The sequence below is a fragment of the Oncorhynchus gorbuscha genome, linkage group LG03, assembly GCF_021184085.1.
Source record: "Oncorhynchus gorbuscha isolate QuinsamMale2020 ecotype Even-year linkage group LG03, OgorEven_v1.0, whole genome shotgun sequence".
NCBI classification, from domain to species: Eukaryota; Metazoa; Chordata; class Actinopteri; order Salmoniformes; family Salmonidae; genus Oncorhynchus; species Oncorhynchus gorbuscha.
Genome location: NC_060175.1, coordinates 23,938,870 through 24,060,765, shown reverse-complemented (window position 1 = coordinate 24,060,765; position 121,896 = coordinate 23,938,870). Strand labels below are relative to the sequence as shown.

The 121,896-nt window shown below is 42.2% G+C and overlaps 2 protein-coding genes across 4 annotated transcripts; one reads left to right on the top strand and one right to left on the bottom strand.

The window, feature by feature from the left end:
* Positions 1-1,699: 1,699 nt before the first annotated feature.
* kiss1 (KiSS-1 metastasis suppressor) lies at positions 1,700-19,347 on the top strand. Of its 3 annotated transcripts, none has more exons than XM_046340887.1 (3): positions 1,700-1,836; positions 18,353-18,487; positions 18,757-19,347. In XM_046340887.1, the coding sequence occupies exons 2-3, from the start codon at positions 18,397-18,399 to the stop codon at positions 19,011-19,013; spliced, it is 348 nt and encodes a 115-aa protein (XP_046196843.1). In that variant the 5' UTR covers positions 1,700-1,836; positions 18,353-18,396; the 3' UTR covers positions 19,014-19,347. The 3 variants fall into 3 exon arrangements, with proteins under 3 accessions (XP_046196843.1, XP_046196845.1, XP_046196837.1); XM_046340889.1 differs by lacking the exon at positions 1,700-1,836 and adding an exon at positions 17,355-17,414; XM_046340881.1 differs by lacking the exon at positions 1,700-1,836 and having other exon boundaries at positions 17,489-18,487.
* A 12,917-nt stretch (positions 19,348-32,264) lies between these two features.
* Positions 32,265-70,402, bottom strand: LOC124019062. Its single transcript, XM_046334420.1, has 10 exons — positions 70,150-70,402; positions 53,379-53,492; positions 53,041-53,103; positions 52,018-52,188; positions 50,532-50,721; positions 37,106-38,017; positions 36,623-36,813; positions 36,415-36,461; positions 34,800-34,862; positions 32,265-34,159 (listed from the first exon to the last, which is right to left on the bottom strand). Exons 1-9 carry the CDS (start codon positions 70,180-70,182, stop codon positions 34,808-34,810), a joined length of 1,776 nt encoding a protein of 591 aa, XP_046190376.1. The 5' UTR covers positions 70,183-70,402; the 3' UTR covers positions 32,265-34,159; positions 34,800-34,807.
* Between the last annotated feature and the right edge of the window lie 51,494 nt (positions 70,403-121,896).

The following is a 121,896-nucleotide window of genomic DNA, read 5'->3' as shown; positions in this document are numbered from 1 at the left end:
GGGTCTAAATACAACTGAATTACCCTGCATTAAGTGCTGGACGGGTCTAAATACAACTTAATTACCCTGCATTATGTGCTGGAGGGGTCTAAATACAGCTTAGTTACCCTGCGTTATGTGCTGGACGGACGGGTCTACATACAACTTAATTACCCTGCATTATGTGCTGGACGGGTCTAAATACAACTTAATTACCCTGCATTATGTGCTGGACGGGTCTAAATACAACTTAATTACCCTGCATTATGTGCTGGACGGGTCTAAATACAACTTAATTACCCTGCATTATGTGCTGGACGGGTCTAAATACAACTTAATTACCCTGCATTATGTGCTGAACGGGTCTAAATACAACTTAATTACCATGCATTATGTGCTGGACAGGTCTACATAAAACTTAATTACCCTGCATTATGTGCTGGACGGGTCTAAATACAACCTAATTACCCTGCGTTATGTGCTGGACGGACGGGTCTACATACAACTTAATTACCCTGCATTATGTGCTGGACGGGTCTAAATACAACTTAATTACCCTGCATTATGTGCTGGACGGGTCTAAATACAACTTAATTACCCTGCATTATGTGCTGGACGGGTCTAAATACAACTGAATTACCCTGCATTAAGTGCTGGACGGGTCTAAATACAACTTAATTACCCTGCATTATGTGCTGGAGGGGTCTAAATACAGCTTAGTTACCCTGCGTTATGTGCTGGACAGACGGGTCTACATACAACTTAATTACCCTGCATTATGTGCTGGACGGGTCTAAATACAACTTAATTACCCTGCATTATGTGCTGGACGGGTCTAAATACAACTTAATTACCCTGCATTATGTGCTGGACGGGTCTAAATACAACTTAATTACCCTGCATTATGTGCTGGACGGGTCTAAATACAACTGAATTACCCTGCATTATGTGCTGGACGGGTCTAAATACAACTTAATTACCCTGCATTATGTGCTGGACGGGTCTAAATACAACTTAATTACCCTGCATTATGTGCTGGATGGGTCTAAATACAACTTAATTACCCTGCATTATGTGCTGGACGGGTCTAAATACAACTTAATTACCCTGCATTATGTGCTAGACGGTTCTAAATACAACTTAATTACCCTGCATTATGTGCTGGACGGGTCTAAATACAACTTAATTACCCTGCATTATGTGCTGGACGGGTCTAAATACAACTTAATTACCCTGCATTATGTGCTGGACGGACGGATCTAAATACAACTTAATTACCCTGCATTATGTGCTGGACGGGTCTAAATACAACTTAATTACCCTGCATTATGTGCTGGACGGGTCTAAATACAACTTAATTACCTTGCATTGTGTGCTGGACGGATTGGTCTAAATACAACTTAATTACCCTGCATTATGTGCTGGATGGGTCTAAATACAACTTAATTACCCTGCATTATGTGCTGGACGGGTCTAAATACAACTTAATTACCCTGCATTATGTGCTGTATGGGTCTAAATATAACTTAATTACCTTGCATTATGTGCTGGACGGACGGGTCTAAATACAACTTAATTACCCTGCATTATGTGCTGGACAGGTCTAAATACAACTTAATTTTGTCCAATTCAGGGGATTCAATTCTGGGAAATTCTGGCAATCACCAAACAGAAGAGAGAACAGGAGGATGAAAGGAGAGATAGAAAGAAGGGAGGAGGTCCAAGCACACCAGGTTACAACGCAGGGATGATGACGCAAGTGGTCACCCTACAAAAGCCCCTTTGGGGTGGGTAGTGGGGACACAGTCGGAGTGGTCTACATATCTGTCCTCTTCAGGCAGCTCCACAGGGAAACAGGTAAGCCAATGTTGTTCCTCCCATGGTAGATTTTGTTATGGTGAACCGAATATGTATGCCATTGCCTTGAAACTGAGTGGTTTGTCAACTTGGTGTTGAAATCAACCACATTGATTGCTCCTGGTTCTACACAAACAAGATATTTGGCCTAAATTTCAGCAAGTAGAATTCAAGAAAGAAACTGGGTTTCCAGGAAGTTCAAGATGTCAAGAATCACCTATTTTTGTCAGTCTATCTTTCTCTTTATTACATTCAATGTACTATACATATGCCTTGTCAAGGTTTTCAGGAACATAGTAAAGGTTGTGGTTAGTGTGGTGTACTGTAATGCACCGGAGGAGTGCCAGGTTAACCAGATCCACAGCTGAGGCAGGCAGTGATCAGTATCCCTTTGTTACCTGAGATCTGCACTGCAGGATCAGTGTCTTTGACTTTAGCGGAGTATGGAAAGCAGATAAACTACTAGGTTACAGGCCTCTTTAGTGTTTAACGAGCCAGAAGAGTCAAGGCTTGAGTCAAGGTTCCCCTCCATCAAAACCACAATCTGGAGGTTTCTGAAGATTATATTTTTTTAATGCATTTTAACAGACACTTTTATCCAAAGTGACTTACAGTCAAGCGTGCATACTTTTTAAATTGTAAAAAAAAAAAAATTAAACATATATATGTGTTCCCAGGAATCAAACCCACTATCCTGGCATTGCAAGCATCATACTCTACCAATTGAGCTACATAGGACCATGTCTAATTTGAATTTATGAGTACTGTGCGGAATAGATACATTCAACTGGTTACTGAATATATTCTGTTGGTCCAAAGTGGATTTGTTTTAGATCATTAATATGATTCAGGATTTATTGGTATATGAAAACATTTAAAAACATTTTTTTTTTACCTTTATTTAACTAGGCAAGATCAGTTAAGAACAAATTATTATTTTCAATGACGGCCTAGGAACAGTGGGTTAAATGCCTGTTCAGGGGCAGAATGACAGAATGACAGATTTGTACCTTGTCAGCTCAGGGGTTTGAACTTGTGGTTGTTAGTCCAACACTCTAAACACTAGGATACCCTGCCGTAGCTAATGTTTCCCTTCCGCTTAACTGTCCAAAGTAAGCAAGTCAGGAAAAATAATTAGCCAATAAAAAGTGATTCAGGGCTCCCTGGAAAGCTCCTTGAATATGAAAGATTTGGAAATGTTTACTTCTCATCATTACAATGTGGTGTTTGGGAAGAAATGGGACTCTAGCAGTGAGTAAACAGGATACTTGAATATCAAGCGCATCCCGTCAGCCAGAGATAACTGAGGAAGTAGTGGTTGGTAATGATGTCACAGACCTTTGATGCTCCTGTTTGAAGTCAACTGTTGAGTTTTTGAGAGAGTGTGTGTGTGTGTGTGTGTGGGGGGGGATAGGAGTAGGAGGAGATTCTGTTTTATGTGTGTGTGTGGGGGGATAGGAGTAGGAGGAGATTCTGTTTTATGTGTGTGTGTGGGGGGGATAGGAGGAGGAGATTCTGTTTTTGTGTGTGTGTGTGTGGGGGGATAGGAGTAGGAGGAGATTCTGTTTTATGTGTGTGTGTGTGTGGGGGGGGGATAGGAGTAGGAGGAGATTCTGTTTTGTGTGTGTGTGCGCGTCCGTGCGTGCATGCACAATAATCTATGTGTGTGTCTGAAAGAGTGAGTTTCTGTCTTCGTTGAGAAGAGTATGAGCAGCTCTGGGAGTATTCAGTCAGCTGTGGGAGGTCAATACCCCAACCTTTCCCCTGTGTTCCTCCTGTGTGCTCTGCAGGGTGAGTTGCTTTCATCTCCACAGAGCAGGTGTCATGAGTAAACACTGAGGTCACATTGGCAAGTTGCCCAGCAACCACACACATCCCTGACACATCAAACTGCCTTTTAAATACATCCCCAATACATCAAACTGTCTTTTACACATAACCACAATACATGAAACTGCCTTTTACACATCTCCCCAATACATCAACTGCCTTTTACACACATCCCCAATACATCAAACTGTCTTTTCCACACATCCACAATACATCAACTGCCTTTTACACACATCCACAATACTTCAAAATCCCAGGGCAGCAGCATAGCCTAGTGGTTAGAGCATTGGACTAGTAACCGCAAGGTTGTACTGTATGTTCAAATCCCCTAGCTGGCAAGATGCAAATCTGTCGTTCTACCCCTGAACAAGGCACCCACTGTTCCTAGGCCGTCATTGAACATAAGAATTTGTTCTTAACTGACTTGCCTCGTTAAATAAACATCAACTGACTTTTACACACATCCCCAATACATCAAACTGCCTTTTACACACCTCCCCAATACATCAAACGGCCTTTTACACACCTCCCCAATACGTCAAACTGCCTTTTACACACATCCCCAATACGTCAAACTGCCTTTTACACACCTCCCCAATACGTCAAACTGTCTTTTACACACATCCACAATACGTCAAACTGCCTTTTACACACATCCCCAATACATCAAACGGCCTTTTACACACCTCCCCGATACTTCAAACTGCCTTTTACACACCTCCCCAATACTTCAAACTGCCCTTTACACACCTCCCCAATACATCAAACTGCCTTTTACACACCTCCCCAGTACCTCAAACTGCCTTTATCACACATCCCCAATACTTCAAAATGCCTTTTACACACATCCACAATACCTCAAACAGCTTTTTACACACCTCCCCAATACTTCAAACTGCCCTTTACACACCTCCCCAATACATCAAACTGCCTTTTACACACCTCCCCAGTAACTCAAACTGCCTTTATCACACATCCTCAATACTTCAAAATGCCTTTTACACACATCCACAATACCTCAAACAGCTTTTTACACACATCCCCAATACATTAAACTGCCTTTTACACACCTCCCCAATACTTCAAACTGCCTTTTACACACCTCCCCAATACATCAAACTGCTTTTTACACACATCCCCAATACTTCAAACTGCCTTTTACACACCTCCCCAATACTTCAAACTGCCTTTTACACACCTCCCCAATACTTCAAACTGCCTTTTACACACCTCCCCGATACTTCAAACTGCCTTTTACACACCTCCCCAATACTTCAAACTGCCTTTTACACACCTCCCCAATACCTCAAACTGCCTTTATCACACATCCCCAATACTTCAAAATGCCTTTTACACACATCCACAATACCTCAAACAGCTTTTTACACACATCCCCAATACATTACTGCCTTTTACACACCTCCCCAATACTTCAAACTGCCTTTTACACACCTCCCCAATACATCGAACTGCTTTTTACACACATGCCCAATACTTCAAACTGCCTTTTACACACCTCCCCCAATACTTCAAACTGCCTTTTACACACATCCACAATACATCAAACTGCCTTTTACACACCTCCACAATACCTCAAACAGCTTTTTACACACATCCCCAATACATCAACTGCCTTTTACACACATCCCCAATACATCAAACGGCCTTTTACACACCTCCCCGATACTTCAAACTGCCTTTTACACACCTCCCCAATACTTCAAACTGCCTTTTACACACCTCCCCAATACATCAAACTGCCTTTTACACACCTCCCCAGTACCTCAAACTGCCTTTATCACACATCCCCAATACTTCAAACTGCCTTTTACACACCTCCCCAATACATCAAACTGCCTTTTACACACCTCCCGAATACCTCAAACTGCCTTTATCACACATCCCCAATACTTCAAAATGCCTTTTACACACATCCACAATACCTCAAACAGCTTTTTACACACATCCCCAATACATTAAACTGCCTTTTAAACATCTCCCCAATACTTCAAACTGCCTTTTACACACCTCCCCAATATATCAAACTGCTTTTTACACACATCCCCAATACTTCAAACTGCCTTTTACACACCTCCCCAATACTTCAAACTGCCTTTTACACACCTCCCCAATACTTCAAACTGCCTTTTACACACCTCCCCGATACTTCAAACTGCCTTTTACACACCTCCCCGATACTTCAAACTGCCTTTTACACACCTCCCCAATACTTCAAACTGCCTTTTACACACCTCCCCAATACATCGAACTGCTTTTTACACACATGCCCAATACTTCAAACTGCCTTTTACACACCTCCCCAATACTTCAAACTGCCTTTTACACACATCCACAATACATCAAACTGCCTTTTACACACCTCCACAATACCTCAAACAGCTTTTTACACACATCCCCAATACATTACTGCCTTTTACACACCTCCCCAATACTTCAAACTGCCTTTTACACACCTCCCCAATACATCAAACTGCCTTTTACACACCTCCCCAGTACCTCAAACTGCCTTTATCACACATCCCCAATACTTCAAAATGCCTTTTACACACATCCACAATACCTCAAACAGCTTTTTACACACCTCCCCGATACTTCAAACTGCCTTTTACACACCTCCCCAATACTTCAAACTGCCTTTTACACACCTCCCCAATACATCAAACTGCCTTTTACACACCTCCCGAATACCTCAAACTGCCTTTATCACACATCCCCAATACTTCAAAATGCCTTTTACACACATCCACAATACCTCAAACAGCTTTTTACACACATCCCCAATACATTAAACTGCCTTTTACACACCTCCCCAATACTTCAAACTGCCTTTTACACACCTCCCCAATACTTCAAACTGCCTTTTACACACCTCCCCGATACTTCAAACTGCCTTTTACACACCTCCCCAATACTTCAAACTGCCTTTTACACACCTCCCCAATACCTCAAACTGCCTTTATCACACATCCCCAATACTTCAAAATGCCTTTTACACACATCCACAATACCTCAAACAGCTTTTTACACACATCCCCAATACATTACTGCCTTTTACACACCTCCCCAATACTTCAAACTGCCTTTTACACACCTCCCCCAATACTTCAAACTGCCTTTTACACACATCCACAATACATCAAACTGCCTTTTACACACCTCCACAATACCTCAAACAGCTTTTTACACACATCCCCAATACATCAACTGCCTTTTACACACATCCCCAATACATCAAACGGCCTTTTACACACCTCCCCGATACTTCAAACTGCCTTTTACACACCTCCCCAATACTTCAAACTGCCTTTTACACACCTCCCCAATACATCAAACTGCCTTTTACACACCTCCCGAATACCTCAAACTGCCTTTATCACACATCCCCAATACTTCAAAATGCCTTTTACACACATCCACAATACCTCAAACAGCTTTTTACACACATCCCCAATACATTAAACTGCCTTTTACACATCTCCCCAATACTTCAAACTGCCTTTTACACACCTCCCCAATACATCAAACTGCTTTTTACACACATCCCCAATACTTCAAACTGCCTTTTACACACCTCCCCAATACTTCAAACTGCCTTTTACACACCTCCCCAATACTTCAAACTGCCTTTTACACACCTCCCCGATACTTCAAACTGCCTTTTACACACCTCCCCGATACTTCAAACTGCCTTTTACACACCTCCCCAATACTTCAAACTGCCTTTTACACACCTCCCCAATAACTCAAACTGCCTTTATCACACATCCCCAATACTTCAAAATGCCTTTTACACACATCCACAATACCTCAAACAGCTTTTTACACACATCCCCAATACATTACTGCCTTTTACACACATCCCCAATACATTACTGCCTTTTACACACCTCCCCAATACTTCAAACTGCCTTTTACACACCTCCCCAATACATCGAACTGCTTTTTACACACATGCCCAATACTTCAAACTGCCTTTTACACACCTCCCCAATACTTCAAACTGCCTTTTACACACCTCCCCAGTACCTCAAACTGCCTTTATCACACATCCCCAATACTTCAAAATGCCTTTTACACACATCCACAATACCTCAAACAGCTTTTTACACACATCCCCAATACATCAAACGGCCTTTTACACACCTCCCCGATACTTCAAACTGCCTTTTACACACCTCCCCAATACTTCAAACTGCCTTTTACACACCTCCCCAATACATCAAACTGCCTTTTACACACCTCCCGAATACCTCAAACTGCCTTTATCACACATCCCCAATACTTCAAAATGCCTTTTACACACATCCACAATACCTCAAACAGCTTTTTACACACATCCCCAATACATTACTGCCTTTTACACACCTCCCCAATACTTCAAACTGCCTTTTACACACCTCCCCAATACATCGAACTGCTTTTTACACACATGCCCAATACTTCAAACTGCCTTTTACACACCTCCCCAATACTTCAAACTGCCTTTTACACACATCCACAATACATCAAACTGCCTTTTACACACCTCCACAATACCTCAAACAGCTTTTTACACACATCCCCAATACATCAACTGCCTTTTACACACATCGACAATACCTCAAACAGCTTTTTAGACACATCCCCAATACATCAACTGCCTTTTACACACATCCACAATACTTCAAAATGCCTTTTACACACCTCCACAATACCTCAAACAGCCTTTTACACACATCCCCAATACATCAACTGCCTTTTACACACATCCACAATACCTCAAACAGCTTTTTACACACATCCCCAATACATCAACTGCCTTTTACACACATCCACAATACCTCAAACAGATTTTTACATACATCAACTGCCTTTTAAACACATCCCCAATACACCAACTGTCTTTTACACATCTCCCCAATACATCAACTGTCTTTTACACATCTCCCCAATACATTCAACTGTCTTTTACACATCTCCCCAATACATCAACTGTCTTTTACACATCTCCCCAATACATCAACTGTCTTTTACACATCTCCCCAATACATCAACTGTCTTTTACACATCTCCCCAATACATCAACTGTCTTTTACACATCTCCACAATACATCAACTGCCTTTTACACATCTCCCCAATATATCAACTGGCTTTTACACACAATCCCCAATCTCCCCAATACATCAACTGGCTTTTACACATCTCCCCAATATATCAACTGGCTTTTACACATCTCCCCAATACATCAACTGGCTTTTACACATCTCCCCAATATATCAACTGCCTTTTACACATCTCCCCAATACATCAACTGCCTTTTACACACATCCACAATACTTCAAAATGCCTTTTACACACATCCACAATACCTCAAACAGCTTTTTACACACATCCCCAATACATCAAACTGCCTTTTACATACATCCCCAATATATTAAACTGCCTTTTACACACCTCCCCAATATGTCAACTGGCTTTTACACATCTCCCGCAATACGTCAAACTGCCTTTTTACACACCTCCCCAATAAGTCAAACTGCCTTTTACACACATCCCCAATAAGTCAAACTGCCTTTTACACACCTCTCCAATACGTCAAACTGCCTTTTACACACATCCCCAATACATCAAACTGCCTTTTACACACATCCACAATACGTCAAACTGCCTTTTACACACATCCCCAATACATCAAACGGCCTTTTACACACCTCCCCGATACTTCAAACTGCCTTTTACACACATCCCCAATACTTCAAACTGCCTTTTACACACCTCCCCAATACATCAAACTGCCTTTTACACACATCCCCAATACATCAAACTGCTGTTTACATACATCCCCAATGCCTCAAACTGCTTTTTACACACCTCCACAATACCTCAAACTGCCTTTATCACACATCCCCAATACTTCAAAATGCCTTTTACACACATCCACAATACCTCAAACAGCTTTTTACACACATCCCCAATACATTAAACTGCCTTTTACACACCTCCCCAATACTTCAAACTGCCTTTTACACACCTCCCCAATACTTCAAACTGCCTGTTACACACATCCCCAATACATCAAACTGCCTTTTACATACATCCCCAATGCATCAAACTGCTTTTTACACACCTCCACACTACCTCAAACAGCTTTTTACACACATCCCCAATACATCAACTGCCTTTTACACACATCCACAATACCTCAAACAGCTTTTTAGACACATCCCCAATACATCAACTGCCTTTTACACACATCCACAATACCTCAAACAGATTTTTACATACATCAACTGCCTTTTAAACACATCCCCAATACACCAACTGTCTTTTACACATCTCCCCAATACATCAACTGTCTTTTACACATCTCCCCAATACATTCAACTGTCTTTTACACATCTCCCCAATACATCAACTGTCTTTTACACATCTCCCCAATACATCAACTGTCTTTTACACACATCCCCAATAGATCAACTGCCTTTTACACACATCCACAATACATCAACTGCCTTTTACACATCTCCCCAATATATCAACTGGCTTTTACACACATCCCCAATATATCAACTGGCTTTTACACATCTCCCCAATATATCAACTGCCTTTTACACATCTCCCCAATACATCAACTGGCTTTTACACATCTCCCCAATATATCAACTGGCTTTTACACATCTCCCCAATACATCAACTGGCTTTTACACATCTCCCCAATATATCAACTGCCTTTTACACATCTCCCCAATACATCAACTGCCTTTTACACATCTCCCCAATATATCAACTGGCTTTTACACACATCCCCAATACATCAACTGGCTTTTACACATCTCCCCAATAAATCTGTTATGCAGGTGAATGAGGACCCAAAAGCGACTTGGCGAAAACAGAGTCTTTAATCCAGTTAAAGGAAATAGCAATACTCCTAGACAAATCGGAGCGGTAAATAAAGCATAAAAAACAATTCCACTCGTAATCACGAGAACTGACTGGAGACTCAATAATAAACTGCAGGTTGCCTCGGGAAGGCACTTGACCATAGCAGACTCAGACACCTGCTCACCACGCAGCATCTGAGGGAAACACGACACGACAGGGCGATACAAAGACACAGCACGGTGAACAATATACAAGGATCCGACAGGGCAGAAACGGAAAACAAGGGGAGAAATAGGGACTCTAATCAGGGGAAAAGATAGGGAACAGGTGTGGGAAGACTAAATTAGGGGAATAGGAACAGCTGGGAGCAGGAACGGAACGATAGAGAGAAGAGAGAGAGGGAGGGAGAGAGAAAAAGGGGAACGAACCTAAAAAGACCAGCAGGGGGAAAACGAACAGAAGGAAAAGCAAAATGACAAGACAATATAAGACAAAACATGACAGTACCCCCCCACTCACCGAGCGCCTCCTGGCGCACTCGAGGAGGAATCCTGGCGGCAACGGAGGAAATCATCAATCAGTGAACGATCCAGCACGTCCCGAGACGGAACCCAACTCCTCTCCTCAGGACCGTAACCCTCCCAATCCACTAAGTATTGGTGACCCCGTCCCCGAGAACGCATGTCCATGATCCTACATACCTTGTAAATAGGTGCGCTCTCGACAAGGACGGGAGGGGGGGAGGGAAGACGAACGGGGGTGCGAAGAAAGGGCTTGACACAGGAGACATGGAAGACAGGATGGACGCGACGAAGATGTCGCGGAAGAAGCAGTCGCACAGCGACAGGATTGACGACCTGGGAGACACGGAACGGACCAATGAACCGCGGAGTCAACTTACGAGAAGCTGTCGTAAGAGGAAGGTTGCGAGTGGAAATCCACACTCTCTGGCCGCAACAATACCTTGGACTCTTAATCCTACGTTTATTGGCGGCTCTCACAGTCTGTGCCCTGTAACGGCAAAGTGCAGACCTCACCCTCCTCCAGGTGCGCTCACAACGTTGGACAAACGCTTGAGCGGAGGGAATGCTGGACTCGGCAAGCTGGGATGAGAACAGATGAGGCTGGTAACCCAGACTACTCTGAAACGGAGATAACCCGGTAGCAGACGAAGGAAGCGAGTTGTGAGTGTATTCTGCCCAGGGGAGCTGTTCTGCCCAAGACGCAGGGTTTCTGAAAGAAAGGCTGCGTAGTATGCGACCAATCGTCTGATTGGCCCTCTCTGCTTGACCGTTAGACTGGGGATGAAACCCGGAAGAGAGACTGACGGACGCACCAATCAAACGACAGAACTCCCTCCAAAACTGTGACGTGAATTGCGGACCTCTGTCTGAAACGGCGTCTAACGGGAGGCCATGAATTCTGAACACATTCTCGATGATGATTTGTGCCGTCTCCTTAGCGGAAGGAAGTTTAGCGAGAGGAATGAAATGTGTCGCCTTAGAGAACCTATCGACAACCGTAAGAATCACAGTCTTCCCCGCAGACAAAGGCAGACCGGTAATGAAGTCTAGGGCGATGTGAGACCATGGTCGAGAAGGAATGGGGAGCGGTCTGAGACGACCGGCAGGAGGAGAGTTACCTGACTTAGTCTGCGCGCAGTCCGAACAAGCAGCCACGAAACGGCGCGTGTCACGCTCCTGAGTCGGCCACCAAAAGCGCTGGCGAATAGAAGCAAGAGTGCCTCGAACACCGGGATGACCAGCTAACTTGGCAGAGTGAGCCCACTGAAGAACAGCCAGACGAGTGGAAACAGGAACGAAAAGAAGGTTACTAGGACAAGCGCGCGGCGACGCAGTGTGCGTGAGTGCTTGCTTAACCTGTCTTTCAATTCCCCAGACTGTCAACCCGACAACACGCCCATAAGGAAGAATCCCCTCGGGATCAGTAGAAGCCACAGAAGAACTAAAAAGACGGGATAAGGCATCAGGCTTGGTGTTCTTGCTACCCGGATGGTAAGAAATCACAAACTCGAAACGAGCGAAAAATAACGCCCAATGAGCTTGACGAGCATTGAGTCGTTTGGCAGAACGGATGTACTCAAGGTTCTTATGGTCTGTCCAAACGACAAAAGGAACGGTCGTCCCCTCCAACCACTGTCGCCATTCGCCTAGGGCTAAGCGGATGGCGAGCAGTTCGCGGTTACCCACATCATAGTTGCGTTCAGATGGCGACAGGCGATGAGAAAAATAAGCGCAAGGATGAACCTTATCGTCAGACTGGAAGCGCTGGGATAGAATGGCTCCCACGCCTACCTCTGAAGCGTCAACCTCGACAATGAATTGTCTAGTGACGTCAGGAGTAACGAGGATAGGAGAGGACGTAAAACGTTCTTTTAGAAGATCAAAAGCTCCCTGGGCGGAACCGGACCACTTAAAACACGTCTTGACAGAAGTAAGAGCTGTGAGAGGGGCAGCAACTTGACCGAAATTACGAATGAAACGCCGATAGAAATTAGCGAAACCTAGAAAGCGCTGCAACTCGACACGTGACCTTGGAACGGGCCACTCACTGACAGCTTGGACCTTAGCGGAATCCATCTGAATGCCTTCAGCGGAAATAACGGAACCGAGAAAAGTAACGGAGGAGACATGAAAAGAGCACTTCTCAGCCTTCACGTAGAGACAATTCTCTAAAAGGCGCTGGAGAACACGTCGAACGTGCTGAACATGAATCTCGAGTGACGGTGAAAAAATCAGGATATCGTCAAGGTAGACAAAAACAAAGATGTTCAGCATGTCTCTCAGAACATCATTAACTAATGCCTGAAAAACAGCTGGCGCATTGGCGAGACCAAACGGCAGAACCCGGTACTCAAAATGCCCTAACGGAGTCTTAAACGCCGTTTTCCACTCGTCCCCCTCTCTGATGCGCACGAGATGGTAAGCGTTACGAAGGTCCAACTTAGTAAAGCACCTGGCTCCCTGCAGAATCTCGAAGGCTGATGACATAAGGGGAAGCGGATAACGATTCTTAACCGTTATGTCATTCAGCCTCGATAATCCACGCAGGGGCGCAGAGTACCGTCCTTTTTCTTAACAAAAAAACCCCCGCCCCGGCCGGAGAGGAAGAAGGCACTATGGTACCGGCGTCAAGAGACACAGACAAATAATCCTCGAGAGCCTTACGTTCGGGAGCCGACAGAGAGTATAGTCTACCCCGAGGAGGAGTGGTCCCCGGAAGGAGATCAATACTACAATCATACGACCGGTGAGGAGGAAGGGAGTTGGCTCGGGACCGACTGAAGACCGTGCGCAGATCATGATATTCCTCCGGCACTCCTGTCAAATCGCCAGGTTCCTCCTGAGAAGTGGGGACAGAAGAAATGGGAGGGATGGCAGACATTAAACACTTCACATGACAAGAAACGTTCCAGGATAGGATAGAATTACTAGACCAATTAATAGAAGGATTATGACATACTAGCCAGGGATGACCCAAAACAACAGGTGTAAAAGGTGAACGAAAAATCAAAAAAGAAATAGTCTCACTGTGGTTACCAGATACTGTGAGGGTTAAAGGTAGTGTCTCAAATCTGATACAGGGAAGATGACTACCATCTAAGGCGAACATGGGCGTAGGCTTGTCTAACTGTCTGAAAGGAATGTCATGTTTCCGAGCCCATGCTTCGTCCATGAAACAACCCTCAGCCCCAGAGTCTATCAAGGCACTGCATGTAGCACCCGAACCGGTCCAGCGTAGATGGACCGACATAGTAGTACAGGATCTAGATGGAGAGACCTGAGTAGTAGCGCTCACCAGTAGCCCTCCGCTTACTGATGAGCTCTGGCTTTTACTGGACATGAATTGACAAAATGTCCATCAAATCCGCAATAGAGGCACAGGCGGTTGGTGATCCTCCGTTCCCTCTCCTTAGTCGAGATGCGAATACCTCCCAGCTGCATGGGCTCAGTCTCTGAGCCAGAGGAGGGAGATGGTTGCGATGCGGAGCAGGGAAACACACCGTTGACGCGAGCTCTCTTCCACGAGCTTGGTGACGAAGATCTACCCGTCGTTCTATGCGGATGGCGAGAGCAATCAAAGAGTCCACACTGGAAGGAACCTCCCGGGAGAGAATCTCATCTTTAACCACTGTGTGGAGTCCCTCCAGAAAACGAGCGAGCAGCGCCGGCTCGTTCCAGTCACTAGAGGCAGCAAGAGTGTGAAACTCTATAGAGTAATCCGTTATGGATCGATCACCTTGGCATAGGGAAGCCAGGGCCCTAGAAGCCTCCCTACCAAAAACTGAACGGTCAAAAACCCGAATCATCTCCTCTTTAAAGTTCTGGTAATTGTTTGAACAATCAGCCCTTGCCTCCCAGATAGCTGTGCCCCACTCTCGAGCCCGGCCAGTAAGGAGTGAAATGACGTAAGCAACCCGAGCTCTCTCTCTAGAGTATGTGTTGGGTTGGAGAGAGAACACAATATCACACTGGGTGAGAAAGGAGCGGCACTCCTTGGGCTGCCCGGAGTAGCAAGGTGGGTTATTAACCCTAGGTTCCGGAGGCTCGGCAGACCAGGAAGTAACAGGTGGCACGAGACGAAGACTCTGGAACTGTCCAGAGAGGTCGGAAACCTGAGCGGCCAGGTTCTCCATGGCATGACGAGCAGCAGACAATTCCTGCTCGTGTCTGCCGAGCATGGCTCCTTGGATCTCGACGGCAGTGTTACGAGCGTCTGTAGTCGCTGGGTCCATTCTTTGGTCGGATCCTTCTGTTATGCAGGTGAATGAGGACCCAAAAGCGACTTGGCGAAAACAGAGTCTTTAATCCAGTTAAAGGAAATAGCAATACTCCTAGACAAATCGGAGCGGTAAATAAAGCATAAAAAACAATTCCACTCGTAATCACGAGAACTGACTGGAGACTCGATAATAAACTGCAGGTTGCCTCGGGAAGGCACTTGACCGTAGCAGACTCAGACACCTGCTCACCACGCAGCATCTGAGGGAAACACGACACGACAGGGCGATACAAAGACACAGCACGGTGAACAATATACAAGGATCCGACAGGGCAGAAACGGAAAACAAGGGGAGAAATAGGGACTCTAATCAGGGGAAAAGATAGGGAACAGGTGTGGGAAGACTAAATGATTGATTAGGGGAATAGGAACAGCTGGGAGCAGGAACGGAACGATAGAGAGAAGAGAGAGAGGGAGGGAGAGAGAAAAAGGGGAACGAACCTAAAAAGACCAGCAGGGGGAAAACGAACAGAAGGAAAAGCAAAATGACAAGACAATATAAGACAAAACATGACAAAATCAACTGCCTTTTACACATCTCCCGCAATACGTCAAACTGCCTTTTACACATCTCCCCAATATATCAACTGGCTTTTACACATCTCCCGCAATACGTCAAACTGCCTTTTACACACATCTCCCCAATACATCAACTGCCTTTTACACATCTCCCCAATACATCAACTGCCATTTCAGTTCAGTTCAGTGTGTCAAATCGGAGGGCATGTGTGTCAAATCGGGGGGCATGTTGTCCGGTCCTCTGGCAGTCTCTATGGGGGTGCCACAGGGTTCAATTCTCGGGCCGACTCTTTTCTCTGTATATATCAATGATGTTGCTCTTGCTGCGGGCGATTCCCTGATCCACGTCTACGTAGACTACACCATTCTGTATACTTCTGGCCCTTCCTTGGACACTGTGCTATCTAACCTCCAAACGAGCATCAATGCCATACAACACTCCTTCCGTGGCCTCCAACTGCTCTTAAATGCTAGTAAAACCAAATGCTTGCTTTTCAACCGTTCGCTGCCTGCACCCGCACGCCCAACTAGCATCACCACCCTGGATGGTTCCGACCTAGAATATGTGGTCATCTATAAGTACCTAGGTGTCTGGCTAGACTGTAAACTCTCCTTCCAGACTCATATCAAACATCTCCAATCTAAAATAAAATCTAGAGTCGGCTTTCTATTCCGCAACAAAGCCTCCTTCACTCACGCCGCCAAACTTACCCTAGTAAAACTGACTGTTCTACCGATCCTCGACTTCGGCGATGTCATCTACAAAATAGCTTCCAATACTCTACTCAGCAAACTGGATGCAGTTTATCACAGTGCCATCCGTTTTGTTACTAAAGCACCTTATACAACCCACCACTGCGACCTGTGTGCTCTAGTCAGCTGGCCCTCGCTACATATTCATCACCAGACCCACAGGTCATCTACAAGTCCGTGCTAGGTAAAGCTCCGCCTTATTTCAGTTCACTGGTCACGATGGCAACACCCACCCGTAGCACGCGCTCCAGCAGGTTTATCTCACTGATCATCCCTAAAGCCAACACCTCATTTGGCCACCTTTCCTTCCAGGTCTCTGCTGCCTGTGACTGGAATTAATTGCAAAAATCGCTGAAGTTGGAGAATTTTATCTCCCTCACCAACTTTAAACATCTGCTATCTGAGCAGCTAACCGATCGCTGCAGCTGTACATAGTCCATCGGTAAATAGCTCAACCAATTTACCTACCTCATCCCCATACTGTTTTTATTTATTTACTTTTCTGCTCTTTTGCCCACCAGTATCTCTACCTGCACATGACCATCTGATCATTTATCACTCCAGTGTTAATCTGCTAAATTGTAATTATTCGCCTACCTCCTCATGCCTTTTGCACACAATGTATATAGACTCTTTTTTCCTTTTTTTCTACTGTGTTATTGACTTGTTTAATGTTTACTCCATGTGTAACTCCGTGTTGTTGTCTGTTCACACTGCTATGCTTTATCTTGGCCAGGTCGTAGTTGTAAATGAGGACTTGTTCTCGACTACCCTACCTGGTTAAATAAAGGTGAAATAAAAAAAATACAAATAAATGTACACATCTCCCCAATAGATAATATAATAATAATAATATATCAACTGCCTTTTACACACCTCCCCAATACATCAAAATGCCTTTACACACATCCCCGATACATCAACTGCATTTTACACACATCCCCAATACATCAAAATGCCTTTACACACATCCCCAATATGTCAAACTGCCTTTACACACATCCCCAATATGTCAAACTGCCTTTACACACATCCCCAATACATCAACTGCATTTTACACACATCCCCAATACATCAAAATGCCTTTACACACATCCCCAATATGTCAAACTTCCTTTACACACATCCCCAATATGTCAAACTGCCTTTACACACATCCCCGATACATCAACTGCATTTTACACACATCCCCAATACATCAAAATGCCTTTACACACATCCACAATATGTCAAACTGCCTTTACACACATCCCCGATACATCAACTGCATTTTACACACATCCCCAATACATCAAAATGCCTTTACACACATCCCCAATATGTCAAACTGCCTTTACACACATCCCCAATATGTCAAACTGCCTTTACACACATCCCCGATACATCAACTGCATTTTACACACATCCCCAATACATCAAAATGCCTTTACACACATCCCCAATACATCAACTGCCCTTTACACACATCCACAATACATCAAACTGCATTTCACACTAAACCAACCCCTGCTAAGATGCACTGTATCCATTTACAGAATCCACGTTGATCTAAAGGGGTGAGCAGGTTGACAATATACAGTGATATACATATACAGTTTTTTTACCATGCTTTATTTTGGCTAGATAATTCACTTTTAAGGCCTTCCTACTACCCTAAGGTCTATTCAAATGTAGGTCATTACTGCACGTTTAATGTACTGGACTTCTCTCCTGTGTTTCTCCTTACAGATACATTAAGCCAAGCGGTGGGTTCTAGGTTAACACCACCAACCATGCTGCAGTTCACCGTGGTTCTGATGTTAATTGCTACTCTAACAGAGACTTTCCCCACTAGCAGTCTCAGATACTCCCACTATACCCAAGGTACAGTCACTCAAGTAAATTAAATAGTGTCTGTAAATACAGTATGTATGTGGACAAATTATCAGTGGTTTAGATCGAATTAGATGAGTTAGAAAGCATGAAGGTCATGCTTCACACGAGTATTAGTCCTAAAATCATCATTTAGACTATGACATGACAGTATTATAACAGAGATATAAAGGGCGAGTAAGACATGTGTTGTTTTTGCTGTGGTGACTGTTAAGGCTCATATTGGGATCTACAATGCAATATAAACTTTGTTTCCACAGGGGAGAGTCCAGACAGTGCAATACTAAAAGTCTTGAGAGATTTATCCACTGCATCAACAGAGGGCCCACCCCCTGACAAACTTCCTGCTCTTCTACCCAATGAAGTAGACAAACCACTGCTAGAGGCGGAACTACCCAGAAGGGTGTGGTGGTGGTGGTACCCAGCGAAGCCCCACCCACAAAACAGGATTCGTCAGAATCGAGCATGGAGGTCCTCATACAACCATAACTCCTTCGGCCTACGTTACGGGAAATGATAGTTATTAGGATAGGCTCTACGTCTCTCAGTTATGTATTTGATTATATTTTGTAGGTAGATATATTCATGTGTAAAAAGCAGACAAAATCCCAAGGCCTACACTTGAAATATTGCCATATCATCTATGATGATTCATGACAGCTATTGATGAAATTACTTTATAATGAATTTACAATTTCTTGTTTACAACAGCCACTGTCATGTGTTACCCATATGTGTGTGTGAACCCTATGTTTTGCAACATATTTCCGTTCTGATATCTGTGATAGTTTTATGAATGCAACTGGAAATCAAAAAGATGACACCATTCAATAAATGGGCACTGTAATCCAGCAGACTGAAATGTAATTTATCTTCAGCAATACTTTCAAGCAACTCCACCTCATGTGTTATCAGTTCAACATCAACATGGTTTCCTCTCTACAGAGTGGTTGTGGTCAACACGTTTTCACTGGGGGTTTGGCTTATTAGTCTGATCTATTGGTCCATAAACTGCTCAAGCATAAGATGAACTAAGTGCTGACGATGTAGAGTGGATAATGTTTTAGAATGAAGTAGACAAAGCATGTAGACACTCAGAGACAACTGCACCTTTACTGGGTCAGAGACCTTGGGCCTAGAGTAGTAGGACTTTAATACTGTGCATGAACATGAAGATAATCTCCAGTTTTCTTATCGGGATGCTTCTGCTTACCAGGTTGGAAGGTAAGGTTCAACAGAACAGACCACAATGCATTGAGGGGGGGGGGGGGGGCGTACTAAAGTAACTAAATAAAGTAAATTCATAAACTGAATTAGTAGTTAACCAAATATGAAAACATTTAGTTTTATTGACTAAAAAGCAGACAACATTGTTAAAAGCCCATAGATTTTGTTGAGTGGCTAGCCCTAGCTAGCATGGTTTAAAGCTACTGTTCTGTTCACTGAAATGTATATACAGTACATGAAAATGAATGACAGTGTAGAAAAAGGCAGATCACAAAACGGGTCCTCTGTGAATTATACCAGATCTGATATCCTCATTCGGACATTTGCATGCAAATTAGAACTAAATAAAAAAAATATACAAAGTGACAATTCTACAATTTCAACAGGTGATTCGGGAGTTCAGCAGAATAATGGGAAATTTGAAGGCTCTGTGGGATTTAAGTGTTCAGATGGTTACTGGCTATGGAAATGTCCAGTTAGGCAAATACCAAGTAGGATTCTCCAGGACCACCCCAACAAATATGACTCATGGCAATGCTTATGACTGGGAGACTGCATTTATTATGTACCATCAACACCATCATCTCACCGGAGTCATTGAAGAGGCTGCAGATAAACGTATCTCTCTCCTGTGCATAAGTAACATTCCCACTTGGTATGCCAATCATTATGTACATTTGTTTTACAATTTACCAATGTAGACCAGACATTATGTAAGTACATACAGGCTTTATAAACTAAATTCAATATGGATGTCTCCATTTTGTTGATGACAAGACTTCCTCAACGAGTTCTGATGACTTGGTGATTGACCTCACAGGAAGCAGGAACCCTCTAAAACCTCTGCTTTTGATTATTGCCATAACAACATGAAGCTAAAAAGAACATAATATAACTTGGATAACATTATGTTAGGCTATTCTGTTGGAAAAGTTTACTTGAGATGTGCACAATTCTGACAACTGTTGAGTTCTATAAAATACAGAATAAGTCCTATATGAATAACAGTGTGTAAAGTTGACATTTCCCCTGTGTTCTTTCTAGTCTGACAATTTCACCTTTGGCCCCTGCATTAATCCCAGTGTCAGAGCATTCGGCCAAGACAAGGATTACATCAAAGTTTCCCCTGAGGCGTCTTTAAGGGGGGACTATGAGAACATGGCGTCTGTCCTGGGAGGAAGGTACCATGGTCGATGGACGATCTGCCCATGAGATGACTACAAGAACGTGGAGGAATAGCTAAGAGAGGCGAAGGAGGAGGAGAATGACTATTACGATGAGGTGAAGACAGAAGAGGCCTCTGCCAGGATATGTAGCCCAACAGAAGAAAGAGAGGGGGTGAGACAGACAAAGGAGATGATATGGAGGACGGGGAGGACATGGAGGATGGGAAGGATGGGGAGGACAATGATGACAATGATAATGATGACGCTGTGAACTATTCCACTGTGGTGTTCAAACCCAGAAATAAGATCGAATGAGCCTAAAGAGGGAAGCTACCAGACACTGTCTGTCAGTATGTTGTCACCTTGTACCAAAAGTATGGTTGTAAATGTGCAGTGTGTAGAAATCGCTCCGGTATAAACCTGGATAAAAATGATAAACTGTTTGATTTATTTCAGTTTATGTGACAAAACAAGAAATGTAGAGATTCATTGTATCATCTAATTCAAAAACCAAAAATGTAGAATGTTCAGCTGTTTGAAGCTGGTGTACAAAATTGAAAGTAAAAAGATGCAAAAATGAAGCTTAACAAGAAGAAGCATAGAAATAGTAGAATGAATAAAATGAATCAACTGCTTGTCAGACTTGCGTTCAATGAGAATTACAGATCCAATGACATTTCAATTAGTGATGCACCGATATGACATTTTGGCCAATACCGATATCCAAAATGTTCCTTCTGATACCGATAACCGATATTTAACATTTATGCTGCTTTTGAAGCATTCTAGTACAGTTAAATAGTTAACACACACACATGGACGCAGCAGCTCTAAGGCACTGCATCTCAACACAAGATGCGACACTACAGTCCCTGGTTTGAATCCAGGCTGTATCACATCCGGCCGTGAATGGGAGTCCCATAGGGTGACGCCCAGTTGGCCCAGCGTCGTCCGGCTTTGGCCGGGGTAGGCCGTCATTGCAAATAAGAATTTGTTCTTAACAGACTTGCCTAGTTAAATTAAGGTTACACACACACACACACACACACACACACACACACACACACACACACACACACACACACACACACACACACACACACACACACACACACACACACACACACACACACACACACACACACACACACACACACACACACACACACACACTGACCAAAAGGTTATTTTGTTGGCATTTACGTATGTCCCCATTAACAGTAAAACGTAATCAAAACCTATTTCTTTCACTTACATGATGTGCTGTTTCGTTGTTCATTTGTTTAGTCGTTTCATTCTCAACCAGGATTTCTATGGAACACTGTTTGGGTCTTTGCTATGGAATGCCGTTCGGGTCTTTGTGTGTCAAAAAAATACACTGTTTAAAACTATTTAACGTGTCAAATAACACTATTTGACGTGTCAAATAAGCTTGTTGACCAATCAGGACCTGAATATGACTTCACATAATAATTTAACGCTTTCATACATTTTTTACATAGTTAATATTACACATTGATTACACTATCACTCACATTTCATATGTCACAACAATTCATCAATATGTATGCTATGATGCTGGTAAAGTTGTCTTGCACACCTACAGTGCTGTCATAAAAAAAGCTAGCAAGCTCATGGATGCAAACAATGTTCTTCCCTAAAAACATAACAAAACAATATAATCTGTTTCAGTAGCTATAGTTAGCTAGCTAACTATATAGTAGGTATCATCATCTAAAATAACCCTAATTTATAAGACAGTTCTTATTGGATTAATGGTGGTAGGACCCATCTATGTTAAACTAGCCACAATAAGGATTAGTCACAATAGTGGGCGTTTTTAGCTAATATCGTCCGATTCCGACATGCTCACCGATCTATCATGCATCCTTAATTTCAATGTGAATTTGGTCGGGTCGCTTGCGAAGCTGAATATCGTGCCTTTAAATGTTCCATCTACTCAAATGTTATGTGCACAGATGACATCAGTAATTTATGTAACTATTGAGTAGTTTGCTGTTTGGACAACGTGTAAGTAAACCCACTGTGGTCCTCAAAGATATTCAATACTTCTCTCCACTACATTATGTCATTACTGTTTATTGATTAATATTATTCAACTCAGAAACATACTCGAGGGATTCTTATCTGTGTGTCTGATGTTCTGGCAAAGACAGTGCGTGGGTCAAATCACTGGGGAAGCCAAGCCAGGGAAAAAAAGCAATATTACAACACTTATGTTGTGATAATTGTGATTGCGTTGATTGCTTTTTAACCTGTTAGTTCATATGCCTTGCACCATGATATATAGGCCTAAGGCTGAGACAATAAGAAGATACAGTGGTAGAATAAATTCAACCACACCTTTGCTTCATGACAACTCTGGAGAGGAACATCTGTCCAGTGAAGTCCACAAAGCATTTTGCATGTAACTAACATGATCTACAGCATGGTCAAGCAAATCGTTGATTTAGAACCACAGCGAGTTACTGTAAGGAGCTTCCTCCACTATTCCAGCACCATTTCAACTTCAACATTTCAACATCATCAAATCACCTATGCTTAGTTTAGTACAGTGACAACTAAAAGATACCAAAGAAATGTAGTTCAATCAATGTAAGCTAAATCTGACGTGGCTCTCCATGGTGCTAATTTCTGTGTGTGTGTGTGTGTGTGTGTGTGTGTGTGTGTGTGTGTGTGTGTGTGTGTGTGTGTGTGTGTGTGTGTGTGTGTGTGTGTGTGTGTGTGTGTGTGTGTGTGTGTGTGTGTGTGTGTGTGTGTGTGTGTGTGTGTGTGTGTGTGTGTGTGTGTGCATGCATGGCCGCAAGTAGAAAAAAATATGTTGAATCACCCTGCTTGCAGAGAAATTCCAATGATATCCAAAATGGACTATGATCCTATCATACAGTACAAGCTTTGAGTTTTCGTTGTCCTAGGCTACCTGGCTAAAATGCTTGCTTGCTAGCCTAACTTCCTTTCATGGGCAATGATGCTACAATACAACATCTACGTATTGAACTTCCATCCTCTCAGGCCAGGGGCGAAATATATTAATTTATGGTTGGATCACAATCACCGTTAAAATCATTGGCCAGTACAGATAATAATGTAAAAGTCAAATTCCCTTACACCATCCATGGCTAATTTGGTATTTGGTATTTTATTAGGATCTCCATTAGCTGTTGCAAAAGCAGCAGTTACTTTTCTTGTAGGGTCCACGCAAAACATGAAACATGACATAATACAGAACATTAATAGACAAGAACAGAATTACATATATACATATATTTTTTAAAGGCACACATAGCCTACATATCAATACCTACACACAACCTATCTGGATCAAATAGTGGAGAGGTGTTCTGCTGTGAGGTGTTGCTTTATCTGTTTTTTGAAACCAGGTTTGCTGTTTATTTGAGCAATATGAGATGGAACGAAGTTCCATGCAATAAAGGCTCTATATATCATACTGTACGCTTTCTGGCATTTATTCTGGACTTGGGGATTGCGAAAAGACCCATGGTGGCATGTCTGTGTGTGTCAGAGCTGTGTGTAAGTTTACTATGCGAACAATGATTGAATCTATATGTTTTGCTCCTGACAGTTTACAATCTAAGGCAACGCCAAATCATTTAGACTCCTCAACTTATTCAACAGCCACGCCATGTATTACCAGATTCAGCATATGTCTAGAACTTAGGGAATGATTTGTACAACTTACAATGCTCTTAGTTTTAGAGATGTTCAGGACCAGTTTATTACTGGCCACCCATTCCAAAACAGACTGCAACTCTTTTATAAGAGTTTCATTGACTTCATTAGCTGTGGTTGCATATATGGTTGAATCATCAGCATACTTGGACACAGCATACATGGACAAATGTCATTGGTAAAAATAGAAAACAGTAGAGGGCCTAGAGAGCTGCACCGCGGTACACCACACTTTACATGTTTGACATTAGAGAAGATTCCATTAAATTAAATAAATTGAGTTATATTAGATAGATTGCTCTGAATCCACAATATGTCAGAGGTTGAAAAGCCATAACACATACATTTTTTCAACAACAGGTCATTGTCAGTGTATCAAAGGCTGCAATGAAATCTAGCAGTACAGCTCCCACAATCGTCTTATTATCAATTTCTTTCAACCAATCATCAGTCATTTGCGTCAGTGCAGTACATATTGAGTGCCCTTCTATATAAGCATGCTGAAAGTCCATTGTTAATTTGTTTACAAAGAAATAGCATTGTATTTGGTCAAACACTATTTTTTCCAACAGTTTGCTAAGAGCTGGCAGCAAGCTTATAGGTCTGCTGTTAGAAACAGTAAAGGCCACTTTACCACTTTTGGGTAGGGGAATTACTTTGGCTTCCCTCCAGGTCAAGGGACAAAGACTTTTCTCTAGGCTCAGATTAAAGATATGACAGATAGGAGTGGCTACAGTCAGCTACCATCCTCAGTAGCTTTCCATCTAAGCTGTCAATGCTCGGAGGTTTGTCATTATTGATCGATAACAACAATTTTTCCACCTCTCCCACACAAACTTTACAAAATTCAAACTTGCAATGCTTTTCTTTCATTATTTATTTTTCTATGCATGAATATCTCACTGTTCGTTGTTGGCATTTCCTGTTGTCATGTCCTGACCATAGAGAGCCCTTATTTTCTATGGTAGAGTAGGTCAAGGTGTGACTAGGGGTTAGTCTAGTTTATTATTTCTATGTGGGGTTCCAGTTTTTTTGGTATGGTTACTGGTATGATTCCCATTTAGAGGCAGCTGGTAATCGTTGTCTCTAATTGGGGATCATATTTAAGTAGCATTGTGTCCACGTGTTTGTGGGATGTTGTTTATGTGTAGTTAGTTGCATGTTAGCACTCCATTGTTGTCACGTTTCGTTTAGTATTTATTGTTTTGTTGTGTGGTTCACTTATTTCTAATAAAAGATGTGGAACCCAGATCACGCTGCACGTTGGTCCGAGTATATTTCCAGTTCTTACTGTAACGGCGTTCGTTTGTCGAAATACCGAAATGCAGCGTGGTGGTTACTCATGATCTTTAATGAAGAAATAGTCGATACATGAAATAACTAATATAAATACAAAAACAACAAACGGAACGTGAAAACCTATACAGCCTGTCTAGTGAACGACAACACAGAGACAGGAAAATCACCCACGAAATACACAGTGAAACCCCGGCTACCTAAATATGGTTCCCAATCAGAGACAATGAGAATCACCTGACTCTTATTGAGAACTGCCTCGGGCAGCCAAGCCTATGCTACACCCCTACTCAACAGCAATCACCATGCCTACAAAACCCCAATACGAAACACAACATATAAACCCATGTCACACCCTGGCCTGACCAAATATATAATGAAAACACAAAACACTATGACCAAGGCGTGACACTTACGACGTTCGTGACACCTATCTAAGTTTGCCCACTTTGTTAAAATGAAGTAATCATTCAAATAATTGGCAACATCAAATGGTTTTGTGATGAATAAGCCATCTGATTCAATGAAAGAAGGAGTTGAACTTGTCTAGAAAGTTTTTTTTTCATCGTTCTTTAAATTATTCTTCTGTTGAGTTTAGTCACATAATTTCTCAATTTGCAGTAAGTCAGCCAGTCAGACGTGCAGCCAGACTTATTAGCCACTCCTTTTTCCCCAACTCTTTCCACCATACAGTTTTTCAATTCCTCATCAATCCATTTAAAAAAAAAGTTATTTAACTAGGCAAGTCAGTTAATAACAAATTCTTATTTTCAATGACATAGGAAAAGTGGATTAACTGAACAACAGATTTGTACCTTCTCAGCTCAGGGGTTTGAACTTGCAAACTTCCAGTTACTAGTCCAAGGCTCTAACCACTAGGCTACCCTGCCACCACATTGGGCCTTAACAGTTCTAACAGTCAGTTTCTTAACAGGTGCATGTTTATCAATAATTTGAAGAAGCAATTTCATAAATTAGAAAGTGCAGCATCAGGATGCTCCTTATTAATCACATCAGACCAACACTTTTTAACATCATCCACATAAGAGTCATGGCAAAATCTTTTGTATGATCTCTTATACACACATCTTGGACCAGCTTTTGGAATTTTGACTTTCCTGGATATAGCCACTGCATCCAATGGCTACAGATACAGCTTTAGAACAAAGTTCTACAGTATTAACATGTGGATGATCTTGTTCCTGTAGTGTTTTTAAACACCCTGGTAGGTTGATTAGTAACCTAAACCAGATTACAGACACTGGTTACAGTGAGAAGCTTCCTCTTGAGCAGACAGATTAATGAAAACCAGTCAATATTCAGGTCCCCAAGAAAGTAGACATCTCTGTTTACATCACATACACTATCAAGCATTTCACACATATTATTTAGATACTGACTGTTAGCACTTGGTGGCCTATAGCAACACCCCGAAAGAAAAGGCTTTAGACGTGTCAAGTGAACCTGCAACCACAACACATAAATTACACTTGACATGAGATCTTCTCTAAGCATTACAGGGATATGACTGAATATTTACTGCAACACCTCACCCATAAGCATTTCTGTCTCTTCTACATATGGTATATCCTTGTATTGTTACTGCTGAATCATCATATAAATAATCTAAGTGAGTCTCATTAAAATGGCTAATTTATGAATATTATTTGATGTTAGCAAGTTATTGATTTCTTGAACCTTATTTCTAAGGCTACATACATTAATGGGGAACATTTTTAGCCCTTTCCTGAGTACAGTAGCTTATCTGAGATAGATATAATACGGCAGTCCCTTAAGATATAATATGCATTCAGCAGTCCCTTAATCAATTGGTGTGTGTGTATGTAGGAAAGGGACAATTTTAGCTAGCCGCTGGAGGACAACGACATAACAAGATGCAACAATTCAAGTTTTTTTCTATAAATGACGTTCTGATTTCATGTGATTGGTGTAAAGCCAAATCCAAACTGGCTTCTCTTGACACTTTTGTTGTGTGCCAGGACCATTCACAGTTGAGTTCCCTCAGTTTAGCTCAAAGCTGATTGGCTATTATTGTAAACAATATTTATCATTAAGTGCTATGGACGGCAAGAATGTCATGCTTTTTTTACCAGACAGCATCAGATAGATGGGCTACATATACTGGAAAAGAGGGGTGCTGTTTCGTTCGCTCTAATGTTTTCTCCAGTGAGATACATTCAGCTTTTTGTGAATTGAAGGAAAATGATGAAACACAGAGAAACAAAAGATGCGTTATATATTTAGATGTTATTCTTTGTCCATGTTTTGGCATCCATGATTACACACCACTGCGTTTGGAGGTTTCTTAGACTTCCAATAGTGATAGAAATTACTGTCACTATGCGATAATGAAATAATTGAATATCTCACTTATCTCTGTTCGTGAATTCAATCTGGAATGCCAGAGTGTGCTCCGAGTCCGCTCTGGGCGTTCATAAATTCAGAGCGTTGTCAAATTGTCCGTTTGTAAATTCAGAGCGTTTCGCTCTCGGAATGTCCAGACCACACACTGGACTGCTCTGGCCGAGGAGTAGGGTTAATCCGAGCATTCTGACCTACATTAACAACAGCAGTCAAGCATCAGCAGTCAAGCACCCAAGCTAACTGGCTAGCTGGTTGGCTAGCTACTTCCAGACACAAATGAGGGAACAGCTCACTCTGACCATTTTACTCGCTCTAGCAGATCTGGTTAGGCTGTTTTATATCATAGTGACATCATGAACATTCTATTGAAATGGGTCCTTGCATAGCTAGTTAGCTAAACAAGGACCCATAATCCTAACTCATAATGTTACTACCCAGCACGTTACTATCCTGCATGAATCTGCAGGTAGCTTACCAACCAACCTGGTTCAATGTTTCATAGCTAGCTAACATTAGGCTATAACTAGAAATGCAAATGGTTCTGAGACACAAATAATATTATTACACAGATAATACATGTAATGTTAGCTAGCAAGCCAGCCAGCTAACATTAGATGACTAGCTAACAGTACTCTTTACCTTGAAATTAAAACAACTTTCTGACAAAATTAGAAACATATCTGAAAATGTTGCAAGCTAGACTATCTTAGCCATATACATGGGTGGACGCTTCTCCCTCTCTGTCATGGATGCCATGGTTGCTTAGTTTGTTGATGTAATTTATACAACAGCCTTCTGTGTTTTCTCTTTTCGACTCTGTCTGCATATTTTGAATTAAACCCCAGAAATTTCTCCATCTCCTTAACTATCATACTCTAATTCCACTGTGCATTCCACTGATTTCAAAACTCTGTCCTACAGAAAGTGGAAGGCAATACCTTTACAGTCCTACTACGTGATATATTTCAAAAGGCTGCGCTAGTAAGGATTACATACACATACTGACCAGTTCATTTTATAGACAGAAGGGTTCTACATGGCAAACCAATCCAAACTCATCTCTCTGCATGTCCAGCCCATCCATTATCTCAGCCAATCATGGCTAGAAGGAAATTTCCTGTCTTTTTATGTGGGTAAACCAACTGGGCTCATAATTTAACCTCTTTATTCGTATTGACAGATTGCATACAAGTTTGTTATTAAGGCACATGAAAGTTCACATGTTCCAGAAGGCATTTCTGTCAAAAAAGCATTTAGATTTAAAAAAAAGTTTACTTTCAAATGGCTCTCCTGTGAAGGTGTAACGTGCGACAGACACCTTGTTTCCTGAAATGAGTCACATTTGGGCAAAATAAAATATTACTCAAAGGGTTGACTTTAATGGACGCTTCTCTAATGCCAAACATGTAAAGTGTGATGTACCGCAGGGCAGCTCTCTAGGTCCTCTACTCCTTTCTATTTTTACCAATGACCTGCCACTGGTAGTTAACTGTATCCATGTAGGCTGATGATTCAACCATATTCAGACCCGTTCCTTTTTTCCACATTTTGTTACATTACAGCCTTATTCTAAAATGGATTTTAAAAATCCTCATAAATCTACACAAAATACCCCATAATGACAAAGCAAAAACAGTTTATTTTTTATTTTAATATTTTACATTTTTGCACATTTAAAAAAACACAAACTGAAACAACTTATTTTCATAGGTATTCAGACCCTTTGCTATGAGACTCAAAATTAAACTCCATTGACCATCCTTGAGATATTTCTACAACTTGTTTGGAGTCCACCTGTGTTAAATTAAAATGATTCGACATGATTTGGAAAGGCACACACCCGTCTATATAAGGTCCCACAGTTGACAGTGCATGTAAAACAAAAACCAAGCCATTTAAAACAAAAACAAAAACCAAGTACAGTATATACTGTACTCTATACCATCTACTGCATCTTGCCTATGCCGTTCGGCCATCGCTCATTCATATATTTTTATGTACATATTCTTATTAATTCCTTTACACTTGTGTGTATAAGGTAGTTGTTGTGAAATTGTTAGGTTAGATTACTTGTTAGATATTACTGCATGGTCGGAACTAGAAACACAAGCATTTTGCTACACTCACATTAACATCTGCTAACCATGTGTATGTGACAAATAACATTTGATTTGATTTAAACTAAAATAATGTTGTTAAGATAGCCTATGCTGGTTTTCTTTTTACTTGTAAGAAATGTAACATGCATTGTACACTTAACTACAGTCATTGGTTATCTAGCTAATTTTCATAAGCCCCTAGCTTACCATACATCTTTGACTTAACCAAAATAGCTTGTTAGCAGCTAGCAAACAACGCTTACCCATCCAATTTGAAGGAGCTGGAGCCGTTTTGCCTGGAAGAATGGGCAAAATTCCCAGTGGCTAGATGTACCAAGCTTATAGAGACTTACATAGTTATGCACACTCAAGTTTCTGTTTTTTGGTCTTATTTCTTATTTGTTTCACAATAAAAAATATTTTGCATCATCAAAGTGGTAGTAGGCATGTTGTGTAAATCAAATGATACAAACCCCCCACAAATATATTTTAATTCCAGGTTGACAATAGGAAAAATGCCAAGGGTGTGAATACTTTCGCAAGCCACTGTATCGCAAGCCACAATTGGCCCAAAATTGGCATGCGATAATGAGTACAGAATAGTGCCTGTTTTCCCGGTTTGGACTTTTCTGCCTGCCCTGACCCTGAGTCTGCCTATCGTCCCGTACCTTTGCCCCACTACTCTGGATTACTCTGGATTACTGAGCTCTGCCCGCCCTGAGCCTGTCTGCCATCCTGTACCTTTGCCCCGCTACTCTAGATTACCGACCTCATCTTAAGCTGACTCTGAACCTGCCTGCCATCTTGTACCTTTGACTGCCTGTGTTCGATTTAATCAACTTTGTCTGCACCTGGGTCTTACCTTGAAACTTGATAGAGTGGGCGTATTGATACATATTTACATCCACAGCCCTGGTTGGCGGATAGGATCGTCTAGACTCAAGAGTCCACCCTGCTTACCCCTTCAAAGTATGCAAATAAATTATGATTTTTCCAATCAGATCAGTTCAGGATGTCATGATCTGGGCCAAAAACTCCATCCCACCTGAACAGGCTGTAATTCCAGGCATTTTTTTCCAGACAGCGCTCACAAAAAAAGTGCATTATCATAATTGTTATTATTTCAGAGTGTTATTTCAACCACATAGAGTGGAAATATCAGTAAAACATTTTGACGACACTGCCCCTTTAAGTCAAGTTCCTCTGTTTGTGGTGGTTGGGTTGGTAAGGGATTAGTCAGGGGTGTTTTAGGAGTGTTGGAGCGTTTTAGGGGCTGATCGCAGAGAGAACTGCTGTGTACAGTAGGTCCTACCCTGTCAGATTTGGAGAGATTATTTGGCTCTTCTGTACATCAGCTACAAGGGCAGTGTGACGCCATCTTAATTCTCTGCTGTCACTCTGCACCAAACACCTCAAACTGACACAAACTGGCATCCTCATTGCCAAATAACACCAGTGAAACATACCCCAGGGCAATATCATGGTCAATTTAATGTGATGTGAAGTCAAATACTGTTATAGTGAAACCATCGATTATTATGTAAAAGAGGAGTCTGAATCACAATGATCTTTGTGTCACGAATCTGGTAGAATATTTGGTTTCAAGTATGTGTTGGATGAAATGCTTTTTGAAGAAGTCGTTGTATTGGCTTGTTTATTTGAAAATACTCAAATACAATGAAAAGACGATTTTCAAACACAAATCCCTAAATACAAATCTGTTTCAGCCAACGTCTGCTCCAAAAAGGGTACTTGATGTATTTGCTTTTTTATATTTTTTTTACTGAAGTCATCTTATACCTTGGTGACATTTTCATACGATCCAAGACATCAAAGCAATAACAGACTGAACAGAATCATCACAATAACAGGCAAAACCAGGGATTCATTCCAGTCCAATTTTATTGAGGATTCCTTTAATATATTGTTCTTTCTGCATTTAGACACTAAGGCTTCAAGCCGTTCACACATGTACAGATATAGGATCTTAATATGAGCTAGTTTGCTACAGCAACAGGACATGTAAATTATAATGTGGATTAATATGTATGGACATTTTTGTAGGGGTTGATACATTTTTAAGGGAAAATCAAGTCTGACATTTCAAAGTGGAAATGACAAACTTCAGAAACCTTTTTAAACATCAAAACACCACATGTTATAAATTATTCTACAGCAGGGTGATCAAATTAAGTTCGTAAATCTAAAGACAATGCAGATTTTAAGACAATGTCCCCACTTTTGCTGAGATTGTATTGGCGGTAAACGCTGCAGATGTCAGCTCAATCGGATATGACCTTCACGTCAAACGCACTATAACATGACTCTAACACCTTTTTGGATTGAATCGTGGCCTAAGCAAAGACCATTATGAACAGACAACACCTCAACTTCTATTTACTGCAATTGTGCATAAGAGTCTAAATATTTAACAGTTCCATGTCAATCTTCATTATTATTTGTATTATTATTATTATTATTATTATTATTGTATACAGTATTAAAGTAATACATAAATGATCCTGGGGCTTAACATGATCTAATACATTGCATTGAATCAACACAATTGATCCGAAATACAGCATAATCCAAGGGTGACTCATATGGGTTAGCACTGTCAAGATGTTCATTTACACTTATTACAGGGCACAAGTCATATTGAAACATTTCATAATTTAGGTAACAAACTGAAAATGGAATTGCAGTTTCTATTTAATTGTGTAGTGCTTGTTGAAGGTACTAGGCACAGTCATCAATTAGCAGCACTTCAATTGCATTCTCTTGCTTCCCAATTAAGCAATTGAAAGGGACAAAGGACCAACAACATGTTCAACTTTTGTGATTTACAAAAACTCTCACACCACATGACTATAACACAATCATTTGTATATGGATATGATTCACTGTATGGGAATGGAGCGCTCTAATAGGTTTACAAACTCCTGGAGATTGTCATACATTCTCATTGGTATCAGCACAACATGGCATGAGAAACAGGTTTAAGTCATTGTCATAATTAGAAAGGGACAAAACAGAGTAATGTTAAAATGCAAATTAATCCAGTATGATGCATCATTGCATTTATGGAGTTCACTAAAAACGTTGTATTTTTTTCTATTGAATTTATTTATCCCCAAAGATACATCCCTCTGTCCGCTTGAGGTAATGGCACCTGGTTTTACTTTGGCTCAAGAACCCAACTCCATTCAACAATGTCATGGGAGTACTTCAGTCACACAGACTTTCTTAACTTTGATTTTGACTTAGGAGACACATCCAAACACAGATGCTGATGTAATAAAACATGAGGTTCTTCCCCTCTTGAACTGTGCATTTCACTGTGAGGATCTATCAGTCACGCTTGGAGATGTTTGATGGCAGGACTTTGAAAAAAGCATCCGAGTTAGGTGAAGTCGCTAACCCCTGCCGTGACGAAGAGTCCTTGGAGGTTTGATTGGTCCACTCTATTTCTGATGTACATGACACCGTCCAAATAGTCTATGAGCGACAAATTCGCTCAAACCTTTTAAACAAAAAAAGAATAGAAGCAGGCCAATATTGTAAAACTTTGAAACCATAAGATTCTCTGTATAAAAAAATCCAGCAATATTTCAAGCAATAATAAACTTAATTTGTATAAAAATAGATTACTTTAGATATTCTTAGATATTTATATACAAAAGTGACACGAGTAAAATAGTTCAGCCAATTGTCCATGTCTTCCACTTATTCGACAAATTAGGTGGTTATTGGTCTCTTACTGGCAGTTGAAATCAATCCTAGAGAGAGAGAGAGAGAGAGACTAACTTATAATTTAGTCATTGTGTGAATGATATACTGAGAGAGGGAGAGAGAGAGAGAGAGAGAGAGAGAGAGAGAGAGGGAGAGAGAGAGGGACTAACTTCTTAGTCATTGTGTGAATGATATACTGAGAGAGGGAGAGAGAGAGAGAGAGAGAGAGAGAGAGAGAGAGAGAGAGAGAGAGAGAGAGAGAGAGAGAGAGAGAGAGAGAGACTAACTTAGTCATTCGTGAATGATATACTGAGAGAGAGAGAGAGAGAGAGAGAGAGAGAGAGAGAGAGAGAGAGAGAGAGAGAGAGAGAGAGAGAGAGAGAGAGAGAGAGAGAGAGAGAGAGAGAGAGAGAAAGAGAGAGAGAGAGGGAGAGAGAGAGAGTGAGAGAGAGAAAGAGAGGGAGAGAACTGTTTCCCTCATATCTCAGTAGGGGTGCATTAGTCCCAGCCAATTCCACATGTGGGACATTGTAAAGAACATACCATTTGAGAAATGCTCAAAGCGAAAACAAACCCTGGCCATCTGAAGTGCTTGGATAGGAATGAAGGATGTTTTCTAAAGACTCAATAAATAATTTAGCGTTCATTCTTGCTGAAGACGTGGAAAGGAATGTTAGTGGCTCTTACCAGATCTCTCAATCCTTGGCTTTATAATACTGCAGCTCAATGTCCTTAATGTTGCGGCATGCCCTGTGGAACATGTTACAGTCCCTTCAAATAGTATTCACACCCCTTTACTTTTTCCACATTTTGTTGTGTTACAGCCTGAATTTAAATGGATTCAATTGAGATTTTGTGTCACTGGTCTACACAAAATACCCCATAATGTCAAAGTGAAATGATGTCTTTTACAAATTAATAAAAAATAAAAAGCTAAAATGTCAAGAGTCTATAAGTATGAAACCCCTGTCACACCCTGGCCGTAGAGAGCTTTTTATGTCTCTATTTTTGGTTTGGTCAGGCTGTGATTTGGGTGGGCATTCTATGTTCATGTTTCTATGTTTTCTATTTCTTTGTGCTTGGTCAGGTATGGTTCTCAATCAGGGACAGCTGTCTATTGTTGTCTCTGATTGGGAATCATACTTAGGTAGCCCCCCCTTTACAACTCCTTTATTATGGCAAGCCTAAATAAGTTCAGTAGTAAAAATGTGCTTACCAAGTCACATAATAAGTTGCATGGACTCTGTGATTAATAATCATGTTTAACATGATTTTTCAATGACTACCTCATCTCTGTACCCCACACATACAATGAACTGTAAGGTCCCCCATCGAGCAGGGGATTTTAATCACAGATTCAACCACAAAGACCAGGGATGTTTTCCAATGCCTCATAAAGACGGGCACCTTCAGTACTGGTAGATGGGTTAACAACAAAAGAAGCAGACAGTGAATATATGGACTGTTCCTGAGTGATCTAGATCAGCTTGAAAATCCATGGGAACACTTGAAACAACCAACTTGACAGAGCTTGAAGAATTTTTTCAAGAATATTGTGCAAATATTGTACAATCCAGGTGTGCAAAGCTCTTAAAGACTGAACCAGAAAGACTCACAGCTGTAAGGGGATTCTAACTGTATTGACTCCTTATGTAAATGAGATATTTCTGTATTTCATTTTCCCAACGTGTTCACTTTGTCTTTATGGGGTATTGTGAGTAGATGGGTGAGAAAACAAATCCATTTAATCCATTTTGAATTCAGGCTGTAACACAACACAATGGGTTAGGTTTTAGTGAAGACTAGTCAATGGTATTGTGAGGGTGAGGTAGCATGTGATCATTGTCTAAATATAGGCTACTTAAGTTAAAACAGAACAGACAGTTGCTGCAGTTTTATATTAATAAATTAATCAACAATAAATGTATTTAAATGAATGAATTCATCTGAACATGTGGAAAGACATCACATCACTAGGACTGAACGTACCAATAAACGTTAGCTTATTTATAGATTTTGATTTCCAGAGAACGTTTGAGTAAAAATCAATATGACACTGAGTTGGAGTTGAGTATAAATTGCAGATGATCATCTTGAGCCAAAACCATAAGTTCATTGCCTGACGATTTCTGTGACTGTTGACTGCACCATCGCCATGTCTGAATGTTTGTGTTGTGGTTGTTGCCTAGCAATAGTGCCGCCCTGATTAATGTAAAAAGCCTTCAAAGGACGACACTATCTTTTCAGTTTTCTGTTTTTACCACCATGACATTTAAGGATCATATTAAATATCATTTTTTACCTCTGGTTTTCAATTATGTTGGCACTGTGGAGAAGGGCTCTGAGTCTCTGAGAAATGAAAAAAATATTAAATTAGACTTCTATGTAGGAATTAGAGTGGGATTGGTTAGCAGGGTTAATCCGCACATGTGGAGGCAGATGTAAACTAGTTGTCTCTGACAGCTTAGTTGGGCACTACAATTGTTTGTTCAGTGTGTGTTCCCTCTTACCTTCTTCTCACTGAATAGTGTTGTGATGAGGAGAAATCCACCACACATGGCTCCAATGATAAAGGCTGTCTGGTAGTAGGTGCTGGAATCGTAATGACCAGTTTTCCCATTCTGGAATTTCTTCCCTGAGCCTTCACTGGGCCTTTCTGAAATAGGAGTGTCATCCACATCTGTCTTCTCTGACAGGATATCTGAAGGATGATGGCATGGTATTTAAATGGCATGGTATTTAAGATTATTCTACATGGTGAAATGGTATTACACAGCAACATGCATTACTTTATTGTTTCCTTAACATTTATTAAAACATGCATAATTTGGTAGTACCACATACTTACGAATACTTTCTTTAAAGTATCAGGTAAATATCAGGTACATACCAGAGAAAACAGCCAAATCTCTATGCAAGTGAATGTGTGTATTTTGAATCAGGAGGAGGACACATAAAGTAGTTCAAACAGGGTGCTATGCTACAGTATTTACCTGTGCTCAAGACTTCCTCATAGTATGTCCTAGTATGTTTTGACTCAGTCTTCCTGATTTGGCCCAGGACGTTTGTAGTGGTGTGTAGTTTGTCTGGCTCCTCCTCTGTCATCTTCAAATGTGGAGATGCTTCAGTCGTAGTGCTCCCAATCGGATGGTTCCAGTCATGTGAATATCTCTCTGTGCTTGGGTATGTTTTTGTAGTGTCCTGTAGTTGAAGGGTCTCTGTTGAAACTCCATCCTGGAATATTCCATAGTTCCTGGCGTCCAGTGACCTCTTGGCCAACACATAGGCAGTGCTCTCATCACTACTGAGGGTGATGCCCATCACCTTGTACAAGAAAGGGACAGGTGTGACCAGCTTGACCCTAGGGACAACAAAGAGATTGTGGGGTGAACCTGCTGCTCCTCTCCCTGCTGGTTTGTCTGCAGAAGCCTCCATCGCCCTTTCAGTCTGGGGGTAGTAAAAAGCCTTGTCCTTGGAGCCAACAGTCTCCAGGAGAACCAGGCTGGGAGGGGAAGACACTAAAGGGTGGTCTGTAGCAGAAGGGGGGTTAGAGCCTGTTTTATAGAGTGCAGAGTCTGACTCAGTTCCAGTGGGTGGAGGTGGACGAGAGTCCCAGTGTAACTCCCCCTCTCTGCCTTCTCCAAGTGAATGTCCATCATGGACAGTCACCTGCAGCTCCCTAAGGGAGGGGGGTCCTACGGTACCAGGACTCCCTAGGAACACCCCAGGGTCAGCGCTGTGGGTACCCAAGGGTGGGTGAGGAGGCCTGGGTTGCATGGCTGTGGTGGGTTGGGAGAGGGTGGGCTGTGGGGGACTGCTCCATACACCGTGAGAGACCAGGGAGACATCAGGGGCCACTGGACCCACTGTTGGACATGCACACTGGTGTTCCGGTTCAGGTTCAGCTAGGGGCAGATGAGAGGAAGATGTAAGGGGTTTGGTTTACAGGTTTTACTACATCATTTCTTCCATCCAGCCACATGGTGGGGTTCTGTGGGGTTCTGTAGCTCAGTTGGTAGAGCATGGCGCTTGTAACGCCAAGGTAGTGGGTTCGATCCCCGGGACCACCCATACGTAGAATGTATGCACACATGACTGTAAGTCGCTTTGGATAAAAGCGTCTGCTAAATGGCATATATTATATTATATTATTTATTATTATTATATATTATATATTATTATTATTATTACATGTCCCCATCTGCTTGCATGCTCCTCCCCTATATCAAGGTGTTTGGTACTCCCTTTTGACCTATGCTTTTCAACACACTAACTATTAACATACCACAGGTCAATGTAGTCAACCAATCGAACTGTCTATCCTGCTCTCTATCCACCATTCATAGCGACAATAGTGGTAGGTGGATTGTTTGTCCAGATCTGAAATAGGCTAACTAGCAATCATACCACACATAAAAGACTTCAAATCTGCATATATTTTCTATATGAATCCACATGAACAAAAAGGAATAGCTGATAGGCAGCGGAGAGGCCAGGTGCATCACTGCGTATGAACAGTGAAGACATGAGACACGCAGCTCAAAAAGCTCCCCTATATACGTATCTTGTTTAGGGACAATACAATTATCGTCCCTAGACTAGCCTACAACACCACAACGCAATGAATAATTGCAATATTGTTTTCAAATGAGTACCAAAGTCTACTCTAGGCGGCAGTGAAATCATAATTTGAATAACAGCGCAGAAGCTGTGTGATTTGAATGTTTAATTCCATTTGGATTGGTTGTGAGTCTACTCTCCACAATTTATACAGTCTAGAAAGGCACAGTAGCAGGCCAGTCTGGCTGTATTTCTACTTCTGATAATGAGATGGGGTGTCTGTTGCAGATCATCATTCTCCCAAGTCATCCTATAATAGGGAAAAGGGGATACCTAGTCAGTTGTACAACTGAATTCCTTCAACTGAAATGTGTCTTCCTCATTTAACCCAACCCCTCTGAATCAGAGAGGTGCGGGGGCTGCCTTAATCAACATCCATGTCTTTGGCACCCAGGGGCAGAATGACAGATTTTTACCTTGTCAACTCAGGGATTCGATCCAGCAGTCTTTTGGTTACTGGCCCAACACTCCAACCACTAAGCTACCTGCCGTGGCTACATATGCTCCCCGAAATCTTAGTGTACACTCTGCCTCCTCTCCAATCGGAACGGCTCACACACCTAGAACCAAACACTTCAATACAGCCTAAATGTGTGTCATTTAACTTTTTAAATGTTTTGGCTTTTATATGTGGCATAAACACAGAGAGTCACAATATTTTAATCTGATTCGGCTACTTCAAAAGTCTCCTGTAAGCATTTAAAAAAATATATTTTAGCTTTATTTAACCAGGCAAGTCAGTTAAGAACAAATTCTTATTTTCAATGACAGCCTAGGAACAGTGGGTTAACTGCCTGGTCAGGGGCAGAATGACAGATTGTCAGCTCAGGGGTTTGAACTTGCAACCTTCCGGTTACGAGACCAAAGCTCTAACCACTAGGCTACCCTGCCACATACACTTGTTCATCCTAAATAGAATTCCTGCTTCCTCAAAGTAAAGTACATGTCGGATGAAAAATGTCACAACGTCATGGGAAAGCATGCAATCCACAGATTAAATAAGTTATGATGAACTTCACAGGGTGGTGAAAGTGCACGTTGATGAGCTTGATGCTCCTTTCAATAAATATTGAGGGCCTAATTCTGGTGACATTATGATTGACGCTTGGCTGCCATTTGACAGGTAAAAATAATCACACAGTTTTGTCCATAATAATCTCATTGTGTAGGCTATACCAACACCGTATCTCTGAGCTATTGGCTAGAGCACACAGTACAAGAGTGGGTTCATTCACTATACTGTACCCATACAACATTTTTTGTGACAAAACCATCAGTAGGCCTAGATTTGAAAATGAGATGGAAACCCATTTAACTTGAATGTTGTGTTCGTTACAATTGAATTGAACTGCAGAAGGTATTTGTATGTTCACTACATATTTACTTAAGCACAGACTTGTATCCACAACAAGTTCATTTGATGGACACAAAACACTGATGGGAAAATGCACATATTTTTCTTAAGCAGATTTGAGAATATTTGCATGACAATCTGTGGTCAACTGGATGGTAACCTACAGACACCCTAAACAACACAGTTGCAGTTCTGACATACGCTATTATGTTTGTTTTAACAAAAGAAACTGTGTACACCTGCGACCCAAACTGGCCATTGTTTTATTAGAAAAGATATGGCCTTCATAATATCCACTGATGTACATAGGATGCTGTATATAGCATTTTGTAAACATACTAAAACAAAAAAAGAGATAAATAATATTTGTTCAGCCTTTGCTGCTATGCTTGCAGATGCGCATAATGAGCTACGACCCCCTAAAAAGTACGTAATAACTCCAAATATAAAAAAATGTAGCTCGTTTGTTGTCAGTGTCGATTTCAGCATGTAAATCTTCGAGGGGAATACCTTAAAAAATGTATTAAGACGCATGCCAACTATGCCACTACACAACAGTAAATAATTGCACTATAACAGTGACAAACGGTGTCCATAAACTGTTAGAGCCTACATAAAGCTGTCCCAACAGCAGAGCTTTCTTTTCAGCACCATGTCGTGAATGCTTACCACTGCTCCACCTGGCTGTCAGCGGAGCCTTGTCTGGCAGCGAACAGTTCATTCAGCCTCATTTACTGCCTTTTAAAAAAACATAGTTGATATGGCTGACTTGTTTAAACAAGTGTTGTTTCTACTGACAATTGACATGTACAGACTATAGCATATGGGAACGATGAGCTGATAAGAGGCAATCCCGGATTTTCATTAAGAAATTAATGAGCAAGCCAAGACAGACGTAGTAAATAAAACTATTTGTTCAGCACTTTTCAAATGTACAGCGACAGAGCTCAGAACATGGGCCGTTCTTACAGTAATTTCCCTGTACACCAAGCCAGAACCCTAGGATAAATAAACGGGGCATATAAACAGACAATGAAAGCTTTTACAATATTCGATGATGACATTTCTCTATTCCAGGCTATGTGCACCACCAGCTCATAACAGTAGGCTGAGTTACGAGAGGGAAAGCGACCAATTTATTAGGGTGAGGCACATGGGCTACTAACAGCTTACTACACAACATTGTTGTGTCTTTGGTATCATTAAACTGAAGACTGTTAGTTCATCAAATCAATTCTCTGTAATTATTATTACGTGACTAACTACTCAGGTAAATGTAATTAACTAGAATGTCTTGGCACCGAGGAAAATAGGTTATCATTTTCCTAATATAACTTTCAGATATTTTAATATCTGATCAATTAGTCTTCTAATTAATTAATTATTCTTTACCTCACATTAGTCTCATTCCAAACGTCGTAAATTGTTGGTTATCTGCACAAATCCAGGCTTTACTATGAATCCTTCATACATTAATTGTCTCTATCATTTATTTATTAACTAACTAAATGATCACAGAAATGCACATACAAACAAACAAAGTAGATATGGTTACAAGGAAATGATAGGGGATGTGTCCTAGTGGGCTAAACCGGTATTAAGGATTTGTGGACAAAAGAGAAGTGGGTGTAGACTGAGAAAGGCGGGAATTACACAAATTAGTCACTACACACTTGATGATCATATTCATTGAAATGCTAAACGTTTGCACATGAACGCTCACTAATTCGGGAATAATTGCAATCAATATACATATTCATGCTCAGTGTGTCGTCGTGTTCTCTGTTGGGATCGTTCGTCTTTCTGTTGGAGAGTTTGTCCGCCCTCTCTCTCTCTCTCTTTCGTGTTTAGAATGGATAGTTCAGAGTAACATTCAGTAATGTTGTTATAGAATAGATGTTTCGGCGGTTGTCGGCCTTCGCATTCAATGGTATAGAATTCCTAGCTACAGACTAGTAATTAGTATCAATGATTTGCTCTTATTCTGTTGGTATCGATAGTCTCAGAGTTTCAACAAGCATTACAACCTTAGTTTAATCGAGGTAAGTCGGTCTGAAGAGAATTCCTCCCTGTGGGGGTTATATTCATAACAGTAGAAAGGGGCTGTCCCATGATGTCAGATCAATGTCTGTGTTCATGGGGCGGGCCAATGATTTAGTTATAATTGAAAGTGAATTGGAGTTTCCTTCATTAAACTGTTTAAAATCACATTACATAATTTCACAAATAGTTTCATCTTTACTCATTAATTTTATACAAAATTAGATGCAAGCCTCACAACTGAGACTCTTGTATAAACAGAGTTATGGTAATGTGGCTGTATTGTCTCTCAAGAGTTTCAGAAAATTGTACAACACGGACCAGTTCATAGCTGGATTCTTCCCCAACCGTGTACACCTTCTCCAAAACATGGAAATTGCTCAGTTCTCAAGTTCTGTGATGTGGAAGAGGTTCCGTTGTTCTCCTGTGAACCTTACTCTACTCTGGCCATGAGGAAAGAACTCCTCTAGGAATTATGACCTGCCTAACAAAGCCTGGGTATAGGGGGAAGAGAGAGAGCTGGTGAGAGAGAGAGGGGGATGGTGCAGAGAGGGGGGTGGTGCTGGCTGTACCCAAAGAGGGCCACGTTATGACAACATACACTTAGTATTACTTTCTTTGCTACAATATACATATCTCCCTATGAAAATGTTGGTCTCACCATGAACAGGAAGGTGGCGAGGTGGTCCTTCTTGTGGGCAAATTTTGTCATCAAACTTTGTCATCAAAGTCTGCCATTCTCTGGATTGATGGTGCATTCAAGACAACTCGGAACTCCAAGAAGAAAAAAACAAGGTTGAATCGTGACATCAGTGATCTTCATGTCAGAGCTTTAGAAAGAGGCCCGAGTTCCCGACTTGGAATTTTGAGTTCTTTGACCGTTCAAAACGCATTTTCCCAGTTGTTTTTTTCCAAGTTGTCTTGATCTCACTGAACTCTGAGATTTCCCAGTTAATAATATATAATAATATAATAATAATAATATATGCCATTTAGCAGACGCTTTTATCCAAAGCGACTTACAGTCATGTGTGCATATATTCTACATATGGATGGTCCCGGGGATCAAACCCACTACCCTGGCGTTACAAGCGCCATGCTCTACCAACTGAGCTACAGAAGGACCACAGTTCTGAGTTACCAGATGTTTTGAAAACAGTAGGAGTCATGCTGGGTTGACAGAATGGCCAATGTACTCAACCTTTTCTGGCCCATGGAGTTGATTGTGAATGTTTTTCCTTTAAAGCTTGGAAAAGAGACCCTTAAACCAAGACTTGGACCACTCCACTGAATAGCAGGCTATTAATTGCTTTGCAACGCTTGCAGTTAGCCAGTGATTGCTTCCAAACCACTCACTGTTGAATTTGCGATTTCCGACTTGTTGTGTAATGTTTATGTCCAGCGGCCGATGAGCACAGATACATTTTATCTATAATGTCTCTTCATATGACAAGGATTGAAAAGGATTTGCCAGTAAATTGTCGACTTGATTCATGGAGATGACTGCTTGTCTAGCTTGCTAGCTAAGATTTTGAAAGTATGATGTTGACATGATCAGGCCAATCAAAGCTACGATAGATATAATGTGATTTGACACCATTTTATCTGTGGCCAATGACCTTGAGCCTTCTTGGATCAGCACCCAAGGGACTTGAATTGTTTTGCTCTTCCTGTAGATTTTGCAGTGACGAATCACAGGGCAACTAGAGAACGTTACCAACCCCTACGATCTGTATTTTTCCGCTGGCTGCCCCACCACCACAGAAAGCACGGAGTTAGGCTGAAACAGCTTCATTTTGGAGCTGCCTAACTTAAAAAAGACAAAAAGAGACAATGTTTGTAGGTGGCTATATTAACTCAATTTTAATTGTATTTATTACATTGTTTGCAAACTGATATGTCTAATAAAAAGCATGAGCTGGCACACACCCAGAGACAATTATTTAGTGTAAAGGTACTGACTGACGGTGAATAAACTGTAAATTATAAAACAAAGAGTCGCACACTCCGAATGTATAACCTCCCAGTAATTTACCGGGTAAAAAACACCAATGTTTCGGCATCACTGTGCTTCTTCAGGGTAATGCCATGAATGCTTGAACCAGGTTATGTAGACAAACAGTGCAATTAGTGCAACCAATGACAAAAGTGAGGGGTGTGTCGTAATTGCTAGGTTGATCAGAATGAATTGCGCTAAACTGTTAAAAGACAATAGCCCACAGCATATTGGATATATTATGCCATTAACATTAGCATAACATTAGCATCAACATACATTATTTCATTTCATTTTACCTATATATTTCAATATTTTTGATTTCATTTAAAATATTGTTACATGTAATAGTTTGGTTAAACCATAATAATAATAAGCATCATCAACAGTGGGAACATAGTAGGTGCACTCTGATAAGATGTAGAAAGAATACATTCATTTACAAGCCCTGTTCACAGAATATATAATTGGTCATAAGAAGGGCCTGAGATCAATGTCAATATTCAGACCACTAGGGGTCAAAGTTTTTAAATAGGATATCCAGTAACCTCCCTCTGTAGTAGTAGGATCTCCATGTTACCTCCTCTCCTTGGTAGAGCAACATGCTCAATGCCTCTACATTTGAGGGAGGAGATGGGATGGTTAGTGTTGGATTTTGGGTAAACTTTGAACATTGCTAAACTACAGGACTGTTTTGCTATCACAGACTGGAACATGTTCCGGGATTCCTCCGATGGCATTGAGGAGTACACCACACCAGTCACTGGCTTTATCAATAAGTGCATCGAGGACGTCGTCCCCATAGTGACTGTGCGTACATACCCCAACCAGAAGCCATAGATTACAGGAAACATTCGCACTGAGCTAAAGGGAAAAGCTGCCGCTTTCAAGGTGCGGGACTCTACCCCGGAAGCTTATAAGAAATCCTGCTATGCCCTCTGACGAACCATCAAACAGGCAAAGCGTCAATACAGGGTTAAGATTGAATCGTACTACACAGACTCCGATGCTCATTTTATGTGGCAGGGCTTGCAAACTATTACAGACTACAAAGGGAACCACAGCCATGAGCTGCCCAGTCACACAAGCTGATGAGCTAAATAACTTCTATGCTCGCTTCGGGGCAAGCAACACTGAGGCATCATGCATGAGAGCTTCAGCTGGTCCGGACGACTGTGGGATCACGCTCTCCGTAGCCGAAGTGAGTAAGACATTTAAACAGGTCAACATTTACAAGGCTGCGGGGCCAGACGGATTACCAGGACGTGCGCTCTGGGCATATGCTGACCAACTGGCCGGTGTCTTCACTGACATTTTCAACATGTCCCTGATTGAGTCTGTAATACCACCATGTTACAAGCAGACCATCATTGTCCATGTGCCTAAGAACACAATTGCAACCTGCTTAATGACTACAGACCCGTAGCACTCACGTCCGTAGCCATGAAGTGCTTTCAAATGCTGGTAATGCCTCACATCAACACCATTATCCCAGAAACCCTAGACACACTACAATTTGCATACCGCCCAAACAGATCCACAGATGGTGCAATCTCCATTGCACTCCACACTGCCCTTTCCCAGCTGGACAAAAGGAACACCTACGTGAGAATGCTGTTCATTGACTACAGCTCAGCGTTCAACACCATAGTACCCTCAAAGCTCATCACTAAGCTAAGGATCCTGGAACTAAACACCTCCCTCTGAAGCTAGATCCTGGACTTCCTGACGGGCCGACCCCAGGTGGTGAGGGTAGGTAGCAACACATCTGCAACGCTGATCCTCAACACTGGAGCCCCTCAGGGGTGCGTGCACAGTCCCCTCCTGTACTCCATTCTCATCGATGGGGCTGTAGTGGAGCAGGTTGAGAGCTTCAAGTTCCTTGGTGTCTATATCACCAACAAACTAGAATGGTGCAAACACACCAAGACAGTTGTGAAGATGGCACGACAAAGCCTATTCCCCCTCAGGAAACTGAAAAGATTTTGCATGGGTCCTCAGATCCTCAAAAGGTTCTACAGCTGCAACATTGAGAGCATCCTGACTGGTTGCATCACTGCCTGGTATGGCAACTGCTTGGCCTCCAACCGCAAGGCACTACAGAGGGTAGTGTGTATGGCCCAGTACATCACTGGGGCTAAACTGCCTGCCATCCAGGACCTCTACACCAGGCGGTTTCAGAGGAAGGCCCTAAAAATTGTCAAAGACCCCAGCCTACCCAGTCCTTGATGATTCTCTCTACCACCACATGGCAAGTGGTACTGGAGTACCAAGTCTAGGACAAAAAGGCTTCTCAACAGATTTTACCCCCAAGCCATAAGACTCCTGAACATTGTGCCCCCTCCCAACCAACCCTTCTTTTACGTTGCTGCTACTCTCTGTTTATCATATATGCATAGTCACATTAATTATACATTCATGTACATACTACCTCAATTAGACCGACTGACCAGTGCCCCTGCACATTGGCTACCCGAACTATCTGCATTGTGTCCCGCCACCCACCACCCACCAAACCCTCTTTTACGCTACTGCTACTCTCTGTTTATCAATAGTCACTTTAACCATACCTACATGTACATACTACCTCAGTCAGCCTGACTAACCGGTGCCTTTTTTTATTTTATTTACGTAACTATTGTTCACCTAATAGCCTTTTTTATACATCGCACTGTTGGTGTCACGTTCTGACCATAGTTCTGTTATTTTATTCTTTGTTTTAGTATGGTCAGGGCATGAGTTGGGGTGGGCAGTCTATGTTTGTTTTTCTATGTTGGTTTTTGTGTTCGGCCTAGTATGGGTCTCAATCAGAGGCAGGTGTCGTTAGTTGTCTCTGACTGAGAATCATACTTAGGTAGCCTGGGTTTCACTTTTGGTTTGTGGGTGTTTGTTTCTGTGTGAGTGTTTGGGCCACACGGTACTGTTTCGGTTTTTGTTTCGGTTTTTGTTTTGTTTTGTTTTGTTTTGTTTACATCGTTTATTGTTTTGTATTTCAGTGTTCAGTTCGTTTTGAATAAATCATCATGTACACTTACCACGTTGCACTTTGGTCCGATACTTCTTCCACCTCTGAATGCCGTTACAGTTGCTTAAAGCCTGTAAGTAAGCATTTCACTGTAAGGTCTACACCTGTTGTATTCGGCGCACGTGACAAATTAAATTTGATTTGAACATTTCTATACTAATGACATGATAGATCAGAAGTAATACTATAGTATCAGGGATGATAGAGAATTGTTTTTACACCAGAAGTTAATGGTTATCTGTAGGAGCCTGATGGCTTTGGGATGTGTAGGGGAGATGGGTGGAGATCTTAGAAACTAACAATGTCACTGAGGGAGAGAGGGTAATGTATAATGTTTACATTATGTCAGGATATGTTTTTGTTAGTCATCAGGGATCCGCTGGGAGGAGAAGAGATAGTCTGGTATCAATAACCATGACAGCCTTGAGTTGGGGAGGAGTGAGCACTTTGGGGTAGAGGTCAGGTCAGATGAAGTGAGGAAGAACAGATATCACTAAGGTTCTGTCTAGCAACGGGGATGCATTGGCTGATCAGTTGTGGAGAATGAGACTTCGACTAGGAGAAAGGGTTAAATATCCGTACTTTTGTCAAATGTTTGTCTGAATGCAGCTGTATCAACACTTAGGGAAGAATTACACTTGGTTAAGCTTCTCTAATGTCTGTGAGTTATTTACTCTGAAAATTAGAACTTAATATTAGCTTCAAGAAAGTGAGCTGTAAGTGGATAGTCCGTATTCTTACACCTAATTGAGCTGCGGTGTTCAGCTATGGCGTTGTTTTAATTGTTTTTTCGTTTGTCCCATGTAGGCTTTCCCACATGTAAAGGATATGAGAGAGATTACTCCCTTTGTCTTGCATGAGATGTTACCCCTAACATGGAGTTTTCGAACTGTATGTGGGTGTCTGAAGAAGGATGTTTTTATAGTGCTATTGCACTGTGCGCATGATCAACATTTGTAGTTCCCATTTGGAATAGGTATCAAGAGTCTAGGAGTGGGCTCAGGAGGCAGGTCAGATCTCACCAAGTTAACCCCAATATTGCGACCCCAGCTTATAGACCACCAGTGGGGGCTCCTTGAAGAGGTGTGCAATTTGTTTTGTCTGATTGCAGAATATGCCAGTACTTTTTCAGGATTGCTTTCATGTTCTCCGAACATTTGGTGCAAAACACTGTTGCGTTTTTTCTTTGGTTTAGTTTTTAGCAATTCCTCTTGGTTTTTGAGATATTTTCATCGCAGCATTAATAATTTTGTCCTTGTAACCTCTCGTTTTTAATTTCTGTCCTTTTCTTAGCATTGCTATCAAAATCTGACTGGTGGGCACAGATCTGTTTTAACCCAGCATAACTGGCTATGTGGTAGACCATTCCTGAGGGGAAGGGGATGCATACTATCTGCATGTAGCAGGGTATTGCGGTCTGTGGGCTTTGTGTATAAGTCTGTATGTAATGCATCATTCTCTTCGATGATCCATAAATCCAGGTAATTACATTTTCTCTAATCGGTCTGAGTTTGAAGATAGGCCTTGAAATACAGCCACAGGTACACCTCCAATTGACTCGAATGATGTCAATGATGTCAATTAGCCTATCAGAAGCTTCTAAAGCTACAACATCATTTTCTGGAATTTTCCAAGCTGTTTAGTGGATGTAAACAACTTAGTGGATATAAACTTCTGACCCATTGGAATTTTGATACAGTGAAATAATCTATCTGTAAACAATTGTTGGAAAAATTACTTGTGTCATGCACAAAGTAGATGTCCTAACCGACTTGACAAAACTATAGTTTGTTAACAAGAAATTTGTGGAGTGGTTGAAAAACAATTTTTAATGACTCCAACCTAAGTGTATGTAAACTTCCGACTTCAACTGAATGTGTTATTTCATAGTTTTGATGTCTTCACTATCATTCTACAATGTAGAAAATGGTAAAAATAAAGAAAAACCCTGCAATGAGTGGGCATGTCCAAACATTTGACTGATATTATATATATATATCCCCACTTGTTTAGCAAAATGTGTATATATGTCCCACTTGCCCTGAATGACTGGTCGCCTTTTTATTTTTTGGGAATGCATGGATCACCAATGCGGTTGAATGCTGCATTGCTGTATGGCCACTCAAAATGTCTTGTAGTTGAGTAGCCAGCCGAGGCTACTGCACAAATGTTTCTGTGCTTTATCTGCATTGCTTGCTGTTTGGGGTTTTAGGCTGGGTTTCTGTATAGCACTTTGTGACATCTGCTGATGTAAAAAGGGCTTTATAAATACATTTGATTGATTGTAATAGGTCTACATGTTTCTCCTTTGCATGGTGTTTTAGGTTGAGTTTTTTGGTTGTTTTGAAGTCATGCTTAAAATAACAAAAGGCGGGAAACGTTTTTTGCCTGCTATCGGTCCAATATTTCAGGGAGTGTTGCAGCACCCTTAGCACCACTTGGAGGAGGGGGTTGTGTGTGTGTGTTGCAATTCCATTTGGCGTGCAGCACGTTGGCAGCACTTGCTGTGACTTGGAGTGCAGCGCATCGTGGGCTGTATGGAAGCGTGCCGAATTTAATTGACAACCCAAATCATTGGGCGGCCAGTTAGAGATGTGTCATGGGCCGGATTCGGCCCACAGGCCTTGTGTTTGACCCATGTGATCTAAAGAATAAGCTATAGACTATCCAAAACAAGATGGTAAGAATTGGGATTAAATTCCCCTCTTACTCCTCTGGAGGTTGAGCATGTACTTTGTCCATATACTGTGTCTTTTTACTGACGAATTAAAATTAATCAATCAATACAAACTTGTTATTTGTGGTGGTAAACATTATTTAGAGTTAATTCTATGAGGGGGTGACGGTTTGCAATTTTATTTACAGTACAAGGGGAAGGTCATGTGAGAATATTTTTTATGTTGGAGAGGGGGGTGCATTTTTTGGGGTGGACACCTTGAACTGTCTAACATGGTCATGGTAAGTAGGTCTAAGAGAATAGTCTGAAAACAGCTTGGAGTAATCATGTGTGGCATTATGTTTGGTTCTTAAACAGCAAAGTAAACACGTACACAATCTCTAAAACATTGCTGGGAGTTTTGCTGGCTTTTGAAAATCTAGCATTGTTTAGATGCGTGTTTCCCAGATTTTCTGTTGATACTTTAGGACTTGACTGGTTTTTAAATGGGCCATAATGTTATATTTTCCTCAACTTTTAAGCCTGCCATTCCAAATGAAAGATGATCCTTTAAGCCTACGCTCATAAAATGTTCCACTACGGGGGAAAAACAGCAAAAACAATCAAAACAATATGTGGTAGTTATGGGAGACGGTAAACAATTCACAATGACTTCAACTGTCTCTTAGAATAGATATTAATGGGTAGTATAATTCATCTCACTCTACCTTTGGTTTGGGTGGGGAGGACAGTGGCGGATTCTGAGTAATCCTCAGCGTACTCTTCCTCACAGTTCCAGTCAACAGGCCCGTTGCTCTTGGTCATCAGGGTCATGTACATCTCAATGACCCCGCGGGCTTTTCTCAGAGCCTCTCTGGGCGAGGTGCTGTGCACCCTCACAAACTTCACTGGGTTGTCCTGTGACAGAGACAAGAGGAGAGAGGGAGAGTGGTGACGGGATGGGTCACATTCTCTACAAACAATTCAAAACATCCTGAAATACTTTCAAGTTGTTTTTAATGGCACTCAGTTAATGCCTCATACCTAATGATTGTTTCATCAACTCGAACTATGACAACTCCGATCCTATGAAGGAAGTTGCAAGAGGAGCCAGCTATTCTAGATAATTATTAGAAACAAAATGAAAGTGTCTATTTCCAACGTCACTTCATTGGCTATTGGCCACCTTGGCTTAAGTCTTCAGTATTTCATAATTTAAAAGGGTTTTCTGAAGCACTCTAAAACAAATTATTTGAAAGTAAAAATATTTCAAAATAGTACAATTGTTTATTTTGTTGAAAGAAATCAACTGAGAAATTATACAATCAATCACTCTGATTGGGTCCAGTAATTTGATTTGAAAAGGAGTTAATTTAATATTTGATACTGGATAAGACTACAGCCAAACAGACACATTTAGCCAGCCCAAACTTCAGTGTAGATGTTGGACAAGCATTCCCTTAAGAGACAGGAGTCACCTGAAGAGGGACCATTGTCTGATACCATCATCACAGGGTACCCAGAGACATACCGGGGCACCAGTCTCATGTTTGACCTTAATCTAACACTAATCTAATATAGACAAGATGATTTGCCCAGACTTACTGGCATTCTGAAGTGTGCATGTTTATGCTGTCTCCTGGGCCCTGCTACCTCCCCAAGCCAACTTAAAAGAGATCACATTTTTGTTCCATGCTGTTAAACATATTCTGTTAACCCTGCCATATCAGGGGTCACAATCTCATTGAAGAAAGAATTTGATGCTAAATTGAATATTGGTGACTATTCCTCTGTACTCTGTAAATTGAAGGTCTGAGGAAGCTGGATTGATTGATTGTATTTTATCCCTACTTTATCTATCTAACAACCATGATCACTGAGCAGCTTAAAATGTTTAGAGAAAATCATATATATCTAAGGAGCCATATTGTAATAAAGCAATGTGTTTAGAGTTACCATGTCCTATTGGAATTTAAGAAACATTATTAACATCACTGCATACTACTATGCCTTTTCAAATAGTCCAATTTAATAAGACTGAACTTCATGCACCAACCACCCAAGCACTGTTTCACTTTGTTTACTTCTAAGAAGTTATTATGCTGCCATCAATAAAAGTTGAAGTCTGGCACAATCCAACAGACGTTTGGAAGAGATTTAGCTAAGCCTATTCCCAGACTAGAGTAGCAATGCTCGTAAGTAAGTAGCACGCACCTCAATCTCCTCGTTGATTTCGGGTATGCAGTTGTGGGAGTAAAAGTTGTATATGACCTTCTTCAGGGATTTGACATAGCGCCCGTTGTCCGACTTCATGACATAATTGAAGTTTGTGTTCAGAAGCTCCAGGATTTGTGGCAATGCTGCTTTCACATAACAGACTTCACTCTGGTTCAAAGGAGAAAGAAACCTATCGTCACTGCATTTTTTAAACACCGATTTCCATTGAGGTTTGAACCTCCTTTCCAAAGCAGACCTGGAAAGTCACTCATGACTCAACATTCATTTCCACTTAGCCATAGTGACTTTGCTTCCTGTATCACTAGACTTAATTGGAGGTGCAGGAAAAGTTAGCTACATACCAACAGGTCCTTGTGGTTGTTTTTGGCACAACCTTTAAACAGACCTTCAACAGACCTTTTATAGCCCTTTCCTGCAGTCAAATGACCTAGTGGCCGCATGGGTGGAATGTTATCAAAATAATAAACCTTAGAAAGACCGGCATTTACATTTTTTTTTATGTCAAACAGTTTAGTTATATTTCAGTCTTCTTTCATGTATATAAAGTATAATATTGGGATGCAAACTCAAAATACATTCCAACTCTATCTGACATGGTACAGGGGTCTTTTTTGAAGCCCATAACCAAATGTGTGAGGTGTAAAATTTTGTTTCAACGTACATTTGTTTAAGACTGCCACACAGCTCTCTATCTACTGTAACTTGGCACAGTTCAGAGGTATTTTCGAAACATTTCCCTTCCAGGGGATGAACAACCTGGTTTGTTCATGGCATTATACTTTTCTTCTAAATATAATTCCATTTTTGCCGTAAAGGCTGGATGGGGCAAGAGATGTTATGAATCGGTATGCCAGCCTGGCACATCTTGAAAGAACAAGACTATATTGACAGTGACTGGTTGTGATGTTTATCTATGGTATCACATCCTTTATGTGCACGCATCAAACTACTTTTGTTGTGAAAGTTGTAATTACAGTGTAGTAGGAAGGAAATACTCACCAAACTCTGGAGCTCAGTAAATACATAGGTTATTGAACAGCCATTCTCCAACTGATTGTCAATCTGCGTGGGAAACAAAGACCCAAACAGTGAAGTGTGCAACTCAGTCATGCAGCCATACAGAATTCATGGCTGCCACATTTTGTGTGTGGGTCACAGAAGGAATACCTACTTTTAGATAATACATTAACTAACTTGGGAGGAAACCTTTCATTAACATCAATATGTTCAGGCATGAGTTATGACAGTTTGAGTGATTGAAAGCAACTATCTCAAGTTGATTTTTTTTGTTTGGAGTCTATCATTGCATGATTTAGCGTGGTATGAGGTGTCCTCACCAGGCGATTGAGGTTGAGGAGGTGACCCTTTGTCACAGAGTGCCGACATGGACCAGGGACGCCAGCCCACGCCAAAGGGAAGCAGAGGAGGACGACGAAGCACAAATGCCTAGCCTGAAATTAACGGAGCAGTATTATTACACTACTACTACTACATAGTACTACAACAACTTATATTTCCACTTAGGGATCTACAAGTCAAAGTTTAGTTCACACTGAACCATATGTTCGCATAAAGAAGAGCAAAGATCTAAATCGGGTTCAATATTGTTAATTGATGAGTTGCAAAGTGTTAGGCACAATAGTGCCTTTTATGCACGTGATAACTAAATTACATATTAAGTATATACAATTCTAGGTCACATGGGGTATGACACATTTTTGGATATGTCTTCAAATTTGATAGTCAATAAAATCATGCTGGTTTCATTTAAAATCATATTGTATCTTGTTTATTTGAGAACACAATCGTTTTTGATTACACAACTTGTAAGGGTCGTACTGAAAGTGATTGTAAAGTACTACAGTGTCTCTGCTGCCAATTCCCATACTCTTGCAGATCACTGGTTATAAACATCTGGAAAGGTGAACAGCTAACAGTATATCCTATCACATCAAAAAAGAGTGAGAGAATACAAATGATTTGGTTCTACCTGTTTGAAGACACTTGTTTCAAGAAAATGTTGTCATTTTTACAACTTGTAATTTAAATTAATATTATATTATTTTTTACAAGGATGTAAAGATGTCACCTTTAACAAATACATGCACACACACACACATGCACACACACGTACACGATACAATTATCATTAGGGCTTATCAAGTCTGAAATTTTCAAGTGGAAATGACAAACTTTAGAAGCCTTTTTAAAACAGTGCATTACAAGATCATAGCTGTCGGGAGGGGGAGGGGGGGTGCTGCTTGCAAAATCATAAGGAGTACATTTACCACTTGTACCACTTGCAAAATCATAAGGAGTACATTTACCACTTGTACCACTTGCAAAATCATAAGGAGTACATTTACCACTTGTACCACTTGCAAAATCATAAGGAGTACATTTAAATAAATCTTTAAAGTAGTGCACTGGGCCTTTACTCAAACATAGCTGTCTGTAACGCAGCCAAACATTCCCCAGCTTCCCCGCCCCCACCACACACACACACATCCTGTGGCTATACAAGTTTGCGTTTCCTACAACAACAGGAGGATCAAATTACGATACGGCATTTGTATTTTATGGTTATTCTCTCCAAAATCATGACCAGATGGAACCTGTGGGCTTATTTATTTTCCTTTCTTTCACAGCAAAAGCGGCATATGTAATTGATAGATTGATATGTTTCGCAACAGTATAAAATGTTGTATGGATTAATGCCATAATAATAAAATAAAATAAATATTGAAATAACATGTGTTCATCAGAAGATGTTGCCTCCATAGATTCCGTCATGGCCCTAACCATACACCAGAGAACACTTCATTTCAAGACATATACAGACATCAGCCACTGGTCACATTCATCCCATCTTTGAAACAGAACAGAATAAAATCTTAATGTACACATTGGCTAGCACCGTGGAGGCCAGAAACAACAGTTACTGATGGGTGGGTGTTCTAATGAAACACTCCAACAGCACTCAAGTACTTTCATTTCAATTAACTCAACTCATGTAAACACCCTGCTTCCAATATCCCAACAATATGAGCACAGTAGTTATTTGTTTAATATGAAGACCGTTTGTGACCCACTGTATAAAACAGGACTTTTGTTGAAAAAAAGTACATATAGAGATTTTTGTTACAATGATGGCTTTCAAATGAATGAATTATGTATTTTCATAAAAAAATAAAATGCAATAATAATCTAACAAGATTAATGTAATAATAAAATAATCTTATTACTACATCTTGAAGCTGTTTCCTGTAGAGAGGAATTCCAAGACTTGCCTTTCTAAGAGAACAGTATATCAAACAAATATAAAAAATAATCATATTAGTAGCGTCCGTTATATACAGAGATATGGATCCAAGGAATGACCACGCATGATATCACCACTATAGTTAAATACATGTTTTGAGGCTATACAGTTTGTTTACATGTATTTTGTTTACAAACTGTCATGTTTGTCATTTATTATCATGTCTTGTCCCTGTGCTCCCCATTCTGTTCGTTTCCCTCTGCTGGTCTTATTGGGTTCTTTCCCTCTTTCTATCCCTCTCTCTCCCCCTCCCCCCTCTCACTCTCTCTTCTCTCTATCGTTCCGTTCCTGCTCCCAGCTGTTCCTATTCCCCTAATCATCATTTAGTCTTCCCACACCTGTTCCCGATCCTTTCCCCTGATTAGAGTCCCTATTTATTCCTTTGTGTTCCGTTCCTGTCCCGTCGGTTCCTTGTTTAGTATTCACCATGCTGTGATTGCGTTTCGCCCTGTCCTGTCGTGTTTTTGCTGTGATTGTGTATCGCCCTGTCCTGTCGTGTTTTTTTGCCTTCATCAGATGCTGCGTGTGAGCAGGTGTCTCTGTCTACTACGGCCTGCGCCTACCCGAAGCGACCTGCAGTCTGTGGCCGCTTCTCCAGTTATTCCCCTCTACAGACTAGAGGATTTCTGTTATTCCCTGTTTGGACTTAAATAAACTCTGTTTCTGTTAAGTCGCTTTTGGGTCCTCTTTCACCTGCATGACAGAAGGAACCGACCAAGGAATGGATCCAGCGACTTCAGACGCTCGTTACACTGCCGTCGAGATCCAAGGAGCCATGCTCGGCAGACACGAGCAGGAATTGTCTGCTGCTCGCCATGCCGTGGAGAACCTGGCCGCTCAGGTTTCCGACCTCTCTGGACAGTTCCAGAGTCTACGTCTCGTGCCACCTGTTACTTCCTGGCCTGCCGAGCCTCCAGAACCTAGGGTTAATAACCCACCTTGCTACTCCGGGCAGCCCACTGAGTGCCGCTCCTTTCTCACGCAGTGTGAGATTGTGTTCTCTCTCCAACCCAACACATACTCTAGAGAGAGAGCTCGGGTTGCTTACGTCATTTCACTCCTTACTGGCCGGGCTCGAGAATGGGGCACAGCTATCTGGGAGGCAAGGGCTGATTGCTCTATCAAATTCCAGAACTTTAAAGAGGAGATGATTCGGGTTTTTGACCGTTCAGTTTTTGGTGGGGAGGCTTCTAGGGCCCTGGCTTCCTTATGCCAAGGTGAACGGTCCATAACGGATTATTCTATTGAGTTTCGCACTCTTGCTGCCTCTAGTGAGTGGAACGAGCCGGCGCTGCTCGCTCATTTTCTGGAGGGACTCCACGCAGTGGTTAAGGATGAGATTCTCTCCCGGGAGGTTCCTTCAGATGTGGACTCTTTGATTGCTCTCGCCATCCGCATAGAACGACGGGTAGATCTTCGTCACCGGGCTCGTGGAAGAGAGCTCGCATCAACGGTGTTTCCCTGCTCCGCATCGCAACCATCTCCCTCCTCTGGCTTTGAGACTGAGCCCATGCAGCTGGGAGGGATTCGCATCTCGAATAAGGAGAGGGAACGGAGGATCACCAACCGCCTGTGCCTCTATTGCGGAGTTGCTGGACATTTTGTTAATTCATGTCCAGTAAAAGCCAGAGCTCATCTGTAAGCGGAGGGCTACAGGTGAGCGCAACTACTCAAGTCTCTCCATCAAAGTCCTGTACTACTTTGTCGGTCCACCTACGCTGGACCGGTTCGGGTGCTACATGTAGTGCCTTGATAGACTCTGGGGCTGAGGGTTGTTTCATGGACGAAGCATGGGTTCGGAAACATGACATTCCTTTCAGAGAGTTAGAGAAGCCTACGCCCATGTTCGCCTTAGATGGTAGTCATCTTCCCAGTATCAGATTTGAGACACTACCTTTAACCCTCACAGTATCTGGTAACCACAGTGAGACTATTTCTTTTTTGATTTTCCGTTCACCGTTTACACCTGTTGTTTTGGGTCATCCCTGGCTAGTATGTCATAATCCTTCTATTAATTGGTCTAGTAATTCTATCCTATCCTGGAACGTTTCTTGTCATGTGAAGTGTTTAATGTCTGCCATCCCTCCCGTTTCTTCTGTCCCTACTTCTCAGGAGGAACCTGGCGATTTGACAGGAGTGCCGGAGGAATATCATGATCTGCGCACGGTCTTCAGTCGGTCCCGAGCCAACTCCCTTCCTCCTCACCGGTCGTATGATTGTAGTATTGATCTCCTTCCGGGGACCACTCCTCCTCGAGGTAGACTATACTCTCTGTCGGCTCCCGAACGTAAGGCTCTCGAGGATTATTTGTCTGTGTCTCTTGACGCCGGTACCATAGTGCCTTCTTCTTCTCCGGCCGGGCGGGGTTCTTTTTGTTAAGAAGAAGGACGGTACTCTGCGCCCTGCGTGGATTATCGAGGGCTGAATGACATAACGGTTAAGAATCGTTATCCGCTTCCCCTTATGTCATCAGCCTTCGAGATTCTGCAGGGAGCCAGGTGCTTTACTAAGTTGGACCTTCGTAACGCTTACCATCTCGTGCGCATCAGAGAGGGGGACGAGTGGAAAACGGCGTTTAACACTCCGTTAGGCATTTTGAGTACCGGGTTCTGCCGTTCGGTCTCGCCAATGCGCCAGCTGTTTTTCAGGCATTAGTTAATGATGTTCTGAGAGACATGCTGAACATTTTTGTTTTTGTCTATCTTGACGATATCCTGATTTTTTCTCCGTCACTCGAGATTCATGTTCAGCACGTTCGACGTGTTCTACAGCGCCTTTTAGAGAATTGTCTCTACGTAAAGGCTGAGAAGTGCTCTTTTCATGTCTCCTCCGTTACTTTTCTCGGTTCCGTTATTTCCGCTGAAGGCATTCAGATGGATTCCGCTAAGGTCCAAGCTGTCAGTGATTGGCCCGTTCCAAGGTCACGTGTCGAGTTGCAGCGCTTTTTAGGTTTCGCTAATTTCTATCGGCGTTTCATTCGTAATTTCGGTCAAGTTGCTGCCCCTCTCACAGCTCTTACTTCTGTCAAGACGTGTTTTAAGTGGTCCGGTTCCGCCCAGGGAGCTTTTGATCTTCTAAAAGAACGTTTTACGTCCGCTCCTATCCTCGTTACTCCTGACGTCACTAGACAATTCATTGTCGAGGTTGACGCTTCAGAGGTAGGCGTGGGAGCCATTCTATCCCAGCGCTTCCAGTCTGACGATAAGGTTCATCCTTGCGCTTATTTTTCTCATCGCCTGTCGCCATCTGAGCGCAACTATGATGTGGGTAACCGTGAACTGCTCGCCATCCGCTTAGCCCTAGGCGAATGGCGACAGTGGTTGGAGGGGGCGACCGTTCCTTTTGTCGTTTGGACAGACCATAAGAACCTTGAGTACATCCGTTCTGCCAAACGACTTAATGCCCGTCAAGCTCGTTGGGCGTTGTTTTTCGCTCGTTTCGAGTTTGTGATTTCTTACCGTCCGGGTAGCAAGAACACCAAGCCTGATGCCTTATCCCGTCTGTTTAGTTCTTCTGTGGCTTCTACTGATCCCGAGGGGATTCTTCCTTATGGGCGTGTTGTCGGGTTAACAGTCTGGGGAATTGAAAGACAGGTTAAGCAAGCACTCACGCACACTGCGTCGCGCGCGCTTGTCCTAGTAACCTCCTTTTCGTTCCTGTTTCCACTCGTCTGGCTGTTCTTCAGTGGGCTCACTCTGCCAAGTTAGCTGGTCATCCCGGTGTTCGAGGCACTCTTGCGTCTATTCGCCAGCGCTTTTGGTGGCCGACTCAGGAGCGTGACACGCGCCGTTTCGTGGCTGCTTGTTCGGACTGCGCGCAGACTAAGTCGGGTAACTCTCCTCCTGCCGGTCGTCTCAGACCGCTCCCCATTCCTTCTCGACCATGGTCTCACATTGCCTTAGACTTCATTACCGGTCTGCCTTTGTCTGCGGGGAAGACTGTGATTCTGACGGTTGTCGATAGGTTCTCTAAGGCGGCACATTTCATTCCCCTCGCTAAACTTCCTTCCGCTAAGGAGACGGCACAAATCATTATTGAGAATGTATTCAGAATTCATGGCCTCCCGTTAGACGCCGTTTCAGACAGAGGCCCGCAATTCACGTCACAGTTTTGGAGGGAGTTCTGTCGTTTGATTGGTGCGTCCGTCAGTCTCTCTTCCGGGTTTCATCCCCAGTCTAACGGTCAAGCAGAGAGGGCCAATCAGACGATTGGTCGCATACTACGCAGCCTTTCTTTCAGAAACCCTGCGTCTTGGGCAGAACAGCTCCCCTGGGCAGAATACGCTCACAATTCGCTTCCTTCGTCTGCTACCGGGTTATCTCCGTTTCAGAGTAGTCTGGGTTACCAGCCTCCTCTGTTCTCATCCCAGCTTGCCGAGTCCAGCGTTCCCTCCGCTCAAGCGTTTGTCCAACGTTGTGAGCGCACCTGGAGGAGGGTGAGGTCTGCACTTTGCCGTTACAGGGCACAGACGGTGAGAGCCGCCAATAAACGCAGGATTAAGAGTCCAAGGTATTGTTGCGGCCAGAGAGTGTGGCTTTCCACTCGCAACCTTCCTCTTACGACAGCTTCTCGTAAGTTGACTCCGCGGTTCATTGGTCCGTTCCGTGTCTCCCAGGTCGTCAATCCTGTCGCTGTGCGACTGCTTCTTCCGCGACATCTTCGTCGCGTCCATCCTGTCTTCCATGTCTCCTGTGTTAAGCCCTTTCTTCGCACCCCCGTTCGTCTTCCCTCCCCCTCCCGTCCTTGTCGAGAGCGCACCTATTTACAAGGTACATAAGATCATGGACATGCGTTCTCGGGGACGGGGTCACCAATACTTAGTGGATTGGGAGGGTTACGGTCCTGAGGAGAGGAGTTGGGTTCCGTCTCGGGACGTGCTGGACCGTTCACTCATCGATGATTTCCTCCGTTGCCGCCAGGATTCCTCCTCGAGTGCGCCAGGAGGCGCTCGGTGAGTGGGGGTACTGTCATGTTTGTCATTTATTATCATGTCTTGTCCCTGTGCTCCCCATTCTGTTCGTTTCCCTCTGCTGGTCTTATTGGGTTCTTTCCCTCTTTCTATCCCTCTCTCTCCCCTCCCCTCTCACTCTCTCTTCTCTCTATCGTTCCGTTCCTGCTCCCAGCTGTTCCTATTCCCCTAATCATCATTTAGTCTTCCCACACCTGTTCCCGATCCTTTCCCCTGATTAGAGTCCCTATTTATTCCTTTGTGTTCCGTTCCTGTCCCGTCGGTTCCTTGTTTAGTATTCACCATGCTGTGATTGCGTTTCGCCCTGTCCTGTCGTGTTTTTGCTGTGATTGTGTATCGCCCTGTCCTGTCGTGTTTTTTGCCTTCATCAGATGCTGCGTGTGAGCAGGTGTCTCTGTCTACTACGGCCTGCGCCTACCCGAAGCGACCTGCAGTCTGTGGCCGCTTCTCCAGTTATTCCCCTCTACAGACTAGAGGATTTCTGTTATTCCCTGTTTGGACTTAAATAAACTCTGTTTCTGTTAAGTCGCTTTTGGGTCCTCTTTCACCTGCATGACACAAACAAGATTCTATTTTGGGTTCTGATGGGGTACAACATTTAAACTAAGTTCATGTGGCATTTATTATTTACAGTACCTTCAGAAAGTATGCATACCCCTTGACCTATTCCACATGTTGAGTGTAACAGCCTGAATTCAAAATGTATTCACTTCATTGGGATAGGGGGCAGCATTTCACTTTTGGATGAAAAGCGTGCCCAGAGTGAACTGCCTGCTACTCAGTGCCAGATGCTAATATATGCATATTATTAGTAGCGCTGGATAGAAAAGAAAAGTTTCTAAAACTGTTTGAATGATGTGTGTGATTATAACAGAACTCATATTGCAGGTAAAAACCTGAGAAAATCCAACCAGGAAGTGGGAAATTTGATGTTTGTAGTTTTTCAACTCAGCCCCTATTGAAGATAGGTGGGATATTGATCATGTTGCACTTCCTAAGGCTTCCACTCCATATCAACAGTCGTTGGAAAGTTATTTCAGGCTTCTGCTGTGAAGGGGGTGAGAGGGGAATGAGTCAGGTGTCTGGCAGAGAGCCACGAGCTCGTGATGCACGGTCATGTGAAAGTTACCTCGCATTCCATTGCTTTTCTAAAGACAAAGGAATTCTCCGGGTTGAGACATTATTGCAGATGTATGTTAATAACATCCTAAAGATTGATTCTATACTTCGTTTGATATGTTTCTACGACCAGTAATATAACTTTTTAGACCTTTCATCTGAGCTTTACGCTGGACTTGCACGCGCATTTGGATTTCTTTACCAAACTCCATAACAGAAGGAGGTATATGGACATAATATTTATAATGCTATTTCTGACTAATGTTGACTACAGAACATGGCGGATATTTCTTTGGCTGGTTTGGGCTCTGAGCGCCGTACTCAGATTATTGCATGCAATGCTTTATCCATAAAGTTTTTTAAAATCTGACACGGCAGTTGCATTAAGGAGAAGTTTATCTAAAGTTCCATGTATAATAGTTGTATCTATTATCAATGTTTATGATGAGTATTTCTGTGAATTGATGTGGCTCTCTGCAAAATCACTGCATGTTTTGGAACTACTGAACATAACACGCCAATGTAAAATTCGATTTTTGGATATAAATATGCACGTTATCAAACAAAACATACATGTATTGTGTAATATGAAGTCCAATGAGTGTCATCTGAAGATCAAAGGTTAGTGATAAATAATCTTCTGCTTTTTGTGACTCCTCTGGCTGGAAAAATGGCTGTGTTTTTCTGTGACTTGGTGGTGACCTAACATAATCGTTTGTGGAGCTTTCACTATAAAGCCTTTTTGAAATCAGACACTGTTGCTGGATTAACAAGATTGTTTTTTTGTCTTTAAAATGGTGCCTAATACTTGTATTTTTGAGAAATTTGATTTGAGATTTCTGTTTGAATTTGTCGCCCTGCAATTTCACCGGATGTTGACGAGGGGTTCCGCTAGCGGAACGGGGTTCCATTCCCAGACAGGTTAAACGTATTTTTTGCTCACTCATCTACACAACATACCCCATATTGACAAAATGGAAACGTATTGAAAATGAAATACAGAAATATCTAATTTACATAAGTATTCAAACCCCTGAGTCAATACATGTTAGAATCACCTTTGGTCTTTCTGGTTCAGTCTCTATATATATATATCACTAGCCACTTTAAACAATGCTACCTTATATAATGTTACTTACCCTACATTATTCATCTCATATACATATGTATATACTGTACTCTACAACATCGACTGCATCCTTATGTAACACATGTATCACTAGCCACTTTAACTATGCCACTTTGTTTACTTTGTCTACATACTCATCTCATATGTATATACTGTACTCGATACCATCTACTGTATGCTGCTCTGTACCATCACTCATTCATATATCCTTATGTACATGTTCCTTATCCCCTTACACTGTGTATAAGACAGTAGTTTTGGAATTGTTAGTTAGATTACTTGTTGGTTATCACTGCATTGTCGGAACTAGAAGCACAAGCATTTCGCTACACTCGCATTAACATCTGCTAACCATGTGTATGTGACAAATAAAATTTGATTTGATTTGATTTTGATTTGATTTAAGAGCTTTGTACACCTGGATTGTACAATATTTGCACATTATACTTAAACATTCAAGTTCTGTCAAGTTGGTTGTTGACCATTTTCAAGTCTTGCTACAGATTTTCAAACCGATGTTTAAGTAAAACTGTAACTAGGCCACTCAAGAACATTAAATATTGTCTTGGTAAGCAACTCCAGTGTATACTTGCCCATGTGTTTTTCGGTTATTGTCCTGCTGAAAGGTGAATTTGTCTCTTAGTGTTTGTTGGAAAGCAGACTGAGCTAGGTTTTCGTCTAGGAATTTACCTGTGCTTAGCTCTATTTTGTTTATTTTTATCCTGAACAATACTCCCTAGTCCTTTGCCCCAAACAAAATGCTTTGCATTCAGGACATGACGTTAATTTCTTTGCAACATTTTCTGCAGCCTCCAACTCAATCATCAAGTTTGCAGTCGACACAACCATAGTAGGCTTAACAACAATGAGACAGCCTACAGGGAGGAGGTGAGGGCCCTGGTGGAGTGGTGACAGGAAAATAACCTCTCCCTCAACGTCAACAAAACGAAGTAGCTGATCGTGGACTTCAGGAAAAGGCAGAGGGAACACGCCCCTATCCACACTGACAGGACCGCAGTGGGTGGAAAGGTGGAAAGCTTCAAGTTCCTTGGCGTACACATAACTGACGATCTGAAATGGTCGGTACAGGTGCATCAAAGCTGGGACTGAGAGACTGAAAAACAGCTTCTATCTCAAGGCCATCAGACTGTTAAATAGCCATCACTAGCCAGCTACCACCCGGTCACTCAATCCTGCGCTGTAGAGGCTGCTGCTCTATATACAGTGGGGCAAAAAAGTATTTAGTCAGCCACCAATTGTGCAAGTTCTCCCACTTAAAAAGATGAGAGGCCTGTAATTTTCATCATAGGTACACTTCAACTATGACAGAAAATCACATTGTAGGATTTTTAATTTATTTATTTGCAAATTACGGTGGAAAATAAGTATTTGGTCAATAACAAAAGTTTCTCAATACTTTGTTATATACCCTTTGTTGGCAATGACAGGGGTCAAATGTTTTCTGTAAGTCTTCACAAGGTTTTTACACACTGTTGATGGTATTTTGGCCTATTCCTCCATGCAGATCTCCTCTAGAGCAGTGATGTTTTGGGGCTGCTGCTGGGAAACAGAGACTTTAAACTCCCTCAATATTTTCTATGGGGTTGAGATCTGGAGACTGGCTAGGCCACTCCAGGACCTTGAAATGCTTCTTACAAAGCCACTCCTTCATTGGCCGGGCGGTGTGTTTGGGATCATTGTCATGCTGAAAGACCCAGCCATGTTTCATCTTCAATGCCCTTGCTGATGGTAGGCTTTGTTACTTTGGTCCCAGCTCTCTGCAGGTCATTCACTAGGTCCCACTGTGTGGTTCTGGGATTTTTGCTCACCGTTCTTGTGATCATTTTAACCCCACGGGGTGAGATCTTGCGTGGAGCCCCAGATCGAGAGATTATCAGTGGTCTTGTATGTCTTCCATTTCCTATAATTGCTCCCACAGTTGATTTCTTCAAACCAAGCTGCTTACCTATTGCAGATTCAGTCTTCCCAGCCTAGTGCAGGTCTACAATTTTGTTTCTGGTGTCCTTTGACAGCTCTTTGGTCTTGGCCATAGTGGAATTTGGAGTGTGACTGTTTGAGGTTGTGGACAGGTGTCTTTTATACTGATAACAAGTTTAAACAGGTGCCATTAATACAGGTAACGAGTAGAGGACAGAGGAGCCTCTTAAAGAAGAAGTTACAGGTCTGTGAGAGCCAGAAATCTTGCTTGTTTGTAGGTGACCAAATACTTATTTTCCACCATAATTTGCAAATAAATTCATTAAAAATCCTACAATGTGAGTTTCTGGATTTTTTCCCCTCATTTTGTCTGTCATAGTTGAAGTGTAGCTATGATGAAAATTACAGGCCTCATCTTTTTAAGTGGGAGAACTTGCACAATTGGTGAATGACTAAATACTTTTTTGCCTCACTGTACATAGACATATAATGACTGTTCACTATAATAATGGAACTCTAGTCACTTTAATGTTTACGTACTGCTTTACTCATTTCATATGTATATACTAAATTATATTATACTGTATTTTAGTCAATAGCACTCTGACATTGCACATCCAAATATTTATATATTTTGAAATTCCATTATTTTACGTTTTAGATTTGTGTGTATTGTTGCGATTTGTTAGATATTACTGCACTGTTGGGGCTAGGAACACAAGCATTTCGCTACACCCACAATAACATCTGCTAAATATGTGTATGTGAAAAAAACAATTTAATTTGATTTGAAACTCAATTGTTTTAAAGTCGACATTTGCCTCATGGTGAAATTCCTGAACAGTTTCCTTCCTCTTCAGCAACTTAGTTAGGAAGGACGCATATTCCCTCTCAGGAAACTAAAAAGATGTGGCATGGGTCCTGAGATCCTCAAAACGTTCTACATCGAGAGCATCCTGACCAGTTGCATCACTGCCTGGAAAGGCAATTGCTCGGCCTCCGACCGCAAGGCACTTCAGAAGGTAGTGCGTACGGCCCAGTACATTACTGCCATCCAGGACCTCTACTCCAGGCAGTGTCAGAGGAAGGCCCTAAAAATGACCAAAGACCCCAGCCACCCCAGTCCTAGACTGTTCTCTCTACTACCGCATGGTAAGTGGTACTGGAGTGCCAAGTCTAGTACAAAAAGGCTTCTCAACAGTTTTTACCCCCAAGCCATAAGACTCCTGAACAGGTAATCAAATGGCTACCTGGACTATTTTCATTGTGCCCCCCCCCCCCAACCCCTCTTTTACACTGCTGCTACTCTCTGTTTATCATATATGCATAGTCACTATAACTATACATTCATGTACATACTACCTCAATTTGCCCAACCAACCAATGCTCCCACACATTGGCTAACCAGGCTATCTGCATTATGTCCCACCACCCGCCAACCCCTCTTTTTACGCTACTGCTACACTCTGTTCATCCTATATGCATAGTCACTTTAACCGTAACTACATGTACATACTACAGCCTGACTAACCAGTGTCTGTATATAACCTTGCTACTGTTATTTTTTACTGTTTTTCTTTACTTACTTACCCACACACACACACACCTTTTTTCGCACTATTGGTTAGAGCCTGTAAGTAAGCATTTCACTGTAAGGTCTACAGCTGTTGTATTCAGCGCATGTGACAAAGCTTTGATTTGATTTGACTGGGTGTTGATACAACAACCAAAGTGTAATTAATAACTCCAGCATGCTCAAAGGGATATTCAATGTCTACCAATAGGTGCCCTTTGCGAGGCAATGGAAAATCTCCCTGGTCTTTGTGGTTGAATCTGTGCTTGAAATTCACTCCTCGACTGAGGGACCTTACAATTATCTGTATGTGTGGGATACAGAGGTGATGTAGTCATTTAAAAATGACTTAAACACTATTGCACACAGACTGAGTCCGTATTTAAACTTGCCATAAGGTTGAATGCTTACTGACTCAACACATTACATGTTTTATTAATTCGTAAACATTTCTAAAAGCAGAATTCCACTGAAATTATAGAATATTGTTTAAATGTAATCCATTTCAAATTCAGGCTGTAACAAGTCAAGGGGTGTGAATAATTTCTGAAGACACTGTATATTCTTCAGGAATCAATAGTTGTATATGTCATTAATTTATGAGTAGAAAAATGTATGTAGCAACTGCTGATTTCCCTTAAGGTTTGGGTGCATTTTCTGACATTTGGAACAAATGCACTGTTTGACGGAGAGCATCATATTTTGAACACAGAATATTTAGAATCATAGGATAGCACCTATGTATCATCCAAGCTCACTTTAATCCATTTTACAAAAAAAGGACGATATAATCATTCATTTCTTCAATTTGCTATCGTACCCAGAATCTAACAGAATAGTTGGAAAATGTTGCATTCGAAAATGTGGCTGTCTCAGCTCCGTACATGACACCCTTCTATTGGGGTTAACGCTGTTGCATGTTTCAGAATACCCTGTGTCTGAGCAGTTTGAGCCAGGTTCCATACCACAGCGCCAGGGAATTCCACCCAATACACAGGAAGGGAAAGAAGGAAAATAAATAAAGGAGGAGATTATTCAGTCTATCATAATGCTTATCAATCATCTTCTCTGTGAAAACGCTAGCAAAAAATGCTTTACTCTTAAAGATTCAGACATAATTCACATCTTCAGTCATAGTAACAAACACCAGATTGTGGCAAATTGTTGAACTTTTCATGCGAATCATTGATCCCATAGATGTAGACATACCATTGGAATGATCATATTCGTGTCTGGTCTCTGAAATAGGTCAAAATTAGACGTTCATCCATTTTCACAAATGTAAAATTTCAAAATTATTGCAAAAGTCAAATTTTGAAGTGGTTAAGTTGAGGCATTAAAATCTCAAACAACTTTCTATCACTGGGATGGAACTTGAAACCTCTATATATTTTCCACTTCACAGTAACAGCAGACATTTGATGAACTGACTTGTTGGAAAGGTGGCATCTGTGATGGTGCTACGTTGAAGTTCCTGAGCATTTCAATAAGGCCATTCTACTGCTAATGTCTGTCTATGGAGTTCGCATGGCTGTGTGCTTGATTTTATACACCTGTCAGCAATGGGTGTGGCTGAAATAGCCAAATCAACTTATTTTAAGGGATGTCCACATACTTTTATATATATATATATATATATATATATATAGTGTATTTAACCCCTCATTGTTGTCATTAAACAGTCTCCATATCTACACTGAACAAAAATATAAGCGCAACATGTAAAGTGTTTGTCCCATGTTTCAAGAGCTGAAAAAAATATCCCATATATATTTCGATACACATAACTGTTTATATCTCTCAAATTGTGTCCACAAATTTGTTTACATCCCTGTTAGTGAGCATTTCTTATTTGCCAAGATAATACATCGACCTGACAGATGTGGCACATCAAGAAGCTGATTAAACAGCATGATCATTACACAGGTGCATTTTGCCAATAAAAGGCCACTCTAAAATGTTCAGTTTTGTCACACAATACAATGCCACAGATGTCTCAAATTTTGAGAGTGTGCAATTGGCATACTGGCTGCAGGAATGTCTACCAAAGCTGTTGCCAGGGAATTGGCAGTACGTCCAACCGGCCTCACAACTGCAGACAACATGTGTGGCATTGGGTGAGCAAGTGGTTTGCTGATGTCGTGAACAGAGTGTCCCATTGTGGCGGTGTGGTTATGGTATAGGCAGGCATAAGCTATGAACAACAAACACAATTGCATTTTATCAATGTATTCCTCTGCAACTGGATCCTGGACTTCCTGTCGGGCCGCCCCCAGGTGGTGAGGGTAGGTAACAACACATATGCCAAGCTGATCCTCAACACTGGAATTCCTCAGGGGTGCGTGCTCAGTGCCTTCCTGTACTCCCTGTTCACCCACGACTGCATGGCCAGGCACGACTCCAACACCTTCATTAAGTTTGCAGCCAACACAACAGTGATCACTGACAACCTGATCACTGACAACGACGAAACAGCTTACAGGGAGAACGTCAGAGACCTAGCCAGGTTGAGAGCTTCACGTTCCTTGGTGTCCAGATCACCGACAAACTAGAATGGTCCAAACACACCAAGACTGTTGTGAAGAGGACACGACAAAGCCTATTCCACTACAGGAAACGAAAAATATTTGGCATGCGTCCTCAGATCCTCACAAGGTTCTACAGCTGCAACATCGAGAGCAACATGACTGGTTGCATTGCTGCCTGGTACGGCAACCGCTCGGCCTCAGACCGCGTTTAAAAAAAATCAGTATTCTTCCATGAATTTTTCAACTGGTACCCCGGGACCTTCAGGCGAGTCTTGTGAGGCCTGTGAGCATTCTAGAACAAAATACGTGTTATGAGAGATATATATGTGTTCATGAGAGACTCGTCTGTCTTTTGTAGGCCAAACCGTTCGATAGACTAGTTTGTGAGAAGACCAATTGTAAGGATGCCCCATGGTCTGACAAACACTGCTCTAGCTCTGTCACCTTTCAACACAGATGTCAGACATAGCCGGATGTGGTGGATTGAGACGCATCTAATGCAAAACAGCAGATATCTCTAACTTGAACTGATATATTTATTTTTATGCTAATTACATTTCCACGGGGGCACGAAAATTGACCTTATTAAGGGGTTTAAACTTAAGTCTTTGTGCAGGAAATTGACTAATTCCTTTGATGTGGCTTTTTGTCTGCTTCAATTACTCCTCTTTTCACAACCCATCTCCCCATCCATCCCATTCACTACGGTCATATACATGTATGATACACCAAGAGCCTGCCTGTCGCAGAAAGCGCAGCACTCCCACCCCCAAACTACTTCCTGTGGCTATGAATACACCTACAGGATTGCCTTTCTGGCATTACAATGGTTACACAAACTGTAAGTCGCTCTGGATAAGAGCGTCTGCTAAATGACTTAAATGTAAATGTAAATGTAGAAGCTCAAAGAATCAACAAGAACCACAGGAGAGAGAGTTATATGCTGAGCTTAGCAAATAAGTTCAAGAAGAGACATTTAAAAAAAGACAGTGTTCTTATGTCATCCTAGATGTTAACTTTTCAGTGTGGTACTGTGTGTTTTAGTTGGGCCACAGAAGTTGTTTCATAAACCTGTGACGCATCCCAAGCTCATTTCATAAGCAACAAAAAAATGATTCCAATATTTCTTCTCACTCCCTAAGATCCATTGGCTACACTGGGTGAGTTTCACGGTACAGACTGGAACAGTAAATGCAGTTAATTACAACTCAATAACTGTCTTGTCAAATTCACACAAAGTATGTGGCTTAATAAAATAAACTTGCCTTCGATCAAGTCAAAGCATCATTCTCTGTGTGAATTGCAAACTTAGACCTTATACTCTAAACAAAATCCACAGCCATGATGAATACGTAATTTAAAACAAATGTCATTCATGTCGATAACAAATGTTGATAACAAAATATCTAGCATTCAGCTTACAATTTCCAGCCCATAAGTTTTGCCCTCAACAAAGAAAGCTTGGAATGATACAAGTTGACATCAGAATAAGATGCCCAAAATGCCAAGGTTCCAGAGTGGGGGACCTACCTTGGCTTTGTGGGCTGGTTTGTGTGTGTTCATCTGGCTGACCTAGGCAAGTAGAAAAGAGTAGAGTCCACTTTTAGAGTCATTGGAGCAAAGTTCCTCTCTCTGGTGGTGATTCAATTATTTCCCACTTGAATTGCACAACGATGAGGAGAAAAGAGAAGGAAAGAAGTGACACCAAATGAGGGAAAGATCAATGTCCGGATTTTGACTGACAAGAAGTTCAGCTCTGCTTAGCCATATCTGTCTTCACTGACTGAATGACTGAGCGAGTCTGAGTGTGGATTGGGTTGTGGGTGTGGGTGTGTGTGTGACCGTCTCTCCTCACTGGTACCTCATTAAACTTTTTTTTTTGAGAGGCAGTGTTAAAACCCCTCCTATTTCTCTCTGTCTTTGTCCGTCCCCCAGCCACACTCTCTCTATATCTTGTTCCTCTTACTTGCTCTCTCATATTCAATCTCCTCTCTTTGTAACTTGCTGTAAAAAACTACTGTATCAATCTCTCTTTCTCAAGTCATACTTTCCTTGACACATGGAGCGGTGCCCCTGTTGAGCACCCATGAAACCCAATGCAGTAAGAGTCCTATCAGATGTCTATCTTAGTCCAACTCTTTGGCACAGTATGTCCACTTGTTATTTGTCTTGTAGGACCTTTGTAACTGGCCCGTAATATCTTCAAGACTCTGTATGTGAAGACACATTGAGCAGCTCTGCGAACATGAAGGGTATTGTCTAATTCAACTCTACAAACAAGACAGAGCTTTTGTGTTTCAATAATGTCTCATTAAAAATAACATGATCAGGCTGAATCCTTATAGCAATAGTTTACCATTGTGAGCATTGGTAAACTATTGCAAAAAGGATTCAGCTTGATCAAGGATTCAGCTTGATCAAGGATTCAGCTTGATCATGTGATCTTTAATGAGACATTATTGAAACACAAAAGCTCGGTCTTGTTTGTAGAGTTGAATTAGAAAATACCCTTTGTGTAGAAAATCCTTGAATTCAGTGCATTTTTACGAGTGAAATCTCCCCCCCAAAATAGCAAAATGTTTGTAATTAGATTAAATTGACATCATATTGTACAATCTATGTATCTCCCTTTCGTACACATACGTTATTGGTTGCATTCAAGAGGAGATCATTTTTAAAAATTGTTTTCAGTTTGTCAATATCAAAGTAGCCTGTCATTTTTGTCTTTTTGTGGTATAAAAAAAGATTATGCTAATTTCTCCAATCTGTAAAATTATGTAAAACATTTTTGTAAAAGGACAACGTTTTCCCGGGCACCCTAAAATAATTTACCCCTGGACCTCGAGTGTGCGCTCTGTACAGAAGGTAATTTTTGCAAATAGTTGTTGAGTTCAATAACCTGCAGTGACTAGGCTACTGGTACCAAATCTGGACGTATTCCTAGTCATCAAATTAGGAATAGTATTTTACTGTTTGTCTGCAAATGCGATGATATGAATGCATATGCTTTATTATCCTGATTATTATTTATTTAATATTAAGGTGAATTCTTTAGTTCTGGTCAAAGGTTTCAACCATAGCCTGGGAAGATAGTTTGACCCTTAACCTTGACCCTTCCTGTGGCTATGGTGGAAACTCAAGACTAGATAACTGGTCAAATTTCTGTTTTTATTACATACTGACATTCAAAATGTCAATATATGACCACTAAATCATGAGACCAGGTTGTCAGACTTAGTACATTATATAATGATGACCCAGCTCCAGTCCATTGGGTAATGGGGGAAAGTCAGGATGCTGAGATTTCACTTTCAGATTGGTGTCTGACCCAGAGTCAAGCCAATCACTGCTATATGACACTTGGCAGACTGGACATCACTGATCACATTAGCCTTCTGGCATACCTAAAGCCACAGTCCCGGACAATGATGCTCCAAATAACTGCGATCCTCTATCCCCTTATCTAATAAGCTGTATCGCCATTGAACATCCTATCTGTCTTTATGATCCCCAGGCCCTATTGGCTATGTGTACAGTGCCTTCAGAAAGTATTCACACCCCTTGACTATTTCCACATTTTGTTGTGTTACAGCCTGAATTTAAAATGTATTACATTTTGATTTTGTGTTACTGGCTTACACACAACACCCCATAATGTCAAAGTGGAAATATGTTTTTTGACATTTTTACAAATTAATTCAAATGAAAAGCTGAAATGTCTTGAGGCAACATATTGAGTACTCATAATGAAGGGCACAAATTGGTAGACTGGTCAAATAAATGCAAATATTGAATATACCTTTGAGCATGGTTAAGTTTTTAATTACACTTAATTACACTTTTTTAACACACCCAGTCACCTTTCTTAACTCAGTTGCCAGAGAGGAAGGAAACCGCTCAAAGATTTTACCATGAGGCCAAATGTAACTTTAAAACATTTAGAGTTTAACGTCTGTGATAGGAGAAAACTGAGGATGGATCAACAACATTGTAGATACTCCACAATAATAACCTTGTCACACCCTGATCTGTTTCACATGTCTTTGTGCTTGTCTCCACCCCCCTCCAGGTGTCGCACATCTTCCCCATTATCCCCGGTGCATTTATACCTGTGTTCTCTGTTTGTCTGTAACCAGTTCCTCTTGTCTTGTCAGGTCTTACCAGCATCCAATCTTCCTGTTTCTCAAGTTCTGTATCCTAGTTCTCAGTTCTGACTATTCTGCCTGCCCTGACCCCAAGCCTGCCTGCCATCCTGTACCTGCCAGACGCTGACCTGATCACAAACCCCTGCCTGCCCTCAACCTGCCCTTTGCCGGGCCGACTGGCCATGACAGACCCAGCAGACTCAGACCAGATCCACAATGTTATCTCCCAGCAAACAGCCACCATTGGAAGGCACGAGGAGTTATCGCCACCAGCGATTGTTCTTCCCAGCCTACCCCAGTGTCCCGAGAACCCCACTTACTTCTTCCGGAGCACTACACTGGAGATTCTGGAACATGCAGGGCCTTTCTCTCCCAGTGCTCTCTCATCTTTGAGCTGCAGCCTTCTTCTTTCCCCTCGGACCGCTCGTAACCTCATAATGCTGTTGTCCGGGGAAGGCACTCGCCTGGGCTACAGAGGTGTGGGAGCAACAGTCCGCCGTCTGCCTCATTCTGAAGGAGTTTGTGGCAGAAGTACGGAATGTGTTCGATCCAGCTACACCAAGATACCCGTAGTGTGGCTGACAACATGGTGGATTTTTGCACGTTGGCAGCTGAGAGTGCCTGGAACCCATAAGCATTGTTCGACATGTTCCTTCACAGATTATTGGAGGTGATCAAAGATGAACTCGCAGCCTGGGAGCTGCCAATGGACCCCCGATCGATGGGAGGCTACGAGAACATAGGAAGGAGAGGGAATCTGTACCCTTTGCCCTCGCTTGCCTTCGATTCCCACCTCGCCTCCAAGGAATCCCAGAGAGCCCCGAAGTCTACATATCCGAGTGAACCCGATGTCACCCGAGTTCACTCGGGAAAGACTGAGGGCTGCCGACTCACCTCATTCGGATCCCATGCAACTGGGCAGGGCTAGATTGTCTCCGGCTGAGCACGTATGCGGACATAACACCCAGAGCTGTCTATTTTGTGGAGCTACGGGACATTTCTTAGCTATCTGCGCATGAAGCAGCTATGAGTACGCTGCTGAGTCGTATGGGGAGTTTCCCATCCTCCATTGCTCGTACCTCTCTCCATGCTACCCCAAATCTCTCCGGGTGCTCATTGACTCATGGGCCGACGAGAGCTTTATGGACAATACCCTAGTCTCGGAGTTGGGAATCCCCACACAACCCTTCTCCATTCACATGGATGTCAGAGTGTTAGATGGGAGCTCTATTGGCAGAGTCAACGACACTACGTTTCCCATTAACCCGAGAGTGTCGGGCAATCACAGTGAGAGTATGGAGTTCCTGTCAATTGAATTCACTCATGAACCTGTGGTTTTGGGTTTCTCCTGGCTCCAGAGGAACAATCCTCTGATCAGCTGGGCAACTGGTTATATCCTGCGTTGGAGCCCGTTTTGCCATGTACATTGCCTGAGGTCGGCACTGCCTGCCCTGGGACATCTTAAGGTAATTTACCACCTTCACAAGCAAAGTCTCAGTGCTATGATGGGTTCTAAAACCAGACTGAAGCGTTTCATATACATTCTGTGTCTTCAGGAAGGCAAACAGTTCTCAAAAAATTTTGAGAGGCATGGGAGATTCGATATAGCCGATCGTTTATTATATTTTCTGGGTCAAGGTGTTGCTTTTTCAAGAGAGGATTTATTACTGCCGCTTTTAGTGAGTTTGGTCCACATCCGATGGATAGAGAGCCGTTTATTATGTTCAACATAGGAGGGCCAAGCACAAGAAGCAGCTCTTAAAGTAGTTTAGTTGGAATAGGGTCCAGTATGAAGCTTGAAGGTTTAGAGGCCATGATTATTTTCATCATTGTGTCAAGAGATATAATACTAAAACACTTGAGTGTCTCTCTTGATCCTAGGTCCTGGAAGAGTTGTGCAGACTCAGGACAACTGAGCTTTGGAGGAATACGCAGATTTGAAGAGAAGTCCGCAAATTTCCTTTCGAATGATCATGATCTTTTCCTCAAATCTTTTCCTCAAATCTTTTCCTCAAAGAAGTTCATGAATGTATCACTGCTGAAGTGAAAGCCATCCTTTCTTGGGGAATGCTGCTTTTTAGTTAGCTTTGCGACAGTGTCAAAAAGGCATCTTCTTGGATTATTATTTTCCTTAATTCGCTCAAAGAGACTATGTTTGCCTTAGTGCTCCACATGCTAATTCTGGATTGATTGTCCTTGGGTTTTCAATTGCCATATCAGTTCTGTTATACTCACAGACATTATTTTAACAGTTTTAGAAACATCAGAGTGTGTTCTATCCAATGCTATCAATTATATTGGGCACATCAGTCATCCGAGATTCCGAACAAAAAAAACAGAATTTAAAGGCAGTGCTACCAACTACTAATTGAGTGTATGTAAACTTCTGACCCACTGGGAATGTGATGAAAGAAATACATGCTGAAATAAATATTTCTCTCTACTATTATTCTGACATTTCACATTCTTAAAATAAAGTGGTGTTCCTAACTGACTTTAGACAGGGCATTTATACTTGGATTAAATGTCACAAATTGTGAAAAACTGAGTTTCATGTATTTGGCTAAGGTGTATGTAAACTTCCGACTTCAACTGTAATTACCATGCATGCAAGTTTTTCCTGTCTAAAAGTTGAGGAGAGACTGACTGCAAATGGTTAGTGTTGAAAATCCCAAATTGTTTGCATAGTTAACTTACACACAGCTCTGACCCACACACTTACCCCTTCCAGTCTTTTCACAGTTCCCAAATCAAGAACAAATTATAGAAAGTGTACATTATTATATAGAGTCATTATTATATAGAGTCATTATTATATAGTCATTATTATATAGAGCCATTATGGAACGTTGTTCCTTCTCATGTTGCTCAAATGAACAGCAAGCCTGGTTTCAAAAAACAGATAAAGCAACACCTCACCACACAACGTCTCTCCCCTGTTTGACCTAGGTCATTTGTGAGTATGTATTTATATATAGGCTACATGTGCCTTTTTTTGGAAATGTATGTAGATCTGTCCTTGAGCTGTTCTTGTCTATTAATGTTCTGTATTTTGTAACGAAGGAAGATTTTCCTCTAAATGCCAAATTCCTTTTAAATCCCAAATGCAGCTGTGTTTATATCAATATCAAATCATTTCTGAGTAACAATTAAGTACTTTAAGTACCTTACTAGATTTAAATTCAAATGTGCAATAATAGCCTCTCTAGATTGTATTTTCAACCGGCAAATATCAGGAAATAACACTGCCCCCCAAAAATTGTAGTGTTAGTTTTATCAGCTGTTTCAACTGCAAAGGGCCCTTAATTAACAATGCATGCAAAGTGTATGGAAATAATATAAAAAAGTTCAATGCTGATAACTCATTAAATAGACTGCCACAAGGATAGTTTGGCAATTAGAAGGATATCACCTGTATATCACTAGATATAACTGACATTCCATTCACTGTTATAAGACTATTAAAACCAGATCATCATGGGCAGAATCACGCAGTGCAGCTGCAGTCATGAACAGTGGTCCTGCTGCCATGAGAGATCTGTTTCCAAGAGACAAGTCCCATTTCCTAGAAGGGGAAGAGTGAGCCTCTGAAAAATCCATATGTGGTCTTGAGTTTGATTGAGCCAGCTAGCCGTTTGGTTGGAACTCAATCCATCTTAAAGCGATAGATATCAGAGTTGAACACAGTAACTGTCAAAACATAGATATTGATTTTGGCACTACGTAACAACAGCTGTTGTGGTGAAATTGAGCGTAGCAGGTTAGTTAGCTGAAGTATGTCTGTGTGGACAGAGATGGACAATGCCTTGGGCAGCAGGGGGCTGAAACCCAATAACCTTTCCACAGCATCTATTCACTATGGTGTCCTTCAAGGGTCGAATCTGGGCCCCACAATTTTTTCCCTGTACATTCCCTGTACATGGGAAACCTTGGTGACATCATCCGCAATCATAACATTCATATTCACCTCTGAGGATGACATGCAGCGTTTTACTAATCAGTCCCAGTGACCAAGCTAGTGTAGCTACCCTTCACAAGTTTCTTGCTGACATCAAATGTTTGATGTCTGACCATTTTCTCCAGCTCATTGATAAGAAATAGAAGGTTGTTTTATTTGGCCCGCACCTTGCGAGAACCCAAACTGTAAATAATCTTGGTCATTTGTTCACCTAAGTAAATGTCACGTTCTGACATTTAGTTCCTTTGTTTTGTCTTTGTTTTAGTATGGTCAGGGTGTGAGTTGGGTGGGTTGTCTATGTTAGTTATTCTAAGATTTTCTGTGATTGGCCTGGTATGGTTCTCAATCAGAGGAAGCTGTCAATCGTTGTCCCTGATTGAGAACCATATTTAGGTAGCCTGTTTTCAATTGTGTTTTGTGGGTGGTTGTTTTCCGTCTTTGTGTGTCTGCACCAGACAGAACTGTTTTGGTTGTTTCTTTGTTGTTTTGTTATTCAGTGTTCAGTTTTGATTATTATTAAAAATCATGAGCACTTACCACGCTGGTCCGATCCTTACTCCTCCGTTACAGTAAAGTCCACAACCAGAAACCTTGCTGTCTTCTTGGACCATGATCTAAACCTCAAACTGAATGTAAAGAACGTTGTCCAGTCCTGCTTTTACCATCTAGGTAATATCGCAAAAAAAATGCAGTCACTGATCTGGAGAGAGTTATACATAATGTTATTAATCACATTTAAGGTTATGCTTGGTTTTGCCCAATCCTATATCTCTGATATTGCATCTCCATAGTGAGGACTCAGCTTGAGATCCTCTGGCAGGGCACTGTTGACCATTCCAAAGTCTAGGTTGAGTTTTTGTAGAATATCTTATACAATGGGTTAAAGCTAAAATTTGTGAACCCTTACTCACCTCATTTTGTTATAGCATCTTTGGTCCGACAGACAATTAAGAGAAACCCAGAATGCATTGTATGTCACCAAACATGGCCCCACACATAGCTAGAATTTTCTTAGCTCATCATAATCAGTACAACCTTCGAAAAATTATTTTACACACGTACTATGTGCCCATTACAATCTATGCAAAAATCAGAATGCATGATTTATCACCGGTAATTGAAAAATGTGAATAAAACAGTAAATATATCAATAATTACCACACAAAACATTTTCTGATAGTGATTTATTGATACAAATGGCACGTACAGGCAGTCAATCACGTAACCTCTCACTCCCAATGAGCCATTCAGTGTTGTTGTTTATGTATGTAGCTAGTGAGCTAAGCTGTAGCATTAGCAATGTCTTTCAAAAGGAGACAACTCACAAATGCGGACATTGTGGAGATTTAAAAACATTCTGACAATGAGTCTGAAAGTCAGGAATCAGATTCTGAGTGACAGTGAGGAGCTGCCCCCCAGTCATTGAGAACCCTGAATCTGAGGACCCCTTTGTCCACTGACAAAGTCCTAGTTCCCTTTGAAGATGCTGGTGGTGATGGAGACAGACTGACAGTGGATGAAGAACAGGAGTTCTGTGGTAGCTGGAAGGCTGTCCGCCATTTCACCCCTCCTGGCTCTGCTCTGATGAGTCCCAGTCTGGAGTGCAACGGCCCTTGTCATTTCCATCTGACGCAGAGTGCTTTAAGTTGTTTCTGGCAGAGGAGCTTGTGGGAGACATAGCAGAGACCAATCGCTATGCTTTGGAGCTACAGAAGAAGAGAGAGCCAAGAGTGGGGCGGGGGACAACCACAATTGGTGAAATGTATACCTTCCTGGTGCCAGTCCTTCTCATGGGGATAGTAAAGAAGAACTCCCTAATAGAATACTGGAGCACAGATCCTATGTTTGCAACTCCCTTCTTTGCCAACCTCTTTTCCCAAGACTGCTTCCAAGTTCTGCTGCTATGACTGCATTTCATCAACAATGCTACTGACATCCGAAATGAACCGTTATACAACATAAGAAATGTCAACAGCTGGCAGTAAAGTGCCATGACAAATGAGACATCCATGTCCTCTCCACTGTCCATACAGCAAACATGTCGGCCACAGAAAAGGTGGACCACCTGATGGGAGAGAGAGAAATCAAACCAGACTGCGTGCTTGACTATGTGGGGCAGTGGATAACTACAGTGGGGCAAACAAGTATTTAGTCAGCCACCAATTGTGCAAGTTCTCCCACTTAAAAAGATGAGAGTGGCCTGTAATTGTCATCATAGGTACACTTCAACAATGACAGACAAAATGAGAAAAAAAATCCAGAAAATCACATTGTAGGATTTTTAATTAATTTATTTGCAAATTATGGTGGAAAATAAGTAAGATCAAATCCCCAAGCTGACGAGGTAAAAATCTGCAGTTCTGCCCCTGAACAAGGCAGTTAGCCCACTGTTCCTAGGTCATCATTAAAAATAAGAATTTGTTCTAAACTGACTTGCCTAGAAAAAAAGAAGGCTAGATTACATTCATAATCTGTGTGTAGTAATGTTATCTCAGAATTCCATTTTGCATTGCTAGTTATAGCCTAATGTTACCTAGCTAACATTGAAGCTATTTGGTTAACTATTTGGTTAACTTCTCTATGATAATCAGTTTGTATTGCTAGTACTCTATGGAGTTGTATTATGGTTCATTTTTAGCTATCTAGCTAGCTAGATACATGTCTAAACAAAAGACACCAAGTTAAACTTACTGTTAGCTAGCTAGCTGATATTAGATGGCTGGCTCACTAGCTAACATTACGTTTACGATCTGTGTGTAGTAATGTTATCTCAGAATGCCATTTCGCATGGCTAGTTATAGCCTAATGTAAGCTAGCTACTGTAACAAGTTAACATTGAAACTATTTGGTTAACTTTAGCTAGCTATGGAAATCAGTTTGTGTTGCTAGTACTCTATGGATTAGGATTACGGTTCATTGTTTACCTAGCATGTCTAAACAAAAGACTCCACTTCGCCAGACCCATCAAGTTAGTCATGTGTGCCTGACGTTGATTACGGCTATCTAATGTATAATAATGCCAAAATATTTGTATTTGGAAGAATGCCTTTCAGCATCAGCAGAACATGCCTGACTCTCCTTCACCAAGGAGAATGGTCTAATGCCTCCCATCAAAAAGAGAGCTGGACCAAGCAAGCACAGGTTACACCGGAAGCATGAGGACTTGCAGCGAGTGTTGAACTTCATCAACAACTACACAGAGTTTAATGCAATAGTATTACCAGGATGCCACCCAGGACACAAACACATACAACTGTAAGTGGAAAGCTGCTACCATTCAATGTGACAAAAGCAGCCGTGTGGCTTCTACGAGGAATCGACAATAACACTTGGTACGTAAAGCATAAACAACACATTTTGATGATTTAATTGACCTCTAACATGATTGGCACTACTTTTATTGATCTCTCATTATTTCTGAATTTTCCAGAGGAGTTGTAGTTGGGCTGTGATTTATCATTTAAACTTTCAGTTTCCAAGATGATGTTTCTGTATGCAGTGCTGCTGCTTTGCACATTTGTAGGTAAGGTAAACTTACCTGATAATGATGCATAAAAAAAATGATATTTTATGTTACATTTTCTTTTCATTAACTTATCTTAATGTTATTTTGTTGTTTGCAGGTGCACTATCCTTCTGACCCTATGCAGCCAGGTACCATCTATTTTTTAACTCCTCGCAAGCGGGGCTTGTTTGGTGTAGGCTGTGAAGGAATGCCCCAACAAGTCAACAACTTGATTGATGAAGGCATGTCATCCAGCAAAGGCAGCAGCGCAGTCATCAACTACATGCACCATTTCTTCAGCAACTACAGAGTTGGGGAAACAAGTGTGGAACCTAATTGTGATAACTGCAGTGGCCAAAACATGAACAAGTTTGTGCTCTGGTATTGTGCCTGGCGGACCATGCTCAACCTCCACAACAGTCTGGACCTTCACTTCCTGATCACAGGCCACACCAAGTTTTCCCCCGACAGGTGCTGAGGCCTCATCAAGCAGCGCTTCAGAAAGACCAGAGTGACCACGTTGTGTGAGATTGTGACATCCCACAGCTGGTTGTACTGTCAAGAATGCCTTGAATTCCTAATAAATCACCAACAATGTCACCAGCAAAGCACCCCCCACACCATCAAACCACCTCCTCCATGCTTGACGGTGGAACTACACATGTGGAGATGATCCATTCACTTACTATGCGTCTCACAAAGACATGGCGGTTGGAACCAAAAATTGGAACCAAAAAGGGTTTCATCATAGCGCCTGATGGTTTTTGCGACTGCACTTGAAGAACCTTTCAGAGTTCTTGGTATTTTCCGGAATGGCTAACCTTCATGTCTTAAAGTAATGATGGACTGTCATTTCTCTTTGCTTATTTGAGCTTGACATAATATGGACTTGGTCTTTTACCAAATAGGGCTATCTTCTGTATACCAACCCTACCTTGTGACAACACAACCGATTTGCTCAAATCCATTAAGAAGGAAATAAATTCCACAAATTAACTTTTAACAAGGTACACCTGTTAATTGAAATGTATTCCAGGTGAGTACCTCATGAAGCTGGTTGAGAGAATGCCAAGAGTGTGCAAATCTGTCAAAAGGGTGGCTACTATGAAGAATCTCAAATGTATTTTCATTTGTTTAACAATTTTGGTTACTACATGATTCCATGTGTGTTATTTCATAGTTTTGATGTATTCACTATCATTCCACAATGTAGAAAATAGTCCAAAATAAAGAAAAACCCTGGAATGAGTATTGTAGGTGTGTCCAAACTTTTGACTGGTACTGTATATTAAAACAAACATGTTAACAACCCAACATTGTTAATCAACCAGGTTGTCAACAAAATACTTATAATATAATAGTAGTCTTACTTTTATTTATTTTTATTAATGCGAATGCTGTTTTCTATGCTTGTTTTCCCTTAATACTTTGGGATACCGGTGCTATGTCGGATTTTATGAGGGTTGCCAGATTAGAATAAAAAGCTTTATTTATCTCTTTTTTTGTGGTATCGATGAAGGTATTTGAAAGGGGAATGGAGATACATTTTCATTATGGGAAATGAATTAATCAATAAATGTGGGGAAACAGAAGACCTGCCAAAAAATATGTTTGGTTTGATTTCCCTTATGCAACTGCATGGTATTTGCAACTATAATGAGTCTGGACTAAGATTAATTTAGCCATATCAATGAATTTAAACAGACTACTGTAAAAATAATGAATAATGTTGGCTTACACTTATGGCACTTACTGTACAAGGCCATTTCATGATGATTATTATGGCTGTGTCAATCATGTTATATACTTAGGCTATTGTAACAAGGTATATGCCAGCATCGTAGACCTACTGCCTCTGTCTTGAGGCCTACTACACTTTCATGGCAATGGCCGTTAGAGCTTACTTTGCCACGTAAAAGCCCTGGTTAGAGTCACTGTTGCATTTTCACTTCCTTCGCTTTATTGGTGGCAACATTGGGATCACATCACATCTAGTGGTGGGAAGCATTCTGTTTTTCAACATTGTATTGGGTGTAACTACATTGATATATCTAGTGAACAATGGATAAGCAACAATGGGCGTGACGGATAGAAATAGTCACTACAGTTGTGATCAAGCTACTGCAAGTGTGTTATGCAGCTAAACACAGCTATCCTTTTTTTAGGATGCAAACCAGCAATGTGAATCACTTTTGATCCATCCTGTTCTGATCTTTTATTTTTTATTTTTTTTTCACCTTTATTTAACCAGGTAGGCAAGTTGAGAACAAGTTCTCATTTACAACTGCGACCTGGCCAAGATAAAGCAAATAGTTACACATGTAGTAGAACAAACATACAGTCAATAATACAGTAGAAACAAGTCTATATACGATGTGAGCAAATGAGGTGAGAAGGGAGGTAAAGGCAAAAAAAGGCCATGTTGGCAAAGTAAATACAATATAGCAAGTAAAACACTGGAATGGTAGTTTTGTCAATGGAAGAATGTGCAAAGTAGAAATAAAAATAATGGGGTGCAAAGGAGCAAAATAAATTAATTAATGAAATACAGTTGGGAAAGAGGTAGTTGTTTGGGCTAAATTATAGGTGGGCTATGTACAGGTGCAGTAATCTGTGAGCTGCTCTGACAGTTGGTGCTTAAAGCTAGTGAGGGAGATAAGTGTTTCCAGTTTCAGAGATTTTTGTAGTTCGTTCCAGTCATTGGCAGCAGAGAACTGGAAGGAGAGGCGGCCAAAGAAAGAATTGGTTTTGGGGGTGACTAGAGAGATATACCTGCTGGAGCGTGTGCTACAGGTGGGAGATGTTATGGTGACCAGCGAGCTGAGATAAGGGGGGACTTTACCTAGCAGGGTCTTGTAGATGACATGGAGCCAGTGGGTTTGGCGATGAGTATGAAGCGAGGGCCAGCCAACGAGAGCGTACATGAGATGGATGTAGGATTTTATAAAGCGTAGAATGGAGGCCTTTCCCACTCATAAAGGACGAAGCTAGGCCCCTCTTGGTTCTCACTGGCAAAGACTGAACTCAAGTTAGGGGTTATATGTCAAACCTTCCTACACCACTTGCCCAAAATGTTATACCCCATAGGTTGTAAATAAAGCCCTTTTAAGGTGATATAACTTGTATCAATATTATAGGGCTGTGAAACCCATAGCAGAATGGCTTCAGACTGAGCATTTCTCACCACTTATTTACAGAGAGCAATTTCCATTATATTTACAGTGGTGTGTTGATTCATTATTGCTTTCTTCAGTGGAAATACAGAACGTGTAGATTCATAGCAAACGCTAAATCAAGCAGAGATTTACGACTATTAACCATGTTAATCATTACTGACTAAACATTTCACCTGTTAAAGATGATGAATACCAGACAACTAGATACAAATAGTTCATACAAAAGTCATCAGTTGGCTATAACTGTGTAAGTGTTCGTGTGCATTATGGTGTGTATTATAATTTCCCATCATCATAAAAATGTATCACCATTCCCGAATCAAATACCTTCGTCGATACCAAAAATAAATACAAATAATCTGTATATTTTCTCCAATCTGGCAACCCTCGCAAAATTCAACAATCCTTGCATAAAATGCATTATGAAAGAAATGATGTAATGTAAACAAAAAGTGGAGTGTTGTATTGAATGTATTATGAAGAAAATGGTGTAATGTAGGCTCCACAAAATATGAACTGCGTTATGTAGAAAATCTTGTCGGCCTACGGTTGCCTTCATGAAAAAAAGAGCCTTTCTGAGCACAAGTCCCAAAGTATTATGCTAAAACAAGCATAGAAAACAGTATTGGCTTAATAAAATAGAAACAATTTAAAGCTTCTATTGTATTATAATTATTTCGTTGACAACCTGGTTGATTAACAATATTGGGTTGTTACAAGGTTTTTTTTAAATGTAAATAAATGTGGGACACAAAAAAAGGCAGTTGCCCATCATGCATTGTTCTAATAACTTTCAAAAGATTATTCTGAAGTTTTCCCCCAAAAAATATATTTTCCTATGAATGAAGTCGTACAGAAATGTGTCTTTTCACATGAATTAAGCCACACAAAAATGCACGAAATCTGTTATTTTTATATTTTTGTACATATTTACACAAATTGAGATGTGCGATTGTGTTGTTGTATCACACCTCTTCCCTTCTTGTTGCAACATTTAAAATTATACTCAGGGCATATTATCTTCACACATATTTGAGAAACTTTTTTTAGTTGAGATCTTCTGTGGCTAAGTCATGCTCTCTGGTGAATTATTTTGAATGTTTTTACTTAGACAGGAGTGATTATATAATTTTGGTAAAACATGAATTTACTTAGGGGAAGCCAGCATCCTAACAATGCATTGTGTAACTGCCAACTTTCCTTTCCACTTCGCAAGAGGCTGAAATACAATGACTAGATTCTCATGTGTCCACCCTTACAATTAGAGTCGTGGTCCCAAATGTGGTAAGGCAGGGGACAAGCTTATGTCTGAATCTTTTAAACATAGTGTAGAAATGCATTGGGCTTATTCTGGACCGATTTTGGCAAGAGTTAGCCCCCTCTCTTCACTTCTTCCTCTCTGATGAATTATCTCACTGGAGAAAGCATCCGAGTGAGCGAAACAGTGCCCCTCTGTCTTACTATAACATATGTAGCCCATTCATCTGATGCAGTCTGGCCAGTAATACTGTAGTATGACATGCTCTTTTGGTCCAGACAGCATCTACACATAATGAGACAGAGGGCTGCTGTTTCACTAGCTCGTATGCTTTATCGGAGTCTGAGGCAGCTTTCTGTTGGCGTGCGTCTTGGTAAATTAAATGATCAATATTTCAATATTTTATTTGGATGGGCAAGGAGGTGTGGTAGGGCGGGCCTGTTTGGACCCCAGGAAGAGTAGTGGGAATTCTAATGAATACTAAATACTAAACACTTTGGTTATGAAGGAAAATGTGAACAGTCCGGCAGCACCACACTTTCTTATTCTTGTGATGGCATGTAACGAAAGCACTCGCTAATTTGAAGGCCAGTCAGATTGAGAGGGCCAGCTTGTTTTACACCGAGTAACAAAGCATGTAAGGTTGCATGATCAGCATGGTGGAACGAGGCTAGCCTGTGTGTCCACTGTTTCAAACCACTCGTCTCCTAACTACCCCTCCATTCCCAGCAGCCCACAAAATCCAATTAAATAAAATGCAGTAACAAGACTGTCATTGATTCTTCTGTCTGTAAAAGAACAACAAATGAAGAAACAATTGGACACACTAGAAGGCAGAATAGCTCCAAAACTGAATTTGAATAATATTGGTTTTGGAAGAAAGAGTCGCAAAACAATTGCAGACAAAAAAAACAACTGTATACATACAGTTGAAGTCAGAAGTTTACATAAACCTCAGCCAAATACATTTTAAATCAGTTTTTCACAATTCCTGATATTTAGTCCTCGTAACAATTCCCTGTCTTAGGTAAGTTAGAATCACCACATTATTTTAAGAATGTGAAATGTCAGATTAATAGTAAAGAGAATGATTGATTTATTTCAGCTTTTATTTATTTCATCATATTCCCAGTGGGTCAGAAGGTTACACACACTCAATTAGTATTTGGTAACGTTGCCTGTAAATCGTTTAGCTTGGGTCAAACGTGTCGGGAGGCTTTCCACAAGCTTTCCACAATAAGTTGGGTGAATTTTCTTACCTCATGATACCATCTATTTTGTGAAGTGCACCAGTCCCTCCTGCAGCAAAGCACCCCCACAGCATGATGCTGCCACCCCCGTGCTTCACGGTTGGGATGGTGTTCTTTGGCTTGCAAGTCTCCCTGTTTTTCCTGCAAACATAACGATGGTCATTATGGCCAAACAGTTCTATTTTTGTTTCATCAGAACAGATGACATTTCTCCAAAAAGTATGATCTTTGTCCCCATGTGCAGTTGCAAAGCATAGTCTGTCTTTTTTATGGCGGTTTTGAATCAGTGGCTTCTTTCTTGCTGAGCGGCCTTTCAGGTTATGTCGATATATGACTCGTTTTACTGTGGATATAGATACTTTTGTACCTGTTTCCTCCAGCATCTTCACAAGGTCCTTTACTGTTGTTCTGGGATTGATTTGGACTTTGTTGATTTGAAGTACGTTCATCTCTAGGAGACAGAACGCGTCTCCTTCCTGAGTGGTATGACGGCTGCGTGGTCCCATGGTGTTTATGTAACGGCGTTCGTCTGTTGAATGAAGAGAGTCGGACCGAAATGCAGCGTGTAGGTTATTCATGACTTTAATGAAGGAATTGCGGTACATGAAATAACTGAATCTAAATACAAAAACAACAGAACGGAACGTGAAACCTATTACAGCCTATCTGGTGACTACTACACAAAGACAGGAACAAACACCCACAAAATACAAAGCGAAAGTCAGGCTGCCTAAATACGGTTCCCAATCAGAGACAACGCCAAGCCTATACCACACCCCTAATCAGCCGCGATCCCAAATACTACAAACCCCAATACGAAAACAACAGGTCACACCCTGGCCAACCCAAACATATAACAAAAACACAAAATACAATGACCAAGGCGTGACAGTTTATACTTGCGTACTATTGTTTGTACAGATGAACGTGCTACCTTCAGGCATTTGGAAATTGCTCCCAAGGATGAATCAGACTTGTGGAGGTCTACAATTGTTTTTCTGAGGTCTTGGCTGATTTCTTTTGATTTTCCCATGATGTCAACCAAAGAGGCACTGAGTTTGAAGGTGGGCCTTGAAATACATCCACAGGTACACCTCCAATTGACTCAAATGATGTCAATTAGCCTATCAGAAGCTTCTAAAGCCATGCCATAATTTTCTGGAATTTTACAAGCAGTTTAAAGGCATAGTCAACTTAATGAATGTAAACTTCTGACCCACTGTAATTGTGATACAGTGAATTAGAAGTGAAATAATGTCTGTAAACAGTTGTTGGAAAAACTACTTGTGTCATGTAGATGTCCTAACCAACTTGCCAACACTATAGGTTGTGGAGTGTTTGAAAAACACGTTTTAATGACTCCAACCAGAGTGTATGTAAACATCCGACTTCAACTGTAGATGTTTTGCTCTGGTACTGACATTGAACGCGTTAGAATGCTCTGAGCTATGCACCAATGTGTTCATGATTTAGTCAGAATGAAACCTGCTGGCAATTCTGAAAGACTAAAAGAATGAGAGAGAGAGAGAGAGAGAGAGAGAGAGAGAGAGAGAGAGAGAGAGAGAGAGAGAGAGAGAGAGAGAGAGAGAGAGAGAGAGAGAGCGAGACTCCCCATGGTGTGTGTCAGTGGCTTTCGAGTCGAGACCTTCAAACTATTATGATAACAGAGTAATTCACACCAACATCAAACTTTCCCATACACTTTCATCCCTTAAATGCGTTACAAAGCTACGTTTGCGTTCCATTCAATCTCCACATCCCACAGCATCTCTTCTTTAGATTGTGTTATATATGCATACTCCTGTTATATGTTAATCACTCAGTAGGCCCACACAATGTTAGGGCTCTGCATCTTCCCATCCAAAATGTTACTTCCAGAAATATTTCCAACAATTTATGTTTTTGTTCAACATAACTTTAAACAAACAACTGGGAAAACAATGGAAATGATCAGGGGTCTAAAACCATTCAGGAGCAACTACATTGTAAATGACATATTGCATGCTTGTCTTGCTGGCATTACAAAATATTGACTTGACTTAAAAAATACTTCAGTTGTAAAAACACTTAAAAAATTCAATTGAAACATTATTACTTCCCTAGGGGGGAAATTGGTTTTGTTCGTGGCAACAGAATCCTTTATACAAATAGACATTTCAACAAAGTAAGAAATAGAAAGCATTTCACTGACAAATAAACTTTGATTTGATTTGGAAGACAATACATAGATATGACGAAGAGTATTGCATTGCACAAGGTTGTGTGATTTACTGAAGAGTAAGGTTGAGGGTTAAGTGTAATTATAAGTTTAAGGTGAAATGTGTATGGACAGCAGTGACAGACAATGTGTTCATCAAAGAAGTAAATTACATGAACCATTTTTTTGAAGGTTAATTTTCTGCTAATGTGTTGGATGGTTGGAGATACAGTACACGGCATATGGTAGAAGATGGTTAAGGAGGTCTCCTGAATTGTACATTTTACATTTCAGTCATTTAGCAGACGCTCTTATCCAGAGTGACTTACAGTAAATAGGAAGTGTATACTTGTTTTGTACTTGTATTTCCCCAGTGGGAAACAAACCCACAACCCTGGCGTTGCAAGCGCCATGCTCTACCAACTGAGCCAAGACAAAGACAACTCTGCACTCTCCAAGACCACTTTTTTTTAGCCCTGCAGCCATGGTCTAAACTTGTCTAGTGACTGCTCAACCATTGAAATGTTTTTAAAAACGTGTTAAGATTTATACTGAAGACATGTCGAACTGGACAGCTTACATCATAAAGGCACTTCATGGTTCCATGGTGTGCCAATCTGACGATGAGAGGCCTACTGTACACACCAATAAAGCAAAGTGCCACACCACACCCACCAAAATAGCAAGCTTACCAAAAAATGATTGAGGTCGAAACTTAAAAGAGTTCACTTTAAAAATATGTACAATTACATCCCTCTCCTTCATATTGTTTTTGTGTTATTTTTGCTGAACAAAAATACGAACACAACAAAGAAAAATGTTGATCCCATGTTTCATGAGATCCCAGAAATGTTCCATAAGCACAAAAAGCTTTTTTCTCTCAAATATTGTGCACATATTAGTTTACATCCCTGTAGGCAGCAATTCTCCTTTGGCAAGATAATCCATCCACTTAACAGGTGTGGCATATCAAGAAGCTGATTAAACACATGATCATTACATAGGTGCACCTTTTGCTGGGGACAATAAAAGGCCATTCTAAAATGTGCAGTTTTGTAAAAAAAAAAAACAATTCCACAGATGTCTCAAGTTTTGAGAGAGCGTGCATTTGACACCCTGACTGCAGGAATGTCCACCAGAGCTGTTGCCAAAGAATGTAATGTTAATTTCTCTATCATAAGCATTGTAAGCGACTTCAGTGGGAAAATGCTCACCTTCGATGGTGACTGAAATGCTGTAGAAGTGTACTCTTCATGGATGAATCCCTGTTCCAACTCTAATGGGACAGATAACAGGCAGCGTGTATGGCTGTCTGTTTGCTGATGTCAACATTGTGAACAGAATGCCAGATGATGGCGGTGGGGTTATGATATGGGCAGGCATAAGCTGCAGACAACAAACACAATTGCATTTTATCGATGGCAATTTGAATGCACAGAGATACCGTGACGGCCCATTGAAGTCCCATTCATCCGCCGCCATTGCCTCATGTTACGGCATGATAATGCACATCCCCATGTCGCAATGATCTGTACACAATTCCTTGATGCTGGAAATGTCCCAGTTCTTCCATGGCCTCCATCCTCACCAGACATGTCACTTATTGAGCATGTTTGGGATACTCTGGTTGAATGTTAAGACAGCGTGTTCCAGTTCCTGCCAGTATCCAGCAACTTCACATAGACATTGAAGATGAGTAGGACAACATTCCACAGTACACAATCAACAGCCTGATCAACTCTATGTGAAGGATATGTGTTGCACTGCATGAGGCAAATGGTGGTCACCCCAGATACTGACTGGTTTTCTGATCCATGCCCCTACCTTTTTTAATGGTATCTGTGACCAACAGATGCATATCTGTATTCCCAGTCATGTGACAATCATAGATTAATGCCTAATGAATTTATTTCAATTGACTGATTTCCTTATATGTACCGTAACTCTGTAATATCTTTGAAATTGTTGCATGTTGCGTTTATAAACTCAGCAAAAAAAGAAACATCTTCTCACCGTCAACTGTGTTTATTTTCAGCAAACTAAACATGTGTAAATATTTGTATGAACATAGCAAGATTCAACAACTGAGACATAAACTGAACAAGCTCCACAGACATGTGACGAACAGAAAAGGAATTACGTGTCCCTGAACAAAGGGGAGGGGGGGGTCAAAATCAAAAGTAACAGGCGGTATCTGGAGCATTAAGTACTGCAGTGCATCTCCTCCTCATGGACTGCATCAGATTTGCCAGTTCTTGCTGTGAGATGTTACCCCACTCTTCCACCACCTGCAAGTTCCCGGACATTTCTGGGGGGAGTGGCCCTAGCCCTCACCCTCACCCTCCGATGTGCTCAATGGGATTAAGATCCGGGCTCTTCGCTGGCCATGTTCGCTGGCCACTCTGACATTCCTGTCTTGCAGGAAATCACTCACAGAATGAGCAGGATGGCTGGTTGTCAGCGAAGAGGGATGATGATGTCTGTAATGCACAGCATTGAGATTGCCTGCAATGACAACAAGCTCAGTCCGATCATGCTGTGACACACCGTCCCAGACCATGATGAACCCTCCACCTCCAAATCAATCCCGCTCCAGAGTACAGGCCTCGGTGTAACGCTCATTCCTTCACAGATAAACGTGAATCCGACCATCATCCCTGGCGAGACAAAACCGCGACTCGTCAGTGAAGAGCACTTTTTGCCAATCTTGTCTGGTCCAGTGACAGTGGGTATGTGCCCATAGGCGACATTTTTTTATTATTTTTTTTCATATATTTATTTACCTGTATTTAACTAGGCAAGTCAGTTAAGAACAAATTCTTATATTCAATGACGGCCTAGGAACAGTGGGTTAACTGCCTGTTCAGGGGCAGAACGTCAGATTTGTACCTTGTCAGCTCGGGATTTAAACTTGCAACCTTCCGGTTATTAGTCCAACACTCTAACCACTAGGCTACCCTGCCGCCCTTGCTGGTGATGCCTGGTGAGGACCTGCCTTACAACAGGCCTACAAGACCTCAGTCCAGCCTCTATCAGCCTATTACGGACAGTCTGAGCACTGATGGAGGGATTGTACGTTCCTGGAGTAATCCGGGCAGTTGTTGTTGCCATCCTGTACCTGTCCCGCAGGTGTGATGTTCGGATGTACTGATCCTGTGCAGGTGTTGTTACATGTGGTCTGCCACTGCAATGACGATCAGCTGTCCATCATGTCTCCCTGTAGCACTGGCTTAGGTGTCTCACAGTACGGACATTGCAATGTATTGCCCTGGCCACATCTGCAGTCCTCATGCCTCCTTGGAGCATGCCTAAGGCACGTTCACACAGAGGAGTAGTGACCCTGGGCATCTTTCTGTTGGTGTTTTTCAAAGTCAGTAGAAAGGCCTCTTTAATGTCCTAAGTTTTCATAACTGTGACGTTAATTGCCTACCGTCTGTAAACTGTTAGTGTCTTAACAACCGTTCCAAAGGTGCATTTTAATAAATTGTTTATGGTTCATTGAACAAGCATGGGAAACAGTGTTTAAACCCTTTGCAATTAAGATTTGTGAAGTTATTCGGATTTTTACTAATTATCTTTGAATGACACGGTCCTGAAAAAAAGGACGTTTCTTTTTTGTGCTGAGTTTATATGCTGTATTCTATACCATCTACTGCATCTTGCCTAGGCCACACGACCATCGTTCATCCATATATTTATATGTACATATTCTTATTCATCCCTTTACATTTGTGTGTATAAGGTAGTCGTTGTGAATTTGTTATATTACTTGTTAGATATTACTGCATTGTCGGAACTAGAAGCACAAGCATTTCGCTACACTCGCATTAACAACTGCTAACCATGTGTATGTGACAAAATTTGATTTGATTTATGTTTTTGTCAAACATTATATTGGTTTGAACTTCTTGTTGTTAGTTTGCAGTCTACAAATTATTTGTAATTATGTTCCGCACCCCCGGCCATCCTCTCAAGATAAAATCGTCCCTCGGCTGAATCTAGTTGATGATCCCTGCAATACAGTACCATAGCCTACCTACTACCTACATTGTACCCTAGACTGCAGGTCCATTGGGCGCTATTTCTAGTAGCATACTGTAGGCTACATGCAGCTACCACATCTCTCATGTGAATTATCTGGCACTGGATTATAATACATTTACATATTTGTGTGTGCAGTGTGGCTATTTTTCCTTAGGGGAAATCCATTTGTATTGTTTTATTATGTTCAAGGCAAGTAGCAGGTTGCCAACCTCTCACAAGGTGTTTGGCCTACAAACTAATATGATGGTTGTCTCCGTTTTGCTCTATGACCCCACGGGACTCGGGAAATTCACGGGACTCGTGCCAACTTCTGTCTTTAGCATCCGAAACGTTTGAGCTACAAACTAATATGAACTCATGAAAGACTCAATGAAAACCCACATTATCTATCTAAATAATGAGGCACATTTGAATTTCCTGATGCGAAGGAAAATTCTCTGCAAACAAAAAGTGATCAAATTAAGATCTGAAGTCTGTACCCGCATCTTCTGTTTGACACAGGACATCTATAACTATCAGCTAAAACCACATCTGGAAGCCAGTAGGCTATTATGTTATTAATCATGCTCCAGATGCAGAGAGGTTTCCTTTTAAATCACGATTGATTATTCCTGTCTATATTAGAGGGGGTCATCTTTACATCCAGTCACACTCAAGGGGAACCTGATGTAAAAACGGTGTTACATGAAGCTTAAAGGTCCAATGAGGCAGTTCTTTTGCCCTAAAGGGCATTATCATCGTTTTCAAAGTTTTACAGAATATTCCCACCTCATAGCGTGGAAATATGTATAAAACACAGTAAAATTGACTGCACTGGGCCTTTAGCTCTTTAAAAAAACAACCCAAGCATAACTCCACGGGGGATAATATACTGTACATATCCAAGAACAGTACATGTCTTCAATGAGAAACAGTGAGCTTCAGAGGCAGTTTAGCAACGGGTGCTAGCGATAGCCTAGCTGTTCTGTATATCACGTTACACAAAAGCTGCATTACACATCTCAACCAGCGAGGGGGAATTCATTGAATTAAGGAGGGAAAAAAGTCTGTACCGTTTTTCTCATATGTGTTCCCACATGTTGTTCTCGGTCACCCCACAGCCCTTTAAATACATCCATGTGTTTGAGGCAGGGAATAAATCACATAAAGTGACAGTTCAGATTCCCAGAGTTCCTCTTCGGCTCTTGGAAGTGTTAGAAGCTGAAGGCAGAGTCTCCAGAGAGGAGCACCAACTGACCCAAGACATGCAACCTGTTTGCAACAAGGCACTGAAGTAATACAGCAAAGTGTTATGCTTGTGGAAAATCCCATACAACACATTACTGAGTTCTACTCTCCATATTTGCAAGCATAGTAATAGTTAAGAATAGTTAAGAACTGGAGAGTTTTTCAGGAAAAAAAAAGAACAGGCAAAACCCTAGAGGAAAACCTGGTTCGGTCTGCTTTCCACCAGGCACTGGGAGATGAATTCACCTTTCAGTAGGACAATAACCTAAAACACAAGGCCAAATCTACACTGGAGTTGCTTACCAAGAAGACAGTGAATGTTCTTAAGTGGCCGAGTTACAGTTTTGACATAAATCTATTTGAAAATCTAGCTATGATTAACAATTTGACGGAGCTTGTAGAATTTTGAAAATAATAATGGCCATAATTTCACAATCCAGGTGTAGAAAGCTCTTGGAGATTTACTCAGAAAGATGCACAACTGTAATCACTGCCAAAGGTGCTTCTACAAAGTATTGACTCAGGGGTGTGACTACTTTTGTAATTTAAATATTTCTGTATTTCAATAAATGTGCTAATATTTCTAAAAACATGTTTTCACTTTGTCATTATGGGTTATTGTGTGTAGATGGGTGAGAGAAAAACATATTGAATACATTTTGAATTCAGACTAACAACAAATGTGAAAAAGTAAAGGGGTGTGAATGCTTTCTGAAGGCCCTGTAAACTGACAGTCAGATCTGTAAATATTGGCACCCTTGACAAAGATGAGCTAAAAAGACTGCATCAAATAAATAAATACTGAGCTATTTATTTATTATTATTTTATACTAATACAATTTCTCAGAGGAAAAACATTTTGTTTAATTATTTCCACCCCTGTTTTCAGTACTCCAGCACCCTACCCTTGCTAGGATAATGACACTGAGCCTTTTTCGAACATGTTTTATGGGATTGGAGAAGATAATGGAAGGGATCTTAGACCATTCCACTATACAGAATATTTCCAGATCCTTGATATCCTTCATCTGTACTTATGGACTGCCCTCTTCAATTCAAACCACATGTTTTCAATTGGGTTCAAGTTCAAACAACGAGAGGTCTCAACCCCATTAGGGAAAAACGTACATTTGGGGAAACCAATCAACACGTCGCACAATTTCTGAGCTAATATTGTATCAACAAACGGCCTCTTTTCCAGGCCAGTGTGGTCACAGCTCTCCCTGCACTGTGAGTCACATGGGTCGCGTCAACCAGGGTAAGTGGAAACACCTTTGGGTGCAAGTATTGATAAAATAACCATCATATCAAAGTAAACTTGGATTGTATATGTTTTGTGTTCCTCCCTCCATGACTCTTGAAAGCATGCAGTTTACAGATGAAGTAAGTTATGATGAACTTCACAGAGTGGTGAAAATGCACAGTGATGAGCTTGATGCTCCTTTACAATAAATAATGAGGGTCTTATTCTGGTGACATGATGATCGATGCTTGCCTCCCATTTGACAAATAAAAATCATCATACTCTTATCCATAATAGGCTCATCATGTAGGCTAGCCTGGAGCTGTTGGCTGGAGTGTGTGTGCCAGTGCCTGAGTAGGAACATTTTGCTATTTAACACAACAATCATTCCGGCAAAACCATCGGTAGAGTTGAAAATGCAATGGAAACATTCAACTTAAATGCATATTCTTATGCTTGACGCAATGTGGAGTGCCTGGCTACAGCCCTTAGCCATGGTATATTGGCCAAGTATCACAAACCCCTGAGGTGCCTTATTGCTATTATAAACTGTTTACCAATGTAATTAGAGCAGTAAACATAACTGCTTTGTCATACCATGGTATACGTTCTGATATAACACGACTGTCAGCCAATCAGCATTCAGGGCTCAAACCACCCAGTTTATAAAACACAACATGGCACAAGCATTATTAAACAATGTCCCTTACTTCTTTCCTTCACCTCCCTCCTCTACTTTCCCTTCATTCCTCCCTCTGTTTATGACTCTTGTGTTGGCCTGTGGCCGCCTGTAAAAAAAAAACACAAAAAACCAACACTTAGCAGAGAAATGCGTGAACTGAACGGGGATAACAGAGCTTAATTGGTACATGAGGTGAAGAGAGAGAGAGAGAGGGAGAGACAGAGAGAGATTGTGCGCATGTAGAGGTCAAGGCTGGAGCTTTGGCCTGAGGTTTATGATCTCCAGACAGCAGTCTGCCCTGGCTTGTAGACAGACCTACTGTATTTAGGCAGTTAACACAGTATATTTCTTCTGAACACGTTTTGTTAGGGATCACATCAAAGGCAGAAGACAATAACATACTATAAAAAGAAAAGTAAACAGTCTGGAAGGAACAATAACAGCTTGCATGGAAAAACGTACAAAAATGATCAATTCAAGGTTGGACACCATTAGAATATTCACATAGAAAGAAGATATGATGTAAACAGAGAGAATGTGACTTTCCAAATACGCTGTAATAGCAACGTATTTGATATAATGGTTCATTTCAGTAACAGGACATTTGATGAATCAGTGTATGACTTTACATAGTCTCTCTAAATTTCCCTCTCCTCATAATGCCATATTGGCCCACTTATTCTATGTTGTTTTCACTGTGCTTTTCTGCTAGGGTGCTGAGATAAGTATTTGGCTAATCTAGCCACACACACACACACACACACACACTCTCTGTCTGTCTGTTTGAACTCAAGACTGCCAGATATACCTGGAAGAAATATCTGGAATATTCTCAATCAATCAATGTGACAGATGAGTACTGTACAGATGAGTATTATACAAATAATTGTATGGAAATGTAACGTCTGTTGAAGAAAGAGAGTCGGACCGAAATGCAGCGTGTTGGTTACTCATGCCTTTAATGAATGATATGACGGTACATGAAATAACTGTAATACGAAAACAACAAACGGAACGTGAAACCTAATACAGCCTATCTGGTGAATACTACACAAAGACAGGAACAAACACCCACGAATTACAAAGCGAAATTCAGGCTACCTAAATACGGTTCCCAATCAGAGACAACGATAAGCACCTGACTCTAATTGAGAATCGCCTCAGGCAGCCAAACCTATACCACACCCCTAATCAGCCGAGATCCCAAATAATACAAACCCCAATACGAAACACAACATATAAACCCATGTCACACCCTGGCCTACCCAAACATATAACAAAAACACAAAATACAATGACCAAGGCGTGACAGGTAACTTGGGAAATTAGTGGGATTATGTGGGACTGCAGAGGTAGTGAATTGCAAACGACAGCAGCCAAACATATGTAAAGCAAAGAATAACTCAAATGTGTTGCGACATTGTTTCCTTTCAGCAGTTGAAGCAGAAACTGAAACATAAAACTAAACGTGGTTGATTGAAAATAAATTGAAGTTGATTCATTGAAAAGTAAAATGTTGGGAGATCCCTTTGACTGAATGTAGAAATAAATCACACTGCATATTGTCTGATATAGATGAAACGACTTGGGATAGATGCCAACCCCTTTGACCAGTGACCTTTCAGCACTGACCTTTGACCAGTGACCACAGGACAGCTTAAAGTGCATTATATTGAAAGAGAGGGGATAACCTCATGCCCCACCATCCACTAGTCATCCAACGTCATCCACCGGTTTTCTCAAAGAGAATGGAATTAAAGAGAAATGTTGCACTGGGGGGACAATGGTTTCACCTGTCTGGAGCCAGGGTTAGGCTGGTGACCTGGGTCAAGATTATGAGGAGTTTCAGGTGTTGCGGTCTAACCATAACCCTACCCTTACCCTAACCGTTGGGGTAACATACCATAATATGTTTGAAACCGCAATGAGGTTGTACAGTGTTACGTTCTGACCCATTGCAACAAGTTTGGGGTAGATGGAACATTTAGTGGGCAAAATGGGACGAAAATAATATTTTTTACATCAGAGAGGGAGTACCACTTACCGGCTGTGATGTTTTACATCAGAGAGGGAGTACCACTTACCGGCTGTGATGTTTTACATCAGAGAGGGAGTACCACTTACCGGCTGTGATGTTTTACATCAGAGAGGGAGTACCACTTACCGGCTGTGATAATCCCATTACTTTATCCAGGAGGTAAAAAATAAATGTGGGAACAGATTATTGTAGGTGTCCTTATTCATGCATCCATAAAGCCTTTATAACAGCTATATAACACATTACAACATTTGTCATAAGCTGTCATAAGAATGTTTAAATCGTTATGAATAACGGCATAAGATGTTATAAAACAAGTTGTAATGGGTTTTATAGATGACTGTTCATCCTGCTGTTCATATGCTTTAATGTCAACTGCTAATAACAACTGCTCTTACACAGTCCGCATGACAACTTATGTAACATAAGCCCTTATGGACTGCCCTCTTCAATTCAGCCATAGGATTTCCAGGTCTCAACCCCACTAGGGAAAAACGTACATTTGGGGAAACCAATCAACACTGGATTGTCACGCCTTGGTCTTAGTATTTTGTGTTTTCTTTAATTATTTGTTCAGGCCAGGGTGTGACATGGGGTTATTGTATTGTCGTATTGGGGTTTGTGTAGGCATTGGGATTGTGGTTGATTAGGGGTGTGTCTAGTATAGGCTTGGCTGCCTGAGGCGGTTCTCAATCAGAGTCAGGTGATTCTTGTTGTCTCTGATAGGGAACCATATTTAGGTAGCCTGGGTTTCATTGTGTATTTCGTGGGTGATTGTTCCTGTCTCTGTGTAGTTTCACCAGATAGGCTGTAATTAGGTTTCACGTTCCGTTTGTAGTTTTTGTATTTGTATAGTTATTTCATGTATCGCTTTTTTCATTAAAGTCATGAGTAACCACCACGCTGGATTTCGATCCGACTCTCTTTCTACAAACGAAGAACGACGTTACAGAATCACCCACCAAACTCGGACCGAGCAGCGTGTTAACGGGCAGCAGCGAAGGGAGGACGTTATGGACAGCAGAGGCTTGGAGTATACGACGTGGGAAGAAATAGACAGGTGGGCGGCAGACCCAGAGAGAATGCCGGAGCACGCCTGGGATTCGCTGGAGCAGTGCGAAGAGGGCTATAGGCGAATGGAGTCGAAAAGAAAGACACGGCGGCGCAGAGCTAAACCCGAAAGTCACCCCCAAATATTTATTGGGGGAGGGCTCAGGGAGAGAGTAGCAGAGCCAGGAGTCAGACCTGAGCCTACTCTCCCTGTTAATTGTGAGGAGCAGCGATCAAAGGACTTCTGGACTTGGGAGGAGATATTAGACGGAAAAGGACCCTGGGCTCAGCCTGGAGAACATCGCCGTCCAAAGGAAGAACTAGAGGCGGTTAAAGCGGAGAGGCGCTGGTATGAGGAGGCAGCACGGCAACGCAGATGGAAGCCCGAAAAGCAGCCCCAAAAAATTATGGGGGGGGGGGTTAAAGGGAGTATGGCTATGCCAGGTAGGAGACCTGCGCAAACCCCCTGTGCTTACCGGTGGGCTAGAGAGACCAGGCAGACACCGTGTTATGCTATGGAGCGCACAGTGTTTCCAGTGCGGGTGCATAGCCCGGTGCGGTTCATACCAGCCCTTCGTATTGGCCGGGCTAGAGTGGGCATCGAGCCAGGTAAGGTTGGGCAGGCTCGGTGCTCAAGAGCTCCAGTGCGCCTGCACGGTCCGGTCTATCCGGAGCCACCTCCACACACCAGTCCTCCGGTAGCAGCTCCCTGCACCAGGCTTCCTGTGCGTGTCCTCGCTCCAGTATCACCAGTGCCAGCACCACGCATCAGGCCTACAGTGCGCCTCGCCTCTCCTGTGCTGTCAGAGTCTCCCGCCTCTCCAGCGCTGTCGGAGCCTTTCTCCTCTCCTGCGCTACCGGAGTCTCCTGTCTGTTCAGCGCTATCAGAGCCTTCCTCCTCTACAGCGCTGCCGGAGCCTCCTGCCTGTTCGGAGCAGCCTGAGCTGCCAGTCTGCAGGGAGCTGTCAGTCTGGAAGGTGCTGTCAGTCTGCATGAAGCAACCAGAGCTGTCAGTCTGCAAAGAGCTGCCAGTCTGCAAGGAGCTGTCAGTCTGCAAGGAGCTGTCAGTCTGCAAGGAGCTGCCAGTCTGCAGGGTGCTGTCAGCCTGCATGGAGCAGTCAGAGCTGTCAGTCTGCATGAAGCAGCCAGGGCTGTCAGTCTGCAAAGAGCTGTCAGTCTGCAAGGAGCTGTCAGTCTGCAAGGAGCTGCCAGTCTGCAGAGTGCTGTCAGCCTGCATGGAGCAGTCAGAGCTGTCAGTCTGTATGAAGCAGCCAGAGCTGTCCGTCTCAATAAAGCAGCCAGAGCTGTCAGTTTGCAAAGAGCTGCCAGTCTGCAAGGAGCTGTCAGTCTGCAAGGAGCTGTCAGTCTGCAAGGAGCTGCCAGTCTGCAGGGTGCTGTCAGCTTGCATGGAGCAGTCAGAGCTGTCAGTCTGCAAGGAGCTGTCAGCCTGCATAGAGCAGCTAGATCTGCCAGTCAGCCATGATCTTCTAGATCTGCCAGTCAACCAGATTCTTCCAGATCTGCCAGTCAACCAGTCTCTTCCAGATCTGCCAGTCTGCATAGAGCAGCTAGATCTGCCAGTCAGCCATGATCTTCTAGATCTGCCAGTCAACCAGATTCTACCAGATCTGCCAGTCAACCAGAATCTTCCAGATCTGCTAGTCAACCAGAATCTTCCAGATCCGCCAGCCAGCCAGGATCTACCGGAGCCTACTACCTGCCTGAGCTTCATCTCAGTACTGAGCTTCATCTCAGTACTGAGCTTCATCTCAGTACTGGGCTTCCTCTCAGTACTCAAATCAAATCAAATCAAATTTATTTATATAGCCCTTCGTACATCAGCTGATATCTCAAAGTGCTGTACAGAAACCCAGCCTAAAACCCCAAACAGCAAGCAATGCAGGTGTAGAAGCACGGTGGCTAGGAAAAACTCCCTAGAAAGGCCAAAACCTAGGAAGAAACCTAGAGAGGAACCAGGCTATGTGAGGTGGCCAGTCCTCTTCTGGCTGTGCCGGGTGGAGATTATAACAGAACATGGCCAAGATGTTCAAATGTTCAAAAATGACCAGCATGGTCAAATAATAACAAGGCAGAACCGTTGAAACTGGAGCAGCAGCACAGTCAGGTGGACCGGGGACAGCAAGGAGTCATCATGTCAGGTAGTCCTGGGGCACGGTCCTAGGGCTCAGGTCCTCAGAGAGAGAGAAAGAAAGAGAGAATTAGAGAGAGCATATGTGGGGTGGCCCATCCTCTTCTGGCTGTGCCGGGTGGAGATTATAACAGGCTGAGTATAGCCCACAAAAATCTCCGCCACGGCACAGTCCAAGTGGGGTGGGGGGGCTCCAACCCAGACAGGATGACCACAACAGTGAATCAACCCGCTCAGGTGACGCACCCCCTGCAGGGACGGCATACTGGGCTTCCTCTCAGTGCTGGGCTTTCCCTCAGTTCCGGGCAGTTCCCAGGACGCGCCAACCCAGACAGGATGACCACAACAGTGAATCAACCCACTCAGGTGACGCACCCCCTGCAGGGACGGCATACTGGGCTTCCTCTCAGTTCCGAGCTGCCCCTCAGTTCCGGGCTGCCCCTCAGTCTCGAGCTGCCCCTCAGTCCCGAGCTGCCCCTCAGTCCCGAGCTGCCCCTCAGTCCCGAGCTGCCCCTCAGTCACGAGCTGCTCCTCAGTCCAGTGGGGTTCTGGGTGAGGACTATTAGGCCATGGTCGGCGACGAGGGTGGATTATCGCAGGACGCGAAGGGGAGGAACTATGACATTAATGGAGTGGGGTCCACATCCCGAGCCGGAGCCGCCACCATGGACGGGCGCCCACCCGGACCCTCCCTATGGTTGTGAGGTGCGTCCGGGAGTCTGCACCTCAGGGTGGTGGCTCCGGCTCGGGATGTGGACCCGAGATGAAGCTCAGTACTGAGATGAAGCTCAGTACTGAGATGAAGCTCAGGCAGGTAGTAGGCTCCGGTAGATCCTGGCTGGCTGGCGGATCTGGAAGATTCTGGTTGACTGGCAGATCTGGAAGAATCTGGTTGACTGGCGGATCTAGCTGCTCTGGCTGCTCCATGCAGATTGACAGCTCTGGCTGCTTCATGTAGACTGACAGCTATGGCTGCTCCATGCAGACTGGCAGCTTTGTGCAGACTGACAGCTCTGGCTGCTCTATGCAGACTGGCAGCTCTGGCTGCTCCATGCAGACTGGCAGCTCTGGCTGCTCCTTGCAGACTGGCAGCTCTGGCTGCTCCATGCAGATTGACAGCTCAGGCTGCTCCATGCAGACTGACAGCTCTGGCTGCTCTATGCAGACTGGCAGCTTTACTGCTACCAGCCATACTGCTCGGTCTGTGTGTGATATCCTGCAAGACAGGAATATCAGTGTTCTGCCATGGCCGGCGAAGTGCCCGGATCTCAGATTTAGCACGTCTGGGACCTGTTGAATCGGAGGGTGAGGGCTCGGGCCATTCCTCCCAGAAATGTCCGGGAACTTGCAGGTGCCTTGGTGGAAAAGTGGGGTAACATCTCACAGCGAGAACTGGCATATCTGGTGCAGTCCATGAGGAGGAGATGCACTGCAGTACTTAATGCAGCTGGTGGCCACACCAGATACTGACTGTTAATTTTGATTTTGACCCCCCCTTTGTTCAGGGACACATTTTTCCATTTATGTTAGTCATATATCTGTGGAACTTGTTCAGTTGTTTTTGTCTCAGTTGTTGAATCTTATGTTCATACAAATATTTACACGTGTTAAGTTTGCAGAAAATAAACACAGTTGACAGTAAGAAGACGTTTCTTTTTTGCTGAGTTTATATACTAATGTTCTCCTCTCTATGAGAGCAGATCAAGGTGGGGACAGTAGCACCCCCTGTTTCTGAAACACTTCCACCCACCAACATGCCCCCTCCTGAGTATGAGGAGGTTATCAAGCTCGGTGACACACACACACAGCAGGGGAGGCTGGTGAAAGGAGCTAAAGGAGGATGGACTCATTGTAATGGCTGGAATGGAATATGTGGAGTTGTATCAAACACCTCAAACATATGGAAGCCAAGTGTTTGTTCCATTTTTTTACCATTACACCCATTACAATGATCCTGTCCTTCTATTGCTCCTCCCACCAGCCTCCTCTGACACACACACACACACATGTATGCGCACAGACACACACAGGTTTGGGGAGTAATAGATTACAAACACACACCATTGACCGCAAAACCTAATTTCCCCCTTCAGAGACCAATAATATGACCAAAATAATAATAACTGTCAATACAGTCTATGTTCACCTCACCCCCTGGTCTGTGTGATACAGTAGTTTTAAAAAAACTTACTTATATTTTGACAGGGAAGTCATACTGAGATTTGGGTTTCTTTTATAGATGAGACGTGCATAAATACATCAAACACATACAATTTACAACATTACTTCTTAAGAAAAACACATTTATCAACATAGTAGTCTCTGATCATCACTCTGAATTGACCAATGGGGACCAGAACATGTCATTTCAGAGAGCTCTTGAAGTTGTTCCACATAAAGGGCCCAAAAGAACTAAAAGCAGCTTTACCCAACTCTGTGGAGACCGAAGGGGCCTCCAGTGTTATCCAACTCTGTGGAGACCGAAGGGGCCTCCAGTGTTATCCAACTCTGTGGAGACCGAAGGGGCCTCCAGTGTTATCCAACTCTGTGGAGACCGAAGGGGCCTCCAGTGTTACCCAACTCTGTGGAGACCGAAGGGGCCTCCAGTGTTATCCAACTCTGTGGAGACCGAAGGGGCCTCCAGTGTTATCCAACTCTGTGGAGACGGAAGGGGCCTCCAGTGTTACCTAACTCTGTGGAGACCGAAGGGGCCTCCAGTGTTACCCAACTCTGTGGAGACCGAAGGGGCCTCCAGTGTTACCCAACTCTGAGGAGACCGAAGGGGCCTCCAGTGTTACCCAACTCTGTGGAGACCGAAGGGGCCTCCAGTGTTACCCAACTCTGTGGAGACCGAAGGGGCCTCCAGTGTTACCCAACTCTGTGGAGACCAAAGGGGCCTCCAGTGTTACCCAACTCTGTGGAGACCGAAGGGGCCTCCAGTGTTACCCAACTCTGTGGAGACCGAAGGGGCCTCCAGTGTTATCCAAGCCTGAGACTGGGTTTCTTCATTTGTAAGTCTAAATTGGATTAGTGATGGTAGATATATAGGATCTTTCTGCATGAGTGTTTTGTAGGTTAACACAGAGGATACAGCCTCTCTGGATTGAAGAGAGACAATGGTGTAAAGTACTTAAGTAAAAAATACTTTAAAGTAATACTTAAGTAGTTTTGGGGGGTACCTTACTACCTGTACCTTACTTAACTGTTTAAATTTTAGCCAACTTTTACTTCACAAAATTACGAAAGAAAATAATGTACTTTTTACTTCATACATTTTCCCTGACACCCAAAAGTACTTGTTACATTTTGAAAGGAAAATGGTCCAATTCACACATCAAGAGAACATCCCTGGTCTCTGATCTGGCAGACTCACTAAACACAAATGCTTTGTTTGTGAATTACGTCTGAGTGTTGGAGTGTGCCCCTGGCTATCCGTCATTAAAAAAAGAAAAGCAAATTGTGCCGTCTGGTAAGGAATTTGAAATGACTTTTGATATTTAAGTACATTTTAGCAATTCCGTTTACTTTTGATACTTAACTATATTCAAAACCAAATACTTTTACTCAAGTAATATTTTACTGGGTGACTTTCACTTTTACTTGAGACATTTTCTATTAAGGTACCTTTACTGAAGTATGACAGTTGAGTACTTTTCCCAGCACTGAATAGAGATAGAGTTCCCTCTGGTGGCCTTGAGGTTCTCCTCCATCTGGCCTGAGCAGCATATGAACCAGCTGGAGTTCCTGTATCAAATCAAATCCAATTTTATTGGTCACATACACGTGTTTAGCAGATGTTATTACGGGTGTAGCGAAATGCTTGTTAACAATTCCTGGGCTAATAATGTAAGAACTAATGAATAAAAAAGTAAATACTGCAAAGTTTAAGAGCTAGAAGCAAGGCAGCCCTCTCTGCCGGCGCCATAACAAGTTTTGCAATTCATTGTAATAATTAACATTTACACTATAATAAAAACATGGTAATTATATTATGTAATTACAGAGGTGTAACAATGAATGCTTTTTACTATTCTTGTTACAAATGTAAAACATTCCGATACAATCCAACGCATCATAATTCCGCCTGACAAACCACGTGATAAGTGTTAGCCAATTGAAGAGTTTATAACTCATTGACATAATAGTCTAATTACATTGTACTTATGCAGATATTACACTTACTCTGTGGTATACTAGTGTGTTTATACTCCCACTTGGATGGCACATCCAGAAGCAATAAAATGAGGGACAGGTTGTCAGGATGGGTAATGTACTATATAAGTACACATTCTTTACAAGCACCCCTCAAGCTACACTTCATTTTAACTGGCTAAATCCGGTGTAACCCCTGGTAATTACATTTTACTCATGCAGATATTATATATACTCAGTGGTGTACTTGTAGGTTTATCCTCTCACCTGGATGGCAAGGAGGTTCAGGATGTCATAATGAATTAATTATATATATATTTTAAATTATAATCTGGAATTACACCCACATGGTAGAACACAGTCTGTGAGATTGTCCTATTTCTGATCTGTTTCTGTAAGGTCAACCAAGTTAACCCAGATGGTACGCTTTTTGGGGGCAAGAGCTAGCAACAACATTGAGTGGAGATTGTGAAGAATGCACATTCACAGGAAGGTAATTAGAGACTATTGAGCTTTCAACCTTTGTAATCTTGGACACCTAGTGCATCTGTCCACAAGAGATTACAATCTTGAGATAGTTTTTTCTAAATTGAATGCAGCTGGGAAGAAACTAAACACTAAATTGGTGAATGTAGTGGAAACTTGCCTATTTGTAACAAGCATGGTAACACACATTTGCTATTACACCTCTGTAATTACAGGCTTTAATTACCACCAGTTAGATACATGGTGTTAATAAAGTGTAACTATGACTTTTACAATTAATTACAATACTTGCTAGAGTGTAATTAGACTGTAATAATTACCCCTTAAAATAAATCTTTACCGAAAATAATAATAAAAAGAAAATAGTAACACAAAAGGAATGAAATACACAAGAATGGAGCCGACGGAGAAGGGCAACATCTTACCAACCAAACGTTGCTATTTAGTGACTTTTATAGTGTTTATCTTTACTTTTTGTACAGAAAGTTCATACTATTATCATATATGACCACCAAGCACTTCAGGACTTCAGTTCGACAGTTATTAATGTAACGGTTTTCTTGGTGTGGTGAAGGAGAGTCGGACCAAACTGCAGCGTGTAGATTGCGTGTCACGCCTTGGTCATTGTATTTTGTGTTTTCGTTATATATTTGGTCAGGCCAGGGTGTGACATGGGGTTTTATATGTTGTTTTTGTATTGGGGTTTGTATTATTTGGGATCGCGGCTGATTAGGGGTGTTGTTTAGGCTTTGGCTGCCTGAGGGGATTCTCAATCAGAGTCAGGTGATTCTCGTTGTCTCTGATTGGGAACCGTATTTAGGGAGCCATAGTTTCGCTTTGTATTTCGTGGGTGATTGTTCCTGTCTTTGTGTAGTGTTCACCAGATAGGCTGTAATAAGTTTCACGTTCTGTTTGTTGTTTTTGTATTTATGAGTTATTTCATGTTACGCTCTTCATTTATTAAAGTCATGAGTAACCAACACGCTGCATTTCGGTCCGACTCTCTTCCTTCAACAGACAAACGCCGTTACATTGCGATCCATGTTTAATAAAACAACGTAACACGAATCAAAACACAAACTCAACAAAACAATAAACGTAATGAAAACCGAAACAGCCTAAACTGGTGCAAACTAACACAGAATAAGGACATCAAGACACTAAGGACAATCACCCACAACACAACCAAAGAATATGGCTGCCTAAATATGGTTCCCAATCAGAGACAACGATAAACACCTGCCTCTGATTGAGAACCACTTCAGACAGCCGTAGACTTACCTAGAACACCCCACTAAGCTACAATCCCACTACATACACACCACATACAAAAACCCATGTCACACCCTGGCCTGACCAAATAAATGAAGATAAACACAAAATACTTCGACCAGGGCGTGACAATTAAACTGGATTTCAACTTCAAATACGACTTCAACACACAGTTGTTCATACCAGATCCCATTCCTTTGTTCCATGGGCTACCGAAATGCTGCAGGCATAGACACAGGACACAAGGATGAGTCCTGGTGAAATGAAGATGAAGAGAAAACCAAAAGGCTCTGTAGTGGGAGCGTATTGGTGGCAGGGAAGCCAGTCTCCAGATCTCAACCTCATAGAAAATCTTTGTAGGGAGTTGAAAGTCCGTGGTGCCCAGCAACAGCCCCAAAAGATCACTACTCTAGAGGAGATCTGCATGGAGGAATAGGCCAAAGTACCAGCAACAGTGTGTGAAAACCTTGTGAAGACTTACAGAAAATGTTCGACCTCTCTCATTGCCAACAAAGGGTATATAACAAAGTATTGAGATAAACTTTTGTTATTGACCAAATACTTATTTTCCACCATAATTTGCAAATACATTCATTAAAAATCCTACAATGTGATTTTCTGGATTTTTTTTCTTCTCATTTTGTCTGTCATAGTTGAAATGTACCTATGATGAAAATTACAGGCCTCTCTCATCTTTTTAAGTGGGAGAACTCGCACAATTGGTGGCTGACTAAATACTTTTTTGCCCCACTGTATCCATTTTTTTTTTGCAAATTGGATTGATCCCCTCTACCACACGGAACCCACTAATCCTACCGACGGAAACGCACGAGGTGGCTAAAAACAGACCTCCATCCTATGCTAGCTTTCTACCGATGGCCCGGCTAGATGTCTGAATCGCTGTGACCCCAACCAACCTCACTACTCACTGGACCCTTTTGATCACTCGACTAAGCATGCCTCTCCTTAATGTCAATATGCCTTGTCCATTGCTGCTCTGGTTTGGGTTTAATGTCTTATTTCACTGTAGAGCCTCTAGTCCTGCTCACTATACCTTATCCAACCTATTAGTTCCAGCACCCACACATGCGATGACATCTCCTGGTTTCAATGATGTTTCTAGAGACAATATCTCTCTCATCATCATTCAAAACCTAGGTTTACCTCCACTGTATTCACATCCTACAATACCTGACTGAACATTATACCTTGAAGCTATTTTATCGCCCCCAGAAACCTCATTCTACTCTCTCTTCCAGATGATCAATTGTCATTGCTTTTAGCCGTACCCTTATCCTACTCCTCCTCTTTTCCTCTGGCGATGTAGAGGTGAATCCAGGCCCTGCAGTGCCTAGCTCCACTCCTCTTCCCCAGGCACTCCTTTGATGACTTCTGTAACTGTAATAGCCTTGGATTCATGCATGTTAACATTAGAAGGCTCCTCCCTAAGTTTGTTTTATTCGCTGCTTTAGCACACTCTGCAAACCCGGATGTTCTAGCTGTGTCTGAATCCTGGCTTAGGAAGACCACCAAAAATTCTGAAATTTTCATCCCTAACTACAACATTTTCAGACAAGATAGAACTGCCAAAGGGGGCGGTGTTGCAATCTACTGCACAGATAGCCTGCAGAGTTCTGTCCTACTATCCAGGTCTGTACCCAAACAATTTGAACTTCTACTTTTAAAAATCCACATCTCTAAAAACATGTCTCTCAACGTTGCCGCCTGCTATAGACCACCCTCTGTCCCTAGCTGTGCTCTGGACACCATATGTGAACTGATTGCCCCCCATCTATCTTCAGAGCTCTTGCTGCTAGACGACCTAAACTGGAATATGCTTAACACCCCAGCCATCCTACAATCTAAGCTTGATGCCCTCAATCTCACACAAATTATCAATGAAATGACCAGGTACCTCCCCAAAGCCGAAAACACGGGCACCCTCATAGATATCCTAACCAACTTGCCCTCTAAATACACCTCTGCTGTCTTTAACCAAGATCTCAGCGATCACTGCCTCATTGCCTGCATCCGTAATGGGTCAGCGGTCAAACAACCTCCACTCATCACTGTCAAATGCTCCCTGAAACACTTCAGCGAGCAGTCCTTTCTAATCGACCTGGCCGGGGGATCCTGGAAGGACATTGATCTCATCCCGTCAGTAGAGGATACCTGGATATTGTTTTAAATGCCTTCCTAACCATCTTAAATAAGCATGCCCCATTCAAGAAATTTAGAACCAGGAACAGATATAGCCATTGTTTCTCCCCAGACCTGACTGCCCTTAACCAACACAAAAACATCCTATGGCGTTCTGCATTAGCATCGAACAGCCCCCGTGATATGCAGCTTTTCAGGGAAGCTAGAAACCATTATACACTGGCAGTTAGAAAAGCCAAGGCTAGCTTTTTCAAGCAGAAATTTGCTTCCTGCAACACTAACTCAAAAAGGTTCTGGGTCACTGTAAAGTCCATGGAGAATAAGAACACCTCCTCCCAGCTGTCCACTGCACTGAAGATAGGAAACACTGTCACCACTGATAAATCCACTATAATTGAGAACTTCAATAAGCATTTTTCTACGGCTGGCCATGCTTTCCATCTGGCTACTTCTACCCCGGTCAACAGCACTGCACCCCTCACAGCAACTCGCCCAAGCCTTCCCCATTTCTCCATCTCCCAAATCCAGTCAGCTGATGTTCTGAAAGCGCTGCAAAATCTGGACCCCTACAAATCATCCGGGCTAGACAATCTGGACCCCTCCTTTCTAAAATGATCTGCCAAAATTGTTGCCACCCCTATTACTAGCCTGTTCAACCTCTGTAGTTTCGTCTGAGATTCGCAAAGATTGGAAAGCAGCTGCGGTCATCCCCCTCTTCAAAGGGGGAGACACTCTTGACCCAAACTGCTACAGACCTATATCTATCCTACTCTGCCTTTCTAAGGTCTTCGAGAGCCAAGTCAACAGATTACCGACCATTTCGAATCTCACCATACCCTCTCTGCTATGCAATCTGGTTTCAGAGCTGGTCATGGGTGCACCTCAGCTACGCTCAAGGTCCTAAACGATATCTTAACCGCCATCGATAAGAAACATTACTGTGCAGCCGTATTCATTTATCTGGCCAAGGCTTTCGACTCCGTCAATCACCACATCCTCATCGGCAGACTCGACAGCCTTGGTTTCTCAAATGATTGCCTCGACTGGTTCACCAACTACCTCTCTGATAGAGTTCAGTGTGTCAAATCAGAGGGTCTGCTGTGCGGACCTCTGGCTGTCTCTATGGGGGTGCCACAGGGTTCAATTCTTGGATCGACTCTTCTCTGTATACACCAATGATGTCGCTCTTGCTGCTGGTGAGTCTCTGATCCACCTCTACACAGACGACACCATTCTGTATACTTCTGGCCCTTCTTTGGGCACTGTGTTAACAACCCTCCAGGCAAGCTTCAATGCCATACAACTCTCCTTCCGTGGCCTCCAATTGCTCTTAAAATACAAGTAAAACTAAATGCATGCTCTTCAACCGATCGCTGCCTGCACCTGCCCGCCTGTCCAACATCACTACTCTGGACGGCTCTGACTTGGAATACGTGGACAACTACCTAGGTGTCTGGTTAGACTGCAAACTCTCCTTCCAGACCCACATCAAACATCTCCAACCCAAAGTTAATCTTATCTAGAATTGGCTTCCTATTTTGCAAAAAAAGCATCCTTCACTCATGCTGCCAAACATACCCTTGTAAAACTGACCATCCTACCAATCCTCAACATCGGCGATGTCATTTACAAAATAGCCTCCAATACCCTACTCATCAAATTGGATGCAGTCTATCACAATGCCATCCATGCCCCATATACTACCCACCATTGTGACCTGTATGCTCTCGTTGGCTGGCCCTCGCTTCATACTCGTCGCCAAACCCACTGGCTCCATGTCATCTACAAGACCCTGCTAGGTAAAGCCCCCCCTTATCTCAGCTCGCTGGTCACCATAGCATCACCCACCTGTAGCATGTGCTCCAGCAGGTATATCTCTCTGGTCACCCCCAAAACCAATTATTTATGTGGCCACATCTCCTTCCAGTTCTCTGCTGCCAATAACTGGAACTAACTACAACAATCTGAAACTGGAAACACTTATCTCCCTCACTAGCTTTAAGCACCAGCTGTCAGAGCAGCTCACCGACTACTGCACCTGTACATTGCCCACCTATAATTTAGCCCAAACAACTACGTCTTTCCCTACTGTATTTCTTTTCTTTATTTTGCTCCTTTGCACCCCATTATTGTTATTTCTACGTTGCACATTCTTCCACTGCAAATCTACCATTCCAGTGTTTTACTTGCTGTATTGTATTTACTTTGCCACCATGGCCTTTTTTGCCTTTACCTCCCTTATCTCACCTCATTTGCTCACATCGTATATAGACTTGTTTCTACTGTATTATTGACTGTATGTTTGTTTTACTCCACGTTAAGAAACAACATTCTTCTGTGGGAATTTCAGTACTTCAGCATAACGTTTCCTACAGGTTTCCTCATGGTTATATTTAAAGTAATGTTCTCCAATTGGTGCAAAAACGTTGAAAAACAACATTCTTCTGTGGGAATTTCAGTACTTCAGCATAACGTTTCCTACAGGTTTCCTCATGGTTATATTTAAAGTAATGTTCTCCAATTGGTGCAAAAACGTTGAAAAACAACATTCTTCTGTGGGAATTTCAGTTCTTCCGCATAACGTTTCCTGCAGGTTTCCCCATGGCTCTACTTAAATTCATGTTCTGAAATTGTTCTTGGGCCATTAAGGAAACCTTCCATAAAAACCACAGGAAAACTTTAGTAACGTTCAGAGAACATTCAAAATAATGGTATTTACAACATACACATTCTGTTCTCAGCATCAACAAAACTCTCTCTTTTCCTCTATTTTGTTAAGCATGTTCAGATGTTCAGACTAATTGGCCACACCTCATCTTGTGCTTGTTTTCTTTGAAATGTGGGTCCGTTTGAATAGACTAACATGGCGTTCTAGCACCATCCTGGTGGAGCAGTGGACTAATGCATAGAGAACAGAAGATTATCGGTTTGAAACTCACTGATGCTGTCTCAATAAACCATGTATATGCATGATTTATGCCTAAGGAAATTAATTTCCATGGCTGCGATTAGACAGGAAGCCCAATTCTGATCTTTTTTTTTCAATAATAACATTGAGTGAAAGGTTTAAGTAAATTATTAAAAAACTCAAAATAACCTATAATTTCAGTTCTCGGAGCATTAATAAAACCTCCCATGAAAATGTTCAAGGAACCAGAGCAAAACATTCTCAGAACTTCCCTGCAACCTAAAAATAAGTGTTCCCAGAACAGGCAACATTTTCACTTTGGTTCTCAGAATGTTTAAAAAACGTTACATTTTACCAGTCAGGAAACATATGGCTTTGTTCCCACAACCAATGGGACACCAAAAGCATTCGTTCCCTCAACTTCCAAGGAACCAAATGTGTTAGCTGGGGAGTCTGTGAATTAACTGAATGAAGTCTGTAATCATGTCTCTGCATAATCCAGTTGAATTACCTCATCATAGTAACACACAACCCCCTCTCTGTTTCTCTCTCTCTCTCACCCTCTCTCTCTCTCTGTGTCTCGTTACCTCTCTTTCTCTCTGCCCCTCCCCCCCCTCTCTCTCTCTCCACCAGAACAACAACATCCAGGCTCTCCTCGTGGACACGTTCTGTTACAGCCATGACTGTAATTATATACGACGCTCCCTGGAAGACATCAGGCTGGATGGAAATCCCATAAACATCAACCTGTACACCTCCTCCTAAAATCTGCCTGCCTCACCTGCCTGTCGGGAGTTACTGAGGGGGGCATTGAGGAGGCATGAGGGGACATGGAGGTAGGAATGGAGGGAAATGAGGGAGACGATAATGGGCGAAAGAAAGTATTCATTTGAAATGAGTAGCCAAGAAGATCAATGTTGTTTTTGTCATTTGATTTCCGTTGATTATCTCATCACTGGGATGTGTTGAATAAAACTGCAGTGAGATCAGAGAGAAACATCTCCCAATCCCATATTGACCCTTAGCCCCTGTTCCCTATACATGTGTGGAGATCTGACAATGTAGTATAGCTCCACTTTACCTTCTGATAGGATAGGCTAGGAATTTCTGCCAAAGTGCTTCCACCTCCCCAACCCTCTGAGCGCTCCACAAGTGCATAGGGGCTAGCTATGCAAAGAGGCTGATGGCATACGTATTAGTTCATTGCAAACTATATGGTGATCAGATCTTAACAGTGGTGGATTTCTCACTGGATTTCCATGTTTGCTAAATGTGGTAAGAAGGTCTTGGTTCATATTTGACAGTGTTGTGCCAAGCATTTGTTTTAAGTCATATTACATTATACCCACTGTATCCTACTAATCCTTTTCAAGTAGTCAACAAAATAATAATTCTAACTCAGAATACACACTTCCATTTTATTTTCCTCACAGTCACAATTTCTTATCATATCACCCTCTAGCTATTCCTCCCTCCAATTCTCCCTCAACTGCCATTCATGCTCCATTTATTTTCTGTGTCATCTATGTCACTTCCTCTCTAAACAGCAAGGGGTAGTTCACCCAAATTACAATTCACATTTTTCTTATGCATACCATCCAGCATCTGTAGCTGGCTTGCCTTTAAAGTTAAGCAGCGTCAGCTCTGGTTGGTCCCTGGATGGGAGACCAAATGCTGCTGAAGGTGATGTTAGAGGGCAAAGTGGTGGGGAAAATGAAAGCCTTGTTTTAAGCCTTTGCAAATAACCTCCACATTGATAAGAATGTTTTCTCTAGCTCCATTTCTCTTTTTCATATCTGTCTCGGTGTGAACTGAGAAAGGGATCCCCTTCCTCCCACCTAATTTTTCTTTTACTCCTGGGTGCAGATGCATTAACTCACCACACGGAGGTGATCTTTCCCCATGTTTTCTGAATGGTGGTTACTGGCTTGGGACCCAACTGAACTGCACAACTGTGTGTTAGAAAATACATTTCCATTCAAAGAAGTGTTCTGAGTGTGGAGTATCCTCCTATATTGGGTGTACCATTTGGAATTTGGAATTAATGAATGCCTATATCTGATCATCAGACTCGGGTGCTTAGTCCCTTATACTTAACACGAGACAATAAGAGACTGAACCTTGTCGAAAGGCAGTCTCCTCCTCTATAAATCCTATTGTTTTCTATTTTGTATGTTTTCTTTCTCTTTTCCTCCCTCTGCCCAATAACTCAGCTGCAGAGTAATTTCAATATAACGTCACCTAAAAAACATTGTTCAAATGTTAGAGGAACTACAATTGCGTTTCCCAAACTAGGGGTCTCGACTCCATGTGGGCCCGCCTGATTTGAAAATGGGGTGACGAGAGAAAGTCTGTGAAAAAAACAAAGAAAATAGCACTTGGTTCATAGAAAGCTAGATGACGTTGTAATAAACAGAGTGGTTTCTGTTAGATGACGTTGTAACAAACAGAGTGGTTTCTGTTAGATGAGGTTGTAATAAACAGAGTGGTTTCTGTTAGATGAGGTTGTAATAAACAGAGTGGTTTCTGTTAGATGAGGTTGTAACAAACAGAGCGGTTTCTGTTGAGGTTGTAATAAACAGAGTGGTTTCTGTTAGATGAGGTTGTAATAAACAGAGTGGTTTCTGTTAGATGAGGTTGTAATAAACAGAGCGGTTTCTGTTGAGGTTGTAACAAACAGAGTGGTTTCTGTTAGATGAGGTTGTAATAAAGAGAGTGGTTTCTGTTAGATGAGGTTGTAACAAACAGAGTGGTTTCTGTTAGATGAGGTTGTAATAAATAGAGTGGTTTCTGTTAGATGAGGTTGTAACAAACAGAGTGGTTTCTGTTAGATGAGGTTGTAATAAACAGAGTGGTTTCTGTTAGATGAGGTTGTAACAAACAGAGTGGTTTCTGTTAGATGAGGTTGTAATAAACAGAGTGGTTTCTGTTGAGGTTGTAACAAACAGAGTGGTTTCTGTTAGATGAGGTTGTAATAAACAGAGTGGTTTCTGTTAGATGAGGTTGTAATAAACAGAGTGGTTTCTGTTAGATGAGGTTGTAATAAACAGAGTGGTTTCTGTTAGATGAGGTTGTAATAAACAGAGTGGTTTCTGTTAGATGAGGTTGTAATAAACAGAGTGGTTTCTGTTAGATGAGGTTGTAATAAACAGAGCGGTTTCTGTTAGATGAGGTTGTAATAAACAGAGCGGTTTCTGTTAGATGAGGTTGTAATAAACAGAGCGGTTTCTGTTAGATGAGGTTGTAATAAACAGAGTGGTTTCTGTTAGATGAGGTTGTAATAAACAGAGTGGTTTCTGTTAGATGAGGTTGTAATAAACAGAGTGGTTTCTGTTAGATGAGGTTGTAATAAACAGAGTGGTTTCTGTTAGATGAGGTTGTAATAAACAGAGTGGTTTCTGTTAGATGAGGTTGTAATAAACAGAGTGGTTTCTGTTAGATGAGGTTGTAATAAACAGAGTGGTTTCTGTTAGATGAGGTTGTAATAAACAGAGTGGTTTCTGTTAGATGAGGTTGTAACAAACAGAGTGGTTTCTGTTAGATGAGGTTGTAATAAACAGAGTGGTTTCTGTTAGATGAGGTTGTAATAAACAGAGTGGTTTCTGTTAGATGAGGTTGTAATAAACAGAGTGGTTTCTGTTAGATGAGGTTGTAATAAACAGAGTGGTTTCTGTTAGATGAGGTTGTAATAAACAGAGTGGTTTCTGTTAGATGAGGTTGTAATAAACAGAGTGGTTTCTGTTAGATGAGGTTGTAATAAACAGAGTGGTTTCTGTTAGATGAGGTTGTAATAAACAGAGTGGTTTCTGTTAGATGAGGTTGTAATAAACAGAGTGGTTTCTGTTAGATGAGGTTGTAATAAACAGAGTGGTTTCTGTTAGATGAGGTTGTAACAAACAGAGTGGTTTCTGTTAGATGAGGTTGTAATAAACAGAGTGGTTTCTGTTAGATGAGGTTGTAATAAACAGAGTGGTTTCTGTTAGATGAGGTTGTAATAAACAGAGTGGTTTCTGTTGAGGTTGTAATAAACAGAGTGGTTTCTGTTAGATGAGGTTGTAATAAACAGAGTGGTTTCTGTTAGATGAGGTTGTAACAAACAGAGTGGTTTCTGTTAGATGAGGTTGTAACAAACAGAGCGGTTTCTGTTTTCTTCCTGCAAATGAGGCTCTATCTTTTGAACGGTTTAAGCTGCAAGATATTATGACCCCGTCACTAAAAGATCAGACTCTCAGGAAGACATACAGTATGTGTCTTCTGTCTTTTTTAATCCATTATTTTACCAGGTTAGTTGACTGAGAACACATTCTCATTTACAGCAACAACCTGGGGAATAGTTACAGGGGAAACTAGGGGGATAAATGAGTCAATTGTAAACTGGGGATTATTAGCTGGCCGTGATGATTTGAGGGCCAGATTGGGAATTTAGCCAGGACACCGGGGTTAACATCAATACTCTTACGATAAGTGCCATGGGATCTTTAATGACCTCAGAAAGTCAGGAATCTGTTTAACATCCCATGCAAAAGACGGCACCCTACACAGGGCAGTGTCCCCAATCACTGCCCTGGGCAATTGGGATATTTTTTTAGATGAGAGGAAAGAATGCCTCCTACTGGTCCTCCAACACCACTTCCAGCAGCATCTGGTCTCCCATCCAGGGACTGATCAGGACCAACCCTGCTTATCTTTAGAAGCTTTACAATGCCCACAAACCTCATTAGAACAGAGTGGGCAAGACCAGGCACAAAATCAGACTGGGGGGAATTGTTTTCTACACAGAAGATCAAACAAAATTATTGCCTGATGATCTTCTGAACTTCCCAATACCTTTCTGATACATTTCAGTCGCTTCAACCAATACTTTCATCACAATGAAATACTGTAAAAAGTACTGTCAGACTGTCATAGCCCCAATTAAAAAATTGCTGTTTAATCATGCCAGTGTGTGTACAGTATCAGTGTGGGTGTGCAAGCGTAGGTGGGAAATACGTGTGGTGTGTGTGTGTAGGAGAGTAAGTGTACTGGTGTTTAAACCATGAAAAGTGGCAACGGCAGTGTGTGTGTGTGTGTGGGGGGGGGGCTCAAGTATAATTAAACACGTCCACAAAAACACACACTCCCTATTGCATCCTGCATCTTCCTCTTTCACTGTCTTTTTCTCTCTCTTTCTCTCAGTTCAATTCAATAATCGTTCTCCCTCCCCGTCCTCTCTCTCCTTCTTCGACCCCTTCCCCCCTCTCTCTTCCCCCTCGCTCCTTAGCTCCATCATGCATATCCCTCTCCCACCTCTCTCCTCTCTCTCCTTCTTCGACCCCTTCCCCCCTCTCTCTTCCCACTCGCTCCTTAGCTCCATCATGCATATCCCTCTCCCACCTCTCTCCTCTCTCTCCTTCTTCGACCCCTTCCCCCTCTCTCTTCCCCCTCGCTCCTTAGCTCCATCATGCATATCCCTCTCCCACCTCTCTCCTCTCTCTCCTTATTCGACCCCTTCCCCCTCTCTCTCTCCCCCTCGCTCCTTAGCTCCATCATGCATATCCCTCTCCCACCTCTCTCCTCTCTCTCCTTCTTCGACCCCTTCCCCCTCTCTCTTCCCCCTCGCTCAATAGCTCCATCATGCATATCCCTCTCCCACCTCTCTCCTCTCTCTCCTTCTTCGACCCCTTCCCCCTCTCTCTTCCCCCTCGCTCCTTAGCTCCATCATGCATATCCCTCTCCCACCTCTCTCCTCTCTCTCCTTCTTCGACCCCTTCCCCCTCTCTCTTCCCCCTCGCTCCTTAGCTCCATCATGCATATCCCTCTCCCACCTCTCTCCTCTCTCTCCTTCTTCGACCCCTTCCCCCTCTCTCTTCCCCCTCGCTCCTTAGCTCCATCATGCATATCCCTCTCCCACCTCTCTCCTCTCTGTCCTTCCTCCCCCCTTTCAATCTTTCTGTATCTCCCCCTCCAGTTTGACACTTCTGTAACCTCTGTCAGGCGCTGCTCATGACTCACCTCATGAATACAAACAAAAATGTGTGAAAAAATCTCACTCTCTCTTCCCCTTCTCCTGACACACATTTGTGTGGATAGGGGGATATGGGGAGTGGTTGAAGCCTTAACATCAGTGACTAATTGAATCATGAAAATCTGGGGTGAAAGAGCGTAGGGGGGAGAGAAAGACGAGGTGGGCTGTCAACAATCAACACACCAAAGTATTTCTGTGTAGCCTGAAGGAATATCAACTCCAGTCTTCTACCACTGTTTTGTAAAGGAATATCAACTCCAGTCCTCGACCACTATTTTGTAAAGGAATATCAACTCCAGTCCTCTACCACTGCTTTGTAAAGGAATATCAACTCCAGTCCTCTACCACTGCTTTGTAAAGAAATATCAACTCCAGTCTTCTACCACTGTTTTCTGAAGGAATATAAACTCCAGTCTTCTACCACTGTTTTCTGAAGGAATATAAACTCCAGTCTTCTACCACTGCTTTCTGAAGGAATATAAACTCCAGTCTTCTACCACTGTTTTCTGAAGGAATATAAACTCCAGTCTTGTACCACTGTTTTCTGAAGGAATATAAACTCCAGTCTTCTACCACTGTTTTCTGAAGGAATATAAACTCCAGTCCTCTACCACTGCTTTCTGAATGAATATAAACTCCAGTCTTCTACCACTGTTTTCTGAAGGAATATAAACTCCAGTCTTCTAGCACTGTTTTCTGAAGGAATATAAACTCCAGTCCTCTACCACTGTTTTCTGAAGGAATATAAACTCCAGTCTTCTACCACTGTTTTCTGAAGGAATATAAACTCCAGTCTTCTACCACTGTTTTCTGAAGGAATATCAACTCCAGTCCTCTACCACTGCTTTCTGAAGGAATATCAACTCCAGTCTTCTACCACTGTTTTCTGAAGGAATATAAACTCCAGTCTTCTACCACTGCTTTGTAAAGAAATATCAACTCCAGTCTTCTACCACTGTTTTCTGAAGGAATATAAACTCCAGTCTTCTACCACTGTTTTCTGAAGGAATATAAACTCCAGTCTTCTACCACTGCTTTCTGAAGGAATATAAACTCCAGTCTTCTACCACTGTTTTCTGAAGGAATATAAACTCCAGTCTTCTACCACTGTTTTCTGAAGGAATATAAACTCCAGTCTTCTACCACTGTTTTCTGAAGGAATATAAACTCCAGTCCTCTACAACTGCTTTCTGAAGGAATATAAACTCCAGTCTTCTACCACTGTTTTCTGAAGGAATATAAACTCCAGTCCTCTACCACTGCTTTCTGAAGGAATATAAACTCCAGTCTTCTACCACTGTTTTCTGAAGGAATATAAACTCCAGTCTTCTACCACTGTTTTCTGAAGGAATATCAACTCCAGTCCTCTACCACTGCTTTCTGAAGGAATATAAACTCCAGTCTTCTACCACTGTTTTCTGAAGGAATATCAACTCCAGTCTTCTACCACTGTTTTCTGAAGGAATATAAACTCCAGTCCTCTACCACTGTTTTCTGAAGGAATATAAACTCCAGTCTTCTACCACTGTTTTCTGAAGGAATGTAAACTCCAGTCCTCTACCACTGCTTTGTAAAGAAATATCAACTCCAGTCCTCTACCACTGGGTTTTTTCTCTCTCTCTCTCTCTCTCTCTCTCTCTCTCTCTCTCTCTCTCTCTCTCTCTCTCTCTCTCTCTCTCTCTCTCTCTCTGTATCTTCCATTTCTCTCCCTCTCTATTTCCTTCTTACAGTTTGCAACATCCCATCCTCGCTTTCTGCCCTCCCTCTGTCACTCCCCTCTATGCTCCCTCTGTTACTCCCCTCTACGCTCCCTCTGTCACTCCCCTCTACGCTCCCTCTGTCACTCCCCTCTACGCTCCCTCTGTCACTCCCCTCTACGCTCCCTCTGTCACTCCTCTCTATGCTCCCTCTGTCACCCCCTCCCTCTGTCACTCCCCTCTACGCTCCCTCTGTCACTCCCCTCTACGCTCCCTCTGTCACTCCTCTCTATGCTCCCTCTGTCACCCCCTCCCTCTGTCACTCCCCTCTACGCTCCCTCTGTCACTCCCCTCTACGCTCCCTCTGTCACTCCTCTCTATGCTCCCTCTGTCACCCCCTCCCTCTGTCACTCCTCTCTATGCTCCCTCTGTCACTCCCCTCTACGCTCCCTCTGTCACTCCCCTCTACGCTCCCTCTGTCACTCCTCTCTACGCTCCCTCTGTCACTCCCCTATACGCTCCCTCTGTCACTCCTCTCTACGCTCCCTCTGTCACTCCCCTCTACGCTCCCTCTGTCACTCCCCTCTACACTCCCTCTGTCACTCCCCTCTACGCTCCCTCTGTCACTCCCCTCTATGCTCCCTCTGTCACTCCCCTCTACGCTCCCTCTGTCACCCCCTCCCTCTGTCACTCCCCTCTACGCTCCCTCTGTCACCCCCCTCTACCCTCCCTCTGTCACTCCCCTCCCTCTGTCACTCCCCTCTACGCTCCCTCTGTCACTCCCCTCTACGCTCCCTCTGTCACTTCCCTCTACCCTCCCTCTGTCACTCCCCTCCCTCTGTCACTCCCCTCTACGCTCCCTCTGTCACTCCCCTCTACCATCCCTCTGTCACTCCCCTCCCTCTCACTCCCCTCCCTCTGTCACTCCCCTCTATCACAGCCCTCATCTCTCCTCCTCTCCTTACTCCCCCTTTCCCATCTCTACCCTTTTACATTTCTCTCTGTCTCTCTCTGTATGAAGGTGACCTTGTTTTCTCTGCTCACCCATCGATCATTGCACTGGGTAGACCCGGCGGCTCCCCTCCCACTCGTTTCTGGAAGAGAGATGATGGAGGGAGATATGGAGGGGGGAAAGGATGGATATGCAAGAGCGTGTATGGCAGTGCATAGGTGCATAATGTGCGAGGGTGTACGGCAATACGCAGTTCTGCATGTGTGTGTGTGTGTGTGTATGTGTGTGTGTGTGTGTGTGTGTGTGTGTGTGTGTGTGTGTGTGTGTGTGTGTGTGTGTGTGTGTGTGTGTGTGTGTGTGTGTGTGTGTGTGTGTGTGCGTGCGTGCGTGCGTGCGTGCGTGCGTGCGTGCGTGCGTGCGTGCGTGTGTGTGTGTGTGTTTGTGCATGCCCATGTGTGTGTGTATACAGCCTCCTTTCTGTGCTACAGCTTGCCTCTTAACTATCAAATAATTCAGTCAAGCCTCCCTCTGAAAATTACACTGCCAAGTTAGCCCATACCCTCCCACACATGCAACAATCACAATATATACACACACACAAATGTACATGTCACAGGCCTGCATACAGAATTGCACTGTATAAACTGTATCACCTTAATCAACAATTCCTATCAGATAAATCACATAAATGGTGGGACTGAAATGTTCCAATGTACTTGAGTAGCGGGTGAATGTGTAGTTACTTTCTGTGATATTGTAGAGCTATGCAGAACGATGGAACTTCAAAGTAGATATTAATTCTGCTGCAGTGCTTACTGGTATGTCCCCAGCCGAGAGAGGGAGAAGGAGAGGGAGAGGGAGAAAGAGAGAGAGAAAGAGAGAGAGAGAGAGAGAGAGAGAGAGAGAGAGAGAGAGAGAGAGAGAGAGAGAGAGAGAGAGAGAGAGAGAGAGAGAGAGAGAGAGAGAGAGAGAGAAGCATTACAGAAAAATGTGATGGAAAAGAGATGGAGAAAAGAGAAGGACAGAGTGGTATGAGGTATGAGAGCAACAGAGAAAGAGAGTAAAAGAGAGAGAAGGAGAGGGAGGGAAATGAGACTGCTACACTGCTGGAAGCTGTGTGGGAGAATGAGTGGCGTGGGTGTGTTCACACGCATTTACAATCAATAACGAAGGACAGGAGTGGACAGAGAGAGAGGGAGGGGGAAGAGTGGGCGAGGGGGAAGAGAAAGGGAGGGAGGGAGGGAGGGAGGGAGGGAGGGAGGGAGGGGAGGGAGGGAGGGAGGGAGGGAGGGAGGGAGGGAGGGAGGGAGGGAGGGAGGGAGGGAGGGAGGGAGGGAGGGAGGGAGGGAGGGAGGGCAAAATAAAACTGATTTGGATTCTATTCACAATTCTCATCTGAGAAGAGTAGGTTCCCTCTGTTAGGGCAGAGAAATAGTGAGGGAGAATGTGAGGCAGATAGATAGAAGGCGTGGGATATAGATGGAGTGGGAGTGGGGGATCGAGAGACAGGGGGAAAAGGAATGAAAGAAAGAAGTGATGGAGTGGAGGAAAATAATTCCCCTGTTACCAAATACAGTGGAGAGTAGATGTATTTCTTTGAGGTTTCATTTGATCGAACAAAGAGATACAAGGGACCTATATCAAACAAGTGATATTCAAATCACTAAAATCATCAATCACACACCGCATGTAGGTATGATATGCAGAAGACTCAATGCCTCGGG

Bases quoted from the DNA above. Each gene is read 5' to 3' on its own strand.
- kiss1 (XM_046340887.1), top strand. From the start codon at position 18,397: ATGCTGCAGTTCACCGTGGTTCTGATGTTAATTGCTACTCTAACAGAG. The intron at 18,488-18,756 runs GTACAGTCACTC...TTGTTTCCACAG, and splicing joins ATACTCCCACTATACCCAAG to GGGAGAGTCCAGACAGTGCA.
- LOC124019062 (XM_046334420.1), bottom strand. From the start codon at position 70,182: ATGAACACACACAAACCAGCCCACAAAGCCAAG. The intron at 53,104-53,378 runs GTGAGGACACCT...TTTCCCACGCAG, and splicing joins TCCTCAACCTCAATCGCCTG to ATTGACAATCAGTTGGAGAA. The intron at 38,018-50,531 runs GTAGAGTGAGAT...ATCTGCCCCTAG, and splicing joins CCTCCCCACCCAAACCAAAG to CTGAACCTGAACCGGAACAC.